Source organism: Perognathus longimembris, chromosome 3 (genome assembly GCF_023159225.1).
Source record: "Perognathus longimembris pacificus isolate PPM17 chromosome 3, ASM2315922v1, whole genome shotgun sequence".
NCBI classification, from domain to species: Eukaryota; Metazoa; Chordata; class Mammalia; order Rodentia; family Heteromyidae; genus Perognathus; species Perognathus longimembris.
In genome coordinates this window covers 54,484,857-54,627,753 of record NC_063163.1, presented here as the reverse complement: position 1 = coordinate 54,627,753, position 142,897 = coordinate 54,484,857, and the positions used below count along the sequence as shown (strand labels likewise).

Below are 142,897 nucleotides of genomic sequence, written 5' to 3'. Positions count from 1 at the left end.
GCAGATAATACTAAATCCAAGAACCTGATTTTAAAGGGGAAGTTAAAATGCTTCGTTCCCTCTGTAAAGATAATCTGACTACCACAGGTTTATAATGTGCAACCTGGAAAAGTTAACTTTATTCTTTCTGCCTTTGTGCCCATCACATTGCCTTGTAGTCATTGTGTAGTACATTTCTGGGAAGTGGGTTGCCATAGTGACAGGTGCAGAAATATAGTGGCATCATCAACAAATGGACCAGTCATCTTGTTCTCCACCGGAGGGTTGCCAAGTGGATTCAGTCATCTATTCATGCAACAGATATTTGTGGAATCCCTCTCATAAAAAGCCGTTATGTCAAAGTTGCTTCAAAGATCATTATCAACAGAAACAATTTTGCCTGTGTGCTGGCATGAGGGATATCAAGAGGAAATAATGAGGAAGACCACAGGGAGGTGATGCCAAAGGTTTGAGGACCAAAAGGGCATTGTTCAAATCTCTGCTCTCTCACTTTACTGTGTGATTCTTGGAACTATCCTAAGCTCTCTGAGTACCATATTTTTCATCTTCAAAATGTGGGTCCTCTATCATTCATTCATCAAGCATATCCACTTTGGTTAGGTGCATCTCCCTGTCATTTCATTAGGCTCCCTTGATATATTCCTCCCATTGCTCCAAGGCTTTTAGAAAATAACTCCTCAAATACTACATGTTTTCCCTTGCACTTAGAACTCATCTATTCATTTAAATTTTAGAGCCTGCCATGGTCCAAACTTGTGTCAAGAGGCACTCAGCTTAAATCAGTAAAGATCATAGCTCAAGCTTATTGGTATAGTGGGAGACTGTATTCATTAGTTTTCTGTCTCCGTGACACAGTACTGGAGACAGGGAAGTGTATAAAGTAAACAGGATGTTTTTGTTTTGCTATTTGTTTTGGGGGCTCAAAAGTTAGAAAGTCTAAGTGCAGATGATAGAGTTGGTAGGAAAGGAGCAGATGATGGTGTAATTCATGGCAGAACTTGGAAGGGCATGGGAGAAATAACCAGAGGGGTAAATTTTTTTATAACAACTTGTTCTCAAGGTAACCAGTCCAGTCCCTTGACGGCAATAGAGACAACTTTGATCCTGATCTAGTTACAGGGAATCTTCCCCCAAGACCTGACATGTCCAATCTCCCCCACCTCTCAACCATAATGCACTGAACTGCATCATGAGTTTCAGAAAGGACAAAACATAGTGGGGACACAAACCATAAGGCAAGAGTTCCTCAGTGTAATCATATGTCGGTTCCAGGCATACGACATTATTAAAAAAGAAGTGGGACAAGGGTGTAGATTGGGGTTAGTAACACTTGAGCTGAGCTGTGTAGGTTTCTCTGCCAGCATATGCAAATACAGAGGGGATGAACAATACCTGTAAGAAGAAGCTCACTATTCCTGACATGCAAGAACAGAAATAAATAAGGAATGAGCACAATACCGAGCACACTTGCTAAAGATGTGTTGGCAGATTGTCTCTGAGTGCTAAAAGACCAGCAAAGGTTCCAAGGATCTCTTTTCTCTTCTCTTCTTTTTTTCTTCAGTAGCCAGGTGTGTTAGCTCTTGCATTACTGTGACCAAATACCTGACAGAAACAACTTAAGGGAGAAAAAAGAAATTAAATTTAGCTTCAGAGATTTCAGTCCATGGAGCCATCCTCTTTGACTCAGTTAGTTCTGATCTGGGGGGATGAAAACATCATAGCAGTGGGAGTGGGTAGAAGAGGGGACCCTCATAGCACACAGGAAGAAATTATCAGCTATATGCTTCAAAGGCACACCCCACGGACACCTATTTCTTCTAGCTAAACCCCACCTCCTAAAGCTTACTGAACCTTCCCAAATAGCACCACAAACTGGGGACCAAGCCTCCAGCATATGAGCCTGTCTCCACATTTCATATTCAAACCATAATACAATGGCTACTGGGAAATTAATCATGACAAAATAAAAACAATATAAGCAAATTTTTATTTTTCAATATGTTCTTTCAAATTACATCATGAAAACGATTATTGGCTTATAACGTGTGTGTGTGTGTGTGTGTGTGTGAATACAGAGACTTGAACTCAGGGTCTGGATACTATCCCTTAGCTTGTCCACTCAAGGCTGATATTTTCCACATGAGCCTTACCTCCACTTCCAGCTTTTGGCTAGTAAGTTGCAGATAAATTCTCAAGAATTTTTTTTCCTGCCAGGGCTAAGGTTTCAAACCTCAATCCTTAGATCTCAGCCTCTTGAGTTGCTAGAATTACAGGTGTAAGCCACCAGCACCTGGCTCAATCATTTCCAGCTTGCCAATTCTTTCTCATACAGAGTAATTTTAAATATCCAATTCCTGGGCCAGGACTATTAAAAGCATGTTCAAATCTGGGCCATGTGTTCGCAGCTGGCTGGTGCAGCCTTCTCATAACACAGAGATGGTGCTCCATATTCCTGATTGCCCCTGGGGAATGGTGGCATGCTGCTCTTGACAAAGGCCTCTTACTGTACCACTGGTGACCCCTAGGCCATCCCAAGCCAGACCTGGAATGAGGTTTGCTGCAGGCCCAGAGCTATCCCACAGGGAAGCAAACTGTCCATTGAAAAGGAACCCCTGCCGAGTACTCATGAGCTAAGAGTAAACCCAGCTACACGATAAACCCAATGACACTGGAGTGACACTGGAGATGAAAAGAGTGATCAGGGAACAAAGCTGTACAAATAAGCGTGCTCATGAAGAGAGCAGGAATCTTGGAGATGTGAATTTATCCTCTTTGCCACCCAGGGGAGCCAGAGACTCATGAAAAATCTTCTATAAGCTGCCAAAGAGTCAGGCTAGGGGGGAAAAAGCAGTATTTTAGTTTTAGAGGCAACAAAAATCGAAGCAACCAATGGAACAAAGTAAAACAAAATCAAATGGGAGATAGAGTGATTCATAGAACTTGGAAGTTGTGGAGTACACTGGGTTTAGAGCTTGGCCATATCCAGGGGCTCTGGATGTGCTGCGTCTTTTTCTTTCCATCTCTTGGCTGAGTTTTGCTAGGACAGCAAATACAGATCTTGGAACTCCAAAGTGACTCTTTCTCAGCCAGCAAGAGAAGAGTGAGTATGATCAGGCAGCTCCCTAGGGTGCCATTGTGTATTGTCACCTGCCTACATACTGTCCAGCATTGACTGTTAAACTACCAGGACCTCATGATTACTGCAGAATGAGATGTAGAACCCCAGGACAAGCCAGGTGGGCAGAGAATAAATATCCCACCCTAGAGGGGCTACCATTTACAGAGCCATCTGGGCCCAGCATGAGGCATCAGGGGTGTTTTCTTATATAACCTCCCAGGGGTACTTTCTACAATCAACTCCATTTTACAAATGAGGATCAGACCAGTTTGTATTAAATAATTTCCCCAAGGACCACCAGATGAGGGGTATGACTGGGTTTCAAGTTCCTTAGTCTTGGCTTGATCAAAGGGAAAGGAGGGACAGTTGGTGAGAAGTAGTGGGAGGACACAGGACAAGATGCCTTTAGTTAATTGCTTCCCTTTCCTTAGGGCTAAGCCACAACCTTCCTGACAGATAAGTCCCTGGGAATGTGACTACATTTTGGTCCTATTCCCTGAGCTTAGTAACTGGTACTGGGAAAATTGTGGAGATGAGATGGGATAAGGCTTTGCAAATATTTTTTTAAGAGAAGACACTAACTCAGTCCTAGGAAAGGGTCTAGAAGGATCTGGAGGATCTGCTATCAGCTGGTGAGTACATTCTTAAGGGGCTTTCTATGTCTTCAGCCTTATTGCTCAGACTCTCTGTTAACTGAGACCGATCTGCTAAACCTTGCTCTAAGAGCTGCCCTGAGTCCCTGGAGGAATGGAGCAGCCCACTGAGAGAAATCTGGAAGCTGGGTAGGACACAAAGAGAGGACTGACTGGTAAAAACGGAGATTAACTTCTACTCAGAAAGTGTGATTATAAATTGACCTAGAGGGCTCTGGAAAGCAAAGGTTTCTAACAAGAAAGTTGGTTGTTTGGGTTCTCCTTGAATGGAGGGACTATTCTAATAGACAGGCAATTGGAAGTCAGGTAACTTTCTGAGTCTGTGACCTGGTAGCAAACTGAAGCGAAGCTTCAGGCAGAGGAACCCTGACCTCATTCTTAAAGACTGAATCAAACCAATCTGTGACTTGACTGCTATCTCTGTCTCCCACTTGCTCTGTCCCTCCTTCCTTCCTTATCTCCCTCCCTCCCTCTTCATCTCTGTCTGTCTGTCTCTCTGTGTATTGTGCCACTAACTGGGGACTGAAGTCTGTGTACTCTCCCTTAGCTTGTTTGCTCAAATCTAGTCTCCTACCACTTGGGCCACAGCTTCACTTCTGGCATTTTGGTGGTTACTGGAGGTAAGAGTCTCAAGAACTTTTCTGCCCAGGCTGGCTTTGAACCACAACCCTCAGATCACAGTCTCCTGAGTAGCTAGGATTACAAGCATGGGAGCCCAGTATCCATCTCACTTTCCTATTCTTAAATAGGGATATAATAAATGAGCAGATATCTGAAATAGGTAGAGAAATGACATACTAAATTGCAGGGAAAGGGAGTCTGAGCAATGGGTAAATATATACAAAGGTCCTGGAGTAGAAGTGTGATTGGCATGTTCCTCAAATAACATAGAAGCCAGTCTATAGGCAAGAGTAATGGAGTGGAGGTGGGTAATTGTATCAAAGAGGTCATTAGATCATTGAGATCATATAAGGCCTGAAGGGTCATGGGGAGATCTTTTTGCTTCTGGATGAAGTACAAAGCCATTGGACAGTTTTGAGCAGAGGAACCACGTAATATTGAAGATTCTCTAAGGTGCCCTGTGGGTGTTGCTCAAAGCTGAGAGAGCACAGTCTCATAGAAATACAACGAGAGCCGCAAGGGTGAGTCACACATGCTATTTAAAACATTTCCTACTAGTCACATTAGAAGGAAACATCAAAAGCTGAAAATAATCCTCATGTATTTGCTTTAACCTAATGGAGCCAAGTTATTAACAGTTCATTATGTAATCAATACAAAAGATATTAGGTAGTTTGCATATTTTTAAAATAGGAGACTTGTGATACATCTTAATTTAGACTAGTCCACTTCAAGTACCTAATTGGTCCTCATGGCATACCATATGGTAGACAGACCAACTCCATGGGGGGGGGGGGGGGGGGGGGGCGAGTGGAAACAGGGTCACAGGTAGATGGATCTTAGAAGAAAGAGGGTATAGGAACACAGAGCTGGTGACTCAGGTCTGCAATTCTAGTTATCAAGAGGTTGAGGCCCAAGGATCATGTGTTTGAAGCCAGTCTGGGCAGAAAAGTTTATGCAATTATTATCTTTGATTAATCAGTAAGAATCTGGAAATAGAACTTTGGCTCAAGTGGTATACAGTAATGCCAGTAAGTGAAAAAGCTAAGGGACAGTGCCCTAATACTAAATTCAAGCCAGAGTACTGGCACAAGAAAGGAAAGGAAAAGGAAAAGGAAAAGGAGGGGCTGGAAAGGAAAGGGGAAAGGGGGAAAGGGGAAAGGGGAAAGGGGAAGGGGAAAGGGGAAAGGAAAGGAAAGGGGAAAGGAAAAAGGAAAGGAAAGGAACTGGAAAGGAAAGGAAAGGAAAGGAAAGGAAAGGAAAGGAAAGGAAATAAGAGAGGAGGGAGGGAGGGAAAAGTGAGGTTAATGGCAAAACAAAGCACAACACAGCTCCTTGATGTAGGAAAAGAACAGCTTCTGAGTTAATAAAAAATATTACCTAGGGAAGCATTTGTTCACTGGCTCACCTGCTCCCTGGAGGAAATTAAAGAATTCTAGACCTGACATGTATTGCCATATTGGAACAATGAAAACCAAAGACTTCATGCTTGACAGTAATTAGTCCTTCCTGATCACACTCTATCACCTGGGAGGCTCCTCTGCCTCTTTACCCCTTATCAGGTCTCTTCCACATGTTGTGCCTAGGGTAGGGCCCAGGGGACACCCTATCTTCCCCTGGAGGCTGGGACTTTCTCATGTTGGTGCTTGGCTTGTCACCCCAACACATGTAGAGTCCAATCAGCTTTCTGATGCTCTTAGAGGTATGGATAGGAGAGAATCCTGGTGTCACCTCTGAGGATGTACTGGGACTTTTGTCAGCCTTCATGGACTGTTTCCCCATTAAAGCACCCAATCCACACAAATTTTATGTTTACTACTGGGCTGGTAAAATGATGAGCATATTAGTACTATTTTTCCCTCCAATGCTGTTTTCAGTTTTCCCCTGCTCTGTGTGTGTGTGTGTGTGTACTGGGGCTTAAACTCAGGGCATGGGCACTATCACTTAACTTTTTGGCTCAAGGCTAGCACGCTCCCTCTTGAGCCATACCCTCCACTTCCTATTGGTAAATGGGAGATAAAGAGTCTCACGGCCTTTTCTGTCCAGGCTGGCTTGGATGGGGAGCCTCAGATCTCAGCCGCTTGAGTAACTAGAATTCAGATGTGAGTCACCAGTGCCTCTTTTTCCCAATTTAAAAAGAATACAAAGCAATACCATGAATCCCTAAAAGGTATTCTGAGCTTCAGACACTGCCTGCTGGGTCTGATAATAAATTTGGCCCCACCTCTTTGCAGAATGACTTTATCTGCTCTTTCTGTGCCTTCCACCTCCAAGAATTATTAAGGTCAGCTTCTGAGTTTCCTTTATGAATTTCTCTTAGATGTGGCCCCAGAAGCCTCTAAGCAAGATCAAGACACAATACTACTTGTGATATCTAGGGCTATACATTGTAGTGGGCTGAGATTCAGCCATCATCTATTTTGAAGCCCAAGTTTGCCTGGCAGGTTTATATGAACATCAGGTAACCCTGGATCCAAATAATACTGGAATATAAAATAACTCAGATTTGCATCAACATATCCAACTCTGGTCATTATGGATGCTTTCTTCTTTTTCCCATAGGAAGTTAAAGTCAAAGAATTAAACAAACAGTGTTGTTTTGTTTCCACTTTTCCTTGTTCTGTGCAATCTGAATAGAGGGTCTTCAATGCCTGGTGTTTCTGGATCTTTTGTTCCATTCCCCAGCCTGCACTACCTGCCCCTTTAGTGCTATAACTTCTTTAATACCTTCCTTGGCCATTGGACAGCTTTTTTCTAATTTGGTTTCTTCTTGCAGGCATAGGATGAGATAGTACTTTCCCTTTAAAGTTGTGCATGTGTCAGATGGTGAAGGCTGAGGACTATGTCTCTGAGGGAGGACAAGCTAGAGCAGAGCCTCCTGCTGGCCTGGGGTGACAAGGACTATGAGCAGATTAAACCTGCTTGCTTTTGAAGTTCTGGGGATCAAGCCTGGCACGTCTTGTACATGCTACACTGAGCTATATTTCCAGGCCTGTTTCTTTGTATTACAGTTTATTTCCAATCAAATATAACATAATCTGGAACAATTTTATAATTGTACTTCTCCATGTCCAATCAAAAGAATAGCAGATTGGATAAAAAAACAAGATCCATTCAATGTTTGCATTCTATTCTGAGTTATTTTTGAATTTATTAAAAGACAAATTTCCTGTTGAATTCATGGGGTGCCATGCAGCTTGCTGTAATGAACAGAATGCAAGCACAATAATGTGTAGTTGCATTTATTTCCTCTCTGCCACAACAACAGTAAATGTCCCAGCAAGTGTCTGATCTGGCATCCTGGGTGGGTTTTAGAATGGAAGTGACATAAACAGAGCTATACCTGACTTTTGATAGCCATGCAGTACGAGAGATTAAGAAATCCTTGTTATGTGGCTCAAGTGGTAGCGTGCTAGCCTTGAGAAAAAAGAAGCCAGGGACAGTGCTCAGGCCCTGAGTTCAAGATCCAGGACTAGAAAAAAAAAGAAATCCTTGTTATGTAAAGCCTCTTTTGTTGGACTCTTGTCACTGCAGCATAATACACCTTAAACTGACAGGAACATAACACAAACAAACCAACAAACTTTCAAATCATATAAATATTAACCTAAGAAAAAGCATTTCCTGACTTTTTCATCATTTTAGACCTCAGTTCCTGTAGTGGGTGGTATAGTTTAACCCATCTTTAACCCTTCTGTTCATTTTATTACTACCCCCACAGAAGCAGGAGGGGCTCCTGGTTGCATTAGGACTGTTTTATCTTTGCCTCATTCTTTGATACTTGTCTTAAAGGTCAGAGTAGACAGGAGATATGTCTTTTTGCTTACTTCCTCCATCTGCAGAGCCTTCCTGCTTAGGGTATATGTCATGCTTGGCTGTTCACTTGCCTGGCAGGTGCACTTGTCTGTCTAGGAAGCTAGCATTCTTAGGTTAAAACTTCTATGAATTATGATAAATGTCTTTTACTATATTACCTGTATGTCACAATTATTGAATAAATAAAAGATATTAATCTCTGATCTTAGGTAAAAGAATTCAGATTCAGACATTTGCACAAAATAACGTACCTTTAAATATAAAGAACCATCAAGAACATCATAAAGGCAGTCTAGCTAATTTATAATAGAAAATAACCCTATTTTAAAAAACACAATAAGAAGCACAGTCTCAACCATAGGGTCCTTCTTTCCTCCACTACCTCACAAAGAAGGAAAGAAAGAAAGAAAAGAAAGAAAGAAAGAACTTCTTATTACCCTTAAGCCAAACTTAAATTTGAACTCCTATAAGGAAGGTCAAACTTTCCCTCTGAGAAAAAACCCAAAACCTATTAACTTGCTGATGTGCATGCAAGTCATATAAAATATGAAAAATCAAAGACAATCTGGTGGTTAATGCTTACTCTCCTAACAGAGGGCCAGGGAAGGATGGTGCTGTGGGCAGTGGCAGAGGGATAAGTAGGTGGATTTTAAAATGAGGAGTCTGAAGAATACACAATGGCTTGTGAAAAAGATCCGCTAGGCTCCAGGTGGGTGTTTGGCTTTCAAACGCTTCTGTAAAATGAATTTAATCATCTCGGCTTAATGAAATTTCATAAGAAGACCAAAGCAGTCATTGTGCACTCCCTGGCTCATGCAGTCTTTAGGTAGACAAGGGAGAGGCCTCTGTGAAGCTGCTCCTTCCCAGGGTTCTCCCTCTGATGTCCAAAGAGGTGTGTTCCCAGGTGCTAGTGGCTCACACCTGTAATCCTAGCTACTCAGGAGGCTGAGATCTCAGTTTGAAGCTAGCCCCAGTAAGCAAATCTGAAAGAGCCTCATCTCCCGTTAAGTACCAAAAAGCCAGAAGTGGAGATGTGGCCTAAATGGGAAAGTGACAGCCTTAAGCAGAAAAGCTAAGAGATAGTGTCCAAGTCTTGGGTATTGGCACACGTGAGCATGCAGGCACACGCACATAAACACACGAAAAGCAGTAAATCAAGGTGGTGTGTTTTGAGGGCTTCATAATTCATGCTTACTTCTTCAACAGTATTTAATCTGTCTATCAATTTCCCTGTCAAAGTTTCCCAAACTGAAGCAGCATTCTAAATAGTCAATGTGTGTATTCATCCATATTCTTTTCATCAAATAGGCCTTAGCAGACATTTAATGTTATTTTCAGGAAAAATGAAACAGAAAACAGAATAAAGAACAAGCAATTAAACAGCAAAACGTTGGCCTCAAGTGGGGCTGTGGGCTCCAGTGGTAGAGCCGCTAGCCCTGAGCACCAAAGCTCAGCTCCTTGCCTGAGTTCAAGCATCAGGGCATGAACACACATACACACAAAGTGAGAAAAAAAACTATGAGAACTCTTTTTGTGTTTTCAGTGTTAAGGACTGAATTCAGGACCTTGCAAATGGATGACAGTGATCTATCAATTGAATCATGCCCTCAACCCTTTTGTACTTTTAGAGATAGGGGTTTGGTTGCTGCCTTTGTCCAGGCTAGCCTCAAACTTGTGATCTTCCTATCTCCTCCAGAGTATCTTAGATTACATATGCCACTACACTTGGCTTGACACTCTTTCTATTTATTTTTATCTCATTGTTAGAAGTACATAGTTCATATAGGAGTACATATGATTGATATATATATAGTTATATATATATATATAACTAGAAACAGGTGGAAATGGCCACAACCAACTCCCTAGAGAGCACTGTAAAGAACAGAAAAGCAATGCAGTATGTCTATTTATCTGTGGTTCTGCTTTCTGCAGTTTCAATTATCCTAACTCAGTAGTGTTGCAAAAATATTAAATGGAAAATTCCAGAAATGCATAATTCACAAGTCTTAAGTTGCATGCTCTTCTGTATCATGTGATAAAATCTAAACTATCCTACGCAATCCCACTCAGACATGAATAATTACTTTGTCCAGCAAATCCACACTATATTCTTTCTACTCATTAATCATTTAGTAGCTCTGTTATTGAACTGACTGTAGTGGTATTTGCAATTCTACATTCAAGTATAACTTATTTTTTTAAGTATCACTTATTTTTACTTAATAATGTCTCCAAAGTATCAGAGTAGTCATGCTGACAATTATCTTTCCTTTTTTTCCTCTAGAAAAATCCTAGGCTTCCTGTAAGATTCAGATGAACATCCTCCCTCTCTCTTTCCCTTCCTCCTTCCCTTCCTCCCTTACTTCCTTCTTTCCTCCCTCCATCCCTTTTTTCCTTCCTCCTTTCCCCCTTGGTCCTTCTTTCTTTTCATATACGGGATCTATGTAAGCCAGGACGGCCCTGAACTCTTAATCCTCTCAGTTTTGTGTACTACCAGATGGGCACCAGTGGTTTAGGCTTATAATTCTGGCTATTCAGGAGGCTGAGATCAGAGGATTGTAGATCAAAGACAGCTCAGGCAAGAAAATTCTTATGCCCATGAGATTCTTATTTCCAATTAACCAGAAAAAGCTGGAAGCAGAGGTATGGCTCAAGTAATAGAGCATTAGCCTTGAGTGAAAAAGCTAAAGAACAATGTCCAGGGTCTGAATTCAAGCCTCAGTACCAACACACACACACACACACACACACACACACACACACACACACAATAAAAAACTTTATATATCTATATCTACTTTTCTATCAAAACTACCTATACATACATACTCATATAGAGTTTCATACTATTGTGCTTTAGATATTTCAGAAGAGTAGACTTGGACTGTATCCCGCAGTGAACAAATGAGGATTACTATAATTTGATAAAAGGTGTGGAGGCCTTGGGTGAGTTCCCTAATAATCAGTCTTTATCTGACTCTTACAGGAAGCCTGAGCTTTTTTTGCCAGGAAAAAAATGGGAGGGGGATTGAATTAGTCAGAAGAAATAGTACAAAACACTGCACTATCCTCATATGGGTAAAAAAAAAAAATATGACACTGAAAAAAGTGGCCCAAGAGGATCCTGCATTCAAGGTAGGCCATATGGGAGAAGAAAGAGGCAGAGCTGATGGGGGAAGGAGAACTTAGAAGGTTTTAAGAATATTTTACTCCACAGGGCAAAGGAGGAGGAAGGGAAGAAAAAGGATACAGTGGTTTTATGTATATCTAGACTTTCCTTGCTTTGTTAGAAAAATCTAGAATTTTAACAGAGTGCGTTAAAATTAAAAAAAAAATTTTGTTAGTCATGGGGCTCGAACTCAGGGCCTAGGCACTGTCCCTGAGTTCTTTTGCTCTAGCACTCCACCATTTTAAGCCACAACTCCATTTCCAGTTTTTTGGAGGTTAATTGGAGATAGTCTCATGAACTTCCCTGCCAGGGCTGGCTTTGAACCATAGTTCTCACATTTCAGCCTCTGAGCAACTAGGATTAAAGACCCGAGCCACCAGCACCTGGCTTTTACTTAGTTTCAATCCCATGTCCCTCACCTCACCTAGCAAGAGAAGCCACCATCTTTTTAACTATGAGACCTCTTGTATCTACAACCAACTCCATATGGTTTGCTTGCACAAGATTGACTTCAGGTCTATGATTAGATGAGCATAACTTCTATACTCTCCCTTGTACTCCAAATAATATTTGATTTTTTTTGTCAGTCCTGGGGCTTGAACTAAGGGCCTGAGACTATCCCTGAGCTTTTGTGTTCAAGGCTAGTGCTCTACAACTTGAGCCACATCATCACTTTCTTGATTCCCATTTCTCAACACCTGTTTAAAATCACAAATAAACCAAGTGACCACCAAATGCAATCATTAGGACTTAGCATTGTTGATCAGTTTTGGGGGTTGCTCATGGGCATTGGTTACAGAAATCAACACCTTAAATCAACAGAAATAACTGTTGATTCCATGAGGAAAGGGAGACGAAGCTATTGGGTGGCTCAAATAATCTGAGGGTGGAGTGGTACATATGGGAGATGGGCAGGGAACCAGGATTGGGAGCCAGGAAGCCAAGATCATTCCCCAAATTATGCTGGAGATAGATCTAAGGAATCTGCTGTCATCTTTCAGTGTGGCTGCTTTAATGCTATTGCTGGCACTGCTGCTGCCATTGGCCACAGAAGCACCCTGAAGCATTCCTTGCATTGGAGTCAGAGTCAAAAGCAGTTGTGCTGGCTGCCAAAGTCTAGACTATGGTCCCACTTCCTAGCTGCAAGGGAGGCTGGCAAAGTAATCAGGCTCTGCTCGATAAGATGAGGAATTCTCCACTTGTAACGAAGGGACGTAGATGTTAGAATGTCAAAAAAGAAACTAAACGTGCATTTTCCTGCACCTTTCTGTGTGTTCTTGTCTCCCTGGCTGCTTTGTCATTAAATTTTCTTTTTGGTAGAAAAAGCCCTTGTAAAATCATAGGTTATTTATCTGTGTCCCTCATTCCTGGCCTTAAAACTCTTAAGTTTCCCAAATGATGTGGTGATAAGAGCTTTTATATTAATGAGGCAACTCCTGGGGAGCCCTAGGTAGCTTCAGAGTAAGGGCTGATAACCAGAAAACTAAGCCTTGATTTAAGCCTTAGAACTTGAAATTTAGTCTCTACAATCGCAGGGGAGATAAGAGGAGCTGAAGATTGAATGAACAATTATTTAATCAATAATGCCTACAGAATAATCAAACAGTGGGCTTTGGAGAGCTCCCCAGTTAGCAAACACCCTTTTCCCCTCATACAGTGTAAGAGTTGTTGGAATCAAGACTGAGTTGCTTGTGTCACCACTAGCTAATAAATAAAGCCAGTAAATGATGAAGGATGGGTCTTTATGATAATAAGGACTCAATAGTTACTAACATAAAAGACTGCCAGAAACAAGCTTTCCCAAATCCACTACAGCCTTACACAAAAAGTGCTGCAAAGATCTGTCCAGCAACTGTCTTACCTAGCCTTATAGGCAGGTAACATCCTTATGTTAATTACTGTGGCAAAAGCTTACAGTTTAAAAATACTTTGTGTATTTCTTCTCCATTTTTTCCCTTTAAAAAGAAAGAGCTGGTGGTGTAGCTCCAAGCGGTAGAAGCACTAGCCTTGAGCAAAAAAGCTCAGAGACAGCACTTACTTCCTGACTTCAAGCCCTAGGACTGACCATAAACAAACAAACAAACAAACAGCTATGGGGTTGGGAGAGAGGAGAGGGAAGCATGAAAGGGTGACATCGATCAAGATGCATTGTTCTCAGAAGCTGACTTGTTAATTTTAGACCTTTCTGTACAACTACTTACAAAACTCAATACAGGGCTGGGAATGTGGCTTAGTGGTAGAGTGCTTGCCTAGCAAGCATGAAGCTCTGGGTTCAATTCCTCAGTGCCATATAAACAAAAAAAGCCAGAAGTGGTGCTGTGGCTTAAGTGGTAGGGTGCTAGTCTTGAGCAGCCCTAGGACTGGCAAAAAAACAAACAAAAAACCTCAATACAAAAACACCACACCAGAATCATCAAAACAAGCAGCTGCACTGCTTCCCCTTTCAATCTCATCTCTTCTGGGATCATTCCCCTACTTCCTCTTCTATTATTGGTCTCCATGTCCTTCCATGAATCATGGCTCCTTTCCTGAGCAGACATACAACACGCATTTCCAGATCTGGGGGTGCTCTTTTCTCATATTTCCTCCCCCCCAAATGGAGCTTGATGCACAGAGCAGAGAAACAAAACAGAACTTGTCTACTTCTTGCTTGAGAGCCAAAAAAATCCATGACTATTAAATTAAAGAATGATACTCACAACATCTGCTTGATTTAATGCTAGTAAAATGCTATTTCCAAAAACTGTATTTTCATTTGTGGAAGATGATTAAGCCACAGCTATTTTATTGTTACTGAAGTTAAGAAATTATGAAGAGAATACATTTTGTTTTTAGGAAAAAAATGTCATACAGCTCTGGCTTCTGCAATTAAAACAAAGGGTGTGCATCTCTACACCTGGCATTTTTCTTGTAGAGGAATAGAAGTCCTCAGAGCCCTGTGGCCGCTTTCCCTGTGTGGACTTTGCCCTATGCTGTGATCCCCACCTGAGATTTGATTCATCCCTAGGGCCTCTGCCACACTTCCATTCTGGCCCCCATTGTTTTCTCTGTTCTTCCTTCTGATGTCATCTTTCTGTGCTAGCAATAATTTCCTGACACGACACAGTTAAGCACAGCATAGTGATCTATTTATTCTTTCTGCCATTTTCTTCATCTTTTCCCTCCCTTCCTCTTTTCCTCCCTCCTTCCATCCCCTTTCTCTCTTTCTATTTGTGCCAGTACTGAGGCTTGAATTCAGGGCCTGTGTGCTATGCATTACCCTTTTCTGCTCAAAGCTGGTGCTCTACCACTTGAACCATAGCTCCATGTCCAGCTTTGTGCTAGTTAACTGAAGAAAGGAGTCTCATCGATTTTTCTCTGCCTGAGCTGTCTTAGAACTGTAATCTTCAGATCTCAGCCAGAGTAGTAGCTAAGATTACAGGCATGACCGACCAGTGCCCTGCTCTGTATCTTTTTTTTTTTTTTGTAGTTATATTAAACTCCATTGGTTTATCTTATGCTTTGATTTTTAATTTTTAAATTAAAGATTTATTTTAAAAAGCTGGGTAATGGTGGCTCACACTTATAATTCTAGCTACTCCAGAGACTGAAATTTGAGGATTGCTAGTTGAAGCCAGCCTGGGCAGGGAAACCTGTGAGAATCTTATCTCCAACCATCAAAGAGCTAGAAATGGAGTCATGATTTAAGTGGTAGGGCATCAGTCAAGAGCAAGAAAATCAAGTAAGAGTGTGAGACCCTGAGATCACGCTCCAGTACTTGCACCAAAATCAATAAATGTTGTGTTTTTTAAAAAATACCAATTAGTTGTACAAGGAGGTCTCATTTTTGTCATATTCTGTATATGCATACATACTTTGATCAGACTTGCTCCTTCATAATCTCTCCTTATTCCCTCCTTTTTAAACCAATTTCAACAAGCTCCAATGTTCTATTTTCACACATTCACATAACGCGTTTTGACCATGTTCATCCTTCTTCACTCTCCTCCCTCTAGAACCCACACCTGTCATCAATTTCTAGCAGTGTATGTTATTCAAAGCAGTTTCACTATGCAAATATAGAATTAATTGTTTAAAGCAGCTTCACTATGCAAATATAGTATTTTAATCAGATTGACCTTTTCTCTTACTCACTTTCCCTATTTTCATTGTCCTCATTCTTCAACAGCTCATCTTATCTTTTGAATGGAAACTTTATCTAGGCATCACCCCAGGTCATTTGGAAAGTACTGTTTTACAACTTGAACCTAGACAGTCCAATTGTTAAAGCATTTCATTACATGACAGCAGACAAGAAAATCCTATTTGTTAACCCCACCTTGGTACACATCACAACGTCTGTAAGGATTGAGGAGCTGTTAGGTTCACAGCAGTAGGCATAAATTCTTTCAGAATTCTAATTTTATAGGACAGTTTGCATTTCACTTTGGTAACCAATGAAATCTATTCTTTGCTGCAAAGCTGCAGTCTCACTTTGCTTATTTAGGATAAAATATTTATTCTGTCCCATAAGTTTCAATAACGAGTTTGTTCCATTGGCTTTTCTTCAATCAAACATGGTGTTCTCTTAAGGAAGTGGGTGGCTCAGCCAGAAGCTCCTGCAGACTCACAGTGCTCCTTGAGTCAGCAACAGGCTTTTATATATAGAGGTACTTTGACACTTACCTCGCAATTCAAACACAAAATTAAAAAAAAAGATGTGTACTTAAGGGTATAATTAATGGATTTGGTAGTTTTTCCTGTCTCATAAAGAATCCTATTAAGTCAATTTGGCCTTTTTCTCCTGATGGCAGGTACAGTTTGATATCAATACCTTTATGAGTGCTACAACAATGGAACTGTCAGCATAACTGCATTTTTTAAAAACCACTGGTGGTAATTCCACACAGAGAAAAAAAGCAAGTAACATTTTACTATTGCTACGAAGATACTTTAGTTCTTGCAAACATGGATGCCCTGAAAGTCTCAGTGGCACAGCAACCACATTCTTTAGGAAGGCTACCTAGTCCCCCTACATAGGGATGCTACTAATAAGGAAGTTTGGAAAACTACAAGTTTGGATAACTACAACTACATGCCATGAATTAATGCATGCATAGTGCTCAGAGCAGTGCTTACTATAGAAGAAATATTCAGAATGTGAATTAGTGCAACCACCATGGAAATCAGTATGGAAGTTCCACAAAAGACTAAAAATGGACCTTCATTGTGACCGTGCCTACCATTATTGAGTATAAAAGGAAGAGTAAATCAATGTACCAGAGAGTCATCTTATGTGTATTGCAGGACTGTTCACAATAGCCAAATGATGAAATTAGCAGATAAGCCCCCAAACAGACAAAGATGTGACACTATATGTATTGTGCATGTGTATACTATTATTTATATAAATTCATGTTCTATGTTATTCATATATACACACATATTATGTATTTATTTAAGTCAACTTTTTGATGATTACTTGGAGGTAAGGGTCTCATAGACTTGTCTGCCTGAGTGTCTTCAAACCATGATTCTCAGATCTCAGCCAACTGAGTAGCTAGGATTATAGGTGTGAGCCAGAGGTGCTCAGCTTTTGAAGATACAGAATGGGTAAAGGGATCTGACAATGAGGTGTCTCCTAGAAATCTCCCCCGCTCTTGAAAAGATCAGGAATCTCTCATAATCCATGCATCAGCAGGAAAAACAGAAGTGTCTGTGATGATGTTTGCAGAGAACAGAATGTGTGGGTCATGACTGTTCTATAGCTAACTCAAAGTGTGTAGGTGTTTTGGGTGCTGTTGCTAATAGGTAGTTGTTCATTTTACAACAGCTGCTCTCAGATGGAAGATCTTGATTAACAAGTTCACCAAAATGAGTAGAAACTTTTTTGGGGGGTGATACTGGAGATTGGAGATTGAATTCAGGGTCTTGCACTTGCTAGGCAGGTGCTTTTTTTTTTTTTATCATTTATGCCATGTATTTAGCCCTTTACTGACTTAGTTGTTGTTTTTTAAATAGGGTCTCAAATTTGTTCAACGGCTGTTTTGGACTTCAGTCCTATTTATACTTCCCATGTAGCTGAAATGACAGGAGCATGATACCAAACACAAAACACAGTTTATTGATAGACATAGGGGCTTTTTTTTTCTCCTCTGAAGGTGACTTTGTGATTCTCCTAATCTCTGCCTCCTGTGCAGCTAGGATTATAGACAGAGCTACTGTGCCCAGTCAGAATAGGTTTTGCTTGTGGTTTTCCAATAGCTTTGGAAGCAAAGTGAGATAAACTTCTTGAGGCCCCAGACACCAGTTTAGGTCACTGCAGTTATTTCTCAGAAGCTGAAGGGAGCTATGGAGCCTAGCTCTTTTCTGAAATGAAATTGTTCTCTGTATCTGTTTTTCTTTTTCACTCACCTTTTATGGAAGCTAGAACTTTTCTTGCTTCCTTGAAAGTTAAAGCACTGGGCAAAATGACCATTCAGTCTCCTGTTACTCAGGGTATGGATTCTGGGGTGGAATAAAGTGTTGTATCATGGGTCTGATAACACAATAATGATAAGGCTTTGAGATCTAGTCTTAACCATGCAATCAATCTGTGGGACTCTAAGGCTGATTTTACATTTGGATCAATATCCCTATGACTACTCATAATTCATCAAGCCACTGCCCAGTGTGGGAAGAAAATTATCTTCCTGGGACAGGCTTACTGATAATCTGCCCCAGGCTTGAAACTGATCAAGAGGGCTCAGGGGGGCAGGACCTTTTCTAGAATAGGAACAGCAGGCCCCTTGGAGTCATGGAGAGAGAAGTAGCAGGTTGAACAAGGAGCCTTTACCAACTTGTTGAGCTTTGGGTGGACCTGCCATGTGTGCACTGTGTCTTTACATGAAATTGCATCCCCCATTTTTTCAGCTCAGAAACCCACAATTTTACCCTACGTTCCGACCTCACACAAGTCATTTCCTTTCTCCTTCCTTCTCGATATCTTTCTTTTGTCTATGTGTTGTACTGGTGCTGGAACTCAGGGCCTAGGTGCCTTCTCTTAGCTTTCTCACTCAAGGCTAGAGCTCTACCACTTGAGCCACATCTCCACTTCCATATTTTTGGTGGTTAATTGGAGATTAAGAGTCTCACAGATTTTTCTACTCAGGCTAGCTTTGATTCACAATTCTCAGATCTCAGGTTTCTGAGTAGCCATGATTACAGGTGTGAGCCACTGGCACCTGGCTACCTCTACTTTTCTGACCAATCTAAAGACATCATAGATTTCTTTTTCTGTGTGTTCCAAAGTGTTTGCATCTTCTTGTCCTACAATATCTACTACATAGTAGTACAAGCAGTTATGAACACTTTTTTTCTAAAGGCTAGCACTTTACCACTTAAGCCACAGCTCCACTTGTTTTGTTTTCCTCTCTCTCTCTCTCTCTCTCTCGCCAGTCCTGGGGCTTGAATTCAGGGCCTGAGTACCTGAGCACTGTCCCTGGCTTCTTTTTGCTCAAGGCTATCACTCTACCACTTGAGCCACAGCACCACTTCTGTTTTTTTTTTTTTTTTAATATATGTGGTGCTGAGGAATCGAACCTAGGGCTTCATGTATACGAGGTGAGCACTTTACCATTAGGCCATATTCCTAGCCTCTCCTCTCTTTTTGTTTTGGTAGTTTATTGGCAAGAAGAGTGTCACAGACTTTTCTGCTTGGGCTGGCTTCAAACCCCAATCCTCAGATCTAAGCCTCCTGAGTTGCTAGGGTAATAGGTGTAAGCCACCTGTGCCTGGCAGTTAGGCACTTTTTCTCTCCCCAGACAGACTGTGAGTCCCTGAGCTCAGTGCCATATTGTATGAATCTCTGCATTCTCCCCATCAGCCAGGGGTGTGCCATCAGATGCATACATAAATGGGAATCCTATCATTTGGGCCTAGAGTTATGTCAAAATCAACACATATCTGTCTTGTCAATTAGATTGGGTTGCCAATGCTTTCATGAATGTCTTTAGGTTTTCCTTTTGTATTTTATTTGAATCATGTTGGGGTGAGGTCTCCTAGAAGAGGTAGCTCCTTCCTTTCCATCCTTATCCTCCAACTAAGCAAGTGGCATACTCCCAAGATCCAGTATGGCAGTGCCAGCTGGAATTGCGATGAGTAAAGAAGAAAGACCTGTGGCCTGCCCTTCTTTATGTACCAATTTTAGGATTCACAAGGCTTATTTTCCCCTCCTGGTTGGTATCGCAGCACCTTGTCATGTATGTGTTAATGTCCTCATGAGCATGTCTGCTTCAGGAAACTCTCTCAACTTGTGACTGGGACAGAGAACTTCCAGCAAGTCCATTTATCATAAGACTCTTAAGTCACTGAAGGATAATGCTTTTTTTCACATGTGAGCTTTGGAGCTCCGTCATAGACCATTTATCAATGTCTGCTGTGGAGAGGAAGAGCACCAGGATAAGTTTATTACTTAAAGAATGGGTTCTGTTGTCCTAAAGGCCCGATTTTCCACACCTTGTCCTAAATAAAAATGGTATTCCTCTATCGTGATAAATTATGATGAACAGGTTAAGTTACTGGCTACCAAACGTGAAACAGGCACTTGAGAATACTTGACTATTAGAATTCTGTGTTGATTTAAACATACTTTGCTTAAAAGTTCCATGGCTGACACATAAAAAGAAGAAAACAACAGTTTATTTTTATGCCAGTACTGGGGCTTGAACTCAGGGCCTAGGTGCTGTCCCTTAGCTTTTTGCTCAAGGTTGGAACTTTACCAGGGGAGTCACAGCTCCATTTAGAGCTTTTTGGTGGTTAATATAAGAGTCTTATGGACTTTTCCTGCCTGCACAGCTTTGAACCAAGAATCTCAGATTTCAGTCTCCAGAGTAGCTACGATTATAGATATGAGCCACTAGTGCATGGCAAAAACTTTGAAAATTAAAAACAATCTAGTATTCCCAAGTAGGTAGATAACTTTCAGAACTTTCCAAGAAAAGATAAAAGCAACCAAAACAGTCCACTCCACACTGGAAAAGCTTCAGTAAAACATGAAATACAAGGAACATTTCTTTTCCCTCCCATCAAATGGTGTTTATGATTGGATGGGTGGATCAAAATGCTACTATTTATATTCACATGAAATGGATAACACAAAAAGTAATTATTTTTCAGTTGTTAAACTTCTTAAAGGTTAATAAAACTCATAGTTTCCAGATTTCCTCTTTATAAAGTTGGGCACCATACACGCCTGCAGTCCTAGCACTTCAGAGGCTGATGGATGGATTACTTAAACCCAGGAATTTGAGACCAGTTTGGGGTCCCCATACTGAGACCCCTAACTCAGAGAAACCAAACAAAACAAATGACAGCATCTGTTGAGTAGACAAATGATAATACTGTCCAGATGTATTCTAGACTAAGCTTCCCAACAACCCCTCAAATTTATGGGCTCCAGTTAATATTTGTTCAGTGCCTGCTTCTCTCTCCCTGTCTTTTACATGTGCCTCTGGGCCTAGCTGTGGGCCTCATTAGATGTGCAACATGGGTGAGTATTCTAAGTTCATACAAAAGGAGATCAGGAAAACAGAGTTGCAAACTCAGAGCAGGCATCCCCAAGCACTCCTAGGCACAAATGAAAACATGGATATGCCAAACTCAGGCCTGGAATGCACACTTGGATCTGTCTACTACCTTGGATATACACTGGACAAGACTTGGGAGAAGGCATAAGGACATGTAGGCCCACCAGCATTAACCATGTAATTGCTTCCTTCAGTCTAGCACACAACTAAGTCAGCTCCCTGTTAGGGCTACCCTTCTTGCCAGCTGGGCAGAAACTTTTTGACAGCCCTGAGGACAAGAAGGAGTCTCTAAATAAAGTGTTCCTACATCACTCCCACTGCTCTGTTTTCCAATGTAATTAATTTTCATCAGATGCTTTGAATAAAATTATACCCCCTCTCCTCCATTATGAACACTTAAAATTACAGATAATTACATGTACATAAACATCCATTTAAAGCAGATTTCCAGGTTCTATGTTATTGGTCAAGTTCCATTAAATACACACACACACACACACACACACACACACACACACACACACAGAGAGCTTGGCGCTGGTGGTTCTTGCCTGAAATCCTTGCTACTCAGGAGGCTGAGATCTGAGAATCAAGGTTGGAAGCCAGCCTGGACAATGGCTATGAGACCCTTATCTCCCATTAACCACCAAAGAGCGTTAGTTTTGAGCTGCTCAAGGCTTTCTAAGTTCAAGTCCCAAGATCAGCACCAAAAAGGAGGAAAAAAAGAATCTAAGTAAATTTGTGGAGCTGCGGCATATGGGTGACAACAGTGATAGGAGTTTAACGACTGGCTTTAAAATTTTTAATAGCAAGTAGTCTGTTAGCAGGGAAGTCTCAAGTGACCTCTCTCTTTCACTTGGGGTGGGGGCTTGGAGGAACCAGTGAGTAGACTTACTGTTGGGGACTCAGGAGAGGCGGGGGTAGGGTAAGGCGGAGGGCTTCAAAGGAGACGGGCCGCGGGCATCTAAAGGGGAGGAAGGACACGGAGGGCGCGGCGCGGGTGGCGCTGTCCGGCGGGGCAGAGGGCCCGCGCCTCGGCCCGCTCCATCCTGCAGCCCCGCAGCCACAGCCCGAGTCCGCCCGCCAGCGCTGGAAGCGCGCACCGGGGGCGCTCCCGCTCCCGGCCGCCAGAGGGCGCGGCGGTGGCGGGCGCGGAGGAGCCGGCGAGAGGGAGGAGGAGGGGAACCAGCGGAGAGGGGTCAGCCGCGGCGGAGGGCGGCGGCGGCGGCGGCAGCGCCAGCCGCGCAGCTCAGCTCCCGCGAGTCTCCGCTCCCCGAGTCCGGTCGGGGCGCACGGCGTCCGTCGCCGGGATGCAACCTCCCGCCCGCCGCGGCCGCCGCCCGGCGCTCCCGGCACTGCTGGCGCTCCTCACCTGCTCCACGGGTAAGTGGCGGGGCGGCCCCGGGGCGCGCGGGGATGGGGACCTGGGCGCCGGCTGCCCGCGTCCGAGTCGCCGCGGGGAGGGAGGTAGCTAGCGGCCCGGGTCCTGCCCCGCCGGCGGGCACCCGCCTCTCGTCCCGTCCCCAGCGCGCCACGCCGCCGCCGGCGCCCTCTCGCGGCGCCCAGGTGGGGGACCCGGGACCGGGACGCACCCGCCCGTCCGCGGGCCCCGTGGTCCCCGTCCTCGGTCCCCACCGCCGCCCCCGGCCCGGGACTTGGCGCGCGTCCCCGCCTCCTTCCGCCCGGAGAGCGGGCTGGCGGGCGGCCGGGCGCACGGGGCTCCCTCCGCGCCCACCCCCACAGGAAGCGGAGGAACTGCAACTGCGAGAAACTTTGCGAGAGGACGCGCGGCGCCGCCCCCTGCCTTCCGCCCGCCCCGCGCCCTGGGGCCCGCGCGCTCCCCACGTCCGTGTGGGGGAACCCGCGGCCCGCGCGCACCCGGCCCCCGTGTCCGCGCGCCCCACGTCTGGGTGCTCCCTCTCCCCCCGCCACCCCGGGACCCATCAACCCGTCCGGGAGCTGCGGCGGGTACGGGTGACCCGGGTACTCCTTGGGGAGAGCTGGCTTCGTGGCGCGGGGACAACGTAGGCAGCCCCCCTGAGCCCCGAATCCTCGCCGGGAAAACTGGGGAAGTCTCTGCCGTCCGCGCGGGCCGGGTCTCCGGCGTCTCCGGCGTGCGATGCCTTCCTCTCCGTGGTGCTGTCTCCACTCAGTTCTTCCCTACCAGGGCGTTTACTTACTGCTCGTCAAGAAGATGCGATGGAAGTTCTTTCCTCTTCCTTTTAAAAAGTCATTGCCCTAGACTTTTATGGTGAAATGCAAGTTTGAAAGCTTGGCTAAAAAAACATAAAAATTTCCCCCCTCTCCTTGTGCAGTCTGCTAGAATGCGAATGTCCTCTCACCTACTAGCCTGGCCTGTGTCCGGTATGGGAAAGGCAGTGTGTTGACATTCCTAGAAATGGCAGAATGTTGTGGGTTGAAAAAAGACATGGTTTCATTGCTGCGTTGCTTTTGTCAGCTTACTAAAGACTTGACAGCCTTTATCTTACCAAAAAAAAAAAAAAAAAAGATGGTAGTAGTTTTTAGTGCTGGTGACTGGGGCTTTGAACCCAGGGCGGAGTTGTCCCTTTGTTTTAATTACTTAGAGCATAGTGCTCTACCACAGGAGCCACAGCTCCGTTACCAGCTTTCTTGATGATTAGTTGGGGATAAGAGTCTCATGGACGTTTCTGTCTGGGGTGGCTTTGAACCGTGATTCCAAGATTACAGTCTCGTGAATAGCTAGGAGTACAGGTGTGAGCCGCCAGCACCTGGCTCTCCTTTTTATTTTGATTGAAGCTTTCCAAACTGACATCTCTTTTTCTTTGTGTCCCTAGGTGTTTGGTAAGTGTGGGAAAATCGGGGGAGATTAGTGGGTAATTAATTGTTCACATGCATGATTAATTTGGCAACAATATAATTAAAAATGTTAGAGCACCTTGTATCCAGAAGCTGCAATTGATCATGTAGAGCCTGTGAATTTGGCTGGAGATCCTTGGTGGAATAAAGCTTTGCTGGGTGGAAGCCCTCAGAGCAATGGGAGGTTGGAGGTTTGGGGAATTGTCTAGGTGAGATGATTGTTGGCTCCGGCTGTTGGCACATTGCCTGGCCTGTTTTGTTTGCAACTTACCAAATGGGTGGGTGGTAGCTGAAATTGGCAGTGTATTTATAGCATTGCATTTAATAATGTTGCATTGGGGATATTTATATTTGGGTTTAATATATGCAATGTATAGATATTTATATCTCTGTGTATTTTTTATTGCCCTTAAGGGACTATTTGCACTGTCCACATTTGATAATTCACTGAAGGACATTGAGAATGAACTATAATGTCAACACATTTTTAGAGATGTCTATTAGCCTTGTGAAGTTGTCAGAGAAGCACAATAAATAAGACATAAAACCCATTGAAAGGTCCCTGTGAGACATTGGGCTTTGTGAACTGGCTTTCATGGGTGGTACTGATGAGAGGGGGTATTCTAGGCATGGTGTAAATCCTAGAGAGGGAGTGCCCTGATGTATAAAGATGTGATTCTTTATACATGTGTATACAATCTCATAAACAGCTTTACATATTCCTTTATGAGTCTGTTTTCCCCACACACTAGTATAACATGGTTATTTTTTAATTAAAAGTTTAAAAAATTTATTTTTTTCTAATTGATTTTATTTTTTTTCAAATTTTTATTATCAAACTTATGTACAGAGAGGTTATAGTTTCATACATTAGGCATTGGATACATTTCTTGTACTGTTTGTTACCTTGTCCCTCATACCCCGCTCCCTCCTCCCCCTTTCCCTTTCCCCCCATGGGGTGTTCAGTTCACTTACACCAAACAGTTTTGCAAGTATTGCTTTTGTAGTTGTTTGTCTTTTTTTACCCTGGGTCTCTCGATTTTGTTATTCCCTTTCAATTTCCTAGTTCTAATGCCAGTATACACGGTTTCAAATATACTCAGATAAGATTACAGAGATAGTGTAGTACAACCGCAGGAAGGTGATACAAGAACATCATCAATAATAGAAGCTACAGATACACATGGGATGTTGAAAGTAGTTACAACTGTGATATAACAATGGTTTCCATAACATGGAGTTCATTTCACTAAGCATCATCTTATGTGTTCATAAGGGTATAGCTATTGGGCTCTTGTGATCCTCTGCTATGACTTGCCTAAACCTGTACTAATTATTCCCAATAAGGGAGACCATAGAGTCCATGTTTCTTTGGGTCTGGCCCACTTCACTTAGTATAATTTTTTCCAAGTCCTTCCATTTTCTTACAAATGAAAAAATTTATTTTCTTTTTGCCAGTACTGGAGCTTTTCCCTTGAAGCTAGTGCTCTACCACTTGAGCCAAAGCTCCACTTGAGGTAAGAGACTCATGAACTTGTCTTCCCAGGCTGGCTTCAAACCTCAATCCTCAGAGATTTCAGCTTCCTAAGTAGGTAGGATTACAGGCATGTGTCAACTAGTGCCTGGCTTAATTTTATTTATATCAGTTGAGAAGACCCAATATAGGAAGTTTAGTGAGGTACTGGTGACTTACAACTGTTACCCTAGCTACCCAGGAGGCTGAGATTCTGAAGACTGAGGTTTGAAGCTAGCTCTGCTGGACAAATCAGAGAGACTCTTATCTCCTCTTAGCCACCAAAAAGCTGGAAGTGGAGGTGTGGCTCAAGTGGCAGAGCTCCAGCTTTGAGGAGAAAAAGATAAGCAAGAACACAAGGTCTTGAGGTCCACCCCAGTATTGGCACAAGGGAAAAGAAAATGTATTTTTAAACTCTTGTTCTGACGGAATTCACTGCAACTGAAATTCTAAAGCCTGGCATCAGTTCCAGAATCAGAGGGCTTTTTGGTCTCCATTTATTAGCTGTCTTAGTGGCCTTTAGTGGTTTTGAGCCTCGGTTTTCTCCTATAAAACTGGAGACAGACTAGACAGAATCCTGGAACCTTTATGTGCCCTACAGTGTCAACATAAGAATTCCATTGTAGCAGAGACTGCTGACTGCCTCCCTGTAGACCTTTGTCCCTTCTTTTCCTAATTCATTGGGGTTCTATTGGGGTTGGAGTGTGGGTGAGGAGTGGTGGTGGTAGTGGTGGGCAATATGAAGCATTCCTCAGTGGTCCTGGCAAATTGAAGGTGGCAGTGAGCTCTGAAGAGATATTAGCCTCATTACAAGTTGCAGATGCAGCCGGAATTGCAGGCCTTTATGTCTTATCTCATCCTCTTTCTCATTGTCTGTTATGTAAGTGTGATGGCTGGCACAGTAGAGGTTCTAACTGTGGCCATGAGGTGACCTTGAGGATGGGTGCCAACAATAGGAAGAACAATAGTAAGAATGATAGAATGGGAAGATAGAAGAAGCCTGAGTGCCAGGTACAGATGGAGGAGCATCATGCCCACCCTGTCTACCATCTATTTCCAGCCCTGCATCCCATGAGATTATGTAAAGCCTAACCTAATCCTAACTGATACCTCTATGAAGAAGCTGATTTGAATCAGTGGCAAAATGATAGGTCTTAGCATTTATCTTTTACATCCCTGTCTCTTTTCCGTATGAGCCAAGATTGTATTTCTAAACACCTGCCAAAATTAGGGATGAGCTTTGTTCTGAGCCAAATCTTGCTCAGATCCCTCATGTTTCAGTGAGTCAGAAATTGTAAGACAGTGAGAATCAGACCTGATTCCAGGTTGCTAGTGACTTTTAAAAACCCTCCATTCAGCCAGGCTCCAGTGGCTCAGCCTATAATCCTAACTACTCAGGAGGTTGACATACGAGTATCAAGGTTCAAAGCTACCCTGAACAGGAAAGTGTGTAGGACTCTTAGCTCTGATTAATCACCAAAAAACCCCAAATTGGGGCTCTGGTTCAAGTGGTAGAACACCAGCCTTGAGTGAAAAAAGCTAAGGAATAGCAAACATGCCCTGAATTCAAGTTCTAGTACAAGCACACACACACACACACACACACACACACACACACACACACACACACACACACAGGTTCCTTTATTTCTTAGGGAATACACAGATACTACTAGTACTGATTTTTATCTTCTCGATAGATTGTCATGGATGATCCCCAAGTTGGCATAACCCCCTTATTCATGAACTTGATCTTAGTAATTTTTCCTGGAGCCCATAGTCATGCTAGGGATGGCATGGGGTAGGGGAGCTGTTCCTACCCTTTTGTAACTTCTTTAGAGGCAAATACTGTAGGCTCCATTCTGGAGCAAGTTCTCATAGCTGGCCTTATTTGGAGCATTAGAGACCAGCATTTTTTCTTCTTGACAGCTATTTTATAAAGTATGTAAGCATGTATAACTTCTAGGCTTACAGGTATTCCTTATGAGGAATTTGAAAACGTTGTTTCTTCTCTTGCAGCTCTGTGTATAATCCATCTTTGGTGTTGTGCGATTCCTGCCTAAGAAAGTATTCATGGTTGAATGCCAGTGGCTGGGTCATATCTGTAACCCTAATAATTCATTCGGTGAGACTCTTACACTACCAAAAAGATGAATGTGGAGGTGTGGTTCAAGTGGTACAGTCGGCGATTATTTTTAGAAATAAGAGATTTGGCAGGGCACTGGTGGCTTACACTTGTAATCAGGAGGCTGAGATCTGAGGATCGAGGTTCAAAGTCAGCCAGGGCAGGAAAGACCATGAGACTCTTATTTCCAACTAGTCATCAAAAAGCCAGAAGAGGAGCTGTGGCTCAACTGGTAGAGTACTAACCTTGAGTGAAAAATCTTAAGGGGTAGTTCCCAGTCCCCGAGTTCAAGCCCCAGTACTGGCACGCACTGGCGCACGTACATGCACATACACCATGAACAAAATAAAACATGTTTAAGTCCCCCAAGTGAACTCCAACTTTTCTGTGATTAAGGTGCTTAATAGTGTACCCAATAAGATGCCTAATAGTCTAATACTGGCTGAGAATCTCCCCCTTACTAATATGGTCTCAGAATTTTAGTCACTAAGCCATTCAGTGTACAGACATGTTTGAATTGCTAGACAGTGTTGGTTATAAAGAGTATTGAAAGGAAAAGACCACCTGCCTAGCAAGTGCCAGGTTCCAGCCACTCCAGTACCATAGAAGGAAAAGAAAGAAAACTACCCAAAGTTTCTTTTGCTTGTTCACACAAGTAATCATTGAGGACCTACTATGTGTTGAGCATTAGGATATTGGAAGAACAAGAGCCATCTGGCTTCACCTCTGTGGAGTAAGTAACACCAGAAACTAGTTACAGTTTTTTTATGTGCCAGTTCTGGGGCCAGAAGTCAGGTTCTGGGAATTGTTCCTTAGCTATTTTGCTTAAGACTGGTGCTCTACTACATGAGCCACATCTTTACTTCTGGCTTTTGGGTAGTTCATTGCAAATAAGAATCTCTCAGACTCTTTCTTGCTTCTACTGGCTTTGTACTGTGATTCTCAGATCTCAGCCTCCCGAGTCGCTAGGATTATAGGTGTGCACTGCTAGCACCTAACTTAGTTACAGTTCAGTGAAAGAGTTAAGGATGCTTTAAGAAAATATTACAGGAAAATACTTGGCTTTTGTCTCACCCGGGGCATGGTTCTCAGTGGAATGGTGGTGCACCCCAGGAAACAGCTGTCAGTCAATGTCTGCACTTTGTTCCTGGATGGTGTGGCCAGGGTCCTCCTGGCCTCAAGAGTCTGGCACTGGAGCCTCAAGGACAGTGCTCCATAAAGGCATCCCGGAGGAAGTGCCATTGTGGCTCAGATGTGAAGAGGCAGCAGTCAAGTAAGCCCAGGGAGAAAGGGAGAACATGGGACCTGGTGGCAAAGTCAAGAGGAGGAAGACTAGAGGACTGGTGAGTTACAGGGAGGGCTAGTGAGGTGGGGGGTGGGGGAGGCAGGACCATGAAGGCCAGGGGGAGGAATTGGGCCTTTGCTTTAAAAATATTTTTTTATTGTTATTCTAAAGGTGATGTACAGAGGGGTCACAGTTATATTAGGTGACATTTTGGACAATGTCACCCTTCCCCCTCTCTTTCTCAGGGATTTGGGCTATTTTGAGGGCTGCGTTGACTTCTGTGTTCTCAAGTTCATTCTAGTTGTTATGTGCAACTGGGGTGGGAGGGGTTGGGGTTGTGGGGAGCCATGAAGCAACCACTGGTGTGAAAGTGGTTGGCAAACAGTTTTAACAACCCCAAAGACTTGATTGATGGGCTCAGTGGGCTGAGCCCACGGTGGGTGGGTCAAGGATGAGTCACCAGTCTTCTTGAGGAGCTGATGGGTAGTGTGCTATTTCCTGATGGGCCTTTAAGGAGAGAGCCAGATTAAAAAAATAACTATGGTGAAATATGCATAACCTAACTACGCAGGAGGCTGAGGATCATGGTTTGAAGCCAGCCCTGGCAGGAAAGTCTCCAATGGACCCTTAAAAAGCCAGAAGTAGAACTGTCTCTCAAGTGGTAGAGCGCTAGCCTCAAGTGAAAAAAGCTGAGGGACAGTGCCCAGGCCGATTTCAAGTCTCAGTACTGGCATGTTGGCACACACACACACACACACACACACACACACACACACACATCGAACTAAAATTTATAATGTATAATAATTGTTAGGTATACAGTTCTGTGGCACTAAAATACCCAGTTATTTCTTTGTTGTTGTTGTTGTTGTTCCTTTTTTTCTTGGTGCTATTCCTATGGCTTGAACTCAGGACCTTGTGCTCTAGCTTAGCTCTTTTGCTCAAAGCTGGCACTGTGTCACTTTGGTCTCACCTACTTCTGGCTGTTTTTGCTGGTTAACTGAAGATAAGAGTCAGTTTTCTCATACTGGCCTGATTTTGAACCAGGAACCTCAGATTAGGGGCATGAGTCATTGCTCTGAATTGTGCTTTAATTTTAGGAGGAAATGAGGCTGATGGGTTCTGGACAAGTTGGATCGGGTATGTGTGGGATGTTAGGTGCCTGCCAGTTCTGCAGCTTAGGGGAGAGGTCCGGCTGGGGAGGAACTTGGCGAATCCTTGCAATCAGTGGGGATTTGAGTGGTTTAGTTTTGAAAGGAATAGAGCCTTAAGTGACAAAATAAATTTATTTCAGCTTCTATTGAAAATTAGATCTAATAGAGATTTGTTAAGAGTTGGAGAAAGTAGTGTTTATCTGTATGATGGGAAACTGCAGGTTTAGATTTTTTTTAAAGAGTAAATTCTCATCAAATAAGATTTGCACGTACCTCAAGTATGGCAGTGCTATTTTCTCCTAGTGATATGACTTATCGTCACTCCTAATAGAATATGTTATGAAACTGAACAGGTGATATATTTTAGCCTACGTTTATTGCTTCTTGTAAGAAGCTCAAGGCTTTTTATGCATCATGTTGAATTTATCTTCTCTGAATCCTTGAGGGAGGTGGTGTACTTTGTTTGTGAGATGAAGTGAAGTTAAATGGACAGAGTTTGTGACAACAGCCCTGTTCATTCCCCCTTGAGTTCCTGTGTAGCTCTCAGTCCTCATGTATGTCAGATGGTAGCAGGCTTGTTAAAATATGGATTGCTGGTTTGTTTGTCTGCCTGTGTACTGTAATACAATATCTGATGTTGGGTTGGAGAAAAGAAGGTTCAGAGGCTAAGGAAGTACAAGTAATCCAGAATTGTCTTTAGCTGTTGCTCAAAGTGGACAGAGACCATTTGTGTTCTATTTTTCCAGCTCTGTAGTTGGCAATGACTTCTAGGGTTGCAGCCCTGTAGCAGGCAACTGGTGTTACAGTTCAGCAGCAGACAACACCTGCCAGTGTTGGCGCTCTACTGCCAGCTGCTGCCACTGTAGTCTTCTTGGGTTCTTAACTCAGAAATTCAGTGAATGAAGTCCAGGACAATAGAGAATGCATGCAAAGAACTTTATTCAGAGCAGTATCACAGTCAAGGCCTCTGCTGCTCAGCTGCTGTCCCAGTCCATTGTGTGATCTTTCTCTGCTTGGTTCTCCCTCTGGCTCTAGGGATTTTTATATCCTAGGCTGTGCTCTGATTTGGTTGCCCCAGTGCAAATGAAGCATGGGACAACTTGTCAATCAGAGGAGACCTGCTAAGTCACTTGGGGGCTTCTGATCTGAAACTGTAGTTCTTAGTTATGTCTCCTGCACCCATCACTGTTTCCTGCACCCACCGCTGCCTCCTGCACACCCCCATCCCCACTAAGATTTTGAGGAACTAGGAAGCCATAGAAAATCCCAGTTGTAGCTATTATGAACATCAAGAGAATATAAAGGTGACTTGTGATTGCTTTGCCTTTAAAATGAAGTAAGGATTTGTTTTGGTGAGAGCAAAGCATGGGAAAGAACCCCATACTTGTATCATGTGTCTGTATACTCAGGAAAGGCATTCCAAAATTCAGACTAAAATCTTTCTCTGTTTCCAGTATCATTTGCAGATTTTCAAATCCTACTAAAGGGACCCTCTTTATGGGCATGGGTTAAAAAAATTAAAACAGTAGATAGCTTCAGACATAAGTTTGACCATATACAAGGACATTCCTGAAGGCTCTGAATGTCTCAGATTGTGGCCCTTCGTGGTGATCCACCTGTAATCCCAGCTCTCAGGAGGCAGAGGCAGGATTAGAAGTCTGATGCCAGTCTGTGCCAAATAGTTCCAGGCCAGCCTGGGCTATGAGACCCTGTCTTAACACTCCTAGTCCCCCAAACCCACCAAACAACAGCAACAACCAAATGTCATGTATTGTGTATCGCATAGATTGTATAGTACTGATGGGGGTGGACTTCTAAAAATATCCACGTTTTGTAATAGATAAGATGGCAATGGTTCTGTGTACATTGTATTTTTAAGAAGCAAGCCTGGCATTTAACATTTAGTAGTCTGATTGCAGTTTAAAGGAACGGAACCAAGAGCTAATTTCCTGTGTTTGAATATTTGCTCTGTTCTCTTGTTCAGGGTTTTGGGTTGTAGACTGCAAACGGAGATTTTTCTCACTGTAAGTCAGGGTATGGAACATACTTAATGAGGGTGAGGTTCTTTGTCTCTTCCCTCCCAACTTGAGTTGGAATTTTCTGGTTTGTATATCCTGAGTAATTTGAATCAAAGAAGCAAATAATCTTTTTCTTTTTAAATACATATGGTTAATTTGCATTTTCTGTCCCAATTACTTTTCTTATATGTACCCTCTGGGCCATAGAATATCCTGACTAGTATAGGCTCTGTGCTTTGACCTTGTATGACAATGGTCATATTCAACAGGGCTGGTGGCTCAGATCTATCTTTTTCCTCTACTGCATAGCATTAAGGACAAAGCTCCTTGAAAGAACTCCTTAAAAATTCCTTAGAAAAGTGTATTCTTTCCCTGCCAGGACTTTCCATTTAGTTTGCTTTACAGTTTGGTTTCTGGTGTGTTTGGGGACCCTGCCCTGTTCTTTGGCCCCATGTGGCCTGGTTGTGGAGGTCAAGAGTCCCCCCCCCCTTTATATATATATGTGTGTGTGTGTGTGTGTGTGTATGTGTGTGTGTGTATGTGTGTATAGGTTATTGTAAAGATGATATACAGAGGGGTTACAGTTCCTTAAGTCAGGTAATGAGTATATATCTTTTTGAGCAGTGTCACCCTTTCCCTTGCTTTCTCTCATTTTTTTTCCCTTCCGACCCCCCAAGTTATATAGTTCATTTTCAATATAGTGTCTAGTGAGTATCACTGCTGCATTTGTTTACCCTCTGTCCCATCATTTCTGTGCCCCCTCTTACCCTCCCCCCAAACAGATAAACTTACATGCAAGACAAAAGGTACAGAAAACAAAAACAGTGACAAAGGAAGGAAAACAAAAACCCAAAAACAATGAGGTCAAGTCTTATGGTACCAATCTTCTTGCACTGAGACGTCAGCATTGCGATCTCATTTTTTAAAATAGTTTTTGTTATCTTTCAGTAGTTGTACAAAGGAGTTGCCATTCAATAAAGGAGTGTATGAAAATATTGCATCTTGATCTTTCAACATTTTCCCCATCTCTGTTTTGTTTTTTTTTTTGTTATGGCTACTGGGCCTTGAACTCAGGGCCTTATGCTCTTGCTTATGTTCCCTCCCCCTCCCCTCTGGGGAGGGGCATCCTTATCACTTGACCCATACTTCCATTTCCAGCTTTTTCCTGGTTAATTAGAGATAGATTCTTATGGACTTTTCTGCCCAGCCTGGCTTCAAGCCATGATCATCAGATCTGAGCCTCCTGAGTAGCTAGGATTACAGGTGTGAGCCACTGGATGTTGCATTGGAGTCTCTTACTTTACAATCTGCTATTTGCTCTATTCCTCCATCCTTGGAGAACAGCTGATATGGGAGGTTTCCATGGGAATGTCCTGAGCTTCCTCCACTCCTTTTCACAGCCCTTGCTCTGTAGCCTGTCCATGGCTTCCCAGCCGCGCAAACTCTATAAAAGCTGGAATCACCTCCAGCCTTCTCCCTCACTGCTCCTCTGGTCCCTTCCCTCCTATCCACCTGTACCCTCCATCTAGAAGGCTGCACCTTCTCTCCCCTCATCCTTGCAGGCTACTCCTACTGCCACTATTACACCTCAGCCCAGGCCTAGGTCTACCTTTGCCTCCTGCCAGCAGCCTTCTGGTTGCCATGTTTGTGTCCTGTCTGCTTCCTCCTCATCCTAAACACTCCTCAGCTTCTCCAGCAATCTGTCAGTATAGCATTCACTCCCTTCATGGAATTTTACTCACCTATCAGGAAGATGGATATGATGTCACTTGCAGGGAAATGGATGGACCCAGAAAAATTTATGTTAAGTGAAGTAACTGAGATTCAGAGAGAACAAGCAGCACATTTTTCTGTCATTGGTGGAAGTTAGATCTAAATTATAAACATATATGAGAATATATGCCGGGTTTTATGCATATACATACAAACAAATTGAAGTATGAGATATTCAAGGGAAAATTCCAATGGTAACTCCTAACAAAATGAATGCCAGGAAGTTGAAACATGCTTTGTCAGGGGAAGCTTAAGAGAAGGAGAGGGCAGATGAATCGAGAGAGGAAAGGCAGGTGGATGCAGTCATTATATTTAAGGTATGTAGGTGAAAATGGAACCAGGTAACAACGATATAGATGGGGGTGGGAAAGATGGACAAGAACCAGGGAAGGGGTGACATTTATTGTGATTCATTATACTTATAAACTGATGTGTTGAATTGAAACCTCTTCATATAACTGCTTAAAGATAATATTTTTGCTTTTTGTGACAGTCCTGGGTCTTGAACTCAGTGCCTAGGCCCTGCCCCTGAGCTTTTTTGCTCAAAGCTAGCACTCTTTATCACTTGAGCCACCACGTCATTTCTGGATTTTTTTTTGATTTTTTTTTTTTTTTTTTTGGTGCGTAACTGGAGTTTTACAGACTTTGCTGCCCAGAGTTGGCTTCAAACTGTGATCTTCAGATCTCAGCCTCTTGAGTAGCTAGGATTATAGGCATGCATGAGACACCAGCACTTGGCATTCGGCATAACTTTAACTTGTGGTTCACAGCAGACTGAGTGACTCCTGTCTGTTGAATAAACAAAAACAGGATGTATAATGATACCAATAACTGTTGATACACACAGCACTTAGCACACACCACTACAGCCTGTCTAAACAGGTCACTTGCTAGTTGATTGTCAGCCACCATGGGCTGCTTCTGTGTGTTGACCCTAGTGTGAGTGACAGGACCTTCCATCCTTTGCCTTGGCAACAATGCCCCCATGGTGGGGGATAGAGTTGCTTGCTACTCAGCAAATCTGCAGCTTCAGGGACCAGTGGACTTGTCCCCAGAGCAGGAAGGAAAGGCAGCTGTGTCTCCATCTCTTGCTGCTGGGCTGCCTGTGTTGGATTCCTTTCCCTCAGCCACTGTGGATTACCATCAAAGTCTGTAATCAGAAGCAAACAAACTGGCCTTGGGCTGTGCATCCTGGAGCTTGGGCCCCATCCCAAGGACCTGGAATTAAACCTGGAAAGCTCCAGGGATGGGCAGCCTTTGGAGGCCACAGCTGTGCTGGGAAACAGAAGCATGCTTTGTAAGTAGGTCATAAGAAAGAAAGTGAGGCCCCAAGGTTTCCTCCCACCAAGCTTGAGAACAAAAGGTCTTCCAAGCATCCCAGTGAGAGCCTGAGCTCCAGAATGTGGCCATGGGAACTGTGGCCTGAGTGGCAGAGCCATTGTGCCAGGTTTGATCCCTCCCTCCTGGCTTTTATGCTGGGTACCAACAGACACAATCATCATTGTCACTGATTAGCGTGGCCGGCTGAGCCAGGGGCCCAAGGGTTGGGCAGCATTTCCTTCCTTCTTACAGTGCCCCTCAGAGTAGGGAATCGATGTTTGGTGATCTTTTAGATTTTGTTTGGTGTTTGTAATAGGAGTTATAGGGAGACTTTGGGAGGACAAATCAGGGGAACAGGAAAAATTGAATTGGGAATCCCAAGGCACAATTATGTTCCCTGCATGGTGACAGGGGTCCTTTGCCACCTCCCAGGAACCAGAAAAGGTAGTTGATTAGTGTTGCTTAAATGCACTGCAATTAACTCCTCCAGTTTACTTGTGCCCTGGGGTTTAGGCTAGCCAATAAATCCTAGTCCCAGGATAGTTGTAACATCTTGATTTATCTTTCCACCTAGGTATGCTAACACATTCGCTGGCTTGACTTATTTAAAGTTATCATGGAAAAGGTCCGATTTCTACTGCCTGCCCTGATTTGCACTTTAAATAGCACTCTCCGTCTCACGTTGCCAGAGTTCATGTTGGAAAAAAGAAAAGAGAGAATTGCTTTTAAACAGCAGTTTGGCATACAAAACCATGATTTACCTTGGACTGTTTCTCCAACTGTACATTAAGGCACAAAGTCCAGATTTTCAAGAATATCTTTTCCTGCTGAATCTGGAGATTAGCATGAAGCCAAACAGTAAGCTTTGAATCTTGAAATGTTCTCTTCTTTTCTGCAACGTTTGCCATCTCTTCCTCTTCATTTACTAACCTATATGAGGAAGAGGAAGAGATGGCAAACGTTGCAGAAAAGCAGAGAACATCCTAGAAAAATTAAGTCTGTCATCTATGTGCATAAAAATATAGGCCATTTCATGCAGACATGAAACTACCAATTTTGTAGGAACTTCTAGAATGAAAATCACATGGAAGTATACACACACACACACACACACACACGTAAATATATTCCTTAAATCTGCTTAAGACTACAAAAGACTTAAATCCACTTAAGACTACAAAAATTAAAAAAAAGAGCAATGACATATCTCTTCCCACTTGTATGAAAATCAGAACTAAAGAGAGAAGAAATCAAAGGTATTAAGCCTTACACATACACTTTGGTAGTTAGGATCAAATGAATCTTCTTATTAGAATTGTTGAAGGTGGTTTCCATTTCTTATTTCCTTGCTCATTTTATTCACTTTTCTCATTATTCACACTCTTTTAATTCCATGAAGCCAAAAGTTTGTTGGTAGGAATCCTGAAAATGTCTCGTTATTTTAAGATTATGAGTGATATAACATACTCTTTGTCTTCAGATACATTTGGGGAACTGGAGGCATGGCTCAAGCAGTAAAGCACCAGCTATGAATGAAAAAGCTGAGGAGAGTGAGTTTTGTTCAAGCTCCAGTACTAGCACAACCATGACAAACCAAAAGAACAGAAAACAAAGACAAAACAACGGAACAGCCACAACTAAAAAAACCAAAAAACCTTCCCCCTCCAAAATATTTTTTATTTTCTCCTTTGATTGGGAAATCTAAAGATCAAACCAAAAGGAATTTAAGAAAAATTCTTGTAATGGGGACAGTCTTACTATATGATTTGTGGTTGTGATGGAAAGCAGTTCCAAAATTACCAGCAAAACGTTGGACTAGAGGCATGGCTATGAACAAGCCACCTGAGCTTCAAGTCCTGACTTCAAGCCCCAGAATCAGGAAAAACAAAACACCACATCAGTAAAATGACAGGCAGTAATGGCAACCTTGAAAACAAAAAGATTGTAAAATTCTAAATCTGTTTATTTTTGGGTAGAGATTGAATCCAGCTATTGCTAGCCCATTGTGTCTTGATTTCAACAAGCAAGATTTGTGGGCTTTGTCTGTAATTCCTACTTTAAGTAGTCACATTGGCAAATAGTATTAACTGTTTACTTATGACAAGCAATGCATTGGCATCTTTCAGAACCATCAGAGGAGAGACAGCTTCCCTGCATGTGACCTTCAGTATTATTGAAAGCATTCTGTGTACTTTGTTCTTGGAGCCAGCAGTTAGTAAAGCTGTACTCCTTCCCTTGTGTAGCTTACAGTTCACTAATGTGTAAGTAATAGACAAATAACCACAGTATGTCAGGTGGTGATAGATGCTCTTATGCAAAGGAAAGCATTTGGGTATGTGTGTGGGGTAATAAGCCATTCCAGACTTGGGAATTTTCTATTTTAGATGAGATGGTCTCTGGGATGGCTCATCTACCATCTAAATTCCACCCAGACTGCCTGTGACTTTTGTTTCAATTTTGTCCTGCCATTTGAAATGTCATTTTGGAAATGGAAACAATTAAACCATGTTAGTCATTTGCTTTTCAGTGTGAATATGTTTTAGATTACTTCCTTTGAGCAGATGTTAATGGAGAGTTTGAGACAATGGCTATCTGGGGATTTGGGTAGGCTGGGGAGGGATTAGGTAGAAGGAATCCAAGTGGGTGAAGTTGTTTCTGCCTTTGAGAAGGGTCTCTTCTGTCTCAGGAGTCCTGCCAGGATCTTTCTTGTGGTCCATGGCTACTCTCCAGTATCTCCTCTCCAGCCCTCTCAGTGTGTTCCTGTTAGTCCTTTCCCCCTGGGCATGCTAATTAGAGGAGGCCAAAATGCTTCCCTCCATAAGCATTTCTTTAGGAGAAATGTACTTAAAGTTTTATTTTGTTTGTTAACCTTCCTGACTGTTTGGCTTTTCATTTTGCTTTATGTTTTCCAAGTGTTGTTACTCTCATATTGTTACTGTTATTATTTCTTAATGGCTAGGCTAAATGTGTCTCTAGGGAGATCCTTATTTGAGGTTCTGACTCAATACCTTAAATCACTGGGAATAGGGAATGATTTTAAATTCCCCAGTTCTCCTGCTCAGACTCTTCAGTAGGGTTTGTAAATTTTCTACTCAGGATCCACAGTGTTGGCATCACAGGTTAGACTCTACAGTTCCTAAGAGCAAGCTTGCTCCAAATGTAGTTCTGTTGTCCTCCAGGCTCTGGTGGTGAATGTGATGGTGGAAATTTGTACTTTCTTGTGGATTCTAAGGAATTCCAATCCAGGATTCAGTGAAATTGTCTTTATCTTTGCTTTGTGCAGAAAATGGTATACACAGACTTCTTTTTTCCCTTTGGTGTAATACTATTTTTGGTTGGGAGTCCAAGCATCGTGGCTTTGCATTGCTGAATAATCTTAAGGTCTGAGATGAAGAAAAGCAGCACTACTAGTTTGTGGGAATGCAGTTGCTTAAAAGGGAGCAAACATATTCTGTTCATTTTTTTTCTCATTATAAGCAAAACTGTTGACTGTGAGCATGGACCTAAATTGTTAATATTAATATGTTCCTTTTTTTTTCTTCTTCCCCTTTCCAGCTTTTGCTTTGATATCTGAAGATATAAAGAAAGAGATCAAGCGGTCTCAGGTACTAATTCTAACATTCTCATCTATCCTCCCTTCGGATTCCTTTATTTTTGTGAGACTCTTGAAGGTTTCAGATTTCAGCAGTTTATGTGGGGCAAGGTGCTGGTGGCTCACACCTGTAATCCTAGCCACTGTTGAGACTGGTTTAACACCAGCACAAGCAAGAGAATCTCCACTTAACCATCAAAAAGACAAGAAGTAGAGGTGTAGTTCTATCATGGCTGGGAAGGTGTTGGCCTAGCAGAGCTGCTCAAGGTGTCCAGGAAAGAGTGGGAGAGAGAGGGAAGAGGATAAAAGGGAGAGAGAGGAAGTGGGACAGAGAGGAGAGACAGAGAACAAGGGGAAGGGAGAGGGAAGAGAGGAAAGGAAAGATAGAAGAAAAGAAAGAGAAGAGGAGAGGAAAGGGAGAGAAAGATAGTGGGTTGGAGAGAGATACAGAGAGCGAGGTAGAGAAGAGTGGGACCAGGGAGAGAGAGAGATAGAGGGAGAGGGATGGGGTGGGGGTAGGGGGAAGAAAGAATCAGAAATAGGGACAGAGAAAGAGGGCCATGGAAGAAAGGAGAGGGAGAGAGAGAGAGAGGACCATGCAAGGAGGGAGAAGGAGAGAGAGACAGATAGGAGGACAAAGAGAGGGGTAGAGAGGGAAGGAAAAAGAGAATTAAAGAGAGGGAGAAAAGCCTGTGCTCTTAGGCTTTCCCCTTTTCCTGCCTGTGGGGTGCAATTCACATGGACGGTGGATCTTCTTCCTCTAGTCAGTCCTCTATGTGGAGGCACCCTCCCCTACCCCCCTTTCCAGTTGGGCTTTACCATTCTCCTTGGTATTTCTAAGTCAAACAAGTTGACAAGCAGCAAGACTAGCACGGGAGGCAGAGGCCACAGTTTTCTCCAGTCTTACCCTGTGTAGCTCCTGGGTGGGTTTTCCCAGCCTTTGAAAGGATTTTCTAGGTCAGAGCAATCTCAAGTGCCTGGTTTCTGTGACCTCCTAGGTGGCCCATGTGTGAGGGCATGCTGGGACCAGGTGGGAGACTCTAGCGCTGGCCAAGCTGCTACATTCTTTGTCTGCTCAAACCAGAAGTCAGGCCTGAGAGGCAGGAGGAGACAGCCAGTGTGTTTCCAAATCTCAGAGCTTTTCATCATCATGTCCACGAACTAAACATGTCTTAAAAAAAAAAAAAAAGAAACAACAAACTATTTGGGCTTTGCATGAGATCAGTGTAGCATGGGAGAAAGAGAAAAAGTGTTTCCAAATGTGACTTGTTCTTGTCCTATTAACCAGGTTTCCATTGAATTCTATAATTAGTGCAACAGCATTCCCCCCCCCTTTTTTTACGTTTTTTATTAGCATCAATTACTCGTACTGAGGGGGTTTCATTTTGACATGTCTGTATATGCGTACAAAGAATCTTGATCAGACCCACTCCCTCTATCACTCTTCTCCTTTCCCAAACCAATCTAAGCAAGTGCCACTGTTCATTTACACACACGGACATAAAGGATTTTGATCTTTTACCCTCTCCATTTGACCTTTCCTCTTTCGTTTGTACCTCTTATTCCACACAAGGCCATTTTTTTTTCTTTTTAGTCAGTACTGGAGTTTGAACTCAGGGCCTAATGCTTGCTTGGCAGGTGCTCTACCACTAGAATCACATCTGCATCATGATTTTGGCCCTTTCATTTCAAGATAGGATCGTGTAAAGTTCTCTGGCTGTGTTGACCTCAAGCCTCAGTCCTTCAGCTTTCATCCTTGAGTAGCTGAGGTTACGGGCATGAACCACTGATGCTGGCAAGACTTGTTTATTAATGGAATGTTGCTCCTACAAACAGAATGTTATCTGCTCTGACTATATTACAGAATCCCTCCACAGAGGAAGTGATAATAGCAATTTCTTTTGATTTTAAGACTCTTTATGGTTAATAAAGCATTTTCGTGGATCTCATTTAATTTCATCTTCTCAGTGTTGCTAAGCAAAGTGGATATTCCCAGTTATGACAGAGAAAACTGAGCCTTGGAAATGTTAAGTGATTTTTACCAAATTCATGGGATCACTAAAAGATAAGGTTTAAGGTTTCTGATTACATATTCATCTTGTACTGTTTTATTATTACATCGTTGGGTGCGTTTGGCAAAGTTGAGGATTACTTATGATGAATTTAAGATTGCCGCCTAAGGGTTATTAACAGAATGAAAATTTTGCTTAATGAGTTTAGAAATTATAGTATGAACTCTCTAGTATAGGTTTTAACTAATTCTTTTGAAGTAGGAGACTGTATACAGCTTTTGCTTTTAGACCTAAATAAATAGAAATAGAGATAAATGAGGCAAGTTCTATATCATGTATCATATTTTAGGCACAGGGATTAATATACTTGAAAAATGCCATTGATTGCACTTACTATGCAGATGAGAGACCCACAGCCCAAAGGTGAGTCAATCCTATACTGAGAAGCAGATGACAGACATAGCACACCTACCATACAAGTATAAACCTGTGACTCAGAGTTGGAGAAGAACCATTTTGTCCCATGTTGTCAAAATCTGTAGTTGAGCCTGGAGAGAGAATTAGAGGCTCTGAACAGGACGACATTAATTTTTAGTTATGATTGCTTTGTTACCACAGCAGAGTTGACGGAAGCATTATCTGCCTTCTATCTTGTGGTGACCATTATTGCTTCCTGGGTGACATGCTAGTGCTGGACACTGGGATTACTGTAATAGTTCTGTCCTCACACTGAGCATCCCGCTGAGGCCCTCAGCTACTCCTGCAAAAGATGATTTACTAGGACCTGCATCAAAGGGCTGGTTTGAAGAAATCTGTGTGTGTGTGTGTGTGTGTGTGTGTGTGTGTGTGTGTGTACATGTACACATGAGTATGTATGTGGTAACAACTTAGTGCTATGTTCTAATTGTTTGCTCAAACATAAGAAATGTCTTATTAGCCTTTCAAGTGGTTTTATAAACAGTGACAGGAATCAAACTAATAAAATGTAAGAGTTTTTACCAATTTCTTGTATGGTGGTAGTTGACTTATTATGAGGTCATGGTTGATGTTGATGATGTTAAGAAAAACAGGAGCTGATAATAGCATTTACTTTATGCAGGCCAGGGGCTTAGCACTTTATTATCTCATTCCTTTTTTCACATAATAGCTCTTGTAATGTTAATCTCTCTTTTTCCCTCCCTCCCTCCCTCCCTCCCTCCCTCCCTCCCTCCCTCCCTCCCTCCCTCCCTCCTTCCCTTCCTCCCTCCCGCCCTTCCTTTTGCACTGGTCCTGGGGCTTGAAATTAAGGCCTGGGTGCTGTCCCTGAGCTTTTTTGCTCAAGGCTGACACTCTACTACTTTGAGCTACTACTCCACTTCTAGCTTTTTCATGGTTAATTGGGGATAAGTCTCATGGACTTTCCTGCCAGGGCTGGCTTTGAACCTTTGAACCATGATCCTCATATCGCAGCCTCTTGTGTAGCTAGGATTACAGGTATGAGCCACCAGTACCCAGCTTTATATTCTCCATCTCTCTGTCTCTCTGTCTCTCTTTGTCTCTCTCTGTCTCTCTCTTGCTGGTCCTGGGGCTTGAAGTCAGGGCAGGGACTCTGTCCCTGAGCTTTTATTTGAGCAAGCCTAATGTTCTACCACTTGAACCACAATGCCACTTCCAGCTTTTTTTGGGTAGTTTATTGGAGATTAGAGTTTCACAGACTTTCCTGCCCAGGCTGGCTTCTAACTGTGATGCTCGTGTCTCAGCTTCCTGCGTAGCTAGAAATACAGGCATGAGCCATCAGTGCCTGGCTCTGTTCTCTATTTTATAGGGGAGAAATCGAGGCCTGAGTTAATAAGTTCCAGGGTCAGAATAAGAATGCAAGACTAGTTTACAGCTGAGTGTACAGAGGAAAACACATCTGGATCAGTGTATTTTGTTGTTGTTTTGTTTTTTGCCAGTCCTGGGGCTTGAACTCAGGGCCTGAGCACTGTCCCTGGCTTCTTTTTGCTCAAGGCTAGCACTCTACCACTTGAGCCACAGTGCCACTTCTGGCCTTTTCTATATATGTGGTGCTGAGGACTCGAACCCAGGGCTTCATGTATACAAGGCAAGCACTTTACCACTAGACCATATTCCCAGCCCCTGGATCAATGTATTTTGAATTGAGAAGGTGGTGGTAGTGATAGGGAATTCTGCTTCTTTCCTTGTCTGAGATTTCACATCAAATTCTTCTGAGGGAGTTCTGTTCTTTTTTTTTAATGAAGAACTTGCAAACAAAGCATTAGATATGTGTATTGCAAGTCTTCAGATCTCTCTTTGCCTAAGAAATGAAGGTTGTTAACTCATGCCTGTCATTCTAGCTTCTCAGGAAGCTGAGACCTGAAGATTGAGGTTCCAAGCCATCTTGGACAGAAAATCTGTGAGACTCTCATCTCCAAATAACCAGCCCCAAACTGAGAGTGGAAGTGTGGCTTGAGTGGTACAACACCAGCCTTGAGTTTAAAAGCCAAGTGAGAGCCAGAGGCCTTGAGTTCAGTCCCCAGTACTGGCACAAAAACAGACAAACAAAAACCATGTGATAAGTGACTTGGCTGTGTCTTTTCCTGTGGGCAGAGCTCCCTGTGGGTAGCTACATTCACAACAGATCTCTTTCCTACGTGCATAGCAAATCAATTGATTTAAACAACCTTACCAGTGAGCATTTTAGTTAATGTTGATAGTCTGTGTAAGAAGCATGGCAGTAGAGACAATAAAACAGACTGTGTGTTTCTGTCTTCTTAGAAAGAGCCAATCCTAGGCACTGGGGAAGTGAAAACATGGTTAGAAATGTTCCATCTGGGGGCTGACCTAGTGGCAAGAGTGCTTGCCTCGTACACATGAAGCCCTAGGTTTGATTCCTCAGCACCATATATAGAGAAAAGGCCTCAAGTTGGCAGAGTACTAGCCTTGAGAAAAAAGAAGCAAGGGACAGTGCTCAGGCCCTGAGTTCAAGCCCCAGGACTGACAAAAAAAGAAAAAAAGAAAAAAGAAATATTCCTTCTAGTCTTTCATTTAGTCTCAATTTCTTTCTAAAAGATGAAATTACTCAAGACCATTTTGGTTCCATATCAATTTACCTAATTCATCTTCTCGTTGGATATTTTAGTTTATTTATTTATTTACAAATTGAGTTATTTGAAATAGCTAAGCATTTTTCTAGCTATTGTGTTAGCCAGTCTGAGCTTTAGTGCTTCCTAACAACTAGAATGATACATGGTCGTGGCTGGTTTGCTTTGATTTCCATGGAATCGTGGTGAGTGCCTGGTAGTTTTTTGTGGTTTTTTAAAATCTTTCAGCTTGTTGAGGAAGGCATTCTTGTTGCATCAGATGTTACTTTCTCCTGATCGTAAGTTCACTTGTGCAGAACACCCACCTTTGGGAAAGCTAGATGGAGGGTAGCCTATATTATCGGGAAGGAACATTGCAAAAAAACTTGGAGGATATGAGTATTTGTATTGGTTTTATGGCTAGTGACTGATGGGCCCTGGGACATGCTTTTAATTTTTGGAGATTACCTTTTTATGAAAGGAAGTGCTGGGTCTAGTGAAGTTTATTTTTTCCTCATGTGAAAAAATAAATTGGCTGGACTAGGATTTGAACTCAGATCCTTGTGCTCTGTCACTTGAGCCATGTCCTTCCTCTTATTTTGCTTAGTTATTTTTTGAATGGGGTCTCACACTCATGCCCCAAACCAGACTATATCACGATTCTCCTATTTATGCTTCCTACATAGCTGGGACGTACCCAGCCTTTATTGGTTGAGGTGGTATCTTGTATTTGCACCAGCCTGAACTTGAGGTCTTCTTGATCTCTGTCTCTTCAGCAGCTAGGATTACAGGTATGAGCCACTTCACCTGGCCCCTAGTGTAGATTTTTGTTCTAATTTTCTTTGAGCTTTGGTTGGCAGCTGAATCTCCTGAGAAGAAGAAAGCAGTTTGACTAAGGGACAGGCAGTAGCTAAATGTGGGAGAAGGGTGTGCCATGTACCCAGACAAGAGTGGCACATAATGTATAGATGACTTAGTCCACTCATGCCACCTTATTGTGATAACCTGGTTTGGGCTCAGTACATTTAGAGAAGTAGATTGAGCTATGTAGCCAGTTTTAGTGGGGTTCCTCTGAGACTTGCTTGCTTTATCTGGATTAAGTGAAATATCATTTGGTCCTTAGCTGTAATAAGTCAGCACATCTGGCTATAGGTTCTCCACTACTTGGTGGCATGTCTTTTCCTTTTTTTTTTTTTTTTGGTGCCAATACTATGGCTTGAACTGGGGTTTGAACTCAAGGCCTCCTTTGGATGTTTGCTTGAGTAGTGCTCTACTATTTGAATCATACATCAGTTTCTACCTTTTGGTGGTTAATTGGAGAGCAGACTGACTCTGCTGCCTGGGCTGTCTTTGAACCATGATCTTTAGTATTACTGGTGTGAGCCTAGCTCAGTGGCAATTCTAATAATGAGACAGTTATTTTATAAGATGCCACTGAGGTACCACCTTCCTGTGTCTAGCTCTTTTTTCCCTGTCCCTTTGTCATTCCTAGAGAACACATCTCTTTGTGGCTACATCTTGACTTTCAAGCTGCTCCCAATTTTATTGGTAAAGCCTTCCAACTGCATTCCTTATTATTGTCTGTGAAGGAAATTAACATATATTTGCCTGCATCCAATTGGCATAATTGTAGCATGTGGCTGTTGAAATGCAAGAAGGAAATTAGACAGCTCTATCCTAGTGTGGGAGATCATGAACATGGTAGGTTTAGTTGCTGATGTATTGAACTTTGCCAGAACATCTTTTACAATTTACCCCAGAATTATGCAGGTCCAAAATCAGATATTTCTGTACCCACACCTAGATTTCTATGACTGGAGTTGGGCAGCTTCAGGAGCTTTTCTTTGCTCATGAGCTCTAGTGACCAAGTGTGTTACTATAATAGAATTGCAGAAATGATTTATAAGGAACTGAGAGTTCTTCATTTTCCTTCCTAATTTCCCTCCCTCCCTCCCTTCCCTTCTACCTCCCTCCTTCCTTCCTTCCCCCTCTCTCTTTGTGCCATCCTGCCTAGGTGAACTTTATAACAAATTCACTCTTTTGATCATGAACCCACTCCCTCTATAACAACGTTGAGTGCAAGTCATTACAGCAGAGCAGTCACATCAAAATTTTTACCTTTTAGTGCTATAGAATTGGGGTTAATGTTTTCAGTACATGCTGTTCAGCGCATGCATTCAGATCACAGCAGCTACCATCAGCTGTGCTCCATGTCCCTGTGCAAGCTCCCAGGGCTGCTTCCCAGGAAGGGGAGATCATGGTGCTAGCCTCCTGGGTGACAGTGTATCTGAGCCCAAGAGGCAACTGAATTACTGTGATTGATTCATTCTTAGTTACTACGGCACACAGTAACTCAGAGACCACCTCCTCATAAGTAAAACCTTCCAGCATTGAGACTCCATGTTTGCAATGTTTGGGGGTTGTCAGGGTTTTCAGAACCCAAGAGCATACATAGGAGGAGTGAGCTTCAAGCTCTGTTAAGTGACTGGTCCAAGATTCAGGTAAGAAGGATGCAGCCCCATCTTTGAGTTTCTGATACAATGTACAAGTATATAATTGCTGCCTCCCCTCTCCCATTTAGGTCTCATTCTTTTAGGGAAGCTTTCCCAAGTTGGCCATTTTCAAGTCTTCTCTCCAACTGTGAATACATAGCATATATACTTAGCTGTATTGCTAGCTCTGTTATGTGATGAGACTTATCTTTATCTTTTTTATTTCAAATACAGGATTTGGAGAAAAGTAATAGTGAAATGAAAAGGAAAAATGGCATAGGTAAGTATGTATTATTATCATCATCATTATTATTAATCCACAATCTGGGAATTGAATTTTGAATCTCATACTTGCATCGCTGGTGCTCTACCACTGAATCTTGTCTCCAGCCCTGCTGTTTTGATTGATTTTTGTGCAAGTCATGGGGCTTGAACTCAGGGCCTGGGCTCTGTTTCTTAGTTTTTTGCTGAAGGCTACCGCTATATCACTTGAGCTACAGCTCTGCGTCTGGCTTTTTGGTAACTAATTGGAGATAAGAGGCTCATAGACTTTCTAGCCTGGGTTGGCTTTGAAGTTTGATTCTTAGATCTCAACCTCCTAGATAGCTAGGATTACAGGCATGAGATACCAGTGCCCAGATTGATGTTTCCTTTTTTGAGCCAGATCATAATAGTCTTTTTCCCCTGGTCTGGCTTCATTAGAATGTGATATGTGTTAGAAGTAGCCGTTGATTTGTTGTATTTAATTCCTACAGTAATCATTTATTGATCTTTCAATAAGGGTGATATACCATGCCAGGCAGATACTTGTGAGGATGAAGAGATGGATAAGACTTGGTCCTTGTTATTAGGGGCTCTGTATGTCTACTTTCTGTTACTATGACAAAAATACCTGAGGCTGGATGATTCTAAAGAAAAGAGGTTTATTTAGCTCACAGTTTTTGGGGCCTGAAAGTTAAAGAACAAGAGGCTCTATCTGTTTGACCTCTGGTGACCTCTGTTTGACCTTCTTGACTGTATCACATCATGGCAGATAGTGCCATGGTGGGAACGTGTGCGTGCGTGCGTGTGTGTGTGTGTGTGTGTGAGTGAGAGAGAGAGAGGGAGAGACAGAGACAGAGACAGACAGAGACAGACAGGCAGACAGTATATTAGAGAGATTATCACAGGGTAAGACAAGAAGTCAGAGATTTAGCACTGGAGGACTTAAGTCTTGCAGAAACTAACTGGGTTCTCCAGGCTGGGAATATGGCCTAGTGGTAGAGTGCTTACCTTGTATACTTGAAGCCCTGGGTTTAATTCCTCAGCACCACGTATATAGAAAAAGCCAGAAGTGGCGCTGTGGCTCAAGTGGTAGAGTGCTAGCATTGAGCAAAAAGAAGCCAGGGTCAGTGCTCAGGCTCTTAATCCAAGCCCCAGGACTGGCAAAAAAAACCAAAAGAAACTAATTGGCTTCTCATGAGAATTACATTAATCTCTTTTGAGGACCTAGCCTCCAACACAAGAGTCTTTGGGGGAACCCACTCAAACCATAGGCACACATTTAGTTGGATAACACCATGACATTTGCTCAGGCCACTGCCTGGAACTGGCCTCCACCCTCTTGGGCCTGCAGACACTTATCTTGCTCTCAGGTCATTGCCATCCAGTTCATCTGGGACCTCTGGAGTGGACACCACACTTCCGGGTAGGGGGAGTCTCCCCCCACAGATATGATCTTTCTCAGGGTGAGCTTTGGTTGAGAGGGAGAAGCAAACATCCAAGAGAGCCCTCTTAATCCACCCTTAGAAGGGGAGATGGCCTGTACTGGGGGGGTGCATCCCCCACATGGGCTTGTAGGCTCTGAAAGCAGCGGCATTCCAGGAGCCACATGTGTTCATTACTTCTTCCTATTACAACACCTGCTGTGGGGCTTTGCTTCTCCTTCTGCTTTGTGGTTTGGGTGGTGTTTGTTTCTTAATTTTATGGTGGCTGATGGGTCTCCTTGTAGCACATGGTTATTAACTGAACTAATGACCAGAGTCTGGAATGTGGGCTTAAATCTACCCAGAGGAAGTGCCCTTGGAGAAGGAAATTTCTGTTCTTACAATTACGCATGCAAGATTTGGTGCTACCTAACTTAGTATCAGTTCATCTGGAAAGGAACCCAGATCTTCATATGGCCCTGCAGGACCAAGAGGCTACTAAAGAGCCTCGTAGTCATAGTTGCCATGTCACCAGAGGAATTGGTACTGCAGCTGGGAGCTCAAAGGGCTCAGGACCTGGCTACAGCCTTTCTTTTTTTTTTTTTTTTTTCCTTCTTGAGCTCATTGCCTAATCAATGGACTCAGTAGTGTACAGTAGTGTACAATTACTCTCAGCAAGGTGGACAGAATGAGAGCACTCTTCCTGTGTGTGTCTGTGCATCTCTATGCTTTAGCTATATATCAGAGGGCTGCTTATTCTTCACCCTTTATCAGAAGGACTTGTATTGATTTCTCAGCAGCACACCAGCACACCAGCACAATGGAATCCCTTCTAGGTTATTTATGATCAGGATTAGCATTACAGGAGGGTGTCGCCTCATAGCTGCTCAGCCACCAAGGAGACGGAATTGTTTTGTTTTGATTTCTTTTCCCATTTTGTCTTTGTGCTGGTACTAGGGGCTTGAACTGAGGGCCTGGGCATTGTCCCTTAACTTTTTCACTTAAGGCCAGTCCTCTACCACTTGAACTATATCTTCACCTTTGGCTTTTTACTGGTTAGTTAGCGCTAAGTCTCCGGTAAGTCTTTCTGGGATGCCTTTGATTCTTAGATCTCAACCTCCTGAGTAGCTAGAATTATAGGCATGAGATACTGGTGTGTCTGGCTGGTTTGTTTGTTTGTTTTAATCTTTAAGGAGGAATCATTTCTCTTCTAGACATCCTTTTCTAATTTTCTCCTCAATTCTGTTGCCTTCCACTGATGACCATAGTCCCACACCAGTGCTTTCCATCTCTCCTTTGTGGGCTATTTCAGTGAGTGTTAATGTCAAGCACTTAGTGTGTGACTCATTCCTGGAGTAGAAACCACTCTCTGTCCTGAGTTGTGACAGTGTTTGCTGAAGGCAAATTGCAGCGAGTTTAGGCCTGTGTGGAAGCAAAGAGTAGAGCTGTGTTACTTCTCTCTGTCCATTGGGCTACAGGAAGGAGCCTAAGGTGCAGGGCAGCAGTATCAAGAGACCATGGCAGCTGAGTGACATTCTGGATATGGATTCAGGTGGAATATGATTCATCTGAGGGATGGATTGGCTGTGTGCCAGGAAGTTTTCTTGGTGCGTATATGAAGAGCAGGAATTTAAACATGCAGGCTGTTTCCAGCACCGAACTATAGTAACCTGCTAGGCTGGATTAGGCCTGAAGAACATGTAAATGATCTGTGATTCTGTTTTGTTTTTGTTTTTGTTTTTTTGAGCCAGTACTGGGGCTTGAACTCAGAGCCTATGTACTTACCCGTAGCTTTTTCTAATTCAAGGCTGATGATCTACCACTTGAGCCACAGCTCCACTTCAGGCTTTATGCTCGTTTATTGGAGATAAGTGTGTCTTCAGAGATGAGTCTCAGTTAGATTTCTGCTGATATTTGTTGCAAACTTTTGATTTCTGTGGTTATTTTTCACACCTCACTTTTGTCTTAGCCTTATATCTTTGGGATTTATCAACTGTATCTGGGTCTGTTCATGTAGTTCTAGTTACTTTTTCCATGTAGTGGTTAATTGGCACATGCTGGTCAATTTGCTGTATGGTGTTCTGATTCATGTTTCTGATTAGTCAATAGGAATTAAGTTTATAGGTTACTGGGAATGTATATCTTCAACTTTGCGAAATCTGACCCCCCCCCCCCCAGAGGATATTTACTCCATTCTTCACAGAAAGAAATCTTTATAATTCCTCTTTTGATAAGTCTGTTTATATGAATGTTTTAGATATTAGATCAAAGATAGCATTTCAACTGGACCACAAGACACCCTTTTAAGCTTTATCTGTGGCCAAGAAGCCAATTTAAAATACAGGTGGCTATACAGAGTGTTCTCATTTATATAGAGAGTCCTAAAGGAGAGGAATTAGGTCATATACAGTAGATTGCTCAGTGTTTCCTCTTAAATTTTTTATTGAGTTTTAACCAAAGAGCATTTCAGGTTATTTTTAGGATTGAGATGGCTCACTGTGGTGCTGCCTGTTGTATGCATATTTGAGTGAGTCAGTAAATGAGTGGAATTATAGAACCAAGCATACAAACAACCAAGTAGAGTGAAATATGATGAAGATCAAGCGAGTGTCCCTGGGCTAAAGTGTGGTGGGGGGATGAGTCTGTAGTAAACATGACTGGAGCCCACACTGCATGCAACAGGTACTTTCTGCCCTGCTTGCACTGTTGTTAGGTGGATGGGTGCTGTGACCTGAGCTCTTCTTGTTTCTTTATTACCAGTTCAGAGTTTGAGAGGGTCTAATGCACTTCTCCACTATGTCACCTGAAAAATGAACTAGTATTACATGAATGAATCCAGATACTGTAGATGAATCCCATAGATATAATGCTAAGAAAAAACCAACTTGCCTCTGATGGCTAGATCTCCGCTTTTAATTTTTTTGTTTTCCAGCAGACAGAGCAAGACATACCACAGGGTTTCTTTCCTGCTGGCCGGTGTAAAAAGCTGGCTGTCTTAAAGTACATTTGTAGGCTGGTAGAGACTTCTAGCCTTTGTTACTGACAGGTTTTGTGCAGCACTTTTGGCCAGGGGCTTGCTGCTGTGGAATTGTTGCTGCCGGTTTCCTGGAGATAATACTCCAGTAACTTTGGGGCTTGCTCCTTCTGAGAGCTCTGAGGGAGAATCAGACCTTCTCCCTGTGTTTTCACATTGTCTTCCCTCTTCATGCCTCAGTTTTTCCTTTTTATATGTACACTGGCCATCCTGTATTAAGACCCAAGGTCATAATCTCATTTTAACTTAGCAATTTGGGCCTATGTCATGGCCCACTTTCAAAATAAAATCACATACAAAAGTACCAACAATTCTCTAGAGCTTTAATACGTGAATTTCTTTTTTGGGGGGTGGGGTGGGGAGGCACAATTTACCCCATAACAGCACAGTGTAGGATTATTTGTAGGAATTGTTAGAAGATGGCTGAGAAGCTGGGGATTTCCCACCACTTTGGGAGCTCAGTGTTCTAGACCTTTCTCTGCTTTGGCACATGGCTTTTTGTAGATGTAGGAACTCAGTCACAGCATACTCACTTCCTGCCTTACTTCTGGGAAGACTTTCCAGAAATCAGAGAAGAGAGATAGATGACTGTGTCTCCAACATTATGTCTAAGTAAATTTCTCCTCGAAAGTTGATTGGCTGCAGGCTTGCCTTATAACTGTTTCCTGCCCTCCCCCTCCCATTATGTTCAACTTCAATCATCATTAAAAACTGATAACTTTTTTTTTTTAGATTTAAAAGATATTGTGTTTGTCATCCAGAGTCAAAGTAATTCTTTTCATGCAACAAGAGCAGAGAAATTGAGAAAAAGTATCTTAAAGCAGGCTGCCAATCTCACACAGGTATGTAGAAATGGCCTGGGGTATCTGCTGATTATGTATTTTGTGATCCATTTCTGTTTTCTAGACCATGTTTGTAGGAAATCAGTTTTATTTAGCTGAGAATAACTCTTCTGATTGATTTTTCTTGCTTAATGTAGACTATTTATGGTTCAAAATGCTCTGGTTAATTCTTGATGTTCAAAGCCTTATTTTCTAAATTATTGTATCTGTGTATGTGTTTATGTTTTTAATTTAAGAGGATTATGTACTTGTGTAGAACTGTGATGGCTTTGTTATAAAATCTGATAAAAAGAAGTAGAAGAACCAGATTTGGTGACACAGGCCTGTAATCATAGCACTTGGGAGACTAAGAGGATTTGGAGTTCAAGGCCATCCTAGTCTTCATAGAGCTTTTCTGTCTCAAAAATATTAAAGTGGAAGAAATAACTTTTTAAAGAAAAAGCTTAAAATAGCACAAGTAATTAATGATCAAAATTTTGGTAGCAAGTTCTAAGACAATTTTTATGTTGAAATAACATTTTCATCCATCTTACTGTGCAATGCTTCCTCTATGAGTTATTTAATCTGTTTTTTAATTGGATGTCATTACTTTAATTTAGGATTTGATTTATAATGTAATGTCCCAGAAGGATTGTATAGAAAAATAATCTATGCATACAGGTACATTTTAATGATGCTTAAAATAGGACATGAGCTACATCTGAAGTGGGTCTGAATAACGCTTTAGGCTTGAGGTGAAGGAAGATCCACTTCCTTGTCTCTCTTCCTCCTCCCTCCCTTCCCCCCTCTCTTCCCCTCTTTCACTCTTCCCTCTCCTCCCCTCTTTTTTCCACTCTTCTTTTCCCCTCCTCTCTCCCCTCCACCCCCATCTTTTCTCCCTTCTCTAGACCCTCCTCCCCTCTGTAGTCTCTCTTCTTTTTTCTTTATTTGAGGCAGGGTCTCATTATGTAGCCTAGGCTGGTCTTGAACTCAAGATCCTTTGCCTCAGCCTTCTGAGTTGGGACTTAGGTGTGAGCTACCATGCCCAGGCAGGATCTATTTTGTTGTTAAGCATCCCCTCTGTTTTCAGGGGATATGTTTGGAACTTCTTCAGTAGGTATCTGAAACTGCAGCTAGCACTGAATTTTATACACTATGTTCTTCCTATATATACCTATTTAAGATAATATTTAAGTTATAAATTGTGAATAAGATTCATAACAATGACTAATTATATCATGTTTTGTAGTAAAATTAGCTGCCCTACCTACCACTTACGGTGTTTGGGGGCCATTGTTAGTCAAGTAAGGGCTACTTGAACACAAGCCCCGTAGGTCCACAACACTTGCTCCATTAAGGATGTTGGATATTGATGTGGGTTATATGATGTGACTTCATGAGTGAGTTAGCATGTACTCAGGACAGGACAGAGAGAGACAGCACAGGATTCCATACCATTTAGAATAGTGCACATTTTACATTAGTTATTTATTTATGGAATATTTCAATAAGTATTTTCAAATCACAGTTGCTTTGGGGTAACTGGAGACCACAAGTACTATTGGTGCTTTGTTTAGCCAACTTAATAAACTTCCTTCCTGAATTCTGCACTAAATTCTATAGCATTTGAGACAGATAGCTTATCTTTAGATAAATTTTGTCTCTCATTTCTTTTTGGGAGATAACTCTGTGTGTGTGTGTGTGTGTGTGTGTGTGTGTGTGTGTGTGTTGGTGCTTGAACTCAGGGCCTGGGCACTGTCCCTGAGCTTTGTGATCAAGGCTAGAGCTCTACCACTTTGAGTCATGTGTTAGTAGTTAATTGGAGATAAGAGTCTCACAAGCTTTCCTGCCCAGGCTGGCTTTGAACTATGACCCTTAGATTTCAGCCTCCTGAGCTGCTATGATTACGGATGTGAGCCACTGACATCTGGCTAGGAGAGAATTTTTTGACAAGAGTTGGGGGTATTTGATAGATAGTTTTCTTTTCTCTGGCAGGGGTTGGAAAATAAAGGGTCCGGAGTATCAATGGAAATAAGCAGCTTTAGTGATTTGTAAGATTTGACATTTTAAGGGTTACTATATTTCATCTGTTTTTGTTTTTGTTTTCCTGGTACTCAGGACCAGGGCTCTCTCCTTTAGCATTGATTGTGATCAAGATTGGTGCTGTACCACTTAAGCCATAGCTCCACTTCTAGCTTTTTGGTGGTTAACTGGAAATAAGAATCTTGCATACTTTCCTGCCTAAGCTGGCTTTGAACCATGATCTTTAGATCCCTACCTCTGGAGTAGTTAAGATTACAGGCATGACCCACAAATACTCAGAACAAGTCTCTTTTGTTTCTCTTACACAGCACACAGCACACACACACACACACACACACACACACACACACACACGTGCGTGCATGTGTGCCTATGTACATGCTGGATTTTATCCTAAATTCTCTGAAGGCAGGTGATTCTTCTGTTTCCATAGTACCAGAAACATAATGGTATTCATCATAGCACATTTGGATCCAAGACATTTAACAAAATGAAAATTGAAGTAAATTATTTTACGTGCTGTATTTTTGTTGATTCTTAAATTGATAATAGCCAGTTCTTACCCTATTAAATATAGCAGCTATTTCCTTCTCTCAGTGAAACCACAGTTTAAGGGGGGGAAAAACATAGAGAAGTAATGTATGAGGATCAACACTAGGGAAATATGATCTCATGATTAAATGAATCTTTGAGAGACAGTATGGAAAAGAACCAAACAATTCACTTGGCTGCTTTAACACAGACAACTTATTAAGAGCTCAAGGATAAAGTAAAGTTTATGTCCTTTCATACAGCATCCAGTTGGTGGCTGGGCAAGGGCTAGGTAGTTCTGCTCCAGCTTCTTGTATAGATGGGGTATCTCACCTGTGCTGTAGAGTATAGAATGCAAGAAGCTTTATTGTTAGGTTGTGACCTTGAAGTTGTGTATGTCACGTCTTTTATGTGCCTTTATCCAGAACACAATCATGTGGACACATCTCATGTAATTGTAACTGAAATGTAATGTGTACTGGGGTGGCCTTGGGTCTAGCCAGAGCTCAATAGGTTCTAATAACTAGTAGGAAAATCCATGTGAAGGGTTGACCTTGGGGGGAAACAAACTGATGTCTCTGCCTAGTCAGGGTTTTGTTTTCACATCAAGGACTCATCTAGTGTGTAGAAGAATGTATCTGAGCCTCTCATTCATTCATTCATTCATTCATGCATCCATCATGGAATATTTACATACGTACTATGGGTAATATTGGACATGCAAAGATCAGCAAGACATAGCCTAAGAAAGGAGAGGCAATATAATATGAAAAGGAATAGGGGGGGCAGGCCTGTCAAGAGGCAACTTGAAAGACTGGTGAGAGTACAGAGGTGGAGTGGAGCCCAAGGCTGAGGGAGGGATTTCTGCCTACTGGGCGCTTGTTAGGTTGAGGACTGGTGGAAGGAAGATCATTCTAGGGAGAAGGATGGTGGGTTTTGGCAGCCAGGTGAGAGGCAGGGGCTTGTACGAAGCCAGGCATCATGGAGAGGTATGTGGGGACAGAGTTACAGAGGAAGTGCATGTCCTCTGGGAAACCAGGGCTTGCTTCTAGCTTCTCAGAGGGCATGCTGACAATTATCAACAGTTATCTCATTGATGTACCAGATGTTTTGGCAGCTCTGGACCCTGAAGTACATGCAGGTATGACCACTCACTGGCCCCTGTTTGAAGCTTATTGCTAGACAGGGCTGCTGAGACTGACATTTTAGAATCAGCCCCCATTGGCTGTGAGAGGACAACATCAAGCCGGGGGCTAGGGCCCTCACTTCTGGCTAGGGGTGTGATATATGGATAGCTGTTCTGATAAGAGGCAGACAATGCTGGGCGTTCCCCATTAGCTGTGGAGAAGCCCTGGATAAGGCCAGGAGAGGCGTGGAGGGGGTGTGAGGCTGGAATGCCATGATTTTGATGCAGGATAAAGCAGGAAGGTCCTCAGTTGAGAGACTTAGGTGATGTCTCCAGGTGAGGCTGCGGACATTCACAGCACAGCTGACAATAGACTCTTCCAAGTTTTACCTGTGTGGCCATATCAGCCGCTGGAGGCTTGTTTGAAGCTCAGGAGGAAGGTTTGGAAAGAGCAGGCATCCGAATATTAGAAGCACATGGATAGTGACCCAGAGATCGACAGTGCTGTTTCCTGAGATGACTGGAGGCCGGGAGCCAAGGAAGCCCTCTGATGAGTCTGTGGATTAGATGGAGAAGTGTAGAAGAAAGGAGGGTGGCTTGTGATGCCAGAAGCACCAGGAACAGCATTACTCATTGTGGTCTGTTCTGGGCTGCTCTTCAGAACCCTGAGAGAGGTCCTGAGGGGCCCTCTCCTGCCATTTCTGTCCTGTACCCACCTCAGTGAGCCTCATACTGGGGGATTTGGGGTAGCTGGTTTCTGTTACTGTCGTTTGTTTTTTAAGTTTGATTTTTTTTTATTGGGGTTAAACATATCTACCATAGTACTTAACATCTTAAGCCAAGTGCTGGTAGCTCATGTCTTTGATCCTAGCTACTCAGGAGACTGAAGTCTGAGGATTGCAGTTCAAAGCCAGCCAAGGGAGGAAAAGTCCATGAGACTCTTATCTCAAGGTAATCACCAAAAAAACAGAAGTGGATATGTGTCTCAAAGGGTAGAGCACTAGCCATGAGAGAAAAAGCTAAGGGACAGGCCCTAAGTTCAAGCCCCAGTATGGGTACTAAAACAAAACAACAAACAAAACAAAACTTATTAAGTGCACTTCTCATTAGTATTAAGCATATCATATTGACAACGTATCTCTAGCACTTTCTCATCCTGATAAAATAGTAAGTCTCAACCCATTAAACACTAGCTTCTTATCCCCAACACCCTGCAGCAACCACCATTGTACATTCAGTCTGATTGCTCAAGGCTCCTTTTGTGACTGCTACATCTGGCTTAATCATGTCTTCAGGGACCCCCTTTGTGGTAGCATATGTCAAAATATTCTAAGTATCTTTTTAAGAAAAGGCTAAAGAGGAATCACTGCTATATGGTGAACTTTGTCCTGCTGTGTTTCTGTCCTACCCTTAGTTACCAGAGAGAGGCAGAAACTGTCTCCTGCATCGCTTTAAATACTCATACCTTGCTCCCCTGCCCCTGCATGAAGAATGACCCCCACTATTAGAAACTATATTTCCATTGATGTGTTTTTCATAGCTCTTACAGCATAGGGAACAGTTTTGTTTTTACAAGTATTTCATTTTTGTGGTACTTTATTTTATATCTCTACTTAGTTTTAGTATGCTTATAGTTAATTTTTAAAATTTTAATGTCTTTTATTTACATTTAGATTTGCAGATAGGTACATTTGCAATTTACAGCTTAGACAACCTGTTGAATTAGGGGACTTGAACTGACACTAGGTGGCAGTATTGTTTTTACATTAAAAGTTGTAATTACGAAGTGTCATTAAGCAGCATTCCCCCCCCCCCCGCCCCCCCAGCGTACCCCCAGCATTTAATTTCTGTTATGGTAAATAAATAAAATCTAGGGTAAAGTGATTAGAGGATCCTCCTCCTAATTATAAGACACTATTCTTGTTATTCTTTGCTTGGATGGAAGTCAACTTTGAGAACTGTAGTGGCATGGAAAATGATAGCTCTTAGATTTAATGTCCTGACAAGACTCAGTTGTCCGCATGCCTTAGGTAGCCTCTATTTAGATGAACGGAGTCTCTTGCCAGCTAAAATGGTCAGCAAGATTTTTTATAATTTGCAACTATATTTGATACTGGCTCATTTTTCTCTTTATAGAGCTTTTTTATCCCATATATATGATTACATTTTGGGTTATTCCACGACTATAACATTTTAGAGACTTAACAATTGTTTACAGCTCACACTTCTCAAGGGTTGGGGCAATGCCTTGGAACTGCATGAGTTTTGAGAATAAAGATCAGTTCTGTGAATTAAATGCTGAAATTTACCAAACAGTGTGGGGGAGCTGTAGAAGCAGTGGAGGGGAGGGAGAAGAGGAAGAAAAGAGGTGAGGGAGAGTCAGGTTGGCCTCTTAGTTGAAATCTAACTGGAACTTGTTTCAAGAAATTGACCCACTCTTGGGCCCAGTCCACCATGGAAGCTTAGATAGGGGAGAAGAGGCAGAGGCTGTTAGGACTTCTCAACATGGTAGAGGACATGTGGGTTCTCCAAGAAGGGGCTCAGGGCCAAGGAGGAACAGTGTGCACCATATCTTGAGTGGTCACAATCTCTTTGGCTGTCTTGTCACCTGAGATGGAAAGTAGGAAGCCTTCAGGTTGAATTTTGCTTAGATTTTTCACACTCTGAGCATTCACAAAAATTGCTTGGTGAGGGAAGTATCAACAGTTAATTGTTATCATTGGAATATTTATCTAATAGCTCAAAACATCCATGCCTCCTACAGTACCAGATGTCGAGAGCTGCTGTTTACTTATTCATTACCCTTGTCAGGTTGCACTTGACTATTGAGTCTGCCAAAAACATGAAGGTGCAAACATTTAATGGGTTCTGTGATTATGCATCTGTTTCTAGCTATGCTCTGCTTTGGCAAGTCATTACCAGAACCTGGTTTACCTCTAGGTGCTTAAATGTGTTGTTATTAGGCACACAAACATTTTTCATTATTATAGTTGAATAAAACACAGAGAATAAATGAACTCTCAAGGTGAGATTTAATACTGTGCTTGGAGTTGTTGCTGGAGTAGTGGGACTGGCTTCCTTGTTTCTAGAACAATCTGGGTCATTGGAAGTTGTCATTTTGTCATTTCCAGTTTGAAGGCTTATAATGCAATCTATAGTCATTAGCAGACTTTAGCAAGTATTTTTCTCTATGCACAGTACTGGTCTAGAATGCTGTGGTAAAAATGGGTTAGAAAGGAATTAAGAAAGGATATCATAGTTTGCTGAATTACTTATAAGGCAGACGGTGACAATATCATGCTACAAATAACTGTGTTTAGGTACAAAATCCAAGTAAAGAATAAACGTAGCAGAGTATCTATGGAACAGATATTAATTGGGCATGTGTATAGTTATATTAAGCACTATTTTTGGTGCCAATACTAAGACTTGAACTCAGGGCCTTCTTCTGCTCTTGCTTACCTTTTTTCCACTCAAGGCTGGCACTCTAACAATTAGGCCACACCTCAACTTATAGTGTTTTGCTGGTTAATTGGAGATAGGTGTCTCATGCACTTTTCCAGCCCAGGCTGGCTTTGAACTGTAATCCTCAGATCTCAGCCTCCTTGCCACTACCGTCTGGCTTACATTAGGCACTGTTGTCTATGTATGGGAATCTTGAGAATTGGAATACCCATTTTGAATTCTAAAGCTATCTACTTTGTAAAAAATATGAATTCATATCTTGCTGATTATGCCTGTGACACCAGAGCAGCTAAGGGAAAACTATGAAACCTATTAGGGAAGAGAGGGAAAAATTTAGGTGGAGGAAGAACCTGCATATGCTGGAACGTGATATCACAAGTTGTCAAGAAGGTCTACTTTGGGGATGCCTAGCAGAGACAAGTCCATAGAGGCAGCATCTGTGTCGGAAGGCACGATTCAGTAATGAACTAGCAATCCTGTCAGATTAGGATAGAGGAACAGGAGGGCTGGGTGATTAATACAAGCTTTCTACATGCAAGTCTGTTGATAGAAGAATACAAACTTTGAAAAGGTGCCATTTTGTTTGCCTGAGGATTTTTATTTTTCTCCCTGAGGTACAGATGGAAAGGTAATGTGGAATCATAAAAGTGACTGTTTAAAGAGGTACACAAACAAAAAGCAAAACCCAGAAGGCGACTGTGTGCAGTGCTCTGCAAATACACTAGGCACTTGAGTTTATTTTGTTTTTAAATGCCTGTGATATACACAGCATCTGTGTGCCCATTACAATTTGACTTTCAGTTTTATTTAACTCAACTAAATTCCTTCTTGAGAAGATGTTTGTATGAAATTCTTTTTTTGTTGCTGTTGTTGTTTTTTATGTGAAACAAGAGCAAACAGCTCTGTCTCTTCAGGAGTTAGTTTTGGGGAGTGTCTTGAATACATATTGGGATAGAAAGAAATACTATCATCTCAGAATCATTCTCTTTTCCTTTTGGACCTAGGGTCCAGTGGCCAAGGGCATTTACTGCAGCTTGTGATGAGCAAAAATTATGAAAACATTACTCTTCACCAAAGGAATTTCTATACTATTAAATTGGAAACAATGAAGGAGAGAGGATAAAATAGTATGATTCATTTTTTTTGAGTAGTTTCTAGTAAGCAGGGGTCCAGGTCATTATTGGCAGACTGTTAAGATGTGATGTTTAACTTTAGTACAAGGCAGGGGTCTTGGTTGGCTTGGGAGTCACTTTGGGTAGGGATGTGGAGAGAAGCCACTGTAGAAGGAGGGGCAGAAAGAAGCTGCGACTGAGAAATGAGCAACCAGGGCTAAGTTAGAGGTTTTTTTTTTTGTTGTTGTTGTTTTAATTTTTGGTGCCGCGGCTAGTACTTGAATTCAAGGCCTTTTACTCTGCTTGACTTTTCCTGCTCAAGGCTGATATTCTTGAATCACAACTCCACTTGCAGCTATTTAGTGTTTGGTTGTAGAGAATCTGCTGGATTATTGGAGTTGCCCAGGCTGGTTTTGAATCGTGTTCCCCAGATCTCAGCCTCTTGATTAGCTAGGATGACTGGTGTGAGCTACTGGTACTCAGCTTAGTGTTCTGTTTGTTTTAAGGCCATCAGCCACTACAGAAAAACAAACCAAAATAAAAGTGGAGGATGCTATGATTTTTGTTTTGTGGAGGAAACAGATGTTAGATGATTTCTTCTACTGCAGGCAAAATGGAGCTGACCTAGCTGTTCAGAATCCTCCCATCCCCCCTCCCCAACTCTGAGTCTATAGCCATGAAAAGAACAGACACTTCTAATTTTGTTGTCTTCTATTGTAGGGAGTCTTCAAGCCTTATTTAAAACTTGGCAGACATTCAACCTTATAAGTAAATTACTCTTCTTGCTTATTCGCGGAAAGTTCTGGAAACCACTATTTTCAGAAGACAAGTTAGTCAGGCCATGGCTCATTAGATTTTTTAAAAAAAACCTCATATTCATAAAATAAGCTGGGAGAATTGGCAAAGCTGGTTGTAGATTTTGTGAAGAAGGCTTAGGATGGCCTTGTACTGTCTATTTTTAGAAATGTGTTGTATTGAGGAGATGGTGTGGGGCACTTCATTAAAAGTTAGCTTGGAGAATCATGAGTGTGATTTATTCCCTTAGTTTTCTAATGTTATCACAGAAGGTCCCTTTGGAGATGAATGCAAATAAGATGCTTAATTATTTACTAACTGTCTTTCCAGTGAAATTGTTAGGAATGGACTGTTTTTTTTTTTAATTAAGCTGGAGGCTTTATTATGTTGATGCTGAAAAATAAGTTATTTACTCATTAATTAAATGAATATCAGATATTTACTTTGTCCAAGGTCGTGAGCGAGTTACCCAGGAGAAAAATGGAATTATTTGTACATATTCTTTCACTTAAATAACATTTTCTCTTCTATCCTCATAGCTCCCCTTCCCTCCCCTCCCCTTCTTTCATTTCCATTTCCTCTCCTCTTTTTGCGTCAGTTCTGGAGCTTGAACTCAGGGTCTTGTACTCTTTCTTTGCTTTTTTGCTCAAAGCTGGCTCTTAACACTTGAGTCATATCTCTACTTCCTACAACTAGCTTTCTTAGAAAAGTCTTTAGACCTTCATCTTTACTTAGTGTATTCCATGTGAAACAGGAAATAGAATACTGACACTAGGGTGAGGGGTAACCAGCAATAATGAAATATTCATTCTGTTTTTGAGGCCCCTTCCCTAAGCTAGAAGTACCTGCTTTATTAGAAATGTGGGGGGAGCTAGAGCTCTGTCACTAGTGGCAGGCAGGAGGCATTTTTCCTTCATGAGTATGGGAGAGGATGGCCCTGTGATCCAGCCATGGGCACTTAGCTGTTGTATAGAGTTTTCAATCTGGAGCCATAGACCCAAAGACTTGAATGCTGTAGAAAGTGATGCCAGTATCTTAAAACAATGGCCAAATTAATAGTCAGGGCATATAGCTGTACAGAGAGAGTGGGGCCTGTTGTATAATGTCCGGCTGGGGCAGCCTCTCCAGGCCACAATTCTCTGTCAACTCTGCTCTGTTCTGTACCAGGTTCGGGATCTATGTTGAGTTCACCAAGAAGACCCATTCTTGTGAAAGGACCTGGTTGATGGAATCACCTGTTGAATTGCTGCATGAATCCATTCAAAGTTATCTCCATGAAAACACAGGCCAGGGAAATTTCAGTGTCTTTGGCATCAGAGGTTTATGATGTTTGAGCTGAGTCTTGAAACGTTAGAGTTTGCTTGACTCTTATGGCTGCAGGCTGAACACTGTGGGTTTTAGTGAACATTATTCACAGATGAAGGAAAACAGGATTAACTACTCCAAGCTTAGCTTGTGTTTGGAAGGATGGAGTGAGGGACCAGTGGGAAATCTGGAATGAGGTCAGGATTTGGAGTAGAGACAGTGTTGAAAATTGGGATCATTATAGCTGGCATTTAGTATATATCATTCACATTATTTTATTCTGTACTCCTGTTGTTCACTGTGCCCTATTGTTTTCTAGCATGAGCTTATGTAGCTCTGAGCTGGTTACTAGTGCTCTTCTCATCTTTGCTGAGAAGAAAAAGGAGGGAAATTAAGTGACTTGCCCATGCTGACAACAGGATGAATGGTGGACCTGGGCTTATATTTCAGCTCTGATGAGCTCCAAAACCCTTTATCTCTGCTGTGCAGTAGAGACTGGAGTCTCCCAAGCAGCAGATCAGCTCAGGCAGGTGTGTTAGAGGAACTCCAGGTCCTCTAGTAATCACTGACCTATTCATGACATCCTTTACCTAGTTTTATGTTGTAATAGCATTTATCCCTGACATTCTCCTGTTGGTTTATTTACTTATTGCTTCCTTCATTAGAATGTGAAACCCAAAAGGACAGAATCTCTGCCTGCATTTGTGTGTGTGTGTGTGTGTGTGTGTGTGTGTGTGTGTGTGTGTGCTAGGACTTGAAATTAGGGCTTTACACTCTTTCTTGGCTTATACTCAAGGGTGGTGCTCTACCTCTTGAGCTATGCCACTATTTTTGGCTTTTTGATGGTTAATTGGAGATAAGAGTCTCATGGACTTTACTGCCTAGGCTGGCTTTAAACCATGGTCTTCAGATCTTAGCCTCCTAAGGATTATAGGTGTGAGTCTTCAGTGCCCAGCTCTGTGAAGTTTTTATTGTGCTCTTAGATTAATGTCTGGCACATAGTATTTCCCAAAATATATTGTAGAAAAAAAAACAATGTGAATAGCTGTCATATGTTTGCCATATGTCTAGTTCTTTGCATGTATTACCTCCCTTGACCCCAGGACTGTTGATAGGTCATTAGGAAACAAGGTAACAGGGCTAAGGCTAGGTTAGAGAACTTGCTCAAGGTCACATGTTGCAAAAGTAAATAGAGCTGGGGTTTTGTCTCCAGAAGTGAATCCTTAAACACAATGTTTTACTGCTTTTGTGAGTGAGTGAATGAAGCTAGATTTATATGCACTATAAAGTGTACTTAGCAATACATATCAAAGTAAATAGTTTGTAAAATAAGACCTATAATGATCTAATATTGTTTTTCTTTTTGGGAAAGGAGAAGACACGTATCTGGAAAAGCATATATAAAAGCATACATGCACACACACACATACATACATATATTTTAAAATGTTGACTCAGATTCCTACAAAGTATATTACAATAGCATCACTTATAATCTTCTGGTCTATAAATGAGTACTGGATCATAAACGCTAGTAAATCTGTCTCCTATATGTTCCAAACAGTATATTATACATCTCTTTTATCTTTATAAGATATACATTCCTGTTATGGAAGAAATTATAGCAATAAACATGTTAATTTTCCTCATGATTTATTTATTGACTTAAAAAATCAGTTCAGTGCTTAAGAGCTATGGAATAGTTGGGATTTGGAATTGCAGTTGAGTTGGAATCAGTTGAAATGGAATTCAGTTGTTTAGAATCTTTGCCTAGTCCTTAACAAAATGTATTGGCTCTTGCTTTCTCATTTAACACTTGGTCTGAGTTACAAGGCCACATAGTCATCGTGATTTTCTAGGCTTAAATTTAGGCAAGGGCAGGTGACAAGTGCTGGGAAAGTCTACTGACAAAAGCAGGTAAGCGGATTGGGCCATTAAATTCTCTTCAAACAGAGGCAGGAAAAATCTGCCAAATAATTACTTAAAATATTTTAAGTATTCACTTCTTTTACTCCATATTTAAATGTTAACTTTTCAGTCATGCAATTAATATTTCTAGTTATATTTTCCCCTAGTTTCTCCTGTATATCAACAATCATGGAAGAAGTGATATTGATCAAATTGCATTGTACTCATAAACTGACATGTTGAAATTCAAGTGGATTGAAACCCCTTTGTCCAGCCATTTAAAAAATAGCAATTTGCAAAATGTTCTGGGATTACTCAGCTGTGACATTGGAATCGAACCCCTTTTTTCCAAATTGAAAATGATCAATATGCGTAAGAACCTGCTAATAAATTAGATGGTTGTTTTTTACATTTGTTTGCCTCCAGTAATTACTAGCTACTTTCTGTATGCACATGTACCTTGGTAACAAATACATTCAAAGGAAGTGCTGACGCTGTCATTGTGGGAATTTGGGCTTTCTATTTTCAAAGTGAGTAAGATACCAGCAAATGCTGATGGTGCAAATAAAAGTAGACTGATTCAAAGCAGCATAGGATGGACATTCCTCTGTATTTTCCTTTTTCTGTCACTTTCTCACATTTCAGCATGTGTTGTTAGTTCCTTTACACTTGCTAATGTGGCATTATCTCATTGTGGGCAGAGTTTTGCATTGCCTTTTAGATTTGAAATAGTGCCTTGGCATGGGAATTAGATGTCATTTGGGTGGCAGCTGCATGAAGTGCCTTCACAGGCTTTTATTCCAAGCAGTTTTGGTGGTGTTGCTACATCTTCTTACTTTCTCCATAAGTATTAATTTGTTTTGTTTTTTGTTTTTTTGCCAGTCCTGGGGACTGAACTCAGGGCCTGAGCACTGTCCCTGGCTTTTTTTTTGCTCAAGGCTAGCACTCTGCCACTTGAGCCACAGTGCCCCTTCTGGCTTTTTCTATATATGTGGTGCCGGGGAATTGAACCCAGGGCGAGCACTCTACCACTAGGCTATGTTCCCAGCCCCTATAAGTATTAATTTGAAAACTCTTTCTAATGGTCTACCCAGTGACTTTTTTTTTTTTTTTTCTATCAAGGTTGGTATTCAACTACTTGAGCCACAACTCTATTTCTGGCGTTTTGCTGAGATATGAGTCTCAAAGACTTTTCTGTCCTGGCTGGCTTTGAACCATAATCCTCAGATCTCAGCCTCTAAGTAGCTAGGGTTATAGGCATGATCCACAGACATGAGCCACAGAAGCCCGGTAGTTTTATTGTTTTTAAGCCTGTCTTCTAGTCTCTGCCCAGAAAGCTCTCACAGCCATGAAAGGCAGCCAGTTAACACTTGAGTTAGAATCTGTTAGTCTTGTTGTACATACCAGATACAGAGGCCTGCAGTACTTGTTCACAAGTAAATTTTAGAGGTGTCTTATTTTCCTTCAATTCTTTAGAATGTTTAAGTATATTTTAATGATGGTAAGGAATTTTAAAATCAGACAGCCCATCACTCTGTCATCTGGACACCAGTATTTCCATTTTCTAGTTCCTTCAGTCCCTCTTCACTTATAATTTGTCCTGTTGTTGGAATCTTTTGTTTTCTCATTTAACATAAAGACACTTTTATTGTTATAAAGTTTTCATTGTAATTTTAATTGCTGCTTTGTAACTCATTTGTACTTATTTTTATGTAAAACTTTTAGAAGTATTTGTTATATTTCTTTTTTGTCTAGTTCACATTAGCATTCACCCGTAATTATTTCAGTTTTATGCAAATAGTAATGTCATTAGTATCTTTACAAATGACTCTTTGCCCTTATATAATCCTTCATGAATATATATGGGAGTATAGATGTATATTGCAATTTTTAAAAGACAATGAAAATTATTGTGTATGATTCAGAAGCAACAGTAGGAAGGCCTGAATTATTTATATCCTTTAATCTTGGGTAACTGCTAATTCAGCCTGTAGGCTTGTTTTCTTTTCTAACATGTCGCACTGTTTGTCTGATTTAACCTTTGGCTTCTGTTTTTACATTTTATATTTGCACATGGAAGTTGAAATAAATACTACAGAAGAAGACATGAGGTTTATTTGATAGTTAATGCAGAGGTTTCTCTTAAAAACCATTCTCCTCTTAAATAATAAATATATATGAATTTGAAGACCAGTGTAGAATCCATATCAGCATTCTAACATTTCAAATATTTAGACATTTGTTCTTAAATTCTTTTGTGTGTAATGACAGTAATCAGGAATGTAGTTTTATAGCTAGCATAAAATACAGAATATAATAAAGTTTATAGTAGGAGTGGGTTCACATATATCAGACTTGAAATTCTGAGTTTTGGCTTTTGTAATCAGTTGAAATATAGCAAGAAATGCTTTATTTCAAAGTGAACACTCTTCAAAGCATTAGTCTATCAATATATATTTATGTAGCAGTAATTATGCTGCATTTATACTTAAAAACACTTGAATTTCATGATTACACCTATTACTGCATGAATCATTAAGGATCATATTTCTAGTGTTTGGACTTTGTGTGTTGTTTTTATGGCAAAGCACTTTTGAAGATATTCTTAGAGCCCTGTACCTGTGGCCTCCTACTATAATTGTAGTTAAGAAGTTGACATCTGAGGATCACAATTGAAGCCAGACCAAGCAGGGAAGTCCATGGGACTTTGTTGTTGTTGTTCCTGGGGCTTGAACTCAAGGCCTGGGTGCTGTCCTAAAACATTTTTGCTCAAGGCTAGTGCTCTATCACTTTGAGCCACAGTACCACTAAGCCCTTGTACACACACACACACACACACACACACACAGCCCTTGTACACACACACACACACACACACACACACACACACACACACACACACACACACACACTCTTAGGTATTCACTGTGTAGCCCAGGATGGCATCTTACTCCTGATCCTCCTGCCCTCCACCTGCCCTCCCCAGTACTGTGATTGCAGAGGTGTGTACCATATAAGTTTAGATATTTTTTGCATGAGATAGATTGGATAAACTGTCTTCTTGTTTAGCCAAAGTGTTTTATCTAACAAGTTCATATATATATATAATATATATATATATTATACAGGATTGTGTCTGGTTTTGAGCTTATGAGTTCTTCTTGACTTTGCCCTTCCAGTTATCTTAAAAAAAAATCTGTAACTTTCCTTTTAGTTCCTGGTATCACTGAAGACTCTACTTGTACGGCTTGGGTTTGTAGGAGCTGCCTTGGGTTTGTAGGAAAAAGGCTATATGGATTTAGCTGAGGTACTTCACATGTAGTAGCTTCTGAAGCAGATGAGAAAGACAGAGATAGAGAGGCAGGGAGAGGAGAAAAAACAGTATGTAGAATAACATGTCAGGTTTCTACATGGAGTTGGGGTTTTTATTTTATTATATTTTATGTGTGACTTTTTTATCATTTTGTTTTGGGAGAAGCTAGTTGTATTTTTATTATCTCTTTGATCTTCTGTTTTCAGGAACTTCCCAGAGTCCTCCTTCTCCACCAGCTGATAAAGCAGGAGGGTGCTTGGACCATCCTCCCACTGTTACCACAGTGCGTGCCTTTTACTCAAAATGTGTATAGAACTCACATAGCTACCTCAACACTTTGGTGCTCCGCAATTTTCTTATTAAGATGGTGTATTTTTCCTCAGTCAGAAAGCAAATTTAAATTTCACTTATGATTATTATACTTACAGATTTTTTGAGATTGGTTCTTAATTATGCGTTACATTTATTTTCAGTTGTGTTTCTCTCTTTTTTCTTCCTTCCTTCCTCCCTTCCCTTCTCCTTCCTTCCTCTCTCCCTTCCTCTCTTCCCCCTCCCTCCCTCCCTCTCTCCCTTCCTCCCTCCCTCCCTCCCTGCCTCCCTTTCTTCCTTCCTTCCTTCCTTCCTTTCTTCTTTCTATCTTTGTTGGTCATGGGGCTTGAATTTAGAGCTTGGGTGCCATCCCTAAGCTTTTTTTGCTCAAAGCTAGTACTCTACCATTTGAGCCACAACACCACTTCCTGTTTTCTGGTGGTTCATTGGAGAATAGAGTCTCATGGACTTTTTCTGTCCAGGATGGCTTTGAATGCAGTCCTTAGATCTCAGCCTCCTGTGTAGCTAGGATTACAGGTATGAGCCACCAGTGCTGCCTGTGTTTCTTCCTTAAAACTGAAAAACTTCAAGTTGTTCTTTGAGATTATGACTTCTAAATAGGTGGTGTTATAGAAGGAATGATGTAAAGAGCTCTAGCTGTTTAGTGGACCACTAATATCTGGCTTTCCTATAGGTTTAAATGCAATATACTGAAGAAAAAAAATATAAAGAACAGTCAAACTGTTTTGTCCTTGTATTTGCATTTCATGTTTCCTATTTGTCAGTGTTAAATCTTATTATAAGCTGGTTTTATACAAATAATTATTGTAGCTTCTGTTTTTCAGTTTTTCTGTAACATATAGCAGAAATTCATCATGGATTTTCTTCTGTGAAGAAGATACAAGGATCCAAATTCCAAAGCTCTTAAAAATACTCCGAAAATATGACTGGTCTAAGGTGAGTACAACTTTAACATCAATATTTATACTTTAGAGACAATACTACAAAGAAAATCTAATTTTGATCAAGAGGTGTTTGAATCTAATAAGAGCACTTAATTTAAAATTAAAATGAATGGCTAGGTAAGTTAGCAGCTGGAAGCTAGCCCAAGTAGGAAAGTCCATGAGATTCTTATCTACAATTAACTACATAGCAAGGCTGAAGTATAATTATGGCTCACATGGTAGAGCATGAGCCTTGAACAAGAAAGCTCAAAGACCATGCCCAGGCCCTGAGTTAAAGTCCCTGGACCATCACATACACATAAAAATTGAAATGATTGAAATAAATGTTGGTTATCTGGAAGTTAAGCTGTAAAATTTTCTTTGAGGGTTATAGCTTCCAAAGGCATGTGCCATATAATAAGCCATTTTAAGTGAAAAAACTGTGCTTATATATGTATTAGGGAGTTCAGAGAGCTAACAAACTATACCCATAGCTCAGAAATGGTTTTCTCTAGAAATAAATATAGATTGGTTATTTTTCATCATCAGTAAGTACCTGTATTATTTTGCATAGAAAAATTTTTTTGAGTACTGATGGCTTGTTGGACATTGTAGATGGCAGGGGCTAGAATGAAACAGTCAGGATCCTGACAATGTGGCTGGCATTGAAGAGTGGGGGGCGGTGGACTAAAGAGAATCAACTATAGTTATCGCTATAACTTCTTCTTTAATAAGGGATGAAGTTCTCTTAGATGCTTGTAACAGATCTATGGAATCTACTCTGGGAAGGAGAGGCTATGATGCTTAATCTGAGTCCTACTAGATGAGCAGGAGTTAGCCTAGCAGGTGTGTGTGTGTGCGGGTGGGGGGGGGTGATGGAGGTTTATGTTATATTATATGAGGAGGAATGGAAGGGAGAAGGGAGGAGCTTTGCTCTAGAGAGACTTGGTGAAATTCACCACTACTTTCATTACCTTCAAGTCTACTTTATGCAGGTTATTGGTTTCTGCATCTCTATTCTTGAGCAGAATGTGTATTGCTTCAGAAGTGGTCAATAAATATGTAAATGACTGAAAAGCCTAAAATGTCAGCTTTTTGCTTAGGCTGTGTTCAAAGGCTCGGTGCAGTGGGTGGGCTATATAGGAGATTTAAGTCAAAAGGAAATCAGCCCATTTCAATCTGTTAAAGAAGCCCCGGCTATAAGTTGATGATTAATATATTTCTGCTTACTTATATGATTCCTCATCATTTATGGGATTCCTGATCACTTATGAGATCCTTTAAGAAGAGCTGGGCCCTCTTTGATACCACTAGAAACTTGCCCCATCTGGACACCAATTCCAGACATGCAGGGTCTGAGAACTATAAGGCAAACTCCTAGCACCTGCTTGGTTTGTTGATGTAGCTGAAAAAGTTGGGCAACAGTGGTTATAAGATTGGTTTCTCCAATACTGGGTTCTCTGTTACTGTAATAAAAACCACTGGTTTTGATCATCTTTAAATGCTGGAAGGATCCATTATGATTTCTCTTTATGCTTTTGGTTTCTGAGAAGCTGAAGATATAATTGGATGAGAAGGTCATTAGGTGAAGAAAAATAATGTCTTCAAAGAAGAGAATTATGAGTTTCTCTCATCCAATCTTTTCAGATGATGTCAACCAGTATCTGTGTACTTTGTTGCTGAACTTTATGTAAATCATTTGTTAGGCTTTTATGTTAGCTTTTGACTAGAGAAAAACTCCCAGATCTTTTGTATGGTGTAGGAGTTTCAACCTTCCTCTAGTGTTCCTTTCACCTGGAGATTATTCTCCTATTATCCCTGGCTCTTCTTCTGTACAGGGGATTGGTGACTCACTGTGCTATTTAATGAAAATTGGAATGATACATGTAAAGGTTCAAAGTAAGTTCATGAAAAGCAAGTTCAAAATAGAGGTAAAGTGAGACATTTCCCCACTTTTCTAAATTCTCCCATGGGGAAAAGGATGCTTCATGTCTTTTTAAACTAGTGGGAAGGAATAAAGATTCCATAATGTTGAAGTGAGCTCAGGCTACTGTGTATTTTGTCCCTGCATCATTTGAAATTTTAGGAAAAATGCAGAAAGCAAACCTGGCTTTGGTATTGACACACATAAAACAATATTTATATAATATAATAATATTTAAAACAATAATTATATAATGTGCTGGAATATCCAGAATTTTGTTTGACTTTGATATTTTTTATTAGCTAAGGTTAAATTTAAGTAGTTAAATATTTTAAATGTATGAATTTAATCTGTATTAAAGAAATTGATGTTAAATTTAAGAAATTTAAGTATTTCATTTTGTTTCACAGTTTTCATGGTTTTTGTTTGTTAGTTTATGTTTTTGGTTTCAGGGCTTGAACTCAGGGCCTTTTGCTCTCATCCAGTTTTGCTTTCTTGCTGATTATTTCTGAGGTGGGGTTTCTCAGACTTTTCTGCCAGGGCCAAGCTACTATCCTCTAAGTCTCAGACTCTTGAATAGCAGGGATTACAGGAATGAGCCATAGGTGCCTAGCTCTGTAGTATGCTTTTAATATGTTTATTTTTAGAGAAGTGTGTTGACTGATTTTTTTTTTGTTTATAATATTGGGTTTTGAGTTCAGTTTCTTGCCTGCTAGGCAAATATATTGCCACATGAGTCACACCCTTAGCTAATTTTTTTAATGTTAGTTATTTTTCAGATAGGGTCTCATATTTTTTGCCTGGGACTGGCCTTTGACCCTGGTCCTGCCACCAGTGTCTCCTGCATAGCTGGGATTACAGTGTGCCTACATACTGCTGCACCAGGTTTTTTTTTTTTGTCTTCTTCTTCTTCTTCTTCTTCTTCTTCTTCTTCTTCTTCTTCTTCTTCTTCTTCTTCTTCTTCTTCTTCTTCTTCTTCTGTGTTGGGTGGCTCTTTCCATAGATTCTACATTAATTTCCTTCTTACAACAATAAATAGCCCTCCACAAAAACATTGAAAAACAATCTTAGGTGCTACAGTAGCTGAACACTGCAATTAGGAGATAAAATATAACATGTTTTCCATAACATTATGTCTGGAACAAGAAGTTTTAATGGTGAAAGATTAGTAAGAAGATCCCAAAATACACTGGGGTCTTTATTCTCTTTGTATAAGTTATTTTGTCTGGGTCGGTGCCCTCCCACTGGTATGGTAAACTGAGTGTTTTTCATGGTGGTTAAGGTTTAATAATTTGATAAAGTGCTATAGGATTGATTTTTTTTTAAGCAGTCGAAATTTCCATCTCAAGCAAAGGTCCTTTGCTTTTGCTCATCACTGGACATTCCTCTGTCTGGTAATGGCTGCCTATAGGCAGAGTATTAAGAATAAAGTCATTATGTGCACTTTGAGTCTGCACGTAAAGTTATGTCAACAGCTGTCACACATGTCCATTGTGCCCTGTTGCTGAATTGACCAAAACTATGACCCTGGGAAGAATTTGAGATTCAACCACTAGCCCAATAAGGATCTATTGATTTCAGTACTGTGCTTTTCCTTATTGTATATCCTAAAGAAGAAGTGAGTGAAGTGGCATTGTTTGGATAAGAAGGAAAGTATACAAAACCTTTAGAACTTAGGGTACTTGATTATTTTGTGGTGTGTGTAGTGTGTGTGTGTATGTATGTGTGTATGTATGTATGTGTGTATGTATGTATGTGTGTATGTGTGTGTATACTGGGGCTTACACTCAGGATATGAAAGCTGTCTTTTTTTGCTCAAGGCTGGCACTCTTACCACTTGAGCCATAGCTTATGTGTGTTTTTTTTGTTTTGTTTTGTTTTTTGCTGGTTATTTGGAGATTGGTCTGTAATGGACTTTCTTGCCCAGAATGGCTTTGAACTCAAATCTCAGTCTCCTAAGAAGTTAGTAGTATAGGCATAAGTACTGGCACTGGCTCAGGGTACTTGATTTAAATTGCATGTTTCAGTTCCTTTAGTTTCAGGGACTTGGTCTACTTATTTAACAGAACTATCAAGGGCTGGAGGTTTGAATCAAGTGACAGAGTGCCACTGTGAGAAAGCAGAAAGCTATGGTGTATCTAGTGGGACAACTAAAGTGAATAAAATAGTCCTTATCTGTGTTGTTGAGGTTTTTAGGAACTGGGTTTTCCAGTTCTGGAATCTTAGCCCTCTATGTCCTGTCTGCCTTTGTGGTTTTCTGACAGCTTTGATCATTTGCTTTCTGTATTTTTTCAGCATTTGCATCTGGATTTTTTAATGTAGGTCTGATCCAGGCTTTTCTGGTATGGTCAGAAGTAGAGACTTAGAATAAAGTCTATATTCTTGTCCTCTAGCATAGGAAAGCTGAGGTGTCTGCCTCCTCCCTGTCTCTTTCATAGTGTGTGTGCTGACTACTCTATACTTATTTGGTAAATGCAGAGCTTTGTCCCACCTTGGAGACTTTGCATTAACTATCTCTTTTTCTTCTTTAGATTTTTTTTTTCTAGTCCTGGGCCACGAACTCAGGGCCTGAGCACTGTCCCTGGCTTATTTTTGCTCAAGGCTGGCACTCTGCCACTTGAGCCACAGCACTACTTCTGGTCATTTTCCATATATGTGGTGCTGAGGAATCAAACCCAGGGTTTCATGTATACGAGGCAAGCACTCTTGCCACTAGGCCATATTCCCAGCCCCTCTTCTTTAGATTTTTGGCACAATTGTCTCTTTGCTGTTTCTTCATCCTCATTCATTTTTCATATCACAAGAGTTTTCCCTCTCTCTCCAGGGTAACCCATAGTCAGTTATTGCATGGACTTGCTCAGTCTCTACCCCACCAGCCTACTCTAGAGTAAGCTGTGGAACTGGGAATATGGCCTAGTGGCAAGAGCACTTGCCTCCTACACATGAAGCTCTCGGTTCGATTCCCTGGCACCACATATATGGAAAATGGCCAGAAGGGGCGCTGTGGCTCAGGTGGCAGAGTGCTAGCCTTGAGCCGAAAGAAGCCAGGGACAGTGCTCAGGCCCTGAGTCCAAGGCCCAGGACTGGCAAAAAAAAAAAAAAAATAGAGTAAGCTGTGTTCCTGCCTGCTGCAGTAGATTATGAGTAAATTGAGAAGATTGAGTGAATGAATGAATAAATAAATGAATAAAAGGGAATTTTGCAAATCTTTTTTTTAAAAATCCACAGTGGACCATAAAGGCCCACTAGTTTCTTTGCTTTAATAGCATTTTCTTCTTTTTTATTTTGTCTAGTGCTGGTACTAGAGCTTGAACTCAGGGCCTAACACTCTTGTTTGGCTTTTTCACTCAAGGCTGGTGCTCTATGACTTGAGCCACACTTTTACTTTCTAATGGAAGTGGAACATTTCCATATGGAATATTCTATAGAGAAACAGTCTTATACAATGACTTGCATTTTGTTCACCCCAGTGATTTGATCCTGAGTTTCTCACATATGAAAATTGATATGTTTATTTCCATAACAATATTAATTATATTTTTGTTCAAACTTTGTAGACATATACAGTCTGTGCTAATGATCACTCAAGATATTTAATTAACTAATGATGTAACTTGGTTTTTGATCTTACATAAAATAGATTTTTAATGACTTTTTTGTTTTTATTCAACAGGAATGGTTTTTAGGAAAAGCATTATACGATGAAGAATCGACCATAATCCACCATTATGCCTTTTCTGAAAATCCTACCGTTTTTAAATATCCAGACTTTGCTGCTGGCTGGGCCCTTAGTCTTCCACTTGTAAATAAGTAAGCATTTATTGTAAGGCTACCTCCCCCCCTTCGAAGTGGGGTTGGGGAATGTGGATCAACTTTTATTTCACTGAGTTCTGTTCCTGACAAGTCTCGGCATCACAAATGTGTTTTTGTAGCCAGAGAGAGTGTGTGGTAGAGAGGCACAAAAGAACAAGGAGCCAAACTCCCCTACCCAAGGGCTCTGGCTTCAGCTCTGTCACTTAGGAGTCCCCACAAGCAGGTCACCTCACCTCTCTCTATGTCTTCTTAGTCACTTGGAAAATTATGTACCTAATAAGTTGTATGACTAAAGGAGAGTACAATAGAGCCCCAAGACCTGAGCATACAGAAGCTGGACTGCTGCTGGGATGGCTTTGATTGCTGGTGAGAAGATGAACCAGTAAAATGTGGGAGTTAGAGTGGATAGTTACTTGTGTGCCTGAGTGTGCATGCATGAACACAAGTCAGGCAGCAGAGTGGCTTGTGAAAAGGTACTATGGGTGGTCATGCCCATGTTTGTGGGCACAGTTTTAGGGATGTTTCCTGAGCTGTGGAAAGAGAAGAGGATTATGTTTCAGTTTGGGAGAAATCAGGTTGTTGAGAGCCCCTTGTTGATATGAGTATTTCAGATTGATTATGTGTGGTTTTTTTTTTGTTGTTGTTGTTGAAAACATTTGTTGATAATTTAATTTTTTTTTTTGCCAGTCCTGGGCTTTGAACTCAGGGCCTGAGCACTGTCCCTGGCTTCTTTTTGCTCAAGGCTAGCACTCTACCACTTGAGCCACAGCGCCACTTCTGGCTTTTTCTATATATGTGGTGCTGAGGAATCGAACCCAGGGCTTCATGCATGCTAGGCAGGCACTCTACCACTAGGCCATATTCCCAGCCCCAACATTTGTTGATAAAACATTTATGACTTGTATATGTTCATAGATGAAAGGGTTTCTATCATTTCTCATTACATTTCCTGCTTGTAAGTTTGGGGGTCTTGAAAAACATTTGTAACCCACTGTAGATCTACTGGGTAGTAGATAACTTGTCATTCTTGGCTGTCCTAGACACATCTTCACAGCTCCCACCACATTCAACAGTTTCATATAGAATCGTGTCCTTCCTAGTGCAGAGTCTACAACCATCATCAACACAAGTACTCCTCTGCAAGGTTGGTGCTATAGCTTAGTGGCAGAGAGATTGCTTAGCATGCTGGGAAACCTAGGTTGAATCCCCAGTACCACATACTAAAAAACAAAAAATCCAGAACAAAAGTACTACAACAAAAACCCATGTTTTTAAAAAATTATATTTATTATTTTCACTGTGCCAGCACTAGAACTTGAACTTGGGGTCATGCCCTCTTTAGCTTTTACTCTCAGGACTTGTGCTCTACCACTTGAGCTATACCTCCACTTGTAGCTTTTTGCTGATTAATTGGAGATAAAGATTCTCATGGACTTTACTGTTCAGGCTAGCTTTGAAGTATGATATTAGATCTTAGCTAGGATTCGGGGCATGAGATACCAGCTCCTGGCTTGGGCTACAGTTCCTCAGTCATTTGTCATTTATGATGAAAACATTCAAAACCCTTCTGTCTGTTTTTTTGAAATATAGTACACATGTTTTATCTGTAGTCATCCTACTGTGAGACAAGATAGCAGAAGTTGTTCCTCTGTAACTGAAACTTAGCACCCATTGTTCAGGCCCTGAGGGTTTTTTTTTTGTTTGTTTGTTTTTTTGGCTTAAGGTTAACACTTGAGCCATAGCTCCACTTCCAGCTTTTTGGTTGTTAATGTGGCTTTGAAGCACCTTTCTCTGACTCCAGCCTCCTGAGTAGCTAGGATTACAGGCATGAGCCACTGGCACCAAGTGAGATCAACTATTTTATAATCTACACATGAATGAAATTGTGTGGTGCTTTTCTTTTTCTGCCTACCTTATTTCACTTAATATAATTATCTCCAGTTCTACTGTGTTGTCACAAGTATTTCATTCATTTTTATGGCCAAACACTATTCTACAGTATAAATGCACCATATTTTCTTGATCCATTACCAATTGAAGGATCTATATCTATCTATCTATCTATCTATCTATCTATCTATCTATCTATCTATCTATCTAGTTTGTTTGTTTCCATTTTTTGGCTACTGTGAATCACTAGTGAGCTTTCAGCTTTTCTCCATTCAGTATTGTTAGCTGCTGGCTTATTCCATATTGACTTTTATTATACAGAGGTATGTTTCTTCTATACCTAGGTTCTTCAGAGTTTTTACCCTGCAGAGATGTTGAATTTTATCAAATGCTTTCTCCACATCTCTTCAGATAATTTTACGGTTTTCCTCCTGCACGCTGCTGATGTGTTTGTGAACACTGATTGTATCCTAGGAGGAATACAACTTCATCACAGTGAATAATACTGCTGTGTGCTGTCACATTCAGTTTGCTAGTATTGAGGATTTTTTGTACTTGTATTCATCATGGGTATTGGTGTATGACTTTCTTGTTTTGTTGTATCATGTCTTTGTCTAGTTTTGGTATTAGAGTGAACTCAGGATGACTTCCCTCCGTTTCTATATTTTAGATTAATTTTAAGAATAATTGGTATGAGTTCTCATTTGGTAGAACTTAGCAGTGAAGTCATCTGACCCTGAGTCCCTGAGCACATCCCTGGCTTCTTTTTGCTCAAAGCTAGCACCCTACCACTTGAGCCATAGCGCCACTTCCAGCTTTTTTTTCTCCTGTTTATGTGGTGCTGAGGAATCTAACCCAAGGTTTCTTGCATGCTAGGCAAGCACTATACTGCTAAGCCACATTTCTAGCCCCCTGGATTTTTCTTTGATGAGAGACTTTTTACTGCTTACTCAAATCTTATTACTCATTATTGGTCTGGGTCTGTTCATATGTTCTGTTTTTTCTAGTAAGGTGTATATCTCCAGAATTTTTTTTTTCTTCTGGGTTATCTGTCTTTTTTAACCTTGCTTGTTACTTGGCAACACTTATGTGAAGCAGGTACCATCAAGTGACTGTGGTGCCACATCAAAATTCTTTTTGGCAAGTGAGTCATGTGGAAGAGGCCCAGCATGGGGACAGTTGGTTTGAGACTAGATGTCAGAGGCCAAGGTTGTGGATTTGTGATATAGCAGTTCCCCCTGAGGGTTGCTGACTCTCAACTCCTTAGCTGTGCAAGTCTGAGGGATGTTCTTGGGCTCCCAGCCTAGACTCTCTTCCTTCAAGAATTTTCTATAATGCTGTAAGCCATCTCTGTCTCGAACAAATAAATAAACTAGCCAGAGTGGATTGCTTCTCCAGCGAAGGTCCTGATGGGATTGTTGTGGGAGAATGCCTGGATGACTTCCAACCCCCAAGAGAATCTGCCTGGTTTCCCCTTGTTTTTAGAAGAGTCACAGATAAAGGAGAAAGGAGAAAAAACAAAGATACTCATCATTCTCTGTCATCCTTTACTACTTGGTCTGGTTCTTCTCTCAATAGAATGATGAGACAGGTGTTCTTCTCTTTGGCAGCCCAAGGTCAAGTTTATTCTCAAATTAAACCAGTTTGGTTTGGTGTAGTGTAAAGGTAGGAGCTCCCAGGACACACTTTTATAGCTGAGTCCAGCAGTCTTGTGGTAGAGGTTCAGTTCAGTTACCTTTATTGAAAGACTGGGCATTGAGAAACAAAAGCAAAAGCCCATCATAGTGGTCCATGCCTTTATGCAATTCTTGTTGCACAGTATTGCAATTCAAAGCTAGTCTGGAGCAAAAATTCCTGATTGGAAATGGATGGACTTGGAAAAAATTATGTTAAGTATGTGAGGTTCAGAGAGACAAAAGGATACATGTTTTCTCTCATGTGGAAATTATCTCTAAATTATAAACATATGAAAACAATATAGGGTCATATGCTTATATAGCATGTTAACTGGACAGATGTCAGTCTTATATTAACTAAGTCATGGTATACTCAGAGGAGGATTGTAATGGTAAACTCCTTTGAAGAACTAACAACAGTTTTACCAAAATCAATATCAGGAAGCTGAAATATATGTTGTTGGAAGGTGGATAGGGCAAGGAAAGGAGGACAGATGGATGGAGAGAGGAAGGGCGGGAAAATGCCATCATAATATCCAGTGTATATTAGTGAAAATGGAACCAGGTAATAGGAGATGGGTGGGATTGAGAGAGATGGGGGAGAATGATGGAAAAGGTGACATTGATCAAGACATTGATCATAAATTGGCATAGCAAATTGAAGCTTCTTGTACAACTTCTTTCTTTCTTTTTTTTTTTTTTTTGCCAGTCCTGGGGCTTGGACTCAGGGCCTGAGCACTGTCCCTGGCTTCTTTTTGCTCAAGGCTAGCACTCTGCCACTTGAGCCACAGCGCCACTTCTGGCCATTTTCTGTATATGTGGTGCTGGGGAATCGAACCCAGGGCCTCATGTATATGAGGCAGGCACTCTTGCCACTAGGCCATATCCCCAGCCCCTTGTACAACTTCTTAAAGATACTAAAGTGTTTTGTTTTTTTTAAGTTTCTGAGAACCAGATACAAGATAGCACATTCCTATTATTCTAGCTATGTGAGAAACCTAAATAGGAGGATGGTCGTCTAGACTAGTTCAGCCAAAAAGTAAACAAAAAGAGACCCTTTTTAAAAAATAACTAAAAAAACAAAAAAGCTGAGGGAGTGGCTCAAATGGTAGAGCACTTATAGCTCAGAGTTCAAATCTTAGGTTTTCTTTTCTTTTCTTTTTTAAATTCAGATCAGAGAAGGAAAATCTCCGAGTGCCACATCTGAAGCAAGGGCACCGCTCCTTGTCTCTTCAGGGTACTTCCCAGTCCCAGCTAAGTCTTTCCTACTCACTCCTCACTCTAATTTGCTTCATAGCTTGGAGGAGTCTAGACTGACTTTTCCTCTGGAGAAGTTATGTCCATGGGCTGTTTTGACTGCTACCGGAAAGCCATAAGCTCTACTTGAGTCTGTTTTTTCTCCCCTTCCCCCAGGTTTAGCTAAGCCTTGTGCGACCAGAGGAAGCACAGCCCCCTTGCTTTCTGTGGAGTGCTGTGAGTGCTTCCTCCCCAGGGCTGTTGAAACCCAGCTACAGAGGTAGCCACTTCATAGCACAGTCCTCATGGAGCATTTCTCTGGAGCCAGTAGGCTTCGTAACCATCCATCCAGAGGCCTCTTGTCTTGAGAGCAAATCCTCCTCATCCAGAAAGTTGCACCTTTTTTTTTCTTTTCATCACAGTTTCCCCATTTTTTTTTTCCATCAGACTTTCAAGACATCTTGGTGCTGAATTTAATTCAGGTTTTTTGAGTTAGGTATTAGAAGTAACTTTTTAAAATTTGCCTACCCTTTGACTTAGGCTTTTTTGTTTTTGAAAGTGGGGATGGAAGGAATCTCTTTGGGACACATCTTTGACTCCCCCTATCCTCTTAAACAACTTGTATCTCTGGACTGTGCCTTAGAGGCAGTGATGCACTGCCTCTAAGATGTGGAGGTGCCCAGAGCCTTGTCTGTTCTCTTGGCTCTGGCTAATAGGCTTTCTGATTATCTCTTGCTCCATTAGGACTAGCTATCTGGGCCTTTGCCATCTGGGGCTGCAGGTTGCATACTAGGCCTGAGATGAGCCTTGTTCAGGGAAGACTTTGTGTTGTGCATTCTGTGACATTCCCTGGGGAAAGTGGGAAACCCTAGAGACCAAGTTTCCAGATCCCTCCTCCATCCAGTCCAGGAACTACTTGAGCACTTCTGTTGACAAGGGAAACAGCCAAGGGGGTACCTACTTTGGTAGGGATCTCGCGTCTTTTTTTTTCTAGCCAGGCTTAATAACATTTTCTACTGAGGTAGAAGGAAGAACTAAGGGTCTCATCACTGTTGCATGGTGTGTAGGCATCTTAGTTCATTTGGGCAGCTAGAACAAAATGCCATACAGTAGGGAGCTTATCATTGATAGAAGTTTGTTTCTCAGGCTTCTGGAGCCTTGGATGCCTAAGGTGGAGGCACATGTGCTCTCAGTTTTTATGAGGCGAGCACTCTTGCCACTAGGCCATCTCCTCAGTGCTCTCAGTTTTTAGATAACACCTTCTCAGTGTGTTCTCACATGGGAGAATGTCATCACACATGCTCCCTTGGGCCTCTTTTGTAAGGGCACTAATGTCTTGGGCTCTACCCAGTAATCTCTTCAAAGTCCAAAGCTCCACCTTCTCTTAACATTATCTTGGAAGTTAGAGTTCATCATAGGAATTTAGGATGACACAAACATTTCTCCATCCAGAGAAGTAGGGAACTATGGCTGATGGAGTTAGGACCAAGAGACTAACCTTTTGCGTGAAGTTGAGAATTCCCATCACTTCCCTCATAACTAACACCAACAGGGAACCAGGTACCAGATAACCTTCTGCATCCTGTGTCTCCTGCTCTTCATAGTGCTGAACAGAGGCCAACAAGATGTAGCCTGCTTGTTGTTAATTAGTATTCATGGTCTTCTCTCTGCCTCCCTTTGTATTTCCTTGCCAGCAAAAGCAAAGTAAAAAAAAATAGACTCTAGCCTAGTAACATATGCAAAACTTTAGTTGTTTTAGATCTTATTTCTTTTTTTTTCTCCTGATGCAGAAAAGTAATCAAATTAAATGATATAACCCATCTGGATAGCACTCTCTTGTGGCCAAAATATATTTAAAAATGATACACTCTTAGGAGACACTTATTTATTCTAGAAGAAATTAGTGTCATACTTAGAGCTAAAAGGAGACAGAAATATAATATCCATTTTGGATCTTCTTAGTTGTTTTTTTCTCACTGCCAGAACTAATATGCTGATATCAGTTCCTCTTGGTATTAGGAATTATGTCAATTACCACCCTTTGAATGCAAATAAGAGGAAATTAACAGGAGGATGGAATATCAATGCCACAATTAAAGATGAGGTCTGTGGGTGATTGAGTGATACAGGGTTTCAACTACTCAGCAGGCTAAGGATCATAGTTTGAAGCTAGTCTGTGCAGGAAAGTCTGTGAGACAGTGGTTGTTTTTGTTTTGTACCAGCACAAATACTGGTATCTGCTAATAATGAAGGGGATGAAAATAGTTTCCTCCCCACTTTGAGCTAGCTGCATGTCAGAAGTTTATAATAAAGATAATTGAACATAGTAATGACTAACAACAGAAGAAAAATGTGGAGATTTACTCTTTGAGCTGACCCACCTCATTCTTAGAGTTGATTCCTGTCCAAAGTGATGATGGGGTTTTCATCCTACTTTTCCATAGACCTAAGCAAAGGTGACATTGTTCACAATACATTCCACCACCAATTTTCTATAAAAAGTGCATTTTTAAAAGAAATCTTTCATGGATCAACCATATAAAAATTTTTGAAGTGTGTTATTCTTTCTTTAAAAAGTTACTGTTATTTCTAGCCCGGTGCTGGTAGCTAATGCCTGGAATCTTAGCTTCTCAGGAGGTTGAAATCTGAGGATTGTGGTCCGAAGCCAGGCAAGGCAGGAAAGTCCATGAGATTCAGATCTCCAGCAAACTACTCAGAAAAAGGCTGGAAGCAGCTCTGTGGTCAAGTGGTAGAGAGCTGGCTTTGGAACCAAAGAAGCTCAGGGAACAGTGCCCAGGCCCTGACTTCAAGCCCCAGGACTGGCACACACATAACAATAACTTATTTCTTTCCAATTAAACAATGTAATAGATTTGTAATTGAATCTTCTGGTCCATAAACAAGCATGGAGCCATGTGCTGTTTAAGTGATGTAGGTAAGTATATAATCCTTTCTCAGTCAACTTGGAGTCAAAGTACCTGTTAGTGAGGTTCATTGCAAGAGCTTGTTAGTACCCTTTATGTTCAGATGATTATATCAGACAGTTCAAGCAGTACAAAGGAAATGTGGCTTAGAGAGAGATGTCTATGTGACACACTTTAATATCTGCAGTAAGATAAGGCTGGCCTGTGTACTCCACATGCAAACAAAGCTGCTGTACAGGTGGATGTGGTCTTGAAGAAGAAAATACTGCTGAGTAAATGCTGGCTGTAGACTCCTTTGTATACTCTTTGTAGACTCCAGCTGTATACCTGGAGGGAAGCAAGGGAGGAGTTGTGCTTTGTGTAGGAAGTCGAGATCTCAGATGGTGGGGGGACCCACCTAGCTCTAAAGGCTGGTCAGTAATGTAGGGACTAACCCCGTGGGAAAGGAGCCATGGGAGATTATTTTTAAGCAGAAAAAGAAAACATAAAACAACTTGAAAGAAAACTTTTAGTCTTCAAAACCACGTCCTTTTCCCCCCTAAAAATCCCTACAAGCTCATTGGGATTATTAGAAGTTGCAACTTTTTTCTTTTTAATGGTGCCATTGAGGCTTGAACTCAAGGCCCAAGTGCTGTCCCTCAGCTTTTTCACTCAAAATCAGTGCTCTAACATTTGAGTCATGCCTCCATTAATTGGAGATGGCTATGAACCACAACCTCAGATCTTAGCCTCATGAATAGCGAGGATTACAGGTGTGGGCCAGCAGTGTCTGGCTTAAGTAACAAATTTTACTTCTGTATCATGCATACATTATTTTTCTTTTCTGCTCTTCCTCTCCACCCCCTCCCCCATTATCTAATGGAAGGATTATAACAGTCATGGCTTCTCCCTCTCCTCCAAAGGTATTTTATTATGTTGTATTTTATGTTATTGCACAGATGTTGAAATAATGAGTGACGGGCTGGGAATATGGCCTAGTGGCAAGAGTGCTAGCCTCGTATACATGAGGCCCTGAGTTCGATTCCCCAGCACCACGTATACAGAAAATGGCCAGAAGTGGCGCTGTGGCTCAAGTGGCAGAGTGCTAGCCTTGAACAAAAAAGAAGCCAGGGACAGTGCTCAGGCCCTGAGTTCATGGCCCAGGACTGGCCAAAAAAAAGAAATAATGAATGACGTATCAGTAATATATTGTGGATTACATTTTTCAGTCGTTTCCCTTAAGGAAATTACAGTTCATTTTTAAATCTTAAACTTTATATTTTAACTTGTTTTTAGATTGATATCTAAAACTTTCAGCAATGCATTATTTTGGATGCTTTTGGTTAAAAAATGTCAAATTGTCTCTGTGTTTTAGGCTCGCCAAGAGGTTAAGGAGTGAATCTCTGAAATCTGATTTTACAATAGATTTAAAACACGAGGTAAGTCATGGTTTGTTTGTTTAAACATCTTAGTAATCAAGAGTTTGTTTTACTTTTTATTGGGAAATATGGCTTAGAGGTAGAGCATTTACCTAGTATGCACAAAGCTCTGAGTTTGAGCCCCTGGGTTGAGCACCCTGAGTTAATACATGTGTTTTGATATGAGTCATTTTATATTTTATAATAATGAATTTTTCTACCCATACTCATCATCTTCTCTTCACTGAGGTAATTTCACAGCACTCTAGTGAATTAGTGCTTTGTATTTTCAGCTCATCTTAGTTACATGGGTGAGAAATAGTGAGAAAGATTTAATTATGGGCCGGGAATATGGCTTAGTGGTAGAGTACTCGCCTTGTAGGCATGAAGCCTTGGGTTCAATTCCTCAGCACCGCATAAACAGAAAAAGCCAGGAGTGCTAGCTTTGAGCAAAAAGGAAGCCAGAGATAGTGCTCAGGCCCTGAGTCCAAGCCCCAGGACTGGTAAAAAAAAAAAACCTTGAAAACAAAACAAAGATTCAATTATGTTTCATAGTTCTTTGTTTATAAAGATGGATATAATACAAAAAGAACATAAAAATTTCATGAAAAACTGAAATTTTATTTGGTGTGTTGCTTGTACATAATGCTGTTCCATACAGAAAGTTTGTATCCCTCCCAAAAAAGTCATATTTGAAGTCTATTCCCCTATGCAGCTTATCTTTGGGAGGCGATGAAATCATGAGATAAGGACTGAACAAAAAGTATAAAAGAAGCCCCATGAAGTCCGCCCCCTTGCTCCTTAACCATCTGAAACACAGGGAGAGGATGCCATCCATAAACCAGGAAGTAGGCTCCTATTGGACAGGGAACTTGATGGCACCTTGATCTTGAGCTTACCAGCCTTCCGATCCCTGAGAAATAAACTTTTGGCAAAATCATCCCAGTCTGTGGTATTTTGTTATAGCAGCCTGAACAGACTTTGTTTTATGTCTCCTCTTGGCTTTCTGGATCAGAATTGAGCCATTTGGACATATGCTGGAAGTTCTTATCTGCCATGTTGGACTCCCAGCATGGCTCTTGGTTCCATTTGCAGGTAATGGATATGTTTCCAGTAAGCTTAGAGGCAGGTGGCACCTATACTGCCATTAATTGTACCTGAACAATGCTTAAGACATCCTTCTTTTCTATTTTATTTATAAGCTATATGTGATTGTCCTAAAACAAGTTTGCTGCTTACTCTGCAGAAATCTGAGCTTAGGTTATTGTGGTAAGTCTTGGCATGATATTCAGTCCAGCATTACTGACAGATTTCCAGGAGCAAAAAGAACACACACACACACATACACACACACACACACACACACACACACACGACTTTCATTACTTGTGTGTCTTTAAAATGCTGAAACAGCATGTTTGAGGGGAAATCTTTTTGTTTTACAGAAAGGAAAGGATGAAGCTGGGCACTAGTGGCTCACATCTGTAATCCTAGCTACTCAGGAGACTGCGATCTGAGGATTGAAATTTGATTACACCCTGGGCAGACTTGAGCTTAGACTTGAGCTCCAATTAACCAGCAAAAAGGCTGAGGTGTATCTCAAGTGTTACCAGCCTTGAGCAAAAAAGCCAAGTGATAGTGTTAAGCCTAGTGTTCAAGCTCCAGTACCAGCACCTAGCAAAAAGGTCAGTGGGAGAGGGAGAGAAAAAAATGACTTATTGAAAACAAGCCAGTTTAGATATGTTTGGAAAAAATACCTATATTAAACACTGAACACAAACACATCTTAAAGAATATCTCTGACTTGTAAAAGGTAAAAAGACTAATTAACAACCCACTATTGTAGCCCACCTTGGTTAAGAGAGAAAATAAGGATTGTGTTGGCATATGCATATAATCGTTAGCTACTTGAAAGGAATACTTTTTGTTTTGTTTTGTTTTTGTTGGTTGTGGAGCTTGAACTCAGGAGTGGGTGCTGTCCCTGAGCTCTTCAGCTCAAGGTTAGCACTCTGCCACTTGATCCACTTTTGGTTTTCTGGTGGTTGGTTGGAGATAAGAGTCTCTTGGACTTTCCTGCCTGGCCTGGCTTTTGAATTGGGATACTCAGATCTCAGACTCCTGTGTAGCTGAGATTACAGGCTTTAACCACCGGCACCCGCTGGAAGGCATAGATTTTGAAGATTATGGTTCCAGACCAACTTGGACAAAAAACTTTATATTTTCACGTAAAATTCTGTTCATGATAGTGTGTATTTATCATCCTAGCTACTATATAAGAAACATAAATAGGAGGATTATGGTCCAGGACAGCCTAGGCATGCATGCAAACTTTTATTAAAAGAGTAATGAAAACATAAAGGGATTGCTACTATATACACCTCTTCTCAGTCCTTTGTGATGATAGCTATAAAAAGAATATACCCCTAAATTAGACAATATATACTCTTTTTCCTATGTGTGATAAGTGAACCTAAACTAGCCAAGACCACAAAAGAGCCCTGATCTTAAAAATACTTCTGATATGACTGAGAGAGATTAAAAGTAATGTCAGGGTCAACCACCAGACTAAAGACCTAAGAATAACATGCACAAGTATATTTGGTCACAACCAAATACTTACTTTTTAAAAAAGTGGGTCACATTAAAAAAAAAAAAACCTCAAGAGTAAACACTCTCAAATTCTCTTTCTCTAGCTTACTTTTTTCATATTTTATGGCATACGAATGTATTTCTGAATTTCTTAAGTAGTTTTGCATCCTTTTGGACTTTTGAAACAATCTCCCCATGAATATTGTTCTAATTTGAGATGATCTATTTATGTGGATGCATGCAGCTCTAATTAACTTATTTTCACTTACTGTAATGGTCTCCTGAATGACTCTCCTACAATTCATTTATGAGAATCTCTATCAGTGGGTTTCTGAGTTTTGCTCGTGTTTTGCTCTTATGATCATTATTTCTATAAATAATTTTCAAATGATGATTATCTGCAAGAGTTTTTTTTAATTTTAACCGCAGAGATTCTTAAGCATTTTTGGCTGTTACTTTAAAAATATATTTTTCATTGTGACTCACTGTATTTGGGTGAGTTGTTTTTGTTATTGATTTCTAGCTTAAAATGACTGTTACCTACATCACAGTCACTGGGAGAGTTTTGAGACCCACTTTATGAACTTGTATAAGTTCTCTTTTCATAAATGGAGAAAATTTGGGGCCTTATATTCTGTTTCTCTCAATTAGTTCAAAGAAGCCATTAATTGTGCCTTTCAGATAGATACCCTTCCTTCCTTTTTTCTTCCTTCCTTCCTTCTTCCCTTCCTCCTTCCTCCCTTCCTCCTTCTTTCCTTTTCATTTTATTTTTCTATTTCTATCTTATTTCATTTTCTCAGGGAGCCATGTGGATATCTTGCTTAGTAGTAGTGTCTGTTAACTGCCAGATCTTGAGTTTATACTGAGGCTATGCTAACTTGGTACGTGCTAGCTTAAAACAGTTATCATTTCTTAATGATTTATTGTCTCTAGTAATCTTCATCTTAATATTTTATTTTGTTGACATGAATATTTTTACACTGTCTTGCCTCATAATTCTTTCTCATCTTTCTCTTTTTTCAGCCTTTTTTGTGTTCTCTTTTTGTGGCTTTTTTGCTTAGCACTCTACCACTTGAGGCATTTCTCTAGCCTGGTATTTTGCTGTTTCATTGGAGGTGGAATCTTGAGGATATTTTTTGTGTGTGCTCGTGTCCAGGATGGTATCAAACTGTGATCTTCCAGATCTCAGCCTTCTTGAGTTGCTAGGAATATAGGCATGAGCCACCAGTGCCAAGCTATTGGGACCACTTTAACTTACTCCATTTGACATGTCTTTAGACCTCCCAGGTAACACAGAGGGATATGGAATTTCAGAATAAGATTTGAAGATTATTTCTTTTCCCCTAGCTCCCAGGCTCTGGCTTTATGTGACCAGTGGTTGTTAGCTGTGCCCCACTTTGGCGAGGCCTAGGCCTTACTTTCTTTATTCCCTAGCTGGTGGCTAGGCAAGCCACCCGATGCCGTTCCCCAAGTTTCTCACCCTCACATATTTGTTCCCACAACTTCCATACTTTGGGGTCAATGTAGTAGTGTATTTAAAATGACTTGAAAGGCATTGTATCCAATTTTTTAGATGCTTTCATAAAAATCCAGACCTGTCAGCCTATTTCCTTACATCTGTCTGTGATGTTTTAGGATATGTTCTTCCCTAAAACTGCATGCTGTTAAATTCAGAAAGTTTTGGAGGTCAGAATATTGGATCAGTGTTGATCATTGCTTATTCTTGATAAACTCATCTTGTTAGCTATTGGCAAATTGGCATGGCTCAATGTAACACTTTCTAGAAAATATATTCTACTACCCCTGAGATTTTTGTTTTTTCTCCTGAGCTGACTCAGGGGCTTGAACTCATGGCCAGATGCTCTCCCTTAGCTTTTTCATTCAAGGCTGGTTCTCTTACCACTTGAGCCACGGCTCTACTTCCAGCTTTTTGCCGTTAATTCGAAATGAGTTACACAGACTTAATTGACCAGGCTGGCTTCAAACCACCCAGTTCTCAGATCTTAGCTTTCTGAGCAGCTCATAGGAGTGAGCTACCAGCCCTTGGCCCCCGAGATATTTTCAACTTTCTTATGCTTGTGTTGGCTGAGTTCCTTCCTCATTTCTGGTCTCCTGTATTGCCACAGATTGCCCTCTACATTTGGGACAAAGGCAGAGGGGCCCCCCTCACTCCCATGGCAGAGTTTTGTACAGAAGATGTGGACCCTGGCTGTGCCACCACATTCCATTCTTTTCTACCACTGTGTGTAAGTAATGGAAGAAAATTCACATGCTGTGGGTAACATTGTCCTTGTGCCTTATATCCTTAAAAAAAAAAAATCAGCCCTTGCTCCAGTCCTGAGCCTAAATCAGGTAGCATATGTCTAGTCCTAACAACCCTGTTCTATTGTTTCTCCTCTTCCAGAAAGCCTGGGGAAGGGGAGGAAGCTAGTGTTATTGGCTCAAAGTCTATTTTCTTACCACTTAAAACCTAAGAGCAGCGAGATGAGATTCATGAAAGGATGAACTTGGGCTTGTGAAAGGGCATTTGTAAGAAGGGGAAGGAGTGGGCAGGAAGGCTGTGTGCTGATCAGGGTCTTGGTCATCTAGGGCCCCTGTAGCTCTCTTCTCCCTTCCCCGGCTGGAACATTACAGTCAATCTTGACCTCCTGGGGCTGGTTGCAAACATGACTTTTCTGCAAGTTTAACATCTGTGTCTTGTTTTAGCTGTTGCACAGAATTATGGAATAAGGAAGGGAGTTACTCATTTTTAACAATTTAACAATGTGAATGAACATAAAGGCTGCTCAGAAGAGTGAGCAGCCGGACTTAGAGACCATTATCCAAGAGTTATACATTTTTAACTTCTCTGAAGGTCAACAGATGTTTTGCATTGTGTAAATCCAGAGAAAGTTTTTTTTTTTTTGGGGGGGGGCAGGGGTCGATCATAGGGCTTGAACTCAGGGCCTAGGCACTATCTCTAAGTTTTTTTGCTCAAGTCTAGTGCTCTGTCAGTTTGAGCCATAGTGCCACTTCCGGTTTTCTGGTAGTAACTTGGAGATAAGAGTCTCATGGACTTTTCCTGCCTGGGCTAGCTTCAAACCATGATCCTCAAAGCTCAGCCTCCTGAATAGCTAGGACTGCAGGCATGAGCCACGGCAGCAATTAAAAATCGTAATAGATTAGATGTGGTTTGTCCTCAGAATGCAAAAGGAGCAGAAGTGAATGTTCACTTAGGTGCTTCCTGAAGTCTGCAGAACTGGTAAGGAAGGCAGCAAGGATGGACCCAAATTCTCTCACTCAAGGGCCTTTGCACCAAGGTGCTCAGTCTCAGGTCATTTCCTGTGTTGATACAGCTGTGTTGCCTGACATTTTTAATCTACTTCCTGGATACATGATTTCAAACGTTTACTGGGATATCTAAGCCTTCTCCACAAGGCTCTCCTCTACCCTTAGCTTTTGGCCCTCCACTAAGACTTGTTCAGAACTTTCAGAGGGGACTTCCTTGTTAGAATAAACCTCTTGTCCAGCCTCTAGGATGAACCTGATGATACCTCCCCCCGCAAACTCACTAAGATCGTTAACATATGACACACACATAGTGTAACAATGGAGGCATCGGCTTACTGTACAGTACTTCCTTGTAGTAGTAGCTTGAGAGCTGTGCAGCTGGATTTAGGTGTTGCAACAGTCCCACCATGGAGGAGTCATGACTGAGTATTATTGCAGCCCGAGACAGGGAGTTGTTGAGTGGGTGAGAAAACTTTTCCCCAGGAAGCACTTGATGGGCTTGGGTTCACATTGTCCACCAGTCCTTCCTGGTCCCTCTCTTCTGTTGTTCTGATGCTGTCTTTGTGAAGTTATCACCTTGGGCAGAGGACAGAACATCCTTAGCCTAGATTTGGGTAGCCATCATAAGGGACATAAAGATAATATCAAAGTAAAGCCAGAACATAAAAAGTGAATCGTTTATTGTTTCATTAAACTTGTCCCTCATTTTTCCCTCTTTAAAAAATCACGTGCTGGGAAAAGGAAAGACCTCAGATGTGCTCGATTATTACAGTTATACTAGCAGCCTTCTAATGACTATTCCTTCCTTTCTCTTAATGAGCAGAGTTCGAGAGAAGTCATGTATCTTCAATGCTAGAGTAGGCTGGAATGCAGGTCAAGGGCTGTTCACCTCTGGAGACTACAGTTTGCCCCAGAAACTTCACCCTGAAGTAGCTTTGATATCTCTGACATTGGTTAATTTGGACTCTAAAGCATGTAAGATCTAATGTGAGCATGAAGTTAGATAACTGACTCATAAATATATTTTTTCCTTCTTTTTTTTTTTAGGGGAAACCAGTGAAGAAAGAGGATATTTTTGTTGCAGTAAAAACATGCAAGAAATTTCATGGTGATAGAAGTATGTTTTCAGTTATTCATTTTTACTGAGCCTTTCAAATCTAAACTACCCTTTGGTATAAAGTACAAACCAGAGCCAGGCACCAGTGGCTCACACCTGTAATCCTAGCTACTCAGGAAGCTGAGATCTGAAGATTATAGTTTGAAGCCAGACTGGGCAGAAAAGTCTCAAGACACTTATCTCTAGTTAACTAGCAAAATGCTGGGCTAGAGGTACAAATTGGTAAAGCACCTGCCACAAGCAAAAATGCTAAGCTAGAATGCAAGGCCCTAGGTTTGAGCCCTAGTAGCACCTTGCACATGCTCACAAAAATACACACTTAGGAAAGGGGATAATGACAAGTGAAATACTAAATTGAATTCAAAGTTTTTCATTAGACCCCTTCAATCACCATGACCAATTAAGAAGGACAATTTTGAATTAAAACAAGAGTGGCCAAAGCCTTGTATGTATTACTAAAAGCAGCATTTTAAAGGGGAAATGGAAAAGTTCAGCTGTATAATTTTGGAGATAATATGTAACTACTCATTCTGTAAAGCCATGTGCTAGCCTGTTGGGGTCTGGATGTAGTGTCTGAAATTGAATCTCAAGCTAACAACACCCACAAAGGAAATTTATTCAAAGCCTGGTTCTGCTTTTTATATTGATATATTGATTTCTAATATCACATTTGTGTGTGTGTGTGTGTGTGTGTGTGTGTGTGTGTATTGGTATTAGGGTTTAAACTCTGTGCTCAATGCTAACATTCTACTACTACATGAGCCACAGCTCCACTTCTAGCTTCTTGCTGGTTAATTGAGGATAAGTGTCTCGTAGACTTTCCTGCCTGAGCTGGCTTTGAACCAGCAATCTTCATATCTCAGCTTTCTGAGTAGCCAGGATTACAGGCATGAACCATAGGTGCCTGGCCATATTGGTTCTTTTAAAGGAAAATAAGTATTTGCTTGTGAGTAGATGTATTGGAATAATGGAAAAAGTCTCCTTTGAAGCAGCAACCCTTCTGCAGGAGACCCTGGCCTACAGATAAATGCTGTTTCCATTCATTTTTGGTGTCATTATAGAATTTTGTTAGGATAATGTTTTTAAAAACCCAAAATAGCCTAAATATAAATAGACATAATTTCTTCCATTTTACACCTCGTTTCAAGCAGCACTTTTCGGATATTGAAAATGAGGCAGTCTTTCACATTTTCTAATTTGGCATCTACTTTAATTTTTTTTCCTATGAAAAGACTGTCAATTGTACCAAGGGTGTGATATTTATGTAGGAGAGATTTCTAAGCCAGCTGTCATCTTTATGGATTTGGAACGATGGGGGAAATTCATTTATGTTATTTTAGGAGGTAATATGATGCATACAAATTATATTTTTAAAGAAGATACTTTCCAAATAAACAATATTATGATTTGGGTTCAGTATTGCCTAAGACAGCAGCATAAATTAAAATCTGTTATAATCAAGAGTCTTTCTCATTCTGTTTCTCTCTGTGTCTCTGTCTGTCTCTCTTCCTCTTTTTATCGATACTTGGTTTGAACTGAGGGGTTTACACTCTCTCCCAGCTTCTTTGCTCATGACTGGCACTTTCCCACTGGAGCCACACTTTCATTTCCAGCTTTTTGCTGGTTGTTTGGAACCAAGAGTCTGCTAGATTTGTCTGTCTGGACTGGGATACACAGATCTCAGCCTCCTGAGTAGCTAGGAGACAGGTGTAAGCCTCTGGCATCTGGCTCATTGGTTGAACTCACCTTTGGAATACATTTTTCAGATAGACACTGAACAGTAAAATTAGAGACTATCACTGTTGTATTTTTTTGGCCTACAGAAATAAACGTTTGCTCATCTTAATTTAGTATTTTTAAACATTGAGATAAACTTTTCAGATAAGGATGAACTGCTTTTATACTTAGATTTTGAGTCAAAGGTCTTTAAAAACTACAAACTCTTAAAAGCCTGTTAGGGACATAAAAAAACAACTTCCCAGAACTGGATACATTGATTATTTGTTGTTAATTTCAATGTAGGGTGATTGAATCATGAGACTTAATTGATATCTTAATTGGGTTTCAGTGGCCAGCCATCTTTAAACTTAGAAGTGTGTGAAAAGGTAGTCTTTAAGTTGGCAGCATTTTAAGAGCTTGGCTGGGGAGAAGAGAAGCCTGCATAGATCCTATGGTCCCCACCCCTCTTTTAGAAGTCTTATCTAATTAACTGTCCCAAAGAATGATCTAGTAATTTCATTAGTGACAAAAACAGTGCCACAATACTGGCTTTTTTCACTGCTAGTATTTTTGTTGTGTCTGATGTGTTTCTTGTATATATTTTACCATGTAATTTCATGTTAACACTTCACTCCAATGTGATTGTTAATGTTACTCACTTGATTATGTAGAAAAAACTGATGATTCACAACTGGTCTAGATCCTTAAGACTTCCTGAAGAGGGCAGGACTTGGGTTTCTGTCTCTGGAATCTGCATGTTCTTTCTTTCTACATGTTACAGCTCTGCTCACAGTTCCTTGGATATATTACAATCTTATCATTTGATAAATTGTTGTTGATCTCCAATTTATACTGATGCCCTGCTATGCTCAAAGTCAGTTTGGTCTTGGCTAAGTGCTGTAAGAGCAGGCTTTCTATTTTCATTGGCTTCTGAAGATAGGGAAAAAAAAGTGGAACTATGGAAAACACATGTATCCATGCTTAGGCTTGAAGATAAGAAGTGTAGTAAACCCAGTGCTACTCAAGAGGCTGAGATCTGAGGATCCAAGTTCAAAACCAGCCTGGACAAGAAAGGAAGTCTATGAGACTTGTGGCTCAAGTGGTAGAGTGCCAGTCTTGAGCAAAAAAGCTCAGAGACAGTGCCAAGGCCCTGAGTTCAAGCCTCAGGACCAACACACACACACAGAAGTAGAGTGCAAGCAAGGTCTTAGTGGTAGTCTTGCAAAATCCAGTGTCTGATGGCCAGGCACATCCTAGGCTGTTAAAACAAGCAACTGATCCTCAGCCTCAGAGGTTCCTCCCCCACTTCCACATTGGCTGAGTAATGTGGGGTTTGCATTCACATCTCTTGAGATTAGTTGAATTTTAGAAATGGACTTCTAGCTGTCTCCAACTCCCTTTATTCTTTTGTGTCAAGAAAGCTTTTTCTGGCTATGTGCCTTTTTGGTATGTACACCATTTCTATCCATTTTCTTATTTTATTATGGTCCGTTCTTTTTTTTGATATTCACCTCCCCTCTTCTAATCTGTCTACAGATGTTGAAATGCATGAATTGTCACATCCTCAAGTCACTATGCAAGTAAACTACTAGTAATTTTCTACTCAGAGTCAAATGCTTTGTATTGAAAGCAGACCATGACTGATTTATTTATAATGTGATCTACAATACACAATGGGTGGGAATTCAAACTACCACCCCTGCCCAAACTTATGATTGCCACAGCCAGGAGGATACACGGGTGGGTTGGGTTTTGTTGTTGTTGTTTTTCTTTCTCTTATCATGTGCCCTCTGAGGTAGAAATACTTCGAAAAAGAAAGGCTAAATGGCAATGAAGGAAAAACACTGTAAATAAGAAACTGTACTTATCTTTAAAAACCAAGGGTGGGTTGTAATGTTTCTTGTGGGCATATATTCCTACTTCATTAGTATCGATCTTCTCCCCAGATGAAGATAGACTGAGTAGCAAGGGAAAAATATGTTTAGGGTTTTCTTTCTTCTTTGCTTGCTTTCCCTTCCTCTTCCCCTTCCTCTCCCCCTTCCCCTTCCCCCTTCCCCCTTCCCCTTCTCCTTCCCCTTCCCCCTTCCCTTCCCCTTCCCTTCCCCTTCTCCTTCCCTTCCCTTCCCCTTCTCCTTCCCCTTCCCTTCCCCCCTTCCTTCTTTCCCCTTCCCTTCTTCCTCTCCCCTTCCCCTTCTCCTTCCTTTCCCTTCCCCCCTTTCCCTTTTCCCCTCCCCTTCCCTTCCCCTTTCCCCTCCCTTTCCCTTCATTCCCCTCCCCCTCCCCTTCCCTTCCCTCTTCTCCCCTCTTGTCCCCTCCCCTCTTTTCCCCTTCCCTTCTTTTATGTGGCCATCCTAGGGTTTAGACTCAAGGCTTCATACTTGCTCGGCTTGCTTGCTGAGTTGGTATTCTATCATTTGAACTGTACTTCCAGCCCAGCTTTTTGCAGACTTTCTACCTGGGCTGGCTTTGAACCTCAACTCTCTGGCTCTCAGCCTCCTGATTAGCTAGACTTGCAGGTATGATCCATTGATATCCGACTTGAATTTATTTTATTACTATTCTCATTGACAAAAAAATCAAGTTCTAAATCTTTTAAAATATTTTAAATATTGTCTTTTTACCCTATATTATGAAACATTGTATAATAGAATTTGCCTGGATTTTGATAGAAAAGCAATAGAACATTCTTAGAACAGGTAAATAATACATTTTAGTGTTTGGTTCCAGTAAGCAAGTATGTTAAGTTGGGCCTAGCCTTTAAGATTACAGAGCATCAAGGAAATGATCTCTGGAATTTTACGATGCAGCTTGAGTAGTTGCGTGTGTGTGTGTGTGTGTGTGTGTGTGTGTGTGTGTGTGTGTGTGTGTGTGATATACCAGTACTGGGGCTTGAACTTCGGACCTTATACTCTCATTTGAAGTTCTTCCACTCAGAGCTGTTATTCTCCCATTTGAACTACACCTCCACTTCTGGCTCTTTGCTGGTTAATTGGAGATAAAACTCTGCTAGATTTGTCTGCCTGAGCTGGCTTTGAACCCAGATCCGCATATCTCAGCCTCCTGAAGAGCTAGGGTTACAGACATGTGCCTTGGGCACCCAGTGAGCAGTTGCTTTTGTTTTATAGCTTTTTCGTGATGTGCGATATCATGAAACATTAAGCATTTTCTGACTTGGTATGTTGTGTGGTACAGTTCAGGTTCATATATATCTCGTGCTACCTGGCAGCCACTGTTTCTGTGTGTCTTTCATCATTTGTGTGAGTCCATCTTCGCCAGCCTTCCTTCACTTGAAGAGGTTAAGTTGAGATCAACTCAGCCTTTAGTTCTGTTTTCCTTAGCTTTCTGAGCTCTTCAAAAAAAACTCCTCATTCCTTCAGGATATAAAAAAAGAAAACCTATTTGGTATCTTTACCGCTGTGATCTTGTCTACAAGAGGCATCTCAGAACAAATTTATTATAAGGAGTGTTTAGTAGCTGTTGTTCTTTTTGATTAAAAAAAAAGAGGCTGCAATCTGCTTGTTTTAAAAGGTGAGGCCTGCATAAAATACAGCCAGATGGATTCAGAGGAGGTGATTAGATTAATAACTAAAGAGCCTACGGGAATCAGGTGTTCCCTGGCTCAGTTCTTTCTCAGGCTACTGAATGGCTGATGAAGTTTCAATTTGCCCCAAAATGTTGCTGTTTTCTATCAGCCGGGGGACGCTTTTCAGTCTTAGGCTACACCTCAGCCTTACACATGAGGAAATGGCACACTCCTGTGTTTGCCATGCTCTCTTGAGACAAGATTCATAATCAGGGTTTCTCTTTTGTGATCAGTGACTCTCACACAAAGACAAAAGGTCCATTTGCTAATCAAAAATGCCAACTCCTGAAAAATCAAAGCAATCATTCCCCTTACTGGTATAGCAGGTGCACATATGTTTGATTGAACACTTACAAAAATATTCCAGCGTCAAGTTCATTTTCATTCCGAATGGGAGACACTTTTGCAAGTAAATTCACAGATAGTAAAAATATGTCATTCTCTACCTTGCAACAAGACACTCCTCTTTAGTCTAGAATGCTGTGAGGAAGACTTACACTGTGCAGCTGGGATTTCTTTGATAGTAAAATTTATACCTTGCTCCAATGTTAAGACACCCTACAGCAAACTTTCTTGAAGGAGGTTTTCACCATTATTTTATGTGAAGAAAGTATGCCTCTATTGACACAAGAAAATATATCATATAATTATCTTGGAGTATTTTTTAAGGTTTAGTATCTTTAGGAATTCACAGCTTCAGCACTATACAAAAAAAGTGGATTAGCAGGTGCTGGCAACTCACCCTTAATGCCAGCTACTCGTGAGATTGTGATCTAAGGATCCTGATTTGAAGTCAGCCCCAGTAGGAAAGTTCTTGAGACTCTTATCTCCAAGTTACCACTAAAAGGCCAAAAGTGGAGCTTTGGCTCAAGTAGTAGAGTGCCACCCTTGAGCACAAAAGCCAAGTGAGAGTGTGAGGCCCTTAGTTCAAGTTCAAAAAATAATTTTTACAACTGAGAGATATGATAAAAGCATGAGACAGAAATGTACACCTTGTCTGTACCATACTGCATATTCCATCCTGAGAAGTATTTCTGTTTTTAAAGGTGGGTGCCAGTGGTGCACACCTACCTATAAATCCTAGCTACTCAAGAGAACTGATATCTGTGAGTATTGCGGATTGAGGCCAGCTGAGGCAGGGAAGTCTGGGAGAATCCTATCTCCAAATAACCACCCAAAACCTGGAAATAGAGGCTGTAGTTCAAGTGTTAGAGTGCTAGCCTTGAGCCAAAACACTCAGGGACAGTGCCAGACCTGAGTTCAAATCCCAGGATTCACACCCACATCCCCCACACCCCTAAAGTGCTTCTATTTCTGCATCTGCCCCAAATGCAGTTTAAAACTTTATGTGTTGGTTACGTGAAATAAGTAGTTGGGAAAAGAGAAAAATTCATTAAACTTTGCTCACACACAACCATATAGGCGGACTAGAAAAATTGCAGTATGGATGTAAACAGAGTTATGACCAGAAAGAAGATATGCTCGACTGAGGGATGTTGTAAATGCTCCTAGGAGAGCTTGAGTACTGTGCTGTCAGCAAGCAGTTCTCAGGTGGAAAACAAGCCCTGCCTTGGCACACGTGAGGGGAACAGGCAGTCATGTTTTGTTTGTTACTGTGCCTGTGATTGTCACCTTGTCATTTTCCCAGTACCCATTGTAAAGCAAACTTGGGAGGAAGAGGCTCCTCTCATTGAGTACTACAGTGACTACGCAGAAAGCTCCATCCCTACTGTGGATCTGGGAGTTCCGAATACTGATAGAGGTGAGTCTGTAATTCGCTCTTCTCCCCTTATTAAAACATCCTCTTTCTGTAAATACAGTTAGCTAGGATACAAATGAAATAGTTCCCAAGTACATTCCTATCTGTCTCATGTCTGCTTTTTTTCTTCTTCCTGCACAGAGACAGACAGCTTAGGGACTTTGTGGGTAATCAAGGATTGTATTTGTATTTGTTAGCAGGCCATGTTGCTGTGATTGAGCATGACATTTGCCATAGGTTCTCTGTATCTTTGTAGTTCTTTGTGGCTGTTAACGAGATGTGCCAAGTTAATTTGTCATCTTGCCACACAAAGCTTGCCTCCTAAGACTTATGGTCAGTTCATACTTCATACCTCTGAGTGGCATATACATTGTGTAGGCGTAGAGTAAGTGATATCATATGGGATAATACCTTGATGAGTACATTGTTGGAAGCACACTTTGTTTTCTTTTCTGATGGGAGGTTTGCTAATTTAAAGTGTGTGTGTGTGTGTGTTGTGTGTGTGTGTCTGTGTGTGTAGTACTGGGTTTTGAATGCACGCTATATAGGCATCCTACTATTTAAACCACTCTACCACTCTGTCTTCATGCATTGGTTATGTTAAAGATAAGATTTCAGTTAATGCCCAGACCTGCCTGGACTGTGATCCTCTTATTTTGCTTCTCTTTGTCATTAGGCTGTCATGCATACATTATGTCTAGCCATTGGTTCAGATGGAGACTCATGTACTTCTATTTCTTTTTTTTTTGCCAGTCCTGGGGCTTGAACTTAGGGCCTGAGCACTGTCCCTGGCTTTTGTTTGTTTGTTTGTTTGTTTGCTCAAGGCTAGTACTTTGTCACTTGAGCTACAGTGCCACTTCTGGCTTTTTCTATACATGTGGTGCTGAGGAATCGAACCCAGGGCTTCATACATATGGGGCAAGCACTTTGACCACCAGGCTATATTCCCAGCCTTCATGTACTTCTATTTCTGATCTCTACCTTTCAAGTATATGAGATTACAGCGTCTGCCCCTTTCTCTTGCTTGAAACATTTTAAATTGAAAAGAGTGAAAGTAGAAACTTGGCTAGCCTTGTTATCAGATGCTCTTTCCTTGTCTTAATGTTTACCCAGTGTTCCCACCACACATTTTTTTTAGTTTTGTTTTCAATTTTTTGTGCACTATTCGATTAGAAAAGGAGTAAACTTATGATCTTGCTCTGTAGAACAGTTTATCTTGATTGTTTTATGTTAGCATCTTCCTAATGCCCTGAATAATGACTACAAGGTAGACCAGGAGGAAGCATTCCTGCAGTTTGTAGTTCTTTTGACAAGGTTCTGTCTGTTACTGTTTGTTTTCAAGAAGCTGTTTTAGATTGACTTTTCTTCTTTGTTAACCTTACTTTATAAAACATCAGTTTAGATTGATATTTGTAATCACTTATCCATTCATGCATTCCTGAGTGATTTCTTCATTTATTTCTAGTGTGGCCTTATTCTTATATTTGTTTTATTTTTTATACCTAAAGAGATGTGTAAGTATGAAGTAGGTGAGTAATTAGAAATGTCATAAAATTACTCAATAAGTTAAAAAGACATACCATAACAATTACGTTAATAATATATTAATATATTAACATAAGAACGTGTAATATTAAATCCAGTGGTTTAATACTAATTAATACAAGGAATTATGAGTGTGGATTCTTTAGGCCACCTAACATGTATGAGAAATAGGGCATATTCCTGTCTATCAACTTGAATATCCTTCCCCTGCGCTTTAATCTTATTTTGACCCCAGCTTTTACTATTAAAGCCTCGGAACTTATCTGTTGGCATTGGAAAGACTTGCTCTGCTTTATTCAGCACTGTATCTGTATGATTTGTACACTAGTAAGTACTTACCACAGAATGAGGCTGTCACCGTCCAGTTTTACCCTTATTGCTTCCCCAGGTTCTCACAGTCCTTTCAGAATAATGTCTGGGAAGAAAAGAGGCCCAGCTCTGTGAATTGCTATGACATCTAACAACTTTTATCATTCTACGTGGAAGATAATTCTGTGTCAACCTCAAATTCAGATTGTTGGCAGTTCCATATAATCTCTCCCCCACATTCAGGTGGGAAATAGATAGACTTCAGGATCTCTAAAGTTTATGTCAATGCTTCACAATGCTTATGGTAACCAGAGATGACAAGAAACCAGAGATGACAACTTTTCTACCTTCTAGGGAAAGTTACATGTTGATGCTCAAGCTCTATTCTTCTACCGCTTTTAAATAAAAACAATTTATAACGAGTTATCTTTATTTTAGAGCAGAAAATACATTGTTTAAGTTTGTGTCTTACCTTTCTTAGGTCATTGTGGAAAAACATTTGCCATTTTGGAAAGATTTTTGAATAATAGTCATGACAAAGTGGCATGGCTAGTCATTGTGGATGATGATACTTTAATAAGGTAAGGAATCATTCTCATTCTTTGTGGTTTTACATTCTGCATATATTTATATTTGAAAGCTAGGATAAGTACTTGTGCTTCTGGCCAAGATGAAGTAAGTAACAGTGACAAGGCTTACTGTTTCCTCTGAAACATCTCTCTAAAAGGACATGACACATGAGACTAAAGGTTTTAAGGCACTGGACATCTGGCCACATGAAGTAAATGGTTTCCCTGGCTGAGTGCCTTAAGAGAGGTGTCCCATTGCTTAAGGGGAGGCAGCATGTGGAACCCTGAGAGGATGAAGTCTCCAGATGAGTCTCCCGGTGCCAAGGTTGATAGTTTGCAGGGAAGGACAGAGTTCCAGAAAGAATACCATAGAGATCTTCAGAGGATTTTTCCTAAATTCAGTAGAGTGTTCATCAACAAGTCTGTGTGAGTAAGGTACTCAAGAATGGAAAGGAACTGATTCGAGGGAAGGGTGGTAAACCCTCAGATGGGGCTGGGTATGGTCCCTGTCCCCACCAACTAGGATAGAAAGCCTGTGTTTCACCGAGTATTGGGTAAACTATGTGTAGCAGCAGGTCTTGCCTCAATGGTAAACAGCCCTAGACTAAACATTGGCTCTAGATCTACTAAACTAATCTGAAAAGCAGGACCTCCCAAATGTCAAACTGCTTGCAAGGAACTAGCTTCTATCAGTGAACACATAGCAAGGTTTATAGAAATTTTAAAAAATACGGCAGCCAGTAAAGTTCACAATGTCATCTATCCAGTTCACAGTTAACAGAACGCACAGCAACAGAAAAATAACGTTGAAAAAAATCAGTTGACTGAAATCATTCCCCAATTAATATAGTACTCGAATTCGTAGTTATTAAGCTGTTAATATTAGTTTTTATAACTGTGGGAGGTATAAATAAGTCTGAAATAATCTAGTCTTTCATCTTCTAGAGATGAACACTACATTTCCTGAATCGAAGCACCAGTGGCTCATGTCTATAATCTTAGCTACTTAGGAGGCTGAAATCTGAAGATCAGAGTTCAAAGCCAGTTTGAGCGGGAAAGTCCCTAAGACTCTTATCTTCAATTAACCACCAAAAAACCAGAAGTGGAGCTGTGGAACAAGTATTAGACTGCCAGTCGTCAACCCAAAAAGCTAAAAGACATCACCCAGGCCCTGAGTTCAAGCCCCAGTACTGGCACACATAAAAAAGGAGAATCAAATAATTTTGGATACCGATCTAAATCAAATGAGTAAGGACAAATGTATTATCAAGGATGGGGAAGAAACAGAGGAATGAGCTCAATGTGTATTTCAAGTGAAAATATAATCACACTGAAAGAAAAAAAATAGAACAGAAAGAACGCAAGTGATTTTTGAAGCTAGTACTTAAATATATATTGTCAGTCAGGACTTAGGAGAAGGGAGTAACTTCAAACAAATCCTGGTTTTGGAAGTAGTGTGGGTGAAGCAGTTCCGAATTATTTTAGGTATGTCGTAGGATTGAATAAATGTTAATCCTTTGGGGAACAAAACCTAGTGCCATGGGAAGGAAACCTGGGTAATGGATGAGTTCATGGTTAAAAAGTAAGATAAATAAATAGAGAGACGGGTGGGCTCTTGCTTGGAGAATAATGAATTGTTAGTCATTAATAAGTGAACAGGGAGTGAGGAAAATGCGAAGACCATTACTTAGTATCTACCAAAGATTGATTCAGGCAAGGATCATTAATATTTGCTAAAGTAGAGATCTGTTTTGAGAAGGACTGGCTGATTTGCATATGTTAAAATACCTGTTCAGAGACTTAGCAATAGCAGGGGAGATGTTGCTACTGACTAGTGTAGAAAACAGCCTAATATCTCTGTGTGTGCATGCCCCAGTGTAGGTGCTTAAATTCAAGGCCTGAGCTCCATTGTCCCTTAGATTTTCCCCTCAAGGCTGGTACTCTACCACATAAGCCACATCTGTACTCCCAGATTTTTGCTGGTTAAATGGAGATCAGAGTCTCTTAGATTTGTTTGTCCAGGCCAGTTTCAAATCCAGATAGGAGTTTTGTTGTCCTATTGTAGTTTTCCTGTTATCTTGACCTTATTTTCAAATAAAAGTGAAAAAGTAAATTGTAAGGTAGGTAAGAGGGAGACACATGGATTCTTGTGCCACTGTGCACACCTGCTGGCACTGCTCAGCATCACCAGCATGGTCTGGCACTCAAGGGAAGAGCTCCATGTTTCTGTCTCAGAATTGCCTGAAATGGGAACAGATTGTGAAATGAAATTCTTTTCCTGGATCAGTATCCAAATCTCCATAGACAGAAATGGAGATCTGTCTGCTTTAGGCACATTTGTAGCAAATATGAGGCATGTGATAATGATCAGACTCCATTTGTGGTCCTTTGAAATGATACAGTGAATAAGGAAAAGGATCCCAGATGCCATGGTAAAATCCCAGTTATCTGAGCATTAAAAATGAAAGGCTCTAGGCTGAGGTGGCAATTTTTACAATACACCAAGGGATAGACATGCTGTGAATTCTCTTTCTTTTTATCAAGTGCAGAAGTAGGCATAAATTTGTTCTAGAAAGTTGCAGATTTGTTTTTTTATTTTTTTTTAAATTTTTATTATCAAACTGATGTACAGAGAGATTACAGTTTCATACGTTAGGCATTGGATACATTTCTTGTGCTGTTTGTTACCTCGTCCCTCATTCCCCCCTCCCCATCCCCCTTTCTCTTTCCCCCCCATGAGTTGTTCAGTTCATTTACACCAAACAGTTTTGCAAGTATTGCTTTTGTAGTTGTTTGTCCTTTTTTACCCTGTGTCTCTCCATTTTGGTATTCCCTTTCAGTATCCTAGTTCTAATACCAGTATACACGGTTTCCAATATACTCATATAAGATACAGAGATAGTGTAGGTACAACCACAGGAAGGGGATACAAGAAGATCATCACTAATAGAAGCTACAGTTATACATAGCATGTTGAAAGTAGTTACAACAGTGATATAACAATTGTTTCCATAACATGGAGTTCATTTCACTTAGCATCATCTTATGTGTTCATTAGAATCACAAGAGCCCAAAGTTGCAGATTTGTACAAAGCCTTTAATAAACCAAAGGTTGCAATTTCCTCAGATCCTTAGATCTCAGCCTCCTGAGTGGCTCAGATTGCAGGTGTGAGCTTCAAGCACCGGGAGAAAAATGTTTTTGCAAGATCACTGATAGACTGTCTTGAGGAAAAGGAAGACTTGATGATATGTGACTTACAAACCTCTAGGCTAGGAGAAACAGGCTGTATTTTTCTTTCGTTCTTTTCTTCTAGGTTGGTCTCAATCTCTTGATTCTATTGCCTTATCCTTCCAAGTGCTGAGATTGTAGGAAGGTGCTACCACAATCAGGAATTTCTAAATAGTATAAGTTTTTCCAGGGAGAAAAAAAAACCACTTGCTTTTCTTAACATGAAATTTTGTGTGCTTTACAAAGTTTATTTTAGAGTAAGTTTCCAGGTATTTTTTTTCTATTGATGGAACTGAGGTTTGAACTCAAGGCATCCTATTTTTTTAGACATGCCTCCAGTCTGGTTTTTTTGCTTGTTATTTTGTAAGTGGAGTCTAGTGATTTTTTTCTGACTGCTCTGTCCTGGAACCTCAATCCTCTACATCTCAGCCTTACATCTCAGCCTTCCGAGTAGCTAGGATGATTGGTGTGAGCCATCAGTGCCCAGCTCCCATGAAATCTTTATTTCTTCCTTAAAGCAGCTGTGTTTACAAGCATTGCTCTGGCCAGTCCCTGAGTATTCTCACTGCCCTTTGTAAATTGGTTATTGTTGACATATCACAAAAATGGATAAGGCCCAGCACGTATTCAGAATGATGCACTAGTAGGCTAAAAGCTTATTTGTTGGGTGTGATAATGTACTCCTGTAATTTCAGCCCTCAGGAAACTGGTCAGATGGATCATAAAGTTGAGATTAACCTTGGACTAGAAAGTGTGATGTTTCAAAAGGCCAAAAATTAAAAACCAAAAGACATTCATGCCCAGGGGTAGCCTTGTTGAATAAATGTCAGCAGAATTATACATCATAATCAGAAGATTTTTCAGGAAGTCCTCACTGTTCAAATTCCCTTTTGAGACATGGACCCCTCCGAATTCATTTGTACCTCAAAAAGCACTGGTGGCTCAACCTCTAATCGTAGGCTCTCAGGAGGCTGAGATCTAAGGATCATGATTGGAAACCAGCCCAAATCTGTGACACTCTTATCTCTGATTAACTAGCAAAAAGCCAGAAGTGGAGGTGTGGCTCAAGTGGTAGGGCTTCAGCTTTGAGCAGAAAAAGCCAGAGTGAAAGCTCAAGGCCCTGAGGTCAAGCCTCAATACTGGCACAGAAACAATACCACCGAACACCTCCTTTTGTGGCCAACAAGAGTTAAAAACCACCACAAAACTCATCTGAAAAGACGTGTGCAGTGGTCCTTGCTGGCTTAGAAACAGGACTGGTCGTGGTGAGTTGGATGACCCTCTGGGTTCCCTCGTCAGTCACCAGCCACCCTTCTCCCAGAAGCTCAGCAGCCATTCCTGGCCAGGCTAGGTTCCAACTGGAAGTAAGCCCCTAGTTTCTCCATTTCTGTCCTGCTGCTAGTAATGAGTGGTGTTCCTACATGTTTTTGGTCTCTTGAAACCTGTTTTTTTTCAGTAAGCCACTTGACTCTCAGTAGTAAGTGATTTCAGTGTAGTTCTATGCCTTGTACCCAGTGGGTTGTCACACCAGGAGATATTTATGCTGAAATCAGACTTGAATGCAGTAATTATTCATTATGTTCTCTTTGGCATTGCAGCATCTCCAGGCTCCGGCACCTGCTTAGCTGCTACGATTCCAGTGAGCCTGTGTTCCTGGGAGAGCGGTACGGCTATGGCCTGGGCACCGGCGGCTACAGCTATGTCACAGGAGGAGGAGGGTGAGCATCATCCTCTTGCAGTGTTAAGGGGCCATGGCTCCACAACCCCCAGACAGGCTCAAGCCCCTTTAGAGGATGGAGCATTTGCATACAGTTCCTTCACACCCTCCCAGAAACTTAGATCATCTCTGAGTTCCATATAACAGTGTCAGTACTATGGAAATGATTTTTCTATTGTATCATTTGGACATAATGATAAGAAAAAAAGAGTCAGTGACAAGTTTGGTTCATGTTTTGTTCTGTGGTTAGTTGGTTCCCCACTGTGGAGCCACAAAACCACAGACTGTTTTGTGAAAATTCCCTTTCTCTGAGGCAGAGCCGGGGCGAAAGCCCTGGAATCTGCTCCTACTTAGGAGTGAGAGTTCTTCCAGTGGTAGCCACTTTCTGTAATAGGAAAGTGTACATTATGTTTGAGAGACAGGGAAAGAACCTATATGTTATATTTTACTCTTAGAAGAGATAATATGAAATGAATATGAAAGTACTGACAGAAATTTCCCTGTAATAATCTCTGTGTCTAGGCAGCCAACTAGTTTTGTCACCTGTCTGTCTGTCATCTACCTAATTAGTTTTTGTGATGATACTAGGGCTTGAGCTAAGGGCCTCTTTTCTCGCTCAACCTTTTCGCACATGCCTAGAACTCTCCACTTGACCTGGGCATTAGTCTGGCTTTTTGCTAGTTCATTGGAAATGGATTTGCTGATTTTGCTATCTGGGCTGGCTTCAAACTTCAGTCCTCTAGGTCTCAACCTTCAAGATAGCTAGGTTTACAGGTGTGAAGTATGAGTCCCCAATGCCAGGCTTCTGATAATCCTTTTTTTTTTTTTTGCCAGTCCTGGGGCTTGAACTCAGGGCCTGAGCATTGTTCCTGGCTTCCTTTTGCTCAGGGCTAGCACTCTACCACTTGAGCCATGCGCCACTTCCCGTTTTTTTCTGTTTATGTGGTGCTGAGAATCGAACCCAGGGCTTCATGCATGCTAGGCAAGCACTCTACCACTAAGCCACATTCCAAGCCCTGATAATCCTTTTTTTTTTTTTTTAAGTATAGCTTAGGATTTTTATTGAAACAGGATGCCAGAGGCTCACACCTGTGATCCTAGCTACTCAAGAGGCTGAGACCTGAGGATCACAGTTCAAAGCCAGCCCAGACAGAAAAAGTCCCTAAGACTATTCTCTCCAATTAACCAGTAAGAAGTCAGAAGTAGAGCTGTGGCTTAAGTGATAGAGTGTCAGCCTTGAGTACAAAAGCTAAAGGATAATACCCAAGCCCTGAGTTCAAGACCCAGTGTTGCCGTGCATAAAACAAACAAAGAAAAAGGCACATACACTACAGCAATCCATGGAAAGAAAACAGCCTTCCATGCCCTGGCCCGGTCAGGAGATGTGACACAGGCACCACAGGAACAAGCAGCACTTGATATCTCTGTGAATGAATGAATGGATGTTCCTGGAAGCCCACAAGACTGGCTTGGCCCCAGAACAACATGAAAGCCTAAATCCCCACCAAGCGTTAGAGGCCCTCAGCACTATCAGTGAGGGGCACTTAGCCATCATCACCCATTATTAGCCTCTGCACTTTTGTGAAAGAGAGGGGGTTGGGAAAGAGAGGCAGAGATAGAGACAAAGAGACAGAGAGAGAGAGAGGAGTGAGAGAAGGGAATGGGGAAAGAGAGAGGAGAAGAGGATAAGGAGAAAGAAGATGAGGAAGTTTCATAAAATGTACAATGCCAAGATGTGCTGTCAGTGGCCTAGTGATCCATGAAAAACTGAGCAGTATAGCATCAATTTTGATTGTCTTCTAAAAAACACACAAAACAAAATGTTGCTTATAGTATTTATTTCAGTAAATAAGCCATTGGACATTTTAAATTGTCCACTGCTCAATAACTCATTTGGGAAAAGAATAGTATGGAAGCTTAAATTTAGGCAATTAAATGGTAATTGGGTAGGATTTATAGGTTTTTAAATAACAGTTAGAAATCAATATTTTTAAATGAAGCACCTGCCTCATCCCTTATGGGAAATTATTTTAATTTGATTTTCATGGGTAAATCAATTGAGCAGCTAGGCTTTTCCATTGTTACTGTAGTCTTTGCTGTTGGGGTGTTTAGGAGAATGATAACTTTAAAAAAATTATTGTAAAGGTAATGTCCAGAGGGGTTACAGTTACATAAGTACATTTACATGAGTATAGTTACATAAGTACATTCCTTTTTGAACAGTGTTACCCCCTCCCTCGTTTTCTCTTACCTCTCCCCACAACTGTCCTTCCCTCCAAGTTGTAAAGTTTATCCAACATAGTGTCTATTATCACTGTTGCATTGGCTCACCTTTTCTTTCATCATTTCTGTGTTTCCCCTTCCCCAAGTCAGATAAACTTTGATACAAGACAAAAGATACAGAAATAAAAAACAGTGACAACAGGGAAGAAGCCAAAGAAAGAAAAAAGAAATTATTGCAAACAGTACAATAAAAAACCCTCTTGCTTCCTTTTCTTGGGGTTCATTTTGATGAGCAGCATCTTATATAGTCATGTCTACATTGCAATTGAGCCATTATGATCCTCTGCTAAGAATATCCTAGACATATTTTATTTCTTACAAATTAAGGAAACCATGCAGCCCATGTTTCTTTGTATCTGAATTCCAAATGTATCAAAGACCTCAATGTAAGACCACATACCCTGAAAAATATTACAGGAAGGGATAGGGGAAATACTAGGGCTCCTTGGCACAGGTCGAAAATTTCTAAGTAAAAATCTAGAAGCACAACAAATCAAATAAAGGCTTTATAAATGGGAATTGCATTAAACTGCAAAGTTTCTGCATGGCAAAGACATAGTGGGATAATAGAATGCCCACAGATTGGGAGAAGATCTTTCCTAGCTGCACATCAGACAAGGACCTCATATCTAAAATATACTTAGAGCTCAAAAAGTTAAAGACTTTCCAAACAAATCCTCTCAGTAACAACAACCCCATTAATAAGTGGGATACAGACTTAAAGAGAGACTTCTCTGAAGAAGAAATAAGAATGGCCAATAGACACATGAAGAAATACTCAACATAAAAGAAATGCAAATCAAAACAACATTGAGATTCCATATTACCCCAGTTAGAATGGTCATTATCAAGAAAATTAATAATAATAGATGAGGCAGGTAGCCAAAAAGGAATGCTACTCTACTGTTAATGGGAATGTAAGCTTGTTCAATCACTCTGGAAAGCAGTCTGAAGATTCTTCAAAAGACAAAGCATAGAGCTTCCCTATGACCCAGCAATTCTACTCCTGAGCATTTACCCAAATGGCCACAAACAAGGCCACACTAAAGCTACCAGCACAACCATGTTCACTGCAGTATTATTTACCATAGCTAAGATATGGAACCAACCCAGAAGTCCCTCAGTAAATGAATGGACCAAGAAGATGTGGTGTATATACACAATGAAGTTCTATGCTTCTGTCAGAAAGAATGACATTTCCCATTTATAAGGAAATGGAAAGATTTTAAAAAGTTATATTAAGTGATAACTTATACACTATGATTATTCAAACTCACTCAACAGATATTTTCCCCCATACTCCATACCAGGGAGAACTATATCCAGTGATTATTAACTTCTGAAGGGCTAGAGCCTTATGTTCCTACTTTACATTCCCCTAGATTAGAAGGGTGTTCTATCTTGTGCCATCCCCTAACCCATTGCTATAACAAAATACCGAGTCTAGGTACCCCATCAATCAGAGAGGTTTATTTAGCTCATAGTCCAAAAGCATGGCACTGGCATGTGCTTATTCCTGATTGCAGCCTACTGGCTATGTCACAACATGGCAGATGGCATTGCGGAAGGTTTGTGTGTAAGGGAGCAATTACACATTGAGACAGGAAGCAAAAGAGATTCAAGTGCCAGGCACTTTATTTTCTTAATTTAATTTGATTTTGTCTACTCCCCCATGGAAACTAACCAGAATCCCTCAAGAACTGCATTAATCCCTTTGAAGGTGATAATTCCAGTGTCCTACTCACCTTCTTTTTTTTTTTTTTTTTTTTTTTTTTTTTTTTTGGCCAGTCCTGGGCCTTGGACTCAGGGCCTGAGCACTATCCCTGGCTTCTTCTCGCTCAAGGCTAGCACTCTGCCACTTGAGCCACAGCGCCACTTCTGGCCGTTTTCTGTATATGTGGTGCTGGGGAATCGAACCTAGGGCCTCATGTATATGAGGCAGGCACTCTTGCCACTAGGCTATATCCCCAGCCCCCCTACTCACCTTCTTAAAGTTCACACAACCTCTCAGCGACAGCATGCTGGGGATCAACCTTTGGAGGACTAAACTCATACAAACTTGTCTAAAAGGCTCCTTCTGCAAGACCTCAAGGGTCACTTTACAGGTATTCCTGCTTGATCCAGATGATTTGGGTGAGAATGTAACATGATTCTGGAGGAGGCCTGTGGTGAGAATCAATCTGGGTCAGCATGGCTGTGTACCTGAGGTCATTGACAACAAGAGATGAGGGCAGAGGGAAGGTTCTCTAAAGGCCCAGCGTTTTGACCTCTTCATTTCCAAAAGGATTCAAGCTATTTTCAGCCTTATATTGATACACAAATAAACTTTTTGGGTAAGGTGTTGAGTTTGACATCCATTGAGTCAAGACTAACTGTTGTTAGAAGGGGCCTCATTGTCTGTGAATGGCCTTATATAATTATAGCACATTATATTTATATAATTATGATGTACAGTGATTGTTTTGTGTGTGTGTGTGTGTGCATGCGCACATGCAAGTGTGCACTGGTACCTTGAGCTTTTTTGCCCAAAGCTGGTGCTTTACCACTTGAGCCAATTCCAATTCTGGCATTCTGGTGGTTCATTAGAAATGAGTCGTACAAACTTGCTTGCCTAGCATGACTTTGAACCATGATCCTCAAATATCAGACTCCTGAATAGCTAGAATTACAGGCATGAGTCACTGACACCTGGATCACATACTTTCAACAAAGTTGTTCATATACTTTGGTGTGATTTCTGCAAGAAAATGATTTTTAGCATCTTGCTTGCTTATGACATTTTTCTGTGTGTGAGATAGACACATGAGACCTGAAACCTTGCTTTCTTTTTCCTGGCCAGGATTACCTTCCCTGGTTCTAGGTGGTTGTGTGCCAGCCTTGTATGTGCCAGACATCAAGTATACCCAGCAGCAGCTCCTCCCTGTGCCACATGTCTCCCCCATAGTCTCTCAGGTGTTCTTGCTCACCGCCTCTTTTTTCTCAACTCCATGCTTGGCATTCTTCTTGGTCTTGGGCTTCTTTGCTGAAACTCACTGTTAACTTGAAATAGTCCTTTTTCTTGGTTCCAGAACACTGTTCTACCCTGTACAACCCTATGCCCGTCTTTCTGTTCACACTTGCTACTTCTTCCTGTTGCTTAAATGTCTGTGTTTTCCTTTGCTAGGCAAGTGCTTCCTTCTCACTTCAATCATACTCTACCATTCTCTGGTGATTTTTTTGTTTGTTTGTTTGTTTTGTTTTCCCAATGGCTCCATGCAGAATGCCCACAGCCTGGAGGCTCTCTCTCCCAATTCAGAGACATTCCTACCAAAGAACACTCCACTCACATGCTTCTTAGACACAACACTTCCCAAGCCAAACCAGTGAGTTCTGACTTTAGTCTTCTTGCATCCTCCTTCCGGGGAAGAATTTGGTATGTGACTCCTTGTCCTTGACCTCCAGGAGCTATGAGTCAGCTCTCTCCCTTCCCCCCTCTGTGCCACCAAGTGTCCCCTCTCTTGGTATCAGCTGAATCGCTAAGTCCTGCCCCTTCCATCTCCTGACGACTGTCTTTTCTGTCCTCTCCCCCATCATGAATCCCATCTAAGTCCCTGTAATCTCTCATGGGGTACCTGCTCAGCTTCCTGCTTCTCTAATCTCACACTACTAGCTGTTAGCCACGGGCGGTCAGGGAACCTTTTCTATATGCAGATCTCATCCATTTCCCTCTCCCCCCACCCTGCCCAATGAGGCCACCTGTGGCTCTCTAGTACCTTTTCCACAATGTCAGCCCTTTCTTTTTTTTTTTTTTTTCCAAATTTTTATTATCAAACATTTACAGAGAGGTTAAAGTTTCATACGTTAGGCATTTCTTGTACTGTTTGTTACCTCCTCCCTCCATTCCCCCCTCTCTCCTCCCCCTTTCCCCCCATGAGGTAGAACTGAGATTTTATTTTATTTTTTATTTTTTTTTTCAAATTTTTATTATCAAACTGATGTACAGAGAGGTTACAGTTTCATACGTTAGACATTGGATACGTTTCTTTTTTTTTTTTTGGCCAGTCCTGGGCCTTGGACTCAGAGCCTGAGCACCATCCCTGGCTTCTTCCTGCTCAAGGCTAGCACTCTGCTACCTGAGCCACAGCGCCCCTGCTGGCCGTTTTCCATATATGTGGTGCTGGGGAATCGAACTGAGAGCTTCATGTGTAGGAGGCAAGCCCTCTTGCCACTAGGCCACATTACCTTGTCCCTCATACCCCCCTCCCTCCTCCCCCTTTCCCTCCCCCCCCCCCCCGGAGGTGTTCAGTTCACTTACATCAAACAGTTTTGCAAGTATTGCTTTTGTAGTTGTTTGTCTTTTTATACCCTGTGTCTCTCAAATTTGGTATTCCCTTTCAATTTTCTGCATCCAATACCAGTATACACGGTTTCCAATATACTCAGATAAGATTACAGAGATAGTGTAGGCACAACCACAGGAAGGTGATGGGACGTTGAAAGTAGTTACAACTGTGATATAACAATTGTTTCCATAACATGGAGTTCATTTCACTTAGCATCATCTTATGTGTTCATAAATAGCTATTGGGCCTTGTGATGCTCTGCTATGACTTGCCTAAACCTGTACTAATTATTCCCAATAAGGGAGACCATAGAGTCCATGTTTCTTTGGGTCTGGCTCACTTCACTTAGTATAACTTTTTCCAAGTCCTTCCATTTCCTTACAAATGGGACAATGTCATTCTTTCTGATAGAGGCATAAAATTCCATTGTGTATATGTACCACATTTTCCTGATCCATTTGTCTACTGAGGGGCATCTGGGTTGGTTCCAGATTCTCGCTATGACAAATTGTGCTGCGATGAACATTGTTGTGCTGATGGCATTACTGTGATTTTGTTTGTGGTCTTTTGGATAGATACCCAAAAGTGGGGGTGCTGGGTCATAGGGGAGTTCTATATTTAGCCTTCTGAGGAATCTCCATACTGCTTGCCAGAGTGGCTGAACCAGTTTACATTCCCACCAACAATGAAGTAGGGTTCCCTTTTGGCCACATCCCCTCCAACAATTGTTATTGTTAGTTTTCTTGATATATGACATTCTTACTGGGGTGAGATGGAATCTCAATATTGTTTTGATTTGCATTTCTTTTATGGCCAGTGATGTAGAGCATTTTTTCATATATCTCTTGGCCATTCTCATTTCCTCATCAGAGAAGTCTCTTTGTAAGTCTTTAGCCCACTTGATTGAGGGGGCTATTGGTTCTTTGTGGTTTTGTTTGTCAGCCCTTTCTTATAAGAGGAGTTCATCAGCTGTCAGTGGCTCAGGAGGCTGAGACGCCAGCATCTCAGTTCAAAGCCAGCCTAGGAAGGCAAGTTCATAAGACTTGTATCTCCAATTAACCACCCACAAGCCAGAAGTGAAACTGGCTCAAGTGGTAGAGTACCAGCCTTGACCAGGAAAAGCTAAGAGACAGTGTCCAGGCCCTGAGTTCAAGCCCCAGTACTTGCTAAAAACCCCACTGTAGTTTATCCTTCAGGTTTCACAAGATTCATGTGGTCAGGTACTTGGCCTTAGGTATCATGCTCTGTAGTTCTACATCATGGTCTCCCTGGTGTCTCCCTGGTGAATGAAAGGCCAGATCTGGCAGGTCTTCTTTTCCATGCACTGCCTAGGCCCAGTTTGTCCCTGAGAGCTGCATGGCTGGCTGCTCACCTGGAAGACATTCTTGTCTAGAAATATCTACCTCTCTCCAAAAGTTCTCTGCTTACATTTATTTTCTTCATACAATTCTTCAAACATTTCATTACCATGATATTGAAAATCTGCAGTGTACTTTGAAGTCTTAACTTGACGTACAGTTTCCCCCTTACTTTTAAGATACATGCACACAAAATTCATGTGAACTTGTTGCAGTTTCTTGGTATCACTTTCCCCCTTCTTTTTTTTTTGGTCTCTTTATGTGGTATTGAGAAATTGAACTCATGCTTCATGTATACTAGGTAAGCACTTTACCATTATGCCACATTCCCAGCCCCCTTCTTAATGGACTTTGTCATCTGTTGGTTTCTACAAATCACTGATTCCCCATCCCATCCTCTCTGTCTCATTTCTCTTCCCTCTTTCTCTTGGAGTTCATGTGACTATGGTTTATTTACTCCTGGAAGTCTATAGCCCTGTCTGTTCCCTCCTCTGTCCATCCCCCAGTACAGGTTGAATGTCTTCCTAATGTTCTTTCATATCAGATTATGCAAACCATTGTCATTTAATTGCCTATTTACTTTCCTATTTTCCACTTCAATTATGAATTATGTGCAGGTAGCACTTGTGTGTTTTCTCATTGTACACCATTTTCTAGAATGGGGGACTCTATTTTTCAAGGTACAGAAATATGTGACTGACTAATGATGCCACCCAAACCTGGCCATTTCACTTTTATATTGCTGATGTGATGTGTGTGGTATTCAGTTCTTAAGAGTAGTTGGATAGAGATGAAGAACCATTCATTAATGGATCACTGACCGTGCATAACCCAGTGAGAGGTTTCCATGGTAGACAGTAGACTTTGTAAGAGAAACTCAGTTCCCTGGGGGGGTTTTGCAGACTTGTATTATCTTTCCATAATTGACAGGAACTTTTCCCCTTCTTTTGCACAATTACATTTCCTTACATTACCTTTTTTTAAAACTTTTTTTCCTTATGTTATCTTAAATGAAGAATTCTTTTTTTTTTTTTTCTCTTACCTGGTGTCTCACCAAGGGCAGGGAGTGAGTCCTCTACAATGTTGCATCCCCAGGGATGGAACTGAGCAAGCCATCACCACTTTGAACTGGGGATTGTATTCTTGAATTCATAGTGTTCATCCTTACTACTTTTTCTTCTGGAGTCATCCCTAGTGTTTCCTCTCTCAGGAAACTCGTGTCAGCAGCTCTGCTCTCACTTGTATAATACATTGAGTATTTTTCTAAGCACCTACAGCATGCAAGGCTCTGAGAATATATCCATAGTGTTAGATAGACTTTTTTTTTTCTTGGAGAAGTCTTTGATGGTTGAGAATAAACTTGTGAACCGTATTAGTCCCTTCAGCCTTTAATGTCAGCTTTTGGGCTATGTATGATTTGAAAAGATTTATCAGAGGACTAGAATGGAAACCAGAAACCAACCTCCATGTTAAAAAGAAGGTAATTTAATATGAGAACTTGGTATCCAAGTATAAGGGCAAGAGAACTAAAGCAGAATAAGTGCTTTTTCTTGGAAATCGGTGACTATAGAGAAGCTGTTGCCCCAGGAATAGAGGAGCAGAGAAAGCACATTTTTGGGGGTCCTTTTAGTGCTGCATTGCTGTGGCTGCCTGTCACCACATGGCAGAAGGCTGGGAAGTGGCACCTGGGACACTTTGCCTGAGGGTGTGACTGCCCGCATTTATGATCTCTGCAGCAGGAACTACCAGGCCCAGCAGCTGACAGTCTCTTTCAGTTCCAGGCCCCTAGATGTCAGATGGAACCAGGACTCAGCTGGCAAAGGAGGCCAGGAAACTGTGTCTTAAAGATTTTTATCTTTCTGCAGTCCTGAGGAGAGCATGGGAAGACTAGAATGGGTTGGAGTTCTACTAGAAAGTACTCATGTACCTGGTTATAATAAAAAAATCTCTCTCTTCTCTCTGTTTATCTCTCTCCCTCTCCCTTTTGTCTCTCCCCTCTCTGTCTTTGTCTCTGTCTCTGACTGTCTCTCTCTCAAAGTCGCTCAGCTTCTATCTATTTCAGTCCTAGGACAATGGATGGTTTCTTCAAGAAGATTTGATCTACTTGACATATTTGAATGAAGTACTGTACATAGTACTATCAGATGGGAATGTTTGCAGAAATTAATGTTCCCAGTGTCTTACTAACACAAAAACATTGCATGGTAATAGTTTATAGGAAGTGCATATGGTTTTGCAGTCATAGAAAGTACACAACCATTTTCTCCAAAGTAACTATGAAATAGATGTCTACTGATGTTAGCATTGTGTGTGTGTGTGTGTGTGTGTGTGTGTGTGTGTGTGTGTTAGTACTAAACTCAGGTCCTCTTGCACTTACTTGGCTTTTTCACTCAACACTAGTGCTCCATCACTTGAGCCACAGTTCCACATCTGACTTTTGGTTGTTAACTGGGAATAAGAATCTCATAATTGCTAGCCCAGCCTGGCTTTGAACCATGATCCTCACATCTCAGTAGCTACTTCCTGAGTAGCTAGGATTATAGGCATGAGCCTGCAGCATTTGGCTTTAAGTGATTATTTTACTAACAATCCTAACCTGTAATAAACCTGTTGGTAGCTCATGCCTATAATTCTAGCTACTCAGGAGGAGTAGCTCTGAGGATCACAGTTCAAAGCCAACCTGGGGAAGGAAAATCTGTGAGACCCTTATCTCTAATTAACCACCTATAAACCTCAAGTGGAACTGTGGCTCAGATGGTAGTCTTGAGCAAACTACCTCAGGGACAATGCCCATATCCTGAGTTCAAGCCTTATGACCACCAAAAACAAAGAAAGACAATCAAAAGCCCACTGTTGGTGGCTCACACCTATAAACCAAGTTAAAGTGTCCCTCACCCCTTGTTTCCCCCCCCCCCGCCCCCAGTACTGAGGTTTAAACTGAGGGCATCTACTCTTTCTTAACTTTCTCCTTCCCCACTCAAGGCTGGCCCCCTATTTCTTGAGCCACATCATTTCCAGTTCCAATGGTTTCCCCCTTTCCCAGTGTGGTGACCTCAGAACCACCGTTCTCTGTGATGTTAGTGGGCCCAGTGGAGCTGTGCTCAGCCCTCTCTCTGTCTATTCTGGCTCCCCAGCATGGTCTTCAGCAGAGAAGCCATCAGGAGACTCCTTGCCAGCAAATGTCGGTGCTACAGCAATGATGCTCCTGACGACATGGTCCTGGGCATGTGCTTCAGTGGACTGGACATCCCCGTGACTCACAGTCCACTCTTCCACCAGGTGAGACAGCTTCTTTTCCTGCCTGTGGTGGGGGTGGGGTGGGAGGATTTACCTCTCACTTCCTTCTCTTATGTTATGGAGATAATCTTAAGAACTATGTTGGCATGCCCCAGGGGTCAGTTCATGCTTAACAGCCCTTGGAGCCTCTGTGTCCATCATGAAGGTGGAAGTCAGAACAATGTTGGACCAGCACTCTTGTCTGTAGGGCCAGGGAATGTGTTCTTTTCAATTAAAAATTGATGCCATTGGCTAAGCGCTGGTGGCTCATGCCTGTAATCCTGGCTGCTCAGGGCTGAGATCAGAGGATCACAGTTCAGAGACAACCTGAGCAGCAAAGTCTGTGAGACTCTCATCTCCATTTAACCAACAGGAAACTGGAAGTGATGCTATGCATCCAAGTGGTAGAGTGCTAGCCTTGAGCAAAAGAGCTCAGGGGCAGCGCCCAGGCCCTGAGTTCAAGCCCCATGAGCAAAACAATTGACATAAAAAAATTATTGGATGCTGGATAAAAAGACAAATGACTCCAAAAGCAATACTTGCAAAACCATTTGGTGTAAACCAAGTGAACAACTCATGGGGGGAGAGGGAAAGGGGGAAGGGGAGGGGGGAATGAGGGAGGAGGTAACAAACAGTACAAGAAATGTACCCAAGGCCTAATGTATGAAACTGTAACCTCTCTGTACATCACTTTGACAATAAATAAGGAAAAAAATTATTGGATGCTAACTAGAACTATATGGCTTACCTAATGGCCTGACAAGTATGTGGAATTCTATACTGTCCTCAGTTTTTATACTATCCATTTGGCTGTGGGTATTTTTGCTGTTTTATTTTGATTTTATGTTTTTGGGGCTTTCTCCCTAAACTTATTGGCTAAAGTCTATCACATTTCAATATGATATCTCAGTACATTTCACAGGATCCAGAAGAAATTATATGTTTTTCAGGTTTGGTTCATGCCCATAGGTTCCCTATATGCATTTTGGAGTAGGAGAAAAGAGTTCTTCTGAAATATTTCCAGTAATACTTTAAGAATCTATCAACCAGGTATTGGTAGCTCACTCCTCTTATCCTAACTACTCCAGAGGCTAAAATCTGAAGTATTAAAGTTCAAATCCAGCTCAGGCAGAAAAGTTAATAAATCTCTGTCTCCAGTTTAACAAGCAAAAAATGCTGGAAGTGTGGTTAAAGTGGTAGAATTCTAGGCAAGCAAGCAAGCTTACCAAGCATAAGGTCTTGAGTTCAAATCCAAGTACTGCTAAGAGGGAGAGAATGGAGGAGGGAGAGGAAGAGAGGGAGGAGAGGGAGAGAAAGAGAACAGAGGAAGGGAGAAGGGAAAAGAGGAAAGGGGGAGAGAGAGGATACTATTCAGTGGGTACTTTTTTCCTAAGGATGATTGCATATTATATAGAAAAGGAAAATATCTGTAGAGCCACATCAATTTAATGGATCCTTTCAAGAAAGTGAAAGCTTTTTGAAATTTAAGTATAAATGCATGTATATTTAATGACCCACCTTATATTGAAAAAATAGTTTTATGCTTTACTTAGTAACATATTTCTAGCATAGCAATAGAGAAAACTGAGCATGACAGAAATAGCACTGTAGAAAGCATACTTTTTATGTGCATTGTCCAGAAAGATAATATACATGTTTTAGTCCTTTAAACCTAGAGGTAAGGGAGGATAAAATAGACTTTTTATGAAGAAAAATAAATCAGTGCCACATTCTGATGGCTTATACTTGTAATCCTAGCTACACAGGAGGCTGAGATTTGAGGATCCTGGTTATGAAGCCAGCCCTGACAGGAAAGTTCGTGAGACTCGTCTCCAGTTAATCACCCATAACTTAGCAGTGGAGGTATGATTCGTGGTAGAGCACCAGCCTTGTGCAGAAAAGCCAAATGAGAACTTGAAGACCTGAGTACAAGCTCTAGCACTGCCACAGAAAAAATAAATAAATAAATAAATAAAAGGAAGGGAGGAAGGGAAAAAGAGAGAGAAATTGATGAGAAAACGTCCAGGGACCAGTCTTTTAAGATCTTCAGAGAGATTACATACATTTTAAGCTAGTGTGTTGTGTTACAGTAACCTAAAAACAGCAGGTCATTTTCTGTTGCCCCTTCTCTTGCTCTGTCGCATGATGTCTTGCTCATGGAAAAGGAAAGGTAATTAAAACTGTTCATGTCTAAAGGAAGTAATTTATTAAGGTTAGTGTGACATGTCTTAGATTTTTATAGCAACTCTTTCCTCATAAGGAAAAACACATTAGCAAGTAAAATGGCAAGAAGAGAAGAAAGATGGAAAATAACCTAATCTCTAAGCAAAAATCCTTTGAAGATAATTCAAAAAATGTTTAAAAAATTGTGTAGTGCTTTCCTTACTTTAAAACTCTGTATTCCTTAATTCATATAATAAATTAAAAACCTTTCCAAAATTACAAAATATATTTAAAACCTATCCTCCCCCACTGACTCTGCAGTGTCTTCCAGTTCTTAAGCCTTTTTTAGAAAGTCTGCTATCATTTGGATGGTACTTTCCATTTGTAATGTTTGAACATGGATCCAAGCAGCATATTTGTTCCTATTAAGGAAGAAATATGAGGTAAAGAGATAAGGTGCTAAGATTCCTGATGAGTGAGTTAGATTGTTTGGAAAATGTGTGTGTGTGTGTGTGTGCATGCGTGTGTGTGTGTGTGTGTGTGTGTGTGTGTGTGTGTGTGTGTGTGTTCTGGTCCTGGGGCTTGAACTCATGGCCTAGATGTTTTCCCTGAGCTTTTGCGCTAAAGGCTGGTGTTCTACCACTTAAGCCACTGCTCCAGTTTCAGAATTTTGGTGTTTAATTTGACTTGAGTCTCATGAACTTTCCTGTCTGGGCTGACTCTGAACCATGATCCTCAGATATCATTCTCCTGAGTAGGATTACAGGCGTGAGCCACTGGCAGCCGACAACCCTCCTAATTTCATGTTAACTGAGCCATATTCAGTCTGCTTTCAGTCAGAGAACAGGTGTGTGTGTGTGTGTGTGTGTGTGTGTGTGTGTGTGTGTGTATGTGTAGTGGCAGTAATGGGGCTTGAAATCAGAGCCTTGAGCCCTCACTTGGCTTTTCACTCAAGGCTGCCATCTATTATTTGCACTATGCCTCCACTTCCAGCATTTTGCTGGTTAGTCAGAGTTAATGTCACATGGACTTTTCTGGCTTGAACCATGGTCTTCTGATCTCAGCCTCTTGAGGACCTAGGATTACAGGCATGAGCCACCATTTTCTGGCAAATATTTTTCTAAAATCAAAGATTTGGGAGGAGATTATCTGATATATCTTTGCATTAAAAGCTAATTATCTAAAGTATGTGATTCTCTGTTCTTGTAAGATTGTAAGCCACAAATAGTAGGGCAGTATGTGATGGCCTATACATTTTCTGCATACAATGCAACCATCAAATTGGACAAAATTGACACTTTGGAACTCTGGAAGTTAAATAGAGTCTAACATATTGGGAACTTGAACTCAAGGTCTCTTGCTCTCACTCTGCCTGCTAGCTCATGGCTGGTGTTCTACTACTTGAGCCAGGCCTCTAGTTTGTAGACATTTCAGATAAAGAAAACTTAAAACAATTCTTTACTACCAGACCATCTCTACAAGAAAAACCTGGGGAAAAAGTATTTCAAAGTAAGAGGAGATGGTCTCTTGTGGTAGCTAGAATAGACAGGAAGGAGTGAAGAAGACTGAAAAGGTTTTGTGCCAAATATGAAAGACTGTGTGTGTGTGTGTGTGTGTGTGTGTGCATGCACATACTGTGTATGCCTATGTCCTATGTAAATGTATGGGGAAGAATTTGAACTATGGTGTAGCAAAGCTTATCTTATTGGCATTACGTCTATATTAATAAATTAAAGATGCCTGTTCTTATCCCTAGAGCAGCCTCTGAGGAAATAACTTGTGAACAGTAGCCCCCAAATTCCAACAAAATGACATAAGTGTTCACTAAAGAGATTTTGCTTAATGAAATTAAGACAGTAACAGAGGAACAAAGGAACCCTCCAAAAGTGAGATATACAGAAAACAAATAGCAAAATCACTCATGAAATCCAGCTAGGTCAGTTCTTGCATTAAATGATCACAGTATTTGTCAGGCTGGATAGAAAGCAAAATCTGATTGTGTTGCTTGAGTCAAGCACACTCTAGATTCATAAATACAGCTGTGTGAATTTCATGGATTAGAAGGATCTACCATACAAACAACCCTAAGAGGACTTGAGTGGTTGTACTAACGTTAAATATAAGGTAATATTATGAAAGAGAAAGGGGGATAGTTCACATTAACAGAAAAGGACAGCCCAATAGGAAAGGTGTAACTGTTATAAATGTAAACAATCACAGATCTTGAAGCACATGAAGTTTAAGCTAGTGTGTTGTGTTACAGTAACCTAAAAACAGCAGGTCATTTTCTGTTGCCCCTTCTCTTGCTCTTAGCCAATAAGTTTAGGGAGAAAGCCCCAACTTGAAGCACAGTACATGAAGCATAAGTTGATAGAAATGAAAATTGAAACAAACAGTAATTAGTTGACCTACTTGAAATATATAGAACATTTCCCTTGAGAACAGAATACACATTTTTTTCTCAAATGTACACCGAATGTTCTCCAGGGCAGGCCATATGCTAAACCATAAAACAATTCTCAATATAATTCAAAGGCACTTAGTAGATTTTTGTTGTTTATTTGTGGTACTTAAGGTTGAATTCAGGACCTTGGGCTTGCTAGGCAAATTCTGTACCACATGAGTCCTGAACTTAAAAAAAAAAGAAACTAGTCAAAGCATGTTCTTTGGTCACAATTGAATTAAATTAGAAAGGAAGAACAGGAAAAAAAAGCCACTGGCAGACTCCCAAATGTTTGGATAACAAATTCCTAAATATTTCAAAGGTCTAAAAAGAAATTATGAGGGAACTTAGAAAATATTTTAAGTGCAGTAAAAATGAAACAAAATGTATCATAATTCTGACTGCAGCTACACAGTAACCAGAAGGAAATCTGTAATTTTAAATACACTAGAAATAAATACAGATAGGTCTGGGTGCAGTCGCTAACCCCTGTAATCCCAGCTACTCAGGAGTCAGAGATTAGGAGGATTTCAGTTCAGGCCAGCCAATGCAGAAAGTTGGCAAGACCTCCATCTCAACCAAGAAATCTGTGTGGTGTTGGCACATCTGTAATTCCAGTTAATCATAAGTAAGAGGGTCATAGTCTGAGGCCAGCTGGGGCAAAACATAAAACTCTATTAAAAAAATAACTAAAGCGAGGTAAAAAATACAATCACTGTAGGAATATTTTTAAAGTTTTTAAAATAGTATATATGGGCATACCAACTACTTAGGAGTAGTTTGTCCCAGACAAAAGCACAGATCCTATTTGCAAAATAAACCAAAATAAAAAAATTAAAGTAAATGAAGGCCAAGGAATGTGCCTCAAGTAGAGACAGTGCCCTGAGTTCAACCCTCAAACAAAGAAGTTAGCTTACCTCTGGTATGTAGTTTCTGTCATGGGTCCCTGTGAACTGGTGTTAATGCATTTAGAATTTGTTTCTAAACAGTAAAATGTGGTAGAGGTGGGAAATGTTTCTTCCACAGTTAGGCTATTAAGGGTTGTGCCTTTCACTTTCCTACCACACTGTCCTTGACTGTTTTGATAGGTCAGCTACCCTGTGACAAGGCACAAAGGGTGGCCTTTGGCTAGGAGCCAGCAAGGAAGTGAGGCCCTCCAGCCAGTTGCCCTCAAGGACCTGAATCACACTAGCAGTCATCAAAGGAGCTTAGAAGTGGATCTTTTCCCCTCTCTGAGCTTTCAAATGAAACCACAGACCTATGCTAACATCTTGATTGGAACCTATGTGGACCAAAGCAGAGGACCCAGCCCAACTTGGCTTAGACTCTTGAAAAGAGAAGTCGATGGGTCACTGGCTAAGCTTGGAGTCATTTGTTTTGTAACAGTAGTACAATATACCTTTTATATTCCTAGGTATCTACCCAAATGGAATTAATACAGACATGTTTGTGAATATTCAAAGCAACAGTATTGACTGGTAACGAGGTGAACATAATGTGATATATTCATGCAATGTCACACTGCTCAACAATCCAGAGGAATGAACTACTGGTACAGGCCATGAGGCTAAGTGAAAGGAGCCAGGTGTAAAATATTCATATTATATCATTCCATCCGATAGACATTTCTATAAAAGCCACCACTGTAGGGATGAAGCAAATAGTGATTTTTCTGGGCTACCAGTAAAGATAGGATTTGGCTGCTGTTACATGTAATTGGTTGTCCCCAAATCCAAAATTTTAGAAATTCCCTGAAACTTTTTAGACTACCAACAGTATCATATGCGAATCATTTCAATGTAGCTTTAAATAAGTAGCTTAATTTTTTTCTTTTTTAAAAAGTTGTTATTTTAAAGGTGATGTAGAGAGGCGTTACGGTTACGTAAGTCAGGTAATGACTACGATTCTTTTTGAACAGTGTCACCTCTTCCCTCGCTTTCTCCCAGTTTGTTCCTCCCCTCCCCACCCACAAGTAATATAATTTTCATCTCTACATAATCTGTTCAGTGTGAGCTAATGTTTGGAGATAATTTCAGTTTTTCCCAATTAATAAATCCTTGTACAGTTCTTCCCCTCCCCTGGTCCTGCCTGCTGGGGATTCCTTTTAGGCAGGTTGGACCCAGCCATGTAGTTGCTAGAGGCTATTTTGATTTCTCAGTGTTGCACCAATAGCATTCAATAAGTTTCTGAATGCTATTGGATACACCTTGGTAGAGGGATTTGCTTTTCTAGTTTTGTCTTAGTCTTTTCCATACCCTCTTGTGTAGAAAATGACCAGAACTTTGTAATATTAGCAACAAGCTAGCTCACACCCAATGCCAAGATACAGTTAATTGTCCTTGGATCTGAGTTAACAAATCCCCTCTCAGATCCCCCCCCCCAACCCCCACCATCCCTCCCCTCCCTTCCTCTAAAACAATTTCTGTAAACCCACTCTATCACTCTCCTTTCCCCTTAAAATGATTTCAATCAAGCTGGGTGCTGGTGGCTCACGACTGTAATCCTAGCTACTCAGGAGGCTGAAATCTGAGGATCGAGGTTCAAAGCCAGCTTGGGCAGGAAAGCCCATGAAACTCTGATTTCCATTTAACCACCAGAAAACCAGAAGTGGCATTGTGGCTCAAGTGGTAGAGCACTAGCCTTGAGCTGAAGAGCTCAGGGACAGTGCCCAGGCCCAGAGTTCAAGCCCACAACTGACCCAAAAACAAAACAATAATGGTCTTATAGTTCTGTTTTCATAAACGCAACTAATCTATTTTCATCCTTTCACCCTCTTTGTTAGCCCAACCCCCTCCTGCTAGTACCCACCCAACAACAAAACCTATTTCTCTTTCCCAGCCCCCTGCCAGCAGGGATTTTCTTTTTGTGTGAAGTGCATTTTTATCTCCAGCAGTTCCTTTTCACCAGTGAAAACCAAACAAGGATTTGTTTCCATTGCTTTTGCTTCACTCTTTTGGAACCATTATGGGACTATCTGAGAATGTTTCTCCTTAATTTTCTTTTCTACCAGGATATTCTCCAAGGACTTTGTGAATGCACAGTGTACCATGTGTGCATTCCTTCGAATAATATTCACAGCTTTGTCAATTCAATTAGACAATATGCTAATATATATGTACTTTTTGATCCATCTCACCTTTTCCTTTTAAAATTACCTTCTCGGATTTTAAACTCCATGAGCACTTAGAATTTTTTGTTAAAATATGGTTTGTTTATTTTTTTAAACTGGTAGTTGGGCTTAAATTCAGGGCCTTGTGCACTTGCTTTGCTCTTTTATCTGTTTAAGTCTGATGCAGGAAAGTAGAGCTACACCTTCATTTCTGGCTTTTTGGTGGTTAATTGGAGATAATCTCATGAGTTCTATGCCTGGCCTGACTTCAAACCATGATCCTCAGATCTCAGCTTCCTGAATACCTAGGATTCCAGGCATGACCGCTGACATCTGACCCTAGAATTTTTCTTTTTCTTTTGTGCCCATCCTGGGGTTTGAACTCAGGGCCTGGGCAGTGTCCCTGAGATTCTTTTTGGCAAGGTTAGCACTCTACCACTTGAGCCACAGTGCCACTTCCAGCTTTTTCTGAGTAGTTTATTAGAGATAAGAGTCTCGTGGACTTTCTTGCCTAGGCTGGCTTCAAACCATAAGATTCCTAAATCTCAGCCCCCTGTATAGCTAGGATTACAGGTGTGAGCCACCAGCTCCTGGATGACCTTAGAATTTTTAAAAGGTGACAAGGTAATGTTTGTGAGAATTATCTACTTACATTATTTTGAGCTTTTTTTACCCACAGATATTATTATTGGAACACTCACCTGAGTGTTTGTGTCTCCCAATAAGGCTCGAGTAGATGAGACACGGGGTGGGGATCGGGGGGACACGGAGCCAGTTGTAGGGCTGGTGGACGGGAAGCCTGCAATGGCCTGGTGGAACACAGCCAGGAGTTGGGTGCCCCTTTCTTGCCCCTGTTCAAGTCATGGCAGTTCTGTGAACTCCACTTTCCTCATCCCAACTATATTTGATCATCTTGACAGTTGTGTCAAGGATTAAACAAGATAAGATTTATCAGTGTTATTCTCTGCACCATTTAACAGTGTTTAAGTATTCCTATAAAAATATAAGCAAGCTGGAATAAAATTGTACTTTTAATAGTCAATACATTTTGTGTTGATGACCTCAGAGTTCCTCTATAAAACTGATGGACCATATAAAAATGTTTATAAACAAATCCAGACCATTGAGAATGTTAAAGGAGAACAATACTGAAATGTAGTAAATCTGTGAATGAAGATGGCAAGATGAAACTTACTGAAAGCTGTTGGAAAATATAGAGGGTGGTGGGGATGAGGGAATGAGAATCAACAAGGGGAAAATCTGATTAAGATATTATATATGCTACATAGATACATAAACAATTAACTAAAGTATGGCATATACAGGAAAGGATTCCAATGATGTAACTGCTTTAAGCAATTAACTTACAGTTTAACACAATGAATACCAGGAAGCTAGAACGTGGGTTGTCAGGGGTAGGGTGAGGCCATAGGGAGGTGGATGGATGAATGGAGAGAAGAGTGGGCCAGTACAGTCATATTATTCAGTGTATCTATGTGGAAATGGAACTAGGTAGGTTGAGATCGAGGATGGGGTTGGTGTAGATGGGGGAAAATGAGGAACTGGGTGACATTGATCAAGATAACATTGTACTCATAAACTGACTTGTTGAATTGAAACCCCTTTATACAATGTTTAAGAGTTATAAGAAAACTTTAAGAACTGTTTTTAAAAGGTCCTATATAAGCATATGTAAAGTGTGGTGAAACTTTTTTTTTCCTGAGGTAGCTTCTGAATGGAATATGGTGAAATTCTTTTGGATAATTAGCATACACTAAAGGAGGAATAACAGGAATATGACATAGGTCCTATGTGATGGGGTATGGGTACTGTGGGTGTGGGAAGTGAAGAGGGTAAAGGAGCACAACTATAGTTGAAGGATTTTGTGTACATGTGTGAGTGGAACAGTGAAGCTTGTTTACATTAATGTGGGAAGGGGGAGAGGGAGTTAGGGAAAGAGACACAAGGGCTGAGTCTGATTAAGGTACATTGCGTGCACAAATGGACATGTCAAAATGAAATCCCCTTATACAGCAGATTGATACTAATAAAAAATATAAAAAGAAAAAAGAACATGGAGAGAAGATGAATGCTTTTCTCAGAGCAAACAGAATTATTCCTGGTCTGAGTTGTCTTTCAGATTCTAGGTTATGTCTTCAATGGCACCATCTTAGAGTCTAATTCTGCTTCATTTTCTAAGTAGTAGAGGGTTTTAAAGTGATGATAATACACAATGTTTTAGGTCCTCCTGCAAATGGTTTTTCATTACTCAGATTTTTCATCTGCATGTCTGGAACTACAATGAGATTACCATTCTCCTTCTCCTCAGTGAATTCTGTTCTTTCTTTGAGGCACATCAGGTGATTGTGGTAGAGCTATAGCTGGGCTGCAAGGACCCAGAGAACTCCTCCTCCCACCCCATTACCCATGTGCAGCAGCTCTTTGAGACGGACATGGAAAATAACTTTTCTTATTTTTCAGAAGTCACACCTCTCACTTAAATGAGTCACCAAGGAAATGCTTTTGTATTTACAACTATGCTCAGAGAATTGTTCCCTCAGAAGACATAGAACACAGAAACCCAGAGTAAACCATTTGAGATGTGAAAGTAATAAGAGATACAGAAAAGGCCGGGCACCTGGAATTAGAGAAAAGGGAGGAGAAACATTTTCCTTCTTGATTTTAGAGTCCTATAACTAGTATCAAATACTGAGCAAAGAGTTAAGCTTACAAATTCAAATGTTATTCTGGAACAATTATTTTCCAATCTGTTCTTCTTTGTGTAGGCTCGGCCAGTAGATTACCCAAAGGATTACCTTTCTCATCAGATTCCCATATCATTCCACAAACACTGGAACATTGATCCGGTGAAGGTGTATCTGACCTGGCTGGCACCCAGTGTGGAGGACAAAACCAGGCAGGAGACGCAGAAAGCTTCTAAGGAAGAGTTATAAAGCCTGATGGCCCTGGGTAGAGTATGAAGAGGCACAGCCATGGAGACCTGAACTGTCCCACTGGGCTGTGCTCACCACACTTCTTGTGTAAGGCACCGGGCACTGGACGCTTCTTGACATGAGGTGGAAATAGTCCATATGGTATTGCTGGATGAATAAAAGTAATCTTGGGGGAACTGATTTTATTTTATTTTCTGGGAAAAAAATAATTCACTTGCCTTTTGATGGATGTAGTTACTGTAACACAATGATTATTGTGCATTTTCCAAGCTGTGATACAACAGCTTTACTGCTGTCACGGGAAACAAACGGTACCTAGAGCCCCTTCCTGGTTCCCTCTCTTCATGATGAGTTTCAGTTGGGCATGAGAGTGAAGAAATGTGACTGGCTATCATTTCCTATAAAGAATGATAACCTTTTGATGTGGATGTTGCTCATGGTAATGAACTTTATGCCATATTATTGATGATGAAAATCATTTTCTGGAAACTCAGTTGGAATGATTCTCTTAGGATGATTCATAAAACATCATAAAAGCCTAAATATAAAACTCCCTGTTGTCTCTATAATCATGGTTGTTATATTTTTATCTTTTTTTTTCTTTTTGCTGTTTGTGGCCCATCAAAAGGCCTTCGGGTTGACTTTCCTGTTTCTTTAGAAGTTCATCTATGCACCATTTCTCTCTAAGCTCCTATCTTTATGGCCACAAGTATACAGGGCACAGCCAGAAGAGAAGATCCTCAGTATCTCAAAGCAAGTCCACGGGTCTCCTTCAAGTCAGCAGCTCCTCCAGGCTCGGGAGGTGAATTCCACAAAGGCCTGGCATTTCACCTTGTTTCTCTGTGAGAGCTTCTCCTCCGGCTTGGCATTGATGCCTCAGCCTTGTCCAGTACCCACGACACCCTCTGGAAGGATGGCACAGGGATTTGTCAACTTGTCTGAGTTCTTAAACAGTGACATTTGAACATAGCATTTAAAAATAACTCTAGTTTGAAAATCTTATATTTAATATATAGTAATTTAACACATTCAGTATTGCTATATAAAAAGTACTCTATATTTTAATGCTCTTAATTCTATTCATTTTTGCAAAGATATTTGCATATGATTTCATTTTAATATGTCATACTAATTTTGGTACAGTAGAATACTTTCTTCTCTTTTAAAAAAAATGTTCTTCATTAACTTTGCTTATAATGCTTTTTATAGCAAGGCGCAGGGTTTTAAAGCCATATCACTAAAAGTACCTGTGTGTGTGTGTATGCGTGTGTGTGTACTTTTTAAATAAACAATATATAAATATACCTTTGATGTAACTAATTTCCAATGTGATGCAATAGCAGTGAGGATTTCCAGTTTGCCAGTACCAGCATTGTCAGGTGGCCATGCAAGTTAGCACTGGCACTGCCGTGGACACCCAAGGCTCCAGTGGATACTTAGGGCTCCAGTGTCCTAACTGGCACCACACTGCCCATCCAGTACTATGATGAACACCTCGTTCTGCAGTGTCCGCCTACAAATCCAGTACAGACACCCTATGGTGCACATCTTCTACCGCACTGGATTCTCAGTGCTGCAGTGGACACCCGGAGTTCCCAAACACACAGCACTGCAGTGCACAGCTGGCACTACAGTGTGCAGTGGACAGTGGACACCTGCTGCCAAATTGCAGAACACGCTAAATTCAGTTTGCGAAATGGCTTTGTGACTCACTTAAGGAAGAGATTAGGGACAACCACAGGGATGAGGGGCTCTCGAGGGGTTCCTAGACCCTCTGAGGGTGCTCTGATGGTGCCAGCATTGCTGTCATTGCAGCTGTGATCGCTGTCACTTCTACCAGGGTCATCACCATGTCCTCTGCAGGAATGCTCCTGGAGGACCTGGCTGCTTACAGTAGTGGAGAAGAGTCCTTGGTTTCTTCTGCCTCAGTCTCTGTTATCCTCAGAGAACAGCATGGCGCTCAGTGTCTATACATGGAAACCTGCATTGGGCTTGCTTCTGTGTGTGGCCTGTGCCTTCTAATGAGCCTGGTGTGCTGCCGCTGGCACTTCTAGGTGTTTGGTTAGTCAATGTTGGCTCTTTGGGAACTATGTAAGTCTAAGTATGAATAAAACATTATTGTCCACCTTTCTGATTTCTCAAATGTATTTGTTAGTCAAGACCAGACCAGGACTGAGCAAGGCATAGGGGAAAAGGAATTCATGAAATCATGGGAAATGCTGACCACTCAGTAAAGAAGAGTGCCGAGAGAGAAAAAATAATAATCAAAGCAAAGCTGAATGTACAGTCTGTAAAGTCATTCTACTTTAATATGTGACAAGTCAGATACTGTTTGAGAACTGAGATTTGAAGATGTTAGTATTGAGTCTGAACTCGGCAGGACAGGTGTTGTCTTTTTTTTTTTTGCCCTTTAAGGAGGGATTTCTTTCCCAGTAGCTACTTTATCCTAGGAATTTATGTGTGGAATTACAGGAGGGTCATTTTTACTTTTAAGCCATTTCAGGTGATTTAACCAAAGCAAATTGACTGACTGGGTAAGAGTTTCTATATCTTGCAGCTTAATCAGAAATCCAGACACAAAAAGATCCTGTATAGAATGCTTGAGAACCTAAATCAATAGCATTCTAGGTTATGTGTGATGCTGTGCCTGGCATAAGTATCAGTATTTTCTGCATTTTCTTTGTTGAGAACCTTTCAGGCCTCCACATTCTTAACCATTATAATTATATATTTACACATACTTCCTCAAAAACTAGCCCCAGAGTATAGACACTTGTGAGAAGATTTGGATTATCTTCCAATTGTAAAGATATAATTTTTTCATTGCTTAATGTTCCAGTTGTCTTTAAGTAGTTGTACAGAGGTTTCACTTTAACCTGTCAGTTCTGAGAAGAATACATCTTTATCAGTGTCACCCCTTCCATTGTTCTACCACCAGCTCTCATAACCCTACTCATCCTCTCAAGTTCTATTTTCACATAGGTACATTGAATAGTATGCCTGTGTTTGCTGACCCATCCTCTCTCTTCATCTGTCCACCCTCCCCTTGACTTCACTCCTTCTTTTTGTGTTTCAGTTTCCTGGTATTTTGTTGTTGTTGTTGTTAAACTGTAAGTTAATTGCTCAAAGGAGTTACGCCATTGGAAGCCTCCCATACATATACCATACTTGAGTCATTTTGTGTCTATTTGCATAGGACCCTGTATGTGTTTTCATATGTTTATAAATTAGGTCTAAATTCTACCTATGGGAGAAAACATGTGCCTTTTGTAGAGATGTCCTTTGTCTGTGGAACCAAGTGGATCAGACAGTAGATTTCTTCAGCAACTGTTTATTAAACACACTGTGCCAGTCATTCACGGATACTCTGTTGTCTCTCCTGTTCACCACTCTCACCCATCCCCACCATACTTGAATACCTGACACATAGTAGGGTGCTGTTTCTCTGTTCCCAAGAATTTTGTGAACATGCCACTTGAAAAATGCCTTTCCTCTCTAGAATAAAGTGAAGACTTAGTTTCTGGTGCTGAGTTAGCTCTTGTTTTTACTTTGAAGGCATTGGTATTGTAAGAAGGGAGTAGAGTAGGTACAGGAAGAAGGGACACACATGAACAAGATGGAATTCCTTCATTACATCCTGTTTTTGTTCCTTTGGGTCCACACTGATAGTGTTTCTACTAATACAACAACCTTAAACAACTTGTGAGTCTCCTGTGTGTGTGAAGGTATTAGACATTGAGCTGTTGTACAGATCTTGGCCATGCCATCCCTGTTCTGCTGAGATAACAGAGAGACTCATGAAGCACACTCTTACATGTCTTTGAGGAACTTCTCGTGTAAAGGAATATCTTGACCTCTCAAGGAAGTACTCAATGATTGTTCAGATATGTCCTAGGAGGCTTCCTCAGAGTATTCTTAACAATCTTGATTTTCCAAAAAACTCCCAAATTATCAACATTAGCCTACTGTTTTTACTTAACAATTTGTCTTTCAATTTACATCTTTCCTTTCAAATTTTACTATGGTCTGAATATCCCTTATTTGAAATGCGCAGGACTAGAAAGTGTTACAGATTTTGGAGTTTTCAGATACTGGAATATTTATACAGACTTTACTGCTTGTGGCACTCAATAGTTTCAGGCATCAGAGTATTTTAAATTTCTGATTTTTGGATTAGTAATGCTCAGTCTGCACATGTTATGAGAAGAAACCAGGTGTGCCTTCAGTGCTTTGCTTGGAATCTAAGTATGCAAGTTCAGTACTTAAAAGTTCTTTCCACATAACTATATTACATACTCAAGCTAGATTTCCTCCTATTAGTTCTCTTTCCTCTGACTTCTAAAGACATTTTCTTTATTTCTCCCAGTGTTCTCCCTTAGGAGATGTTTACCAGCCTTCAGTTCCCAATAAAAATATGTCTTAAGATGATAAAGATATATTAGTCACTATCACAATGATAAAAAAGAAAAAAAACACCTGACAGAAACAACTTAAGGGAGAAAGTATTCTTAGCTCCTAGTTGCAAAGGTTTCATCTAAGGTCAGCTGGATGCATTAATTTGGGGCTGATGTAAAGCAGAACATCATGGCCAGAGTGCCTGGCAGAGGAGGCTGCTCACCTTTTGATAGGAAACAGGAAAAGGACGAATGAGAGACAAGATATACCTGTCAAAGGCATACCCTGAGCAACCAACCTCCTTCCTCCAATCAGTCTACACCTTCCATAGCTTTAATCACTTACCCATAGTCCATTTACCTGTGACTCCATCAATGGCTCCATCTATTTACTAGGATGGCCTTCATGGTCCAATCACTTCCCCAAAGTGCCACCTCTGAATACTGCATTGGGGTCTAAGCCTTCAACATGTAGACTCTGAATGGACATTTCATGTCCAAACCTGAGATTTTCTCTCAGGCCCCTCCCATTCTATACTCTTTCAAGCAGCATCATTAACAGCCATCTCTATCAACAGTCTGCTTAAAACAGGAAGGCCTTTTCTGCCATGCACCTTAAACATGTCCTCAGTGTTTCTCATACCCAAGTCCAAAGTCACTTTCACATTTTTAGACACTTATTACAGTAGCCCCTAATTTTCCAGCACCATTGCATGTAGTTGTGGCTGCTGTGACAGATTACTGAAAGATTGATAGCTTAACAGAACAGAACATATTCTCTTAAAAGTTTTTTGGGGGCTGGGATGTAGCTCAGTGGCAGAGCTCTTATCTAGCAAATGTAATATCCGGGGTTCAATCCTCAGTACCAAAAATAGACTTTTTTGGAGGCTCTAGAAATCTGAAATCAATGTCATTGGACTGAAATCAAGGTGTTGCTGGACCAGTACTCCCTTCACAGGCTTCTGAAGCAAATCAGCTCCTTGCCTCCTGCAGCTTTCAGGGGTACTAGTATTTCTTGGTTCCTGGTCACATCACTCCAGTTTCTGTCGCTATGGTATTGTTGATTTCTCTTCTTTTCTTTGGGTATAAATCTCTATTTCCATCTTGGAACCATGTATGTGGTTGCACTTAGAGGCACCCAGGAAATCCTCCATCCCTAGATCACATCTTAATTACTTCCACTAAATCCTTTTCTGTCCTATAAGGAAATGGTTGCTGACTCCAGGAATTAAATATGGATTTCTAGGGATGAGTGGGTCTTGGAGAGTTGGGAAGAGAGCCATGGAGGGGTAACTCTGATCAAGATGACACATTGCACTCACAAATTGATACATTGAATGTTAAACCCTTTGTGCAGTTACTTGATAATAAAAATATAGTTAAAAATAAATTAAAATTTTTGAAGATGCATTGTATCCACAAACTGACCTGTAGAATTGAAACAATTGTACAACTACTTAAGAATAATAAAAATACTAAATAAATATGATTTTTTTGGCAGAGGAAGCAATATTCAGCCTAATGCAGGATGCTATTGATGTATTATTTTCAGACATTGGTGAGCAAGTAGTTAACTTAGGGGAGTCTAAGGATGGTATGGTCACTTGTTCATTTCACAAATATACTTCATGAAACTCTGTTACATCAAGTATGTGTTCAGTGGCAACACTTAGAGCTCCCACATGGAAGAAATCCCCTCCACATACAAGATGCCTTAAAGAAACAAAAATAATTTAGCAATGACAAATTGTGCTGTGATGAACATTGTTGTGCTAGCGGCTTTAGTGTGTTCTTGCTTATAATTATAATCTTTTGGGTAGATGCCCAAGAGTAGGGCTGCTGGGTCGTGGGGGAGCTCTATGTTTAACATTCTGAGGAACCTCCATACCGCTTTCTAGAGTGGTTGAACACGTTTACATTCCCACCAACAATGTACTACGGTTCCCTTTTGGCCACATCCCTTCCAGCATTTGTTATTGTTTCTTTTGTGTGTGTGTGTGTGTGTGTGTGTGTGTGTGTGTGTGTGTGTGTGTGTATATATTTTTTATTATCAAACTGAATTACAGAGAGGTTACAGTTTCATACATTAGGCATTGGATACATTTCTTGTACTGTTTGTTACCTCGTCCCTCATTCCCCCCTCTACCCTTCCCCTTTCCCTTTCCCACCTCCCAATGAGTTGTTCAGTTCATTTACATCAAACAGTTTTGCAAGTATTGCTTTTGTAGTTGTTTGTCTTTTTTTACCCTGTGTCTCTCGATTTTGGTATTCCCTTCCAATTTCCTAGTTCTAATACCAGTATACCCGGTTTCCAATATACTCAGATAAGATACAGAGATAGTGTAGGTACAACCACAGGAAGGTGATACAAGAAGATCATCAATAATAGAGGCTACAGTTACAATTACAGTTTCCTGATCCATTCTTCTACTGAGGGGCATCTGGGTTGGTTCCAGATTCTAGCTATGACAAGTTGTGCTGCAATGAACATTGTGCTGGTGGCTTTAGTGTGATTATGTTTGTGGTCTTTTGGATAGATTCCCAAAAGTGGGGCTGCTGGGTCATAGGGGAGTTCTATGTTTAGCCTTCTGAGGAATCTCCATACTGCTTGCCAGAGTGGCTGAACCAGTTTACATTCCCACCAACAATGAAGTAGGGTTCCCTTTTGGCCACATCCCCTCCAACAGTTGTTATTTTTAGTTTTCTTGATATAGGACATTCTTACTGGGGTGAGATGGAATCTCAATGTTGTTTTGATTTGCATTTCATCTATGGCCAGTGATGTAGAGTACTTTTCCATGTGTCTTTTGGCCATTCTTGTTTCCTCTTCAGAGAAGTCTCTTTTTAGGTCTTTAGCCCACTTGTTGAGGGGGCTGTTGGTTCTTTGAGGAGTAGATGAGTGGGTCAGGAAAATGTGGTACATATACACAATGGAATTTTATGCCTCTATCAAAAAGAATGGCATTGCCCCATTTGTAAGGAAATGGAAGGACTTGGAAAGAATTATACTAAGTGAAGTGAGCCAGACCCAAAGAAACATGGACTCCATAGTTTCCCTCATAGGGAATAATTAGTACAGATTTAGGCTAATCATAGCAGAAGATCACAAGAGCCCAATAGCTATGCCCTTATGAACACATACGATGATGCTAAGTGAAATGAACTCCATGTTATGGAAATGAGAGTTATATCACTGTAGTAATCATTTTCAACATGCCATGTGAAACCATAACTTTTTTTGTTGTTGTTCCTCTTGTATCCTCTTCCTGTGGTTGTGCCCGCACTATCACTGTATATCTCATCTGAGTACCATGGATACTGTATATACTTGTATTAGAATTAGGGAAGGGAAAGGGAATATCACAATTGAGAGACAAAGGTTAAAAAGACAAACTACTCCAAAAGCAATACTTACAAAATGATTTGGTGTAAACCAACTGAACAACTCATGGTGGGGGAGAGGAAAAAGGAGAGGGGGGAAATGAAGGAGCAGGTAACAAGTTATACAAGAAATGTACCCACTGCCTTACGTATGAAAGTAACCCTTCTGTACCTCACATTGAAATAAACAATTTTTAAAAAATAAACAAAAAACTCACTTGTTAATCAGATGTCAAGATCAAGACCTATCTGTGGTATTCTGGGCTTCTTTCCCTCTGGTTCAGGGGTTTGTACTCAAAGCCTTGAGCTTGCTCAGCTAGCACTCCACCACTGCAGCCACACCTTTAGCCTTACTTTTTGCTGGCTATTTTGGAGTTGGAGTCTTGAATACTTTTCTTTCCCACTGGATTCAAGCAGTGATCCTCAGACCTTAGCCTTTTGGGTCCCTAGGTTTACAAGTGTGAGCCACAGGCTCCTGGTTGTTTTGAATTTTTTTTTCCTTTCACACCAGTCTATTGGACATTTGCTGGAATTTCTAAATCTGCAATTTTTCTTACTCTTTCCTTCCTGGCTTATCCCTCTTCTGGGTTTCTCTTAATCCTGCACACAAATTGGCAGTTACTCTGCCTCTTTATATTGAAGCAAGAAAGAGGCAGAATGAGCAGGGAACAGTCCTCATGCTATCTAACTTCTCTGAGCCATCTCCAGATGTTCACTTTGTATCTCGGATCATAAATTTCGCCATCAAAGGAATTGGTTGGGATTCCACGGTTTAAGTCTAGGATCCTCTCTTCACTGTGACACATTTCCTATGGGTGATATTTCCACATCTGTCCTGCATTATGAAAAAAAAACCTTAATTTCAGGACTTCAAGGTTCTCTAATTAAGATGAATTGTCTGCTCTATCCATTTGAAGAATTTTGTCACATTGAGTTTAATCAATTTGAAATATGTTTGACTTTATCCACAGACTCAGAAACCAGGAAACTGTAATAACTTAAGACAGTAACTTTTTATGGATGCAAAAGTGAACTTTTATTCACTTGACAAATATTAATTATCTATTATCTTCTAAGTGCTGGCGAGAAAACAGTGAGCCAAAGCATCCCAGTTTTCTAATTTTATTGAATATATGATCTTGAGCACAAAGAATAGTCAGTAATTATAATCTTTGATAGGTGCTGAGAAGGAGTTTCGATATGAGACTTAAAAAAAGTTAACCAACATAGGCAGCGCATCCCAGGAAGAAATAACATATGCAAAGACCCTGGGGTGAAAGAATACACTAAAAACAGCCAGTTTGACTAGATGGCAAAATGAAATACCCCTTGTGACCTCATTTAGTGTATTATAGACATTGTATATGCTTTTAAATATTCTGTAATAAAATTCACATATAGTCTTCCTTTGTATGTTTGCACCAAACCTTAAAAAGTTCTCTATTGTGTTCGTTCTGTGCTCTTTTCACATTTTGATTAATTTATTTACAAGATAAAATTGAAGCAAGAAAACTAGAACGATTTTCTGGGATTACACATTAAGGCTACAATTCTGTTAGATTAGTTATGTTCTTCCTGCCAAGTAGATAGAACTACAGAACTTTATTTTTCCATTATATTATTAATTTAAAGAAAGTGAAAACCAAGTAATAAAACCCAGATGAAATCTAAGGCCTAATAGTGAACCTGTTTCCTATTTCCCAGCTCTCTCTCCTACTTCTCTTCCCTCTCTCTCCCTCTCATACACACATACACACACACACACACTCGCATGCATGCATGCACACGTTCACACACACACACACACTGTATATCCTTATAGCTAAATCCTAGAACTTGTTTAAGATTGTTAATTTAGGTTAAATTGCTACTTGTGAAATTCTGTATACATAAGAATATAAAGCATTTACTAACTCAAGAGTCCTCTAGTCATGCATCACGTTACCATATTTTTAAAATATTTTATGTTGTTGTTTGAGAGCCTTCTATATTCTGGTGTGCTTTGTTTCTCACTTGGATTTAAACCTGCTTATTGTATCAGAGAATTCCCAAATCAAAGAACTCCCACTTACTCATTTTTCATGCTGTTTATAGAGAGTTAGTATCTAATAAATGCTATGGAAGAATATCAATCTGTAGATTAACCAAGAAGGGTCAACACAGAACTGACCACCGGGTCCAACCCTGAGGCCTCTCCCAACCCTGGGCTTTAACATTTTAGCTAACATAAGGGCTTTTATGTCTTCAGGTATTTCTGCAGTACATGATCTAAAGATTTCTCTGATTTCAATTCTAATGCTATTGTATCCTGACTTTAAAAGGACAATTTATAGCTTATCTCCAAAAGTATATGGAGAAGAGCTTACTTTTTGTTCTTTAGAACAAAACCTGCTATAGTGTGTGATGCTGAAATGATTCTTGTCCAGCAGAGAAAGGTGGTGTGAGGAAATACCGTCTCTTCTCTCTCTTTCTTCTTTCTCCTCTCATGACGTGTCCTGGGAAGACTTGCTGCTTTTGTCCTTCATCAATAGTTAAGCTCCTTCTAGAATTTATAACCTGTGGTGTGGTGAGATGAGCAAATAGGGCCAAGAAGATGGTTGGTTTCCCATTGGCCACCGTCAAAGCTGTCATCCATGGTGACAGCTCTAGTCACAGAGCTTTCTTATAGTTAGATAATATGGTAAAACTTAACCTCACCATTTGGACAAGTGGTGATTGACTCTAGTGAACTTGTCTCATTCTGGATTTATTAAGGGACAAGGAAGACCAGAACTTCATTATGGGGCAAGACACATAAACATCATATTATATTTAACAAAACAAATGTACCAGACTCAGAAGTTAAGTCCAGGAAGTAAACTCTCCCACAACAATCTCCTTTTTTTTTTTCCTTTTCTGAGAACAGGTGGCTTTTTATAATTATATTTTTCTTATTTGAAAGTAGTATACAAATGAGCTACCATTAACAAATCAGTTTATAGGCACAGTACATCTTGATTGATGTCACCTTTCATCATTCTCCCCTATCTTTCCTAACTGAACTCTTCCCTTCCATTTTCTTAGTTTCACAGATATATATTGAATATTGTAATGTTAAGTTCCAAAATTTAAGAAATACAGGTAGGGCTATCTCTGTCTGCCTTCTTTAAAATACAGGAAGGGTAAGTGAAATACTTCTGTACAATTAATTGATGCTAATAAAAAACAAGTATTGTATTCGAAAAATACAGAAAGGACAGCTAAGTTGCTTTATTTGAAATGGCAAAAATCTGGAAACTTTTTATTAAATTATTTGTTAAATTCGTTAAATTATTGTCAAAGTGATGTACAGAGGGGTTACAGTTTCATACATAAGGCAATGAGTACATTTCTTATCAAACTTGTTACCTCCTCCTTCATTTCTCTCCCACCTTCCCCTCTCCCCAAACCCCTCCCCAAGCTATACAGTTATTTTACAGCATATAGTTTTGTAAGTATTGCTGTTGCATTGGTTTGCCTTTTATCCTTTTCCTCCAATTTGATATTCCCCTTCTCTTCCCTAGTTCCAGTAAACATATATGCGATACCCAGGGTACCAAAAGTAGTTACAGTGACATCGGGGGTAAAACCCTGGCGAAGAAAGACAAAAGAAAATTGCATAATTTCACATGGTACATTGCAAATAACAATAATGTTAAACCACTTATTCCCATAACTTGGAGTTCATTTTGCTTAGTGTCATCTTATGTGTTCATATATACATAGCTATTGAGCTATTGTGACCTTCTGTTAGGACTATCCTAGACGTGTACTAATTATTCCCAATGAGGAAAACCATAGAGTCTATGAAACTCGTTATGAATGGCTAGAGACAGAAAGAATGAAGGGCTTGTCTAGGGAAAGTCCTGAAGGTTAACTGGGTTTTGGGCAAGCCTTACCCATCTTACCCACCCCAAACCATTGTCCTAAGGATGAGGAGTTACTAGACTACCCCAGATCAGAAAGTCTAAAAGTATAAAAAGCCATAGGCACCAGCTGCCATTCTGAGTCTTTAACTTACATTTTTGCATGGGAAGCTGGAAATGTTTGTCTTTCTTTTTCTATTTTTTCCTCCATTAATCCTGCCATACTAAAATAAAACCCTGCTAAAACTTCCACCATGTGAGACTCATTTTTTGGAGAAGCCCTGAGATGCTTTTCATGAGTGGATCTCAAAGACCTGTGGTTCTTTTGCATGAAAACTGGGAGGCTGAAGGAAGCCTTTGTCCACTGTCCAGTGGCCCTTGAATCTTACTTGAATTCTCTTTACAGGATGCAGGAATTCAGGTATACTTATGTACATTTTTAATGACATAAGATGTAGCTACATAAATTGCCAGCAACTTTGGATGGGCAACTTAACTGCATTTCTACAGACTGCCTCCTGCCTTTAACTTCTGTGTCTGGACCGCTTGGATATTACTTAAAATAATATTTCCTGTTCTCTATTCTGACTCAACAATGACCCAGAGAGATTCTCTCCAGATAGTTAGATGCACCTATTCATGCCAGTGTGCTAATCATTTTCCCTGGCTTCCTGCTGGATTTGGGCAATGGAGATTGGACAATAGGTGGATAGAGGCACCTCCCTCTGGCTTCCTCTTTTCTGGGCCCCAGTGGCTCAATGGTGCTGTCTGTCCAAGGCCACTGCTCCTTTTGGGAGAGTCCTTCCCATACAGTTCTTCTTTCACATCTCCCTGAACAATTTCTCTTGCCCCTGTAGGTATAAGGGTGTTGTTAAATAGCTCCCTGTGCTGCTAGTGTTAACATCCTGTGAGCGTTCTGGTGATTTTTCTGTTCATTCCTTTGCAATAAACACATTCTCTTTCTTAAGTAGCTCAGTTATCTGATAGGGTCCCTAGGTAGTTACAGATGGCTTTCCTGAAAGAGGGATCAGCAAGTCTTCCCTTGGCAGGGAGGGCTCTATGTGCACTCAGTCTTCCACAATAGGGCCTCCCAACTGTAGCCAGCATGCAGCCCACCCCACCCCACCAGCAGCTCAAGCCCACGCTGTCCCCTTCTCACAGTGCAGGTCAGAAGAGACAGCAGGAGTGGGCTGGGCATCCTTCTCCTAGACCACAGGCTCCTAGTGCGAAACCATCCAGCAGTGTTCTGTTCAAGTACACATCTCCATGGAGTGCCCAGAGGACAGAAAGGACTAGTCACCAACCTTTTGCCTGCCACTTCTGGTCAGCACCATGGGACAATTGTTCATGTCTACATGAACCCTTTGGCTGAAAGTATGGAGGTTATAAATAACATTTTATACTAGAATTGCATGTGTGCAGGAGAATCTTAGGAAATTGCATCACTGAAGTCAGAGTTCAGAAAGCCAAACATAAGCAGATCTGAAGTTCTGTTTTTTTCTACCATAAAACCCAAAGTTACTCAGTAACTTAGTTTTTAGAACAATAACAAACAGTCCATCACACTAAATTGTTATAATTTTATTGGCCTGGTAATGTTGTGTATAGTTTGCAAATCAGTTTGGCTTTCCTAATTGTTTAAGAGCCATAACATGAGAAAGGTACAATCCATCTTAGGTTTGTACATGCTTAAGTAATGTAATAACATAAGCAGTTTAAGCTGATGGTCAGAATTCATGAGTAGCATATGTGGGAAAGGGTCATTTGTTATAATTAACAAACAGTGGCAGTTAAAATATGAATGTATTGGAATAAAAATAAATTGGTTTTAATCCTAGTTCTACAATTCACAGTGGACAAGTTAATTAACCTCTCTGGCTCCTTGGTTTTCTTAACAAAAAAATGATGTAACTTTACTTTTACTGAATCTCAAAAGATTACACAAGGATAAATGTTAACATATTCAGCCAAGTGACCAGTGCTTCTTGGTCAGTTTCCCCCATCTCCCTCCTACCATCTCTCCCTCATTTTCTGTTTCTTACTTCCTTTATCGTATATGTATGTGGAGTGTTCTTGTATATTTGTTCTGTTCCCATTTTCATTCATCTACCACCCTCTCACAATCCCCTCCCATTCAAACTTTGTTTCAGCTTCCTGATATTTATTTTGTTAAATTCTCTGTTAATTGTTTGGAAAGGTTAGCCCACAGAGTTCCACTCCTGTGTCTACTGCACTTTACTCAACTAAGTCATGTAGGCAAGCATGTGCCTCTATGGGAGATGATATAGGAGGTTGTATTTGTGTCTAAGATCCACATATGCGAGAAACCATGCAGCCATTGTCTCTCCTGACTTACCTTACTCAATATGTTTTCCAGAAACATCCATTTTCCTGCAAAGACATAACTTCATTTTTTCCTGATGCCTTCATAAAATTCATACATATATACATAAATACACATGCATATGTATGTATAAATGTCTCACATTTTTGACCAATTTATTCATTGTATAGCATCTGGGCTGCTTCCATAACTTGTGCTGCAATGAACATGAGAGAATAGGTACCTTTGATGTATCCTAATGTGTATAATAATAATTCCTTTTAGGATTGTTTTGAGTAATGAATGAGTTCCATGATAGACTGAATCAGAACACATAACACGAAAAGCTATATTAAAGCACTATATTGTCTTTAAAAATCACTCCATTCTGCCATCTTGTTCCTTCTCTTCTGTAGTGTCCATTGATCTTTGCTTAGTTGCACTAAAACATTATTGATAACACCACGTGCCTAACTGCAACGTGTGTGTGCTTTGGATAAACAGCTCCCATTACTGACAAATTGTTAAACCAATAAAGGATATGTGCCAGTCTAAAATTCTCAAGATCAAAGGAATGTAAAGAAGGCATGGTATATGCTTGAGTGAGATTCATATTGGACTGCTAGTTCTAACAATGGTTCAAGGGACTTGACTGTGACGTTTCATGCTCTTTTAGTAAAGAAGCGAAGTACTGGGAATTACTTTCTTTGATATTTTTTTTCCCTAAGGATTGATTTAAAAATTCTTTTCCATCTTAGTCGATAGAGTCATAAAGTTTTCTTAAAACAAATAACGTCAAAAATACATATTTGGGCTGGATATGTGGCTTAGTGGCAGAGTTCTTGTCTAGCATGTATGAGGCCCTGGGTTCAAATCCTCAATACCACATAAACAGAAAAGGCCAGAATTGGTGCTGTGGCTCAAGTGGTAAAGTCCTAGCCTTGAGCAAACGAAGCTCAGGGACAGTGCCCAGGCTCTGAGTTCAAGCCCCAGGACTGGTGAAAAAAAAAATACATATTCAAACTTTCTGTGCATTTTTTGTGTTGAAAGTGTCAATTTCCAACTAGAAGAACATGAAGCAGAATATGGGAATGTCTCACTTTCCAGGGGATTTCAATAAGTGGTGAGTGTATTTTTCCTGTGGCGTCTGTAACAAATGATCACAACTCAGTGGCTTAACATAACATGAATTCATTATCTGACCGTTCTGGAAGTCAGAAGTCTGAAGTAATTCTCACTAGGCTAAACAAGTTATCTACAAGGCTGTGTTCTTCTTGGAGATCCCAGGGGGAAGTTTTTCACTTCTAGAGGTCACCTACATCCCTGGGCTCCTGGGCAACCTTCTTCATCCTCAACACCAGCAGTGTAGTATCTGTCAACCTCCCTCTTTGCCCCTCTGACCTCTCTATTTATAAGGCCTCCTCTTGTGACTGCATTGGGCCATCGTGAATAAGCCAAGAAATGTTCCTCATCTCAATATTCCATGTGCAAAAGATTAGGATGTGGACATCTCTAGGGGACATTACTATGCTCATCACACTACAGTAGGCTTTATTTTACCTGGCTGGAAGTCAGATTAATCTGGGTGTACTTCTGTTAAACGCTGCTTGGGATGGCATGTGTGATTATGTGGTGTGACTCATAATTGGTCTTCCAAATAGTTTCATGTGCTTTCATACAGCTGGCACTTTCCTAAAACTTAATTTATTTTTTTTTACTGAGTGAGCGCTGTGCCTGTTTCTCCCTTTTATCACACCTAAGATGCCAGAAACCACTAATATTTCTCTACCAGCTCATCCATGTGTTGGTTTGCACAACATCATCACCTTACAATGTTCTCCCACGTCACCAGTAGAAGGCAGAGACCCTCATTAGAGACATAGGCAACAGTAAAATAGCATCTTTGGATTTATTCTTCAGATGCTTTAGCATCTGCTAATGGAATTACACTAAAGCTGCTTGGCATATGCTAATTTAGAAAATTTCTACTGTGTGGCTCCTTAGGAACCAAACATAAGGGGGAAATAACTTTATGAATAAAATTGGAGATTATTCATATAAAGTTCCACCAGTTTTAGAAGACTTAGTTAAAAAACGAAAACAAAAACAACCATTGTTGTGTTCCATTCCAATGAATGAATGAATGGAATAAATTCCATTGCAAGAGACAAATCCATTAGCAGTTGCCCCAGAAAAACATGGATTGTGACTGAACAACAAAACACAAATTAATCCATTTGG

The 142,897-nt window shown here is 40.9% G+C and overlaps 1 protein-coding gene across 3 annotated transcripts; it reads left to right on the top strand.

Annotated features, from left to right (window-relative positions):
* The first annotated feature begins 21,766 nt into the window (after nt 1-21,766).
* B3glct (beta 3-glucosyltransferase) lies at nt 21,767-127,977 on the top strand. 3 transcript variants are annotated; one of them, XM_048341553.1, is made up of 15 exons: nt 21,772-22,308; nt 38,507-38,556; nt 46,344-46,389; nt 51,561-51,670; nt 67,454-67,530; nt 68,402-68,513; nt 74,098-74,234; nt 83,318-83,381; nt 88,076-88,195; nt 90,267-90,336; nt 97,287-97,400; nt 99,733-99,832; nt 104,648-104,767; nt 115,864-116,008; nt 126,507-127,977. In XM_048341553.1, exons 1-15 carry the CDS (start codon nt 22,236-22,238, stop codon nt 126,672-126,674), a joined length of 1,506 nt encoding a protein of 501 aa, XP_048197510.1. In that variant the 5' UTR covers nt 21,772-22,235; the 3' UTR covers nt 126,675-127,977. The 3 variants fall into 3 exon arrangements, with proteins under 3 accessions (XP_048197512.1, XP_048197510.1, XP_048197511.1); XM_048341554.1 differs by lacking the exon at nt 21,772-22,308 and adding an exon at nt 31,257-31,896; XM_048341555.1 differs by lacking the exon at nt 115,864-116,008 and having other exon boundaries at nt 21,767-22,308; nt 126,507-126,659.
* The last annotated feature ends 14,920 nt before the right edge of the window (nt 127,978-142,897 follow it).

Excerpts from the sequence above, each read along its gene's own strand:
- B3glct (XM_048341553.1), top strand. The coding sequence starts at position 22,236 with ATGCAACCTCCCGCCCGCCGCGGCCGCCGCCCGGCGCTCCCGGCACTG. Across the intron at positions 68,514-74,097 it reads GAAAATATGACTGGTCTAAG|GAATGGTTTTTAGGAAAAGC; the intron begins GTGAGTACAACT and ends TTTATTCAACAG. Across the intron at positions 97,401-99,732 it reads AGTTCCGAATACTGATAGAG|GTCATTGTGGAAAAACATTT; the intron begins GTGAGTCTGTAA and ends TACCTTTCTTAG.